The following is a 121,896-nucleotide window of genomic DNA, read 5'->3' as shown; positions in this document are numbered from 1 at the left end:
GGGGCTCAGTCGATTAAGTGTCTGCCTCCGGCTCCAGTCATGATCCTGGGGTCCCGGGATCGAGTCCCACATCGGGCTCCCTGCTCAGTGGGGAGCCCGCTTTCCTCCCTTCCTCTGCCGCTCCCCTTGCTTGTGCTCTCTCGCTCTCTCTCTCAAACAAATAAATAAAATCTTTAAAAAAATATTTTCATTTCCTTTGTATCCCTACATATTTTATTTTATGAATTGGAATAAACATCATCCCGAGTCAGGGGCTGTGGGTCTCCCCAAGCTGCTGAGGGAATGCATGGGAGAAAAAAAAAGGTTCAGAACCTCTGCTTAATAGAAACATGTCACCCCAAATTGATGCTTGAGTTTGGGTGTACTGAGCCGTCTCCCTGGTGCCAGTGTGTCCCTTCCACCTCCTGGTACCCTCCGGGTGCTCTGGGATACCTGTCCCCAGAGAAACCAATGATGTCACTGCACGAAGGGCATCAGATAAGGGACTGTCCTTCAGATAAGGGAACAGAATCCATCAGTTGCAGGTCTAGTTCAACCAGTGAGCTAAGACGGGGACAAATCGTCACCCCCCTCCCCCGAGAAAAATGGCTTGGCCCACCTCAGTTTACTGAGATTTGTCCCATCAACCTAGCCACAGCCAGCTGGACTAGCGGGCCCGGGAAGACGCCAGGCAGGACAGCTGTCCAAACAGGCCCTCGGATTCTGTCTCTTGGGAGTTGGAATTTGAAGATACAAGAGAGTCAGCAGTTGGGAGGGCCCAGAGAAGTGACAGACACCAAGCCAGAAGTGAAGGATGAGAGGGAAGGCAGTGAAATCCATGTGGCAATTTGCCAGGTTAGGGCGGCCTTCCTCCCCACTCTCCCAGAGGAGGTCTGGCCCTGTGTCTGTGTCACTTGGTGGAGATCAGTTTCTTACCACTTGAAAGAGCTCAAGAACTATGGTGCGCCAGGAGTCCCCGGCTGCACAAGGTTCATCCAAGAGCGTGGCTCCTGGCATGCCAGAGACCCCAAATCAAGAAGTGGGGCGTTTTCCTCCTCAGTCTCCCTAAATCCTGTGCGACCTCCTTCTGGCTCAGGAGGCCCCCATCCCTCGTTCCCAGTGCCAGGGCCCTGTTAACTTCTTTGTCCTTGAAGGTCCCTTTCCGAGAGTTCCCTATCTGCTTGACTGCTCACAAAGCAGCTAGAGCCGGTACCACCCTGGGGGGTTGGGGTGGGGGTGGGAGGGCACGGCAGGCAGAAACCCGGAGGGAGGAGCAGAGCCACTCTGCATCCCATCCCAGATCCCTGCAGTGTACAGCAGACTTCTCTGTTCTAGCTCCCTTGGTTTCCCTGGTCTGGGCTCCTCTCCCTCTAGTGTCTGCAACACGCCCTCTCTAGAATTCCTGGTGGATCAAACCTAGTCCACTCTCTTTGCCCAGCAACAGACGCAGCTACATCCACAGCTCCTTCAATCCCAACAACGTTTTAGAAATGAGGACATAAGGACCAGCGAAGTCTGAAGCTGGCTGTAAGAAGGGAACGGCCCAGGCTCTTCAGGATGCTCTGTAAAAACCCTGCACAAACCATCTCTCCAGCAGCACCGCTCATGGGTCCCACCGGATCCCCACTGCGCCCTTGGTGGGACCCCCACTGCGCCCTTGCCGAGCTGATACACTTGCATTTCCCAAAACACCACCTTTCAGCTCCAAGTCTTTTTCCTGATGTTCTCCTGCCTAACACACTCCTAGGATGCCCTGGTGAGTTTTGGGCCAAACTTTACGACTCAAAAGTGTACTCTGTGGTTCCGTGCGAGGCAGGGATCCTGCCCTAATTGCCCTTGTATCCCCAGCTTTGGTATGGGGCCGAAAATTAGGTGTTTCCTGGCCCCAGTGTCCTGAAATTACAGGGTCCATAAGTAGAGTGGGTTTATTCGATCGTTCAACAATACATAATGGGTCTGTTATGTGCCGAACACGGCCGGGTGCCGGGGATCAGACATGAATGGAGAAATGAGCTGGGAGGATGTAACTGAGCCGAAACTTGAAGAAATTCTAAAAATCTATGAAAGGGAAACAACAGAGGGTTTAATCCGTGTTTTCCTCCAGGTGCGTGTGGGGGCGGCCCCCTCGCCACCCCCCAGCCCCCGCTGCGTTCTCAAGGCAAGATTTGAGGCGGATTAAAAACCTAATCCCCGGGTTGGGTCTGGCCTGAAGGAAGGCGAGAGGCCTGAATCCTAACCCGGCCCCGCACCTGGCCCCAGGGTTCCCCGAACTCCCCGCATCCGGGAATTAGTGGTCTGGTTTGCAGCTGGCCGCCATCAAGACGCCCCAAGGGGGAGCTGCGAGACCCTCAAGGGATTCTCCCCGGACTCGGGAGACCCCACCTGGAGCCCACCTCGCGCGAGCAAGGGCCCCCAAGGAGGGTCTCAGGAGACGTCTCAGAAGATACGACCCCTTTAAAGAGAAAAGACTGGGGGGCGCGACCCAGCGCTCACGACGGCGTCACAAACCCCACGCGCTAGGTCTGAGCTCGCACCCGACCCCCAGGTCCCGCCCCGCGCCCCCGGGAGAGCCAGGCTTCCGGGCACCGCCCCGCTGGGCCACGCCCCCACGGCGCAGGCGCCGATTGGCCAGCGCGGTCGCAGGGCGGGGCCCATCCTTAAAGGGGCGGGAGCTAAGGGGGACCGTAGGCGGCGGCGGTGATGCCGCGTGGCCCCGCGTGGGCTTCTTCTACATCTCTCTAATCCCCGCACCTGGCTCCAAGACCATGGAGCCCGCGCGAGACTACCCGCTGTTCGGGGGCGCCTTCTCTGCCGCTCTCCCTCCCGGGGCCCTTGACGTGAGGTGAGAAGGCGTGGGCGCCGCGGGCCGGCCGGGTGGGATACCCGCAGAAGCGGGCGGGGCTCAGCCGGGATCCGCCTCGCCTCCCTCCAGCGACCTCCGACCAGTCCCGGACAACCAGGAAGTTTTCTGCCACCGCGTGACGGACCAGAGCCTGATCGTGGAACTTCTGGAGCTGCAGGCCCACGTGCGGGGAGAGGAGGCTGCGCGGTGAGGGAGGTGGCGGCCCGCGCGGCGGGCCAATGGGAGGGCCGGAGCCGAAGAGGTGGGCGGGGCCTGCGGCTGCACGGTTAATCAGGGCAATGAGAACCCCAAGGGCATCACCCTATCACCGGAAGTGAGCGGAGCTCAAGGGACTCAAAGATGCTGGGGGGTGGGGTGGGGGGGGGGAAGAGGGGAGTTGGGGGTATGTGAGACGGCCCTCCCTGACCCTCATCCCCGTACTCTAGGTACCACTTTGAGGACGTGGGCGGGGTGCAGGGGGCTAGGGCTGTGCTGGTGGACAGTGTGCAGCCCCTCCTTTTGGCGAACCTGGCTCTGAGAAGCTGCTGTCAAGAAGCCTGGGTCCTGTCTGGCAAGCAGCAGGTAGCTAAAGGAAACCACCAGGTGAGGGCAGGGGAGTGTGAGATTCCCAGACGGGTGAAGGGAGTGGCCCTGGGCAGGGATGGTCAGGTAAGCATCTCCACTCTGATCCCTATAGGTAGCAAAGGATGTGACAGTGCACCAGGCTTTGCTGCGGCTGCCCCAGTACCAGACTGATCTCCTGCTCACCTTCAATGATCCCCCGTAAGGAGGACGGGAAGGACACGTGGCTCATGCCTGGGTCCCCAGGAGGATATGCTGGGAGGGGCAGAACTGGGAGACTGGCTGGTGAGGTCTTCCAAGTAAGAGGGAGAGGGCCAGAGGTTTGGGGTCACAGATACCCAGGTCCTCTGGGGCACAGGAAGTGGGAACTTCCCCACCCGCGGCCTGGATGATGTTCTCTCTCCCTCTGTTCCCCCACCCCCAAGCCCTGACAATAGGTTATCTCTTGGTCCTGAAAATCTGTCACTTCCGCCCTGGAGCCTGGGTGACTTTGAACAGCTGGTGACCAGTCTGACCCTTCACGACCCCAACATCTTTGGTCCCCAGTAAAGATGCTGAAACACTGCATGGAGTTGCTCAAGCACACGGGGACCTCATTCTTCAAGGGAAACAAGGGGTTGGATACATACCCCTAATTCCTTCCCTGTGCATAAACATGAGACACCTCCTGTCTGCAGAAATAAACTCGCTTTATAATCAAGATAAGATCTCTGTGCCTTTGCATCTAACAAGACACCTGGGTCCCCTCAGTTCCCTTTGGTCTTGGAGCCGGGGAGTTAAAGAAGTTTGTGCATAGGATCAGAAGGGACCCAAGGCCATCCAAACAAAAGGAAGGAAAACTTTGGAGTGACTGGTTCAGCCCTGAGGAAGGGGGGGAGGGGTGTGATGTGTCCAGGAGGAGGGGGAGGGAAGGTTTAAAGGGACACCCGAGGAAAGGAGGGAGACTGTCCCTTGTAGTGATTCAACCCTGAGAAAAATCAGACGGGGAGTGGAGTTGGCTGTCCCCCTTGGAGGGATGAAGGGTCACCTGGTCAGAAGTTGCCAGGACACAGGGGCAGAGGCGGAAGTATCCAAGGAGTGCTGACTTGGTGGTGTGTGCAAGAGTGCCTGGCGTCATTTGGTGTACGTGTTGTAGAGGGTGCGTAACTGGTCCCAGAAGAAGAGGGAAAGGATAGTGTGGGGGCCAAGGCGGAAGTAGGAGGCACCTATACCCTTGTACATGCCAAAGACGCCCTCTGTCCGAGCGGTCTGTAGAAGGGCATCCAGTATCCCCCGGTACATCAGGCCCTGAGAGCAGGTTGAGAGGGGGGGAGAGCACAGGGAAGGCGTTTGTCAGAGCCCTCCAGGGGCCTCCTCTCAGCGGGCTGCATTCTGGGCTGTCCCCTCCTGCACCCACCATTTGCTTTCACCCACCCCCTGCGCCCTGGTCTCCCCGGCCGGCCCTCCAGAACATTCCCTTACCTTGCCCCGGGCATCAGTGGGCTGGTTGTAGAGCCTCGTGCTGACCACATCGAAGGGTGTCATGGCCAGGACCACTGCAATGCCACTGACCATGGCAGCCACCAGAGCCGCCTTCCAGCTCTGGGGCGGAAACATCTAAGGGTGAAGGGGGGAGAGGTGCGTCAGCTCATCCCTGGACCCCTCGGAAAGGACAGGCCCTGCCCTGGGGAGAGAGTAGAGAGGGGGTAACTCAGGGAGTTTCCAGGCAGCCGGTTAGAAGACGGTGAAGGAGGAAGGGCAGGATGCGACGACTCAGATGCACCATCTGGGAGGAAGTGACAAGAGGACCGTGGGGAGGGTGTAAAGTCAGTGACCCCCAAGGCTTCCTGCCGTTCCTTGACGTTGACCATGAGCACGGTCCCCTCTGGGGTCCCCTTCAGCGGATCCACCCCTTGCCCGAAGTCCAAGAGAGGCCCCGCCCTCTCCCCCCCCCCCAGGTAGTACCTCCCACTGAGTGATGAGGTCCTTGGTGGACGAGAAGGTGCACAGCTGAGTGGAGGAACCGATGATAACTCGGGGCAGGCCGCCCAGGGCCCCACGCCACAACCCCACCAGCCCATGTTTCTGGCCAATCTCGCTTAGCGCCTGAAACATGCCCTGGTAGGGGGAAGACCATGGGGGCGGGCTTCAGTCCCCCCAGCATCAGGGGCTGCCACCTCACACTGCCAACGATGGGTCCTCCACAGGCACCGGAGTCGGGACAACCGATTCCGTGTGGACTTAGAATTGAAATGGGTCTACTACCCGCCATTGTTCCCTTCCTCCCTGCTCCAGAAGAGGGGCGGGGTGGGGGGGATGGTGGGGCTGGGTTGGAGCTGTAGGGGGCAGGCAGGGAGCTGGGGAGGGGAGGCAGTGCGGCGGATGGGAAAGAACCGGCAGGGACTCCAGCGGGGTCGGAGAACCCTCACCTGATGCTTGTACTGGTGACCCACGGCGATTTCTGAGGCCGCCTGTGCCTGTAGGTGTGTCTTCACCTGGGAACAAAGGAGTATCACAGCCTGTGGCCCAGGGGCCAGCCTCCCACCTCAAAGACCCAAAGGCCTGACCCATAATACTTCCGCTAGGGTGTTCAGCAAGGAATATCCTTTTAATCTGATAATTATTGTTGTTCCCATTAACACACTGGTCATGAGACTCTGTGTCCCTTGGCTCCTGTCCCAGGGGATGGATCTCCTAGCACTGCGAGACACCCCCACCCCCTCTCCATCCTCCTTCCCTTGGGGGTTGGGGTGGGGGATGGAGAGGTTAGAGAATGGCAACATTTCCTAAGATTGTTCCCGTCAGGCAACTCTTCTTCGGTGTCTGGCCTCTCACACCGGCTCCTATTCTCAGACTGGATCTCCAGCCACCCCCGTGACCAGGCTCCGCCATCTGACCCTGGGGCGTGTTGCAAGTGGTATCTGTCAGCCAAGCCCCGGGGGGGGAGGCATGTGGAGGCTGACTCTGGGGGGTCACCGTCCCTGAATGTCCCACGCAGGGAGTGAGACCATACCCGCCTGTCTTACAGAACTGCCTGCCTCCCAGTTTCTTCCAGGAGGAGCACTAAACAGGACCTAGTCCTAGCAACAAGTAGCTGTGTGACTTTGAGCTGGTCACTTCCCGTCTCTGGCCCTCAGGCTATTGACCCTTCGCCTATTCCAGAAGACTCAAAGGAGGAGACTGTGGGATTCTAATTTTGTGGTGCCCAGGACTTTCCCTGAACCCCACACCCGCTGATGAACCTGACTCGAATTCCTCACGGACCCCAACACAAACCCGCTCCCCGTCTCAGGATCAGATTGTGAAGGTGCAGGCCCCACCCTACACCACGGTCTGCTGGAAGGTCCCAGGCAAGACCCTTCTTCTCACCATGTAGATGGGGCTCCCCAAGTAGGCTCCCATGACCCCAGCCAGGGCCCCGGCTGCAGCGCTGCGGGGACGGCTGAGCGCGCCTTCGGCCGTGTGCAGGTAGCCCCCAGCCTCAGCCAGCCCGTAGGTGCCCAAGCGGATTCCATTCATCAGGAACTGGTATAAGAGAGCAGGGGCCAGTCCCTTCTGCAGCGCAGCCGGGCCGTCCACCTTGCCGATGGTGATGAAGGCATGGAAGACGTTTCGGTAGTGCCGCTGGTAGGTGCCGGGGGCCCGCAGTTCGCCCTGCAGCTGCATCCTGGTCTTTACCACTTCCAGGGGGTTGGTGAACAAGCAGGCCCCGCAGGCCGCCAGGCCGCTCATCAAGAAGTCCATGGTGGGGCAGCAGTAACAGGAAGTGGCCCAGGAGTAAGAAAGTGAAAAACAAGCTTCAGATACGGGGGGCAGAACTCAGGGGCAGGCCTCCGTGTCAGCAGTCCTCACCGCTGCAGGAGATAGCCATTGAGAAGGTCAGGGTCAGAGGTCAAGAGGTCAAGGGTAGCTGGGATTTGGAGTGGGGAGCTGGCAGAGGGAGGAGGAAAAGGAGTTTAGGAGAGTCTGGTGAGGTTATGACGGGGCTCCGTGGGTCACGGGGTCTGAGGTCAAGGAAGGGCAAGAAGCCAGGAGGATGGCAGGTGGATGCTGGGGATGCTCGGCTCCGGGGGTGCCCTGGAGCAGGGGAGGGCAGCGCGGATTCGGGAGGTGGGAGCCGGGAGGAAGGAAAAAGGAAAGCAGCAGGTTACGGAGGAAGAGGATCCGGGAGAAGATCGGCGGTGTCTGTATCGGGGAAGGAAGTCGGAACTCCGGCCCAGGAGCAGCGTCCCCAGGCAGCTGCCCAGCGAACCCGCAGCTGCTAGCTCGGCCCCGCGCAGCCTGCGGAGGCTGGACCGCCACACTCCAGCCACCCGAGGGCGGCGCCCAATCGGGATCCGAGGCGAGCCGGGGCCCGCAGCACCAGCCAATCAGCGCCGAGCCGGCTCCGCGGCCAATGGGAGGTGCTCTCGGCGACCCGGCCCCCGGAATCCGCGGGGCGGGGGCGGTCCGGATTAACCCTCCGCGCGCCGGCGCCGCAGACTCGGGGCTCGGGAGCGGCGCCCCGGGAGCGGAAATCGTATCTCTCGTCGGGAGGGGAGCTTGGGGCTGCAGGCGGGCGCGGAGGCCGAGCGCAGAGGCAGCCGCTCCCTACGGGGTCGCCCAGGGAGCGGCGTTGGCGCGGCTCCTGGGGCGGGCGGAGGGCGCCCCTCCCTTCACCTCCTGCCGGGTTCGCGGCGGACGGGGTCAGCCAAGCAGCAGATCCGCTTCCCCGCGGGCTCTGGCGCCAGGTGAGCCCGGGAGCTGGGGCTCCGCCCGCAGGTGCGGAGGGGACACACCTGCTGGACCCGACGGATCTCCCGAGGCTGAGGGCGGGATTCGCAGGTCCCAGAGCCGGGGTGTGGCAGGCTGCGGGCCCCGAAGGACGGCGTGGGAGTCAGCCGCGGCCCCGAGCTCTTGATCCTCGCGGCAATCCAGGGAAGGGCGGGCGGGGAGTGGCAGGGGAGTGGATCGCAGGGCTTAGCTTTCCACGGTCAACTAGTGGGAGAGCGCCTGGGTCTTTGCTCATGAGTCTGCTAATGGTTAATCACGGGAGACCTGAGAAAAGAGACTGGGGAAGCTAGCAACCTCGGGAAGGGGTTGAAGGAGAAAGAAGGTTTGGAGAAAGAAAGCAGGATGGGGGATGTCAGCTGGGGCGGGTGCGGGTAGGGGAGGAGGAGGAGACAGGCTGCCTGCCTGCGTGTGAGCCAGCCTCCAGATTTAGACTCCCAGAGGCTTTGGAGCTCCGGTGTGTAACTCGCTTACCAGCAGGATGACCTTAGGGAAGTTACTTAACATTTCAGGGCTTCCTTTGGCAATAGGAATGCTAATTATCTATTGCACTTACCTGAGTGAAAAGTGTTGGCCTCCTACCAAGTGTCCAGTTATCAGGGTTCCAGAAAAGTCAAGAGCTGCCAACCCCTGTGCCCTCCTGTATCCTGTTCTCACTGCTGGGAATGCCCTTCCGCCTTCTTTTGGTGATTCCCAAATTATTCCTCACCTTGAGCTTTATGTCTCCTGACCCTTGAAGCTTTCTAAGGGTTTCCATCTTGCTTTGCTCCTCAAGTAGTAAATTAGCAATTGTTTACTCTCTGGCTCCTTTCACTACCCTGGGAGTTCCTGGATGCCCCACTGGGAGTGTGTCTGAGCCACCTCTCTGTCGCCCTCCTCCTACTGCCCTCTCATTGAGCCTTAGGGAGGCAGGTGGGCTGGAGGGCCAAGTAGAGCAGACAGTGGGTTTCTCACCCAGGGTTCTCAAGACGGGCTCTGCAAGAATACCCTGAAAATTTCCAGTGGATGCCCCCAGATTTCTCCACCTGGTGGATGGCGTGAGAATTAATCAGTATTTTAATCATTTTAATCCTGGAGTTTACACCAGTTGTTCTCAAAGTGGGGTCCCTGGAGCAGCACCAGCAGCACGGGCCGGGGGAGGGAGAAATGCAAATTGTCTAGTCCTGCCCCAGACTTCCTTCATCAGGAGGTAAACAGGAGGTGAAAGATAGACTGAAGAAACCCTCCAGGTTATTATGCTGTGTGCTTAGGTTTTGGAACCATTGGAAGAGCACAAGTGGGGGGAGAGGGAGAAGCAGACTCCCCACTGAGCCAGGAGTCCCAAGAAGTCTCTATCCCAGGACCCTGGGATCTTGAGTAGAAATCAAGGGTCACCCCCTTAACTGATGGAGTGTCCTAGGTGCCCCTGGCTTAAGCCATTTATTTTTAATATCTAGATGCCCTAGAAATAGACTACTTTTAAAATGTGATTTTATTTTTTTTAAAGATTTTATTTATTTATTTCACAGACAGAGAAGCAGTCAGAGAGAGAGGAGGAAGCAGGCTCCCCGCTGAGCAGAGAGCCCGATGTGGGGCTCGATCCCAGGACTCTGGGATCATGACCTGAGCCGAAGGCAGAGGCTTCAACCCACTGAGCCACCCAGTCACCCCTAAAAACTTGATTTTAAAGATTTATTTATTTGGGGGGAGGGGCCAAGCCTGAGATCATGACCTGAGCCAAAACCAAAAGTCAGACTGTAGCCGACTCAGGCCACCCAGGCGCCTACCCCGTTCTTCCAAAGGAAGTGACTATGCTCAGCCCACACTTAGGAGCAGAGAGTTAGACTCTGCCTCCTTGAGGGAGAAGTATCTGCACAACTTATTTGGAATTCTTTTTCTTTTTTTTAAGATTTTATTTATTTATTTATTTGACAGAGAGAGAGATCACAAGTAGGCAGAACAGCAGGTGGCGGGTGGTGGTGGGGAGCAAGCCAGAGGGGCTCAATCCCAGGACTCTGGGATCATGACCGGAGCTGAAGGCAGAGGCTTAACCCACTGAGCCACCCAGGTGCCCCCTTATTTGGAAACTTCATGGGAAGTTTGTCGCCCTCATTTATTTGTTTATTCACCTATGGATTTCTATCAGTATGGACTGAACGGATTTTTATTTTATTCTTTGGGTTGTAATTCGGTATACTTTATTTTGTTGCCCCAAGTGTTCCAGCTTTAGCCCTGGGAGCTCTTTTACTTGCTTTCTGTATTTCTTTGACACATCACCATCAAAAAAGAATTTTTTTAATTAAAACATTTTTTAAAGCATTTCTCTATTTTCTGATCCAATGTGATGCTCCTGGCTGTCTTGTATATTCCCTGTCCCAGTGCTAGAATCAGCCATTTCTCCAAGAAGCTCTAGTTCCTTCTATTGAAGAATGTATCGAAAACCAATGTCTAGGCCCCACCCTGGTTGCAGAGGTTGCTTTAAACACATGTCTAAAAAGGAAAGGAAGGAAGAGACCAAAATCTGGGCACTGAATGTGCTTGTTGCCATTGGGGTATCCTGGGAGAGCAAGTAAATGTTCGTGTAGAGTAAACGCTGCATGTATTTCTGTGTGTATCAGTCTGTATCTCCTTTAAGCTGAACGTGAGTTCATACAACTCTCCAGCCCTAATCCACTGCTACAGGGATCCTGTAACCTCCTCTCCCATGCTTCTCTGTAAACTCGCACACCAACAGTGAGCATCCTGACTCCTCTCTCTTTTTTTAAAAAAGACTTTATTTATTTATTTGACAGACAGAGATCACAAGTAGGCAGAGAGGCAGGCAGAGAGAGAGGAGGAAGCAGGCTTCCCGCGGAGCAGAGAGCCCGATGCGGGGCTCGATCCCAGGACCCTAAGATCATGACCTGAGCTGAAGGCAGAGGCTTTAACCCACTGAGCCACCCAGGCACCCCCCCCCTCTCTTTTTAAAGATTTTATTTTAAAGATTTATTATTTATTTAAAGTTTATTTATTTGACAGAGAGACACAGCAAGAGAGGGAACACAAGCAGGGGGAGTGGGAGAGGGAGAAGCAGGCTTCCCGATGAGCAGGGAGCCCGATTGATCCCAGGATCCTGGGGTCACCACCAGAGCCCAAGGCAGATACTTAACAACTGAGCCACCCAGGCGCCCCAACCTGACTCCTCTCTCATCACCATCCACTTACTTAATTGTTCAGTTCCAGTGTACATGTGCAGGACTTGTCAGAACTGTGAACCCACAGCCCCACGGGAATCCACCTGATCGACTCCAGTACAGGGCAGTTTCCTTCTGCCTGTCATCACAGAGACTCCACTCATTTCCGAAGTGACTGGGTCAGCACCTCCCCCACCCGCCCGCCATGTTTGGTTAAGTTGTAGCATAGGTTAGTCCTCCAGTTAGGTTCACTTGCATTCTGTGCTCCTCCCTGGGGGCCCTTGGCTTCCTAAGGGATTTTTAAAAAATATTTTTCTTTCTAAGATTGATTTATTTGAGAGAGAGAGAGAACACGGGATGGGAGGAGCAGAGGGAGAGGGAGAGACAGTCCTTATCAGGCTCCACGCTTAGTGGACGTGGGGCTCGATCTCGGGACCCTGAGACCACAACCTGGGCCGAAACCAAGAGTCAGACGCTCAACCGCTCAACCGACTCTGCCGCCCAGACACCCCTATTTGTGTCTGTTCTTTTGCTAATGCCATGTCATCTTGGTTACTCTCAACTGTTATCGCCTTCTTCTGAGTACAAATGTCCCGAAACAGATCTGAGAGGCGGGGAGGGAGAACTCAGAGGCGGGCCCAGGTGCCTGAGAGAAGGGGAGGGGGGCGGATGCTGGGCTGGAGGGCACTGGGCTGTGCCTCTGCTGCGGTGGGCCGGATGCTGATGGGTTCATTTTGGCAGCCAGGTCCCCTGCCTGAAGGGCTCAGGCTCCCCCTGGTGACAGTGGGACAGGATCCTCTGTCCTCACTGAGAGCAGAACCTGTGTGGATTCCCAGAACTGGCAGTCCTTTCCTCACTGCCCCCTTCTGATTCATACCACACCGGGGGGAGTCTGGACTCCCAGAAGATTCTACTGGAGGTCAAGGTCTTGGCCCGCTCAGAGATCAGTCAGACTCAACATTTCTTTCATTGTCAGCTCCTCTCCCCTCACAAGGGGCTGTCTTTTGGGTTACAAGCGACAGACAACCAACCCAAACCAGCTTGCAGAATGGGAATTTACTGACCCACCTAACCGAGAAGGGGAAACACAGCTACGATTTCAGGCCAGCGGCATCAGAGACTCCAGTCGGCGTCTCTCCGCCTCTCCCTTTTGTTGGTGTTATTCTCAGGCCACCTCACTAATGGCAGCTCAAGCCCTGTGTCCCCCCCGCCCAGCAGCTCAAGCCCTGTGTCCCCCCTGCCTCGCAGCCCCAGTGGAAAGACAGTGCTTTGCTCGTCCACAGCTGCGTCATGAATCAACCCCAAATTGAGTGGCTTGAGACACAAACCATTTCACTGCTCATGAATCTGTGGATCAAGAATTGGAACCAAAAAGAAAGAAAGAAAGAATTTGGCTAGGGCTCAGCGTGGATGCCTTTGCGTGGCATCAGATGATCTGGAGCTGAAGGAGCCAAGAGGGGCTTGTCACATGTCCTAAGACCTCCCTCCCAGCCGGTGTCTGGGGCATCCCGGTTCTCTGAGTGGCTTCTCCCTCCGCGTGCCCTCCCAGCACCCAGGGGAGTCTAGCCCACATTTCTGCACCCCGGGGCCGACTCCCAAGAGGACAAAGCAGAAGCTACCAGTCCTATTTAGGCCCCAAACGAGCATAGCGTGGTTTGGTCCCCAATTCTCTAGATCAAAGCAAGTCGCCACGGGGCCAGCCCAGATTGACTTGGAGGGAAAATCAAGTCTTCCTCTTGATGAGAGGGGTGGCAGTCACACTGCAAGAGGGCATTTGGGATGGGAGGGATTGCGGCAGCTGTCTTTGGAAATGAGCTACCAGCGGGACTTGATCCCTTCTTCAATGAGTGGAGCCCGGATCCTGCGTGGGTTAGGCTTTGGCCCAGCTGGTGTCCCACGCTCAGCCCCAGAACCCATCTCAGCAGCTAGGGGAGACAGAATGTGTTGACTCGCTGCTTCTGGGCCATGTATCACCCCTGGGCCATCTGGACGAGAATGATGGGAGCGGGAAGCAGTGGGGGGAACAGTTCCCCAAAGGAAAACCAGGTGCCAGAAGGGGGGGGGACCGGGTATGGTACCAATTAAAATCATTGCTGTCCACTTCCCTCATCCCGGCTCAACCTTCAGTGCCCGTTCCGTCCCATCTGGTTGCCCACATCCTATCCCTCTTTCCATTTCGAAAAGCTAAGATTCCCTTTATTTTTTTATTTTTTAAAAAGATTTTATTTTTTATTTATTTGACAGACAGAGATCACAAGTAGGCAGAGAGGCAGGCAGACAGAGAGAGGAGGAAGCAGTCTCCCTGCTGAGCAGAGAGCCCGATGCGGGGCTCGATTCCAGGACTCCAGGATCATGACCTGAGCCAAAGGCAGAGGCTTTAACCCACTGAGCCACCCAGGAGCCCCCTAAGATTCCCTTTAAAAAAAAAGATTTTATTTATTTGAGAAAGGGAGAGACAGAGCACAAGCAGGGGGGAAGGGGAGAGGCCGATGGAGAGAACGTTAAGCAGTTCACGACCGGAGTCAAAACCAAGAGTCAGGTGCTTAACCAACTGAGCCACCCAGGTGCCCCTAAGCTTCCCCTTCACTGTTCTCCGGATAGGTCCATTTCCTCTTCACTATGTCTACGCTTCCGTAGTCTCCCCAGATGGGCACCTGTGTCTTGCCTCTTGGCCTGGCCAAGCCCTACCTGATTTTTAAGGAACATTCGAGACTGCCTGATGTGGGGGTGAAGAGCTGGGAGATAAGACCTGAGGGCTCCTGGGTCCTTCACAAAAGAATCTTCAAGCAGAATCAAAACCAATCACATTGAAACTCCTTGATTACTTTGTTAATCGTATTTCAAATTGAAAGCATTTTGGACCAAAAAAAAAAAAGTCCATTGCAGCGCTTATCGTAATGGCAAAACCTGAATGCTACCCACGTGGCTTGCACGTGGAAATGGGTTGTTATCATTGACTTTTTCAGCAATAAGAGACAGAAACCCAGCTCCCCACTAACCTAACCACAAAAGGGAATTCAGTGACTCAGGTAATGGGGCCGTCCAAGGGACCCCCTTGAGTTGTCAGGCTCCCTCCAACCCTTCGCTCTGCTTCCGTTGGGTATGGGGCTCATTTTCTCCCACTATTGACTAGTTTCCTCCATCGCAGGGGAGTGGTGGGTGGTGGAAGGGAGGCCAAGTCTGATCGCTCTGGACTTACATTGTTCCTGCTTTGTGACCTTGGAGGAAAGAGAAAGCAGCTCTTTCCCAGGGGCCCGGAGAAGGAGGCTGTCTTGGCTGGGGTGACTTGCGCATTCATGGGCCAGTCGCTGTGGCCAGAGGAATGGGAACCCGAGACTGACCAAACCTGGGTCCGATGGCCGCGAGGAGGCTCTTGTGGTTGGTTGGAACCAGATGGAGTGGGGAGGGTTGCGGGAGGAGGCAACGAATTTCCTAGAAGGTTGTTATTGCTCTTACCAAGACGGTAAAACCTAGTTGATGGGATATTATAGTCCAGGAAAAGGTGTAGTCACAAAGACCGTGTAGCACCATGATCACTGGTCATTAAGCAATGCTAAGAGAAGGAGGCAGGATACAGACTTGAGGCCATGCCGGTCCCTTTGGAATGCGGTATCATAGAAAGCCTTCACCTCGCGGGGGTGGTGGGAGACTGTATGACTACATTCACAACGCTCACTCCCTTTGCAAAAGCACTGTACAACACAATATGTGTGTGTGAAAGAAAATAACCTGGCGTGTATCGCATGATCGGGTTTTCAGAGCTCAGGTTCCTTTTGGAAGGAGACGGGGCAGATGTACAAAGAAACAGATGGTGATTTTTATAGCTCTGCAAAGTCTCACGGTTTGGGCCGTTGTGGTTGCTTTGAGCAGTGAGCCCGGTAGATCCTCTTTGTCGGGAATGTTAGAACATTTGGAGCATTGTTTCAAGGAGCCTCCATTCCCCCCAAAACATGCTGTCCTGCCTCTGGGAGTGGGGGACGTGTCTCACCAACAGTCAGGCCGATGAGAAGCCTCCAGGTGGGTCTGTCGGGACAGAGAGAGGAAAGAGGAAGGTCGGGGAGCCCAGGGTGGTCCAGGCTACTCCGGTCCTCTGCTGCCTACGTTCCCACTCACACTGCCTGGCATGGTTTATGGGATGCCAGATGCCACTCATGTATGCAGCTAATAATCTTCACTTTAGGGATACCTTGTTTTTGTTTATTTTTTTTGAAAAAAAATATTTTTTTTGAAAAAAATATTTTAAAGTTATCTTGAACTACTGACTGAGCCAGCCAAATGCCCCTTGGGTTATCTTTTTTAATGTTATTTTTTAGAAAAGATTATTTATTTGAGAGCGAGAGAGAGCACGAGCAGGGGTGAAGATGAGAGGGAGAGGGAGAAGAAGGTGTCCCACTGAGCAGGGAGCCCGATGCAGGGCTCAATCCCAGGACCCCGGGATCAAGATCTGAGCTGAAGACAGACGCTTAACCAACTGACTGAGCCACCCAAGTGCCCCTAAGGTTATTTTTATAAGTAGCAAAATGAATAAGATACTCCTGTTTCTAAACAAAACAGGATTTGTTTGGCTACATATATCTAGCTTTCCTGAGTGGGTCTGTGAGGTAATCTTGGAGAGATTTCCTCTTTCGGAAAGCCCAAAAGGATCTAGAGGTGAGGGCTGGGAGGTTGGATTTCTGGTCCGTGTGTGTGTGTGTGTGTGTTTGTGTGTGTGAGAGAGAGATGGAAAACCAGTGGGATCAACAGAGTTGTGGAAATGGTCTGTAGGGAAGGTGAGTCAGGGGACTAGTGGGCTATGGGGGGGGGGCTTCGATTCACTTTGGTTTAATTTCTAAAATATTAAACACCTATTAAATGCCTGACACTGTTTCAGAATTTTAGGATACATCAGGGAACAAAACATAAAGATTCTGCCACCAGGAAGCTTACTTTTTTTTTTTTTTTTAGATTTTATTTATTTATTTGACAGACAGAGATCACAAGTAAGCAGAGAGGCAGGCAGAGAGAGGGGGGGAAGCAGGCTCCCTGCCAAGCAGAGAGCCTGATGTGGGACTTGATCCCAGGACGCTGGGATCATGAACTGAGCCAAAGGCAGAGGCTTTAACCCACTGAGCCACCCAGGCGCCCCGGAAGCTTACTTTTTAACACGAAAACATAATTAACTATAAACATAATCTATCAATTTAATAGTAAACGTTGTGGGTTTTTTTGTTTTAAAGATTTATTTACTCAGGGATGCTTGGGTGGCTCAGTTGGATAAGCCTCCGCCTTCAGCTCAGGTCATGATCTGGGGATCCTTGTGATGTGGGAAACAAAGGCAGAAGAAGAATTATCAAATTTCCTTACTACCTACAGCCTATTGACTGGTCCTTGAAAAAAGCAGAGTGACTTTCCTTTAGGGACTCAACTGCCTCAGTGTTAACACTTTGCTAAGGGCAAACAGCAATCCTAGCCTGAGCCCCCCACAGCCCCCCTTCCTGTAAGTCTACTTTAACGTATAAAAATTCCTTTGGAAACTTCCTTTATCTCTAACCACCCCCCCCCCAGATACATTTTGGCAATCATCCCCCAAGCATATAACCCACTGATTTACCTCTGAAGCGTTTCATGACTCGGGTTTGATTAGACAGTAATAAATGACCTTTTCCCAACAACAGCTAGCCCCCTCAAGGTCCTGGAACCCTTGCTTCCAAAATTTCTTAGAGACTTACGTTTTCCCTAGCCCCCTCCCAACTTGGAAGTATATAATGGGCCACTCCTCATGACCCCAGTGCAGCTCTTTCTGCCCATGGGACCTGTCCCTGTGCTTTAATAAAATCACCTTTTTGCACCAAAGACGTCTCAAGAATTCTTTCTTGGCCGCGGGCTTCGAATCCTAAGGTCTTTCCTACATCACTTGGATGGAGACCCAGGTCATAGGCTTCCTGCTCAGTGGGGAGCCTGCTTCTCCCTCTCCCTCTGCCCCTGGCCGCCCCCCTCCCCTGCAGCAGAGGGCAGGGTGGAGGGTAGATCCTGTAGTGCCTGGTCGATCATTGAGAAAAATTTGCCTTTCAGTTGGAGGAGAAAGGGGTTCAAACATTTCTATCCCAGTTTTCTGGCTTTTTTTCCCAATATCTTGTTTGGGGGTGTGTGTGCACGCACAGATCTCGATCCCAGGACCCTGAGATCATGACCTGAGCCCAAGGCAGCGGCTTAAACCACTGAGCCACCCAGGCGCCCCGCACGCACAGATCTCAAAAGAGAAGCACCTGGGTGTGGGCAGAGGCTCCCGGATTTCAAAACTGCCCTTGTATCTTCCTCCCGTCACCTGCAGCCAGGCTTGGGTGTGGCTCCTTTCACCCCCTCAGCTGCTTTTTCGGCGCACCCCCTGCCCTCTGGACTCAGCTCCTTAAGCACAGAGCAAACTGGAGGTGGGAGGGTCCCCTGGCCACCCAGCCCCAGGGGTGCTGACTGTCCAGCGCGCATGGACACCAAAGCCTCCCACTGGGAGAGGGAGAGTCAGGGCCTGGGACCCCGAGAGAGGCAGATTGAGAACCGGAGGCAGGCAGGGGTCCCAGCAAATGTCCGGCACCCACCTGGAGGAGACGGTCTCCGCTTTCCTCCCGCTCCTGGGCCCTCTCCCCCGCTTCCCTCCTCCCCCCCCCCTTACACACATGCACACACGCCTGACACAATGGCCGGGTGGAGCTGAGGAACTGGCTTCCTCTGTGGAGATCTCAATCTGGGCCCTCGGTTCCCGCCCCAGAAACACAGGAACAGACATTCAGAGACTGGGCCCCACACTCCTCACTCCAAGGGGTGGGCAGGACCCGCTGAAAGTAGACACTGCTTCCAGAAAGATAAAGGTAAGTTCAGGGGGCACTATCGCAGAGTTGGGGGGGCAGAATCCTACATGGGGGTGCCTTGGTGTGAATAATGGACTGTCGCAGCCTGCGGGACAGGTTAGCAGTTAAAGGGACAGGCTATGGTGTGAGGTGTGGGACACAGGGTCAGACACTTGTGGAGGGACTCACACACCATCCCTTAGCTGACAGAGAGGAGTTTAGACCCTGGACCCTCCCGCCAGCCCAGCCCTGTGCTACTGCGACCCTGTCCTCACCGCAGCCCCTGGGAGACTCCCGTCTACACAGCAGGGCACACCCAACGGTTGGTACAGCAGAGACCACCCTCTGGGCCTGAGGTTCAGCCTTCCTCGGAACCCTCGGGATCCTGGGTCCCTCGCATCTTCCAGACCCTAGTGTGCGCATGTGGAGTGCGGTGTGGTTTGGTGGGGGGGTGGGGGAGTTGTCCGGTTGGGAGGAGGATCCGATTCCTGTTTCCTGCCCCTACTCACTCGGCCCTGGGAGGTGACAGAGGGGAGAGGACTGAAGGGTGAGTGCGTGGGGCCCGAGTACCTGGGTCCTGCGAGAGGCCCGAGTGGGGGGCGGGGAAGGAAGTAAACGCAGGTACCCGGGGTGGGGGGGGTGGGGGGGGTGGGGAGGGATCCCGGAGAGGGCCAAGGCTGGGGAGGAGCCGGCGGGCTAGTGAGGCCACTGACCAGGCCACCTAAGGAACTTCCTGCCAGAACACAGAGGCCATTGAACTGTAAGACTCCAGCCTCCCGCCCTCGGCCGCCACCCGGCATCATTTCTTCAGAACCCAGCCTGGGGCTCGGAGGGCCCTGACTCTCCTGCCGACTCCTGTCCGGAGTTTGGGGGCACCGCCCTGGCCCCCGCAGCCTGCTCAGGATTGCTGCCGCCTGCGCGCAGGAGGAGGTGAAGCCCAGATGCGGGTATCCCGGCCCCACTGGTCCTCACCTTCTGTCTGGTCTCCTGCCCACCCACCAGGCCTCCTGGCAGGACCCAGGCTGCTGCCGGGGCCTCTCGGACCAGACTGGAGGGGGTAGGTGGGGCGGGGGGGGCGGCCAGGCAGGGATGGGGACGGGGCAGGACAGACCTTGCCCGGGGCCTCTTGGTCTCTTGGGGTCAGAGGCTCCAGGAATCTTCAGGGCAGGAAAAGGAGACTAAAAATAATCCGGAAAGGGAGAGTCCGGAGAGAGGAACTGGGAAATGGGGGGCGGAGGGCCGGCTGGGGTAGGGAAATAGTGATGCATCCCTCGCGGCGGCCCGGGCTCGCGCGGCGCGCCTGCGCACACCGCGGCCCAGGCGCCCCCCCTCCCACCCCGTAGACCCCGCGGGGCACAGGCGACCCGCGCACCCCACCTCGCCCCCCCCCCCCCGCACCCGCCCAGCAGCCTCCGCTCGCCGGCGCCTGTCTGCACAGAGCGGTGCGCTCTCAGCGTGTCTCACCGCAGCCGGGTAAACACACACACACTGCACGCGCGATCACACGCGCGCGCACACGTGCACACACACAGAGCTCGGCAGCTAGATGCATCTGGCCACAGCGCACGCCCAGCGTCCCTTACATTTCCAGTTCTCACGTACTCCCCCCACCCCCCGCGCGCCCCCGCTGGGTCTCTAACTGGGCGCCCCCAAGCCCGCTCATTGTCTCCTCTGGCCTGACTGGCAGCAGAAGCCAGAAAACAGAAATGCAGGCGGGGAGGCCAGGAGAGGTGAGCGGTGAAGGCAGGAGACAGCGAGATGAGAAGGAAGCCGAGGGCGGGCACCAGGCTCCCCTCCTGACCCTGACATCCTGCCCTTTCCGTGGCCCACAGTTTCTGCTCGGAGGCCTCAGTCTACCCGCGGGCTGGGGGCACTAAGTGTCTCTTTCTCCCTCCCTCTTCCCCAGGGGATGACTCCAGCAGAGCACCCCACTCTTTTGAAGAGCCCAGAGGGAGATGTCAGCGCAGTCTCTACCCGCAGCAACACCCCCTACCCAGAAGCCCCCTCGGATCATCCGCCCCCGCCCCCCTTCTCGACCCCGGGCTGCCCAGTCCCCGGGGGCTCACCACAACGGCTCATCTCCCCAAGAACCTGCCCTCACCTCCAATGATGCACCAACCCCAGTGGGCACCCCCATCCACTGGGACCCCCCTGCCTCCTCCCTCAAGTCCCCTGCCCTCCTGCCTCCATCAGCTTCTAAAGCCAGCCTGGACTCCCAGACTTCCCCGGACTCGCCTTCTAGCACCCCCAGTCCCGCGTCCAGGCGCTCCGTCACCCCAGAACCTGCTCCCCGGTCTCCAGTCCCCCCACCCAAACCCTCCGGGTCACACACTCTGCCCCTGCTCCCCACGCCTGGGGCCCCCCACCAGGGCGGCTCTGCCTCAGCCCCGGGCACTGTGCGGAGACTGGCTGGCAGGTTTGAATGGGGGACTGAAAGCAGCAGGGTCCAGGCTGCCGAGGCCTTGGAGTCGGGTCCCCAAGGGGCAGCGGATGTGAACGGGGAGAGAGAGGCTCCACAGGGCAACCTTGCTGCGAATGGATCCCAGGAGAACGGCGCTCCGGGTAAGTGTGTCGTGGGGCCCGGGTGGGCTCCTTCTAGCCCATCTTCTTTGATCTTAGTGCTTTCAGACTGGGTGCTTTCGGAGGCTATGATCTTAAAAATAGATTTCGCGTTTGGAAAATCTGGTTTGCATATTTGCTGGGGTCTGAAGACAGGCAGGCAGAGAAGAGAGAGACTTGAGGCTAGACCTCCGTGTCCCCCTGCTGGACGGGTTCAGGGGAGGGAGGGGGCCTGGGCAGGGTGGGGCCAGGCCCCAAGGGCCTCCACCTTAGGACACCCATGTCTCCCACAGATGCTGGCCTGGCCTGCCCTCCTTGCTGCCCGTGTATCTGTCACATAGGCCGGCCTGGCCTCGAGCTCCGCTGGGTGCCTGTGGGGGGCTATGAGGATGGCCCCAGAGCTTTCTGCCGCGCCTCCCCACTGAGGGCCTCCCGCTCTCGCCCCAGCCCTCCAAGCATCGGTCTCCCCCCAGTGGTCCTGACGTCCTACCGCTCCACCGCCGAGCACAAACTCCTTCCGCCCCTCAAAGCCCCCAAACCAACTTGGGTCAGGCAGGACACCACCGTCTCCAGGGACCCCCCCCAGCCAGATCTCGATCCACCCTCCGAAGATGGAGTCCATACAGGTACGGGGCCTGGGGGAGGGGGCTTCCGGGCTGGGAAGGGAAGGGGCCGGAGTAGAGAGGTCTAAAAGCCTCCAGATTGCCACCCTCAACAGGGGGCTTTGGGCTCCTCCACCAGTAAGTGTCTCTGCTGGGTCTGGACTCAGGGGTCCTGGGCTGGGCTCTTGGAGGTCTGTTCTCTTCACTGTGAGCAATCTCTCTCCAGGGGACAATCCTGATGAAACTCCTCAGGACACTCCTCCAGGGACAACGGAGGGCAGGTACCAAACCCCCGCACCCTTACTCCCTACCCCAGAGCGGATGAGGCGTCAGGACCAGCTCAAACCCCACCCCGCCCGAATGTGGGGTGAAGCCCCTCTCGGGCTCCTGAGACAAGCAGCTCTGTCCCTTGCTATGTGACCTGAGACAAGTCACTTCTACTTTCCGGGTCTCAGGGTCCTCATCTGTGAGAGGGGCTAAGCCCACCAGCGACCTCACCGAGGCGCTGAGGGTGGTCTTGGGGGTCCGTTTGACGGTGCCCCCCTCCAGCCTCCCTCTGCGGCCACTGGCTACAGATCCGTCTAGCACCAGGAACATCTCTTGGGTGTCCTCTGGGCTTGTCATTCATTTTAGGTTCAGGACCCCCCAGCTGGCATGAATTCTCCTGGGCGGGTTGCTCGGTTGCATGGGACAGAGCAGGGAGGTGTGAGCTTGGGTTGATCACGCAGAGTGTCCCTGAGGCACAAACAGGCCATCACAGACAATGGTTCATCCTGAAACAGCTGAGAGAGAGGCTTTACACTAGCGTGTGAACAGCACCTACCCCCACCAGCAGGTGGGTCCCAGTGGGGGCTCTGGGGCACTCCATCCCTTTCTCTCCACAGAGACAAGGAGACGCTGGAGGAGCTGAAGGAACAGAACTGGGAGCTGCCCCTGCAGGATGGTGAGAGCCTCCAGATGTGGGGGTCCCTGCTGTGACCAGCAAGCCACGGGGGAAGGGTCCCGCGGCGCTGGCTTTCCCTGATGTGCTCTGTCTGCTCCGCAGAGCCCCTGTACCAGAACTATCGAGCAGCTGTGCTGTCCGAGGAGCTCTGGGGGGTCAGCGAGGACGGGTGTCCCTCCCCCACAACCCCTGGCGAAGGTTCCACCTTTGCACGGCCCCCTGGACCTCGCAACACACTGTGGCAGGAGCTTCCGGCCGTCCGAGCCAGCGGCCTCCTGGACACGCTGAGCGCCCAGGAGAGGCGCATGCAGGAGGTGGGCACGCCTGGGCTCCGACAGCGCTGTTGCAGGGGATGGCGGGGTGGGACCCGGGAGCTGGGCTTTGCACTACGGCCCAGCTCTGCCTCCTCAGAGCCTGTTCGAGGTGGTGACATCGGAGGCCTCCTACCTGCGCTCGCTGCGGCTGCTGACGGACACCTTCGTGCTGAGCCAGGCTCTCCGGGACACGCTCACCCCCCGGGACCACCACACCCTCTTCTCCAACGTGCAGCGAGTCCAGGGAGTCAGCGAGCGGTCAGTGGGTTCCCATCCCCGCAGCCACAGCAGGCCTCGGGCGGCTGAGCGCTCCCTTAGCTTTCTGCTTGTCCCAGGTCTTCCCTTCCTTGCACCCACTTAGTGCCCAGCTCTTGTGCAAACTCCTGGTAGACTTGACTCTCTGCCCCCTCCCCTTCAGGTTTCTAGGGACGCTCCTGTCCCGTGTGCGCTCTTCCCCCCACATCAGCGACCTTTGTGACGTGGTGCACGACCACGCCGTGGGTCCCTTTTCTGTGTACGTGGATTACGTGCGGAACCAGCAATACCAGGAGGAGACCTACAGCCGCCTTATGTGAGTGTGCGGGAGGTGGAAAGCGGGGCCGTTGCGCGTGTGGGAGAGGAAGAGCGGGGTTTGGGGCCAGGGCCTGGAGGTGGCCTGCTTTCACAGGGACACGAACGTGCGCTTCTCTGCGGAGCTGAGGCGCCTGCAGAGCCTCCCGAAATGCGAGCGGCTGCCCCTGCCATCCTTCCTGCTGCTGCCTTTCCAGCGTATCACCAGGCTCCGTATGCTGCTGCAGGTGCCTGGGGAGTGGGGGAGGGGGAAGGGAGGCAGGAGGAAAGGGGGGTGGGAGGGTGGGGGGTGGGTCAGGAGGAAGGGGTCACCTCTGCTCCTCTGCCCCTCTGCCCTTGCACCGGCCCCGCCCCCTTGGGGAATTCTCCCCAGGCTTCTCAATCCAGGACATACCAAGCCTTCCCTAGAGGTGAAAAGCGCCCCTGGCTAGAGACACGAGTTCTAGACCTAGCTCTGCTGAGAACTGGCGGAGTGACCTTGGACAAGTCCCTTCCTTTCTCTGGGTTTCAGGGGGAGTGTGGGGGGTGGTTTTGGGCTCTCCCACTGCATGACTTCCCAATGGCAGTGATGTCACTCCCAAAGAGCAAAAATTAGTTATTCGGGGGGCAGAATCTTCGCCGTGCCAATGTTGGTGGTACTCCCAAGGGCTCGTATTAAAATGTCATATGCGTGGGACACTTAGGGAAAAGGTGTCTAAAAAGGCTCCCCCGTGGAGAGAGAGGCAGAGTGGGGAGTGGGGGTGGGATCAGGTTGAGAAAGGCTCTTCCGTGGCAAAGTAGAAACTTCTCCCTAAACCAGGTGATGCAATGGGGGTGCCTCGGTGTGAGGAGTCCCCATCTAGATTATCGGCATTTTCCTATCCTGTTCAGCTTTATGTATCCCCAGTGTAGACAACCTGATAATTGTAACACTGATCATAGCAGCTAAAGGGCTACGGAGCGCCCCGTCCTTGACATGGTTCTAAGTGCTCTGTACCTGTTTACCTTTACCAACAACTGTGGGTAGGAACTGTTATTGACCCCACTTTGTAGATGGGGAAACTGAGGCATGGAAAATAATTGAGAGAGGAAACATGTGAATCCGGGCACTCTTAATCACTCTGCTATGTTGTTGGCGCTAAGAGTTGTGGTTGATAATGATTAAAACGGTAGCAACCCTCTGTTTTGCATTTCCCATGTACCCAAGACTATGCTGAGCCCTTTATGTCTCCTTACCTCACTGAATCCTCAGGACAGGGCTATTGGTGGTATGCTAGGTGTGTTTTCTCCCCACTTGACAGATGGGGAAAACTGAGGCTCGGGGAGGTAACCCGAGGTGCTCAGGGTTGTGCAGGCAGTGAGAGGTGAGGTCTCTTGGCCTGATTGAGGTTGATTCCCCAACCCAGTGAGCCCAGACTAAGCATTTTGTCAAGCCAGGTGGGGTCCTCTTACCTGAAGCTCCGCCTTGTCCCCAGAATATTCTGCGCCAGACAGAGGAGGGGTCCAGCCGCCAGGAGAATGCACAGAAAGCCCTGGGTGCTGTCAGCAAGGTGCGCAGCAGGGATGCTGGGGCGTGTTAGGGGGGCCGGGGCCGGGGATGGGGGGCAGGGGGGTGGGCGGGGAGTGCAGGTGCCTCAGCAGGAGGGAGAAGAGGTAGGGGTGCGTGGGGGTGGGTGACACGACTCCCCTAACCCCAGATCATTGAGCGTTGCAGCGCTGAGGTGGGGCGCATGAAGCAGACGGAGGAGCTGATCCGTCTCACCCAGAGGCTGCGCTTTCACAAAGTCAAGGTCGGTCCCTGCCCTGGTTCCCACCTTCCCTTTCCCGCCCCCCACCCCCAATGCTGCAACAAGCCCCCCCCACCCCAGGCCCTGCCCTTGGTGTCCTGGTCCCGGCGCCTGGAGCTGCAGGGGGAGCTGACTGAGCTCGGCTGCCGGAGGGGTGGAGTGCTGTTCACCTCCCGCCCCCGCTTCACCCCCCTCTGCCTGCTGCTGTTCAGCGACCTGCTGCTCATCACTCAGCCCAAGAGGTGGGTCCCAGGGAGGGAGGGCGCCCAGGCTTGGGGGGAGGGAGGAGGGGGTCCGGCTGGATCCCTGTCCTCCCTCTGAACCGCCTCTCCTCCCCACCCCACCCCCTCCGCTGGGCAGCGGGCAGCGGCTACAAGTTCTGGACTATGCCCATCGCTCCCTGGTCCAGGCCCAGCAGGTTCCAGACCCATCCGGACCCCCCACATTCCGCCTCTCCCTTCTCAGCAACCACCAGGGCCGCCCCACTCACCGGCTCCTGCAAGCTCCGTCCCTGTGAGTTGTGTCTCCTTCAGAAAACACCCCGGGGACCCTCACTAGGCTTCTCAGAGCCCACCACCCTCCTCCTCCTCAGTCTCCCTCCTCTCCAGCCCTCGTCTGTCCCAAGAAGGACCTCTTGGTTCAAACATGACTCCTCCCTCTGTCCCCACCAGATCTGACATGCAGCGCTGGCTGGGAGCCTTCCCAACCCCGGGCCCCCTACCCTGCTCCCCGGATACTGTCTATGAGGACTGTGGTGAGTGTCCCCCAGAGGGGAGGAGGGAAGGAAACTTGAGGCTTCAGGGGAAGACAGGGAGAAGCTAAAAAGAGTCTCGATCCCACTGTGTGTCACCCGCCCCCAACCAGACTGCTCCCAGGAACTGTGTTCAGAGCCTTCTGCAGCGACCAGGACGGAGGGACGAAGTCTGGAGTCCAGGGCTCCCCCCAAGCACCCACACAAGAGCCCCGAAGGTGAGAAATTCTTGTAGTTATTATTCGTTCAGTGAATTTTTATTAAGCACCTCCGGGGCGCTGCTTGCTATCCCAGGCCCAGAGATTCCCGCCCTGCTGGAACGCACGTTCCAGTGGAGGAGAAACAACAAAGAATTAACAAGATACGAAAGTAAAGGATACGGGAGCGCCTGATTGGAATATCCGACTCTTGATCTCAGGGTCATGAGTTCGAGCTCCCCTTTGGGTGTAGAGATTACAATGCTACAGTGTGTCTGACGGTTATAAGAGCTGTGGGAAAAGACAAGTGGAACAGAGTCAAGGAGGTCAGGAGTCTCAGGGTTGGGTAGGATTACGATTTAAAATCAGGAGGTCGAGATGCCCCTCCATGAGGAGGCTCGTGTGAGCAGCGACTTGATAGAGGTGAAGAACTTAGGCACATGGTATCTGGAGGAAGGGTGTCGAGGACCCCAGACAGGAAGGAGTCAGGGCAAAGGCCCTGTGGCCAGTGCATTTGAGCAACAGTAAGGAGGCCAGTGTGGTAGAGGGAGTGAGAAAAGGGGAGAGGGGCAGATGAGGTCACAGAGGTAATGGGACCTGACCATGGGGGTCCTCTTAGGTTCCCCTGAGAAGTGCGGCTCTCCCTCTGAGTGAGATGAGCAGCCATTGCAGGGCTGGACAGGGGGACTCCCATCCTCTGTTGCTGCTGTGGCCTCCGCCTCTAATGTCATTTCTCGTGATGCTCCAGGCTTCTCCACTAATCCCCGCACTCACTGGGACCCTCGGGCATTAGACCCCACGGGACCTCCTCCTTTCCTTCCCGACCTCTCCCCTGCCTTGGTTCCACATGGGCCCCTGTCTCTCTTTCTCCAGGCTGGCTGAAGGGGTTTCCGGGGGCCTTCCCTGCCCAGTTGGTGTGTGAAGTCACAGGGGAGCACGAGAGGAGGAAGCACCTCCGCCAGCACCAAAGGCTCCTCGAGGCTGTTGGGCCTTCGGGCTCCCCCAGTACCCCCCCACCCTAATGCAGGCTGGGCGGCGGCGGTGCACAGGCTGGGACAGCCCGCGGCTGGGCGCGGAGACGACAAAGCTCATCCATCCACCGGATTGGCTGTGAAACGCTACCTCTATTGGCAACCAATAGGGACCGAGTTTCGGGAGAAGGCAGCCAATGAAAACAAGGCCGTCGGAGCCCACGGGCGAAGGATGGCTTGAGTGGGTGGCCAATGGAGACAGAGGCCTGGTGCAGAGCAGCCAATGGGTCCTGAGCTGGCTGAGCCGCTGGCCAATGAGTATCCCTGCTCCGCTCACAGCCAAGGAAGACTGATAAACTAAGTCAATAAAGTTTTTTAAAAGGGCTGCGTTGGAAATGAAGGCCCCGGATAAAACAGCCAACAGCAGCGAGCAGGGACGTCCCGTCACGGAAGACGGTGGTCCGGGCCGCAGAGACCGTGGGCTGCCCCTGCTTGGTTCGGTAGCAATGACTGTCCTGCCCTTTGCGCGTGGGACGCGCTAGATTCCATTCCCGGGGTGCCTCCTGTGCCCTCTGAAGCCACTTCCTCTCTTCCAGGAGAATCCAGAGTGAGTGTCTCAGAGAATCGGCGCGTGTGTCCCTGTGTCTCTGTATGCGTCAGGGGAGGTGTCCTGGTGAAGGCGGTGTGTGTGGGGTCCCGCCTCCTCCCCGGGGCCTGGGCGCTCCATTTCTTCCCTCACCCCCTGCTTTTCCTGTTATGTTCTCCGAGAAGACAGGAGGTCTGGGCTCCCCCCGAGATGATGTGCCGGGTGCGGCTTGGCAGCCAGAGGCCAAAGTAGGGGAGGAGAAGTCTGGGCTCTGGGCCAGGGGGTCCCCGGCAGCTGGAGGGTGATGCTGAGGCTCAGCCCCACAGCCTGATGGAGGAGCCCGAGGGACTGAAGACGGCCAGTAGCCGCGGCCTGAAGCCCCCTGAGGCTTGCTTGCCCCAACCTTGGCCTCCAACCTGAACTGTAACCAGCTCAGCTTCGGGCTTCACACTGGCTCTGGGCCCCAGATTTGGGGGAAGAAACAGGAGCTGTGGATCCCGGGCCGGCCGGGGAGCCTCTCCAGCTTTCCTGCCTTCATCCTGGACCTCTCATGGAAACTCTGGGCTAGCCAGTGGGGAGGGAACAAAGAGCCAGTGTGGCGTCCCGGCCCTACCCCAGCATCTCATTCCAGGGGAGAAAGTGCCCCGGGGGATGCCAGAAGGAGGTGAGGGATGGAGACAGAGCAGAGCCCACAGTTGCTGGTGGCTCAGCCTGGCACCAGGCCTTCCCTGAGCTGGGCCCGTCACACTGTCCCTTCAGCTCACGTATGGCAGCTGGCCCAGGACGGCAACTGCCTCCCAACCGCAGGAGGGGCAAGGACTCTGGGAGGCTGGGAGGGAGAAGGGGACTGCCCTTTGGCCACCCAGGACTTTGCACAGTGCCCGGCTTATGAGAAACCCTCAATAAATGTTGGTGGGCCTGTACTGGGGGGAGTGTGTGCTTAAAGGAACAATAGTCTCCAAATTTGGCTTTGTAAGGGGGTGAGGCTGCTTGGAACGAGATTCTTTGAGAGCCGGGGTCAGTTGGGCTGGGACTGGACCTTGGAGACCGGGAGCATGGCCTGAGTGTGTTGGCCCACTCCTAGTTTCCGAGGGATCTAGGGATTTGGGTGGCGGTGGGTCTGCAGAGGGAGGCAGGAACAGAGGGCCGGTGTGGGCTGAGGAGGAGCACAGGGCCGGGCCAGGTATGGCTGGGGCTCCAGCAGGGGACGAAGCTCTGAGTGAGAAGGACAGAAAGGACAGTAAGTCAGCAGCAAATGTCCTTTACCGACCAGCCAAGCATCTCTGTTCAATGCAATTCAATTCGCCATGTGTTTATCCCATGCCTTCTAGAACATTGGAGGAAGCAGCCCTGGGACCATCTGGGCAAAGAGCCTTCTAGGGTTGGCCACAGGGGGCCTGAAGTGCAGGAAGAGGAGGTAGTGGTCATGGGAGGGAGCTGGTGCACATGCCCCGTCAAGTTTCCAGGTGGGGGAGCCCCTCCCCACCCCCAACTCTCCTCCCCTCTTCCTCTGAGATACTGAGACAGACAGGCAGACAGGCAGAGGCTGGCCCAAAGCTACACAGGTACCCTCTATACACTCCCTCCCAGCCCCTCACCCCTTCCCCCATTCCTGTCCCTACAGATGCCTCCATTCTCCGGTTCAGATGTCCTGATACTGGGATAATGGGGAGATCGGGAGCAGACAAGAGTCATTCTGGGGACATAAAGCACATAAAATGCAGCCACATGTCCCTAAAGGGACAGAAAAGGCAGGGAGGGAAGGGGTTGTCATGTTTCTGTTACCTTGGAGGCCTCTTTATGTTGGGTGGGGGGGTGACCTGGGTGTGTCTGTGCAATCCTGGAGGCGTCTGCCTTCTTCGGGCCTATGGGTGGGGGGGGTGGGGCACACAGCACCAATCGTAGGGGGAATGGATGCGGGCAGGAATGAGGGCCACCGAGCATGCAGAGAGAGTGGATGAGGGAAGGAATGGGACCTGGGTAAGGAAGACAGGAGGTGGAATAGCGGGGAGGCGGTAGAGGTGGTACTTGGGGGCGGTGGGTCACGTGTCCCATCCTGTCTTCCTCCCCTCCCTCTCCCACACCCCCCCAGCGTCCATCAGCCTCTCCATCTTTGTGCAGCTTCTTCCTACCCCTCTGGGTGCCTTGGGCAACTTTCTTGGAGGTGTGGTAGGAGAGTCCGGGGCTCCCCAGTCTGCCACTCCAGGCATGGCGGTGGGGGTAGCAGGGACACATGTCCCACTACCCCATTCCTTCGCATTCTGCCATACTGGGGGGATGGAAGAAACAAGTATTGTCACAGACTTAGCAAAGGGGCAGGAGGGGACAGAGTGGGGAAGCCGGGCCCCTGTTGGGAGTCTCTGTGACTCAATAAGCCCTTTCTCCACCCACAGCCCTGCCCCTCATGTCTGTGGTCTTCGTGTTTGGCGAGTGGATGATCGGTGATCATAAAGATGGGACAGGGCACTGAAGGGTCTTTGCGCTGGCCCTTTTCCGGCCTCTGGGTCAACGTCGTCGTGGCGGAGGGGGGTACAGCCACGACCACAAGCAGCAGGTGAATGAGCTCCCCACCCACCCGTCCTTCCTGGCAGGGCTCCCTCTCTCTTCAGGTATGTGATGGTGATGGTTCCTGCTGTCAGGCTTGGCCAGGTCACCAGGGAGGTACCCCCATCGGGGCAAAAGGTAGTGTCCTCTGAGCGCTCCTCCGCCTGCCCGGCAAACCCCTGACCTCGCTCCCCAGCACGCCCTATCCAAACTGCGGACTCCCCACTCCGCGGCCCCAGGACGCTTCTGGAAAGGCCTAGGGAGCGCAGAGGGGCAGAACTCCCCTTTCGACCGCGCGCTGAAGGCAGGCACGCCCCCCCCCCCCCCCCGGGGGGCGCGGCGTGGCCCAGACCCTCTGGGCTCGGAGCTCACAGATTAGCCCCGCCCCGGGTCCTGGCCCCGCCCCTCCGCGCCCGGCTCCGCCCCACTCTCCGCACCTGCGGCGCTAGGAAGGCTGGCTTCCAGCCTCCCGGCCCTGTCGGGTCCTCCCGCCGGGCTCCCGCTCCGGGTGCGCGGCATCTGCCCTCGCGCATGGCAGGGCTTGGGGGGTGGCCCGCCCCCGCCGAGGAGCCCCTGAGAGGTTGAGGCGCAAGCTGTGGGCGCGTGCGGGTCACCTGATCCCCGGGCTCTTGGGCGGTCCCCAGCGACCGCCCGGCTCTCGCTCCTACCCTGTGTCCATCTCCCACCGTGGCTCTGGGGCCTGCAGGAAGCTCGACCTGTCAGCTCCTGCTCCATCCCGATCCAGCTCTTGGGCGTGGCTCTCTGCCCCACTCTTCCTTCTGCGAAGAACCAGCATCGGTCTTGATGGGAATTATGCCGCCCGCCTTCCGGAGAGCGCAGAGGTCACTTTTTTGCTATTTGTAAAATATAATATTTTTTCTACCCTTTAAAAATGTATACATATATATTACATAATATATATATTACATAATATATACGTGTATATTACATAATATATATTGCATTTTTCATTTTTGTTTATTTACATTTTAATTTCATTTTAGGGGGCGCCTGGGTGGCTCAGGGGGTTAAAGCCTCTGCCTTTGGCTCAGGTCATGATCTCAGGATCCTGGGATCCAGTCCCACATCCGGCTTTCTGCTCGGCAGGGAGCCTGCTTCCTCCCTGCCTCTCTGCCTGCCTCTCTGTCTACTTGTGATCTCTGTTAAATAAAGAAATAAAATCTTTCAAAAAAATTTCATTTTAGTAAACATACAACGTTAGTTTCAGGTGTACAATATGGTGATTCAAAAATTCTATACACAATTAGGGTATATTTTTAGGGTACAATTTACAGTCAGAGAGAAATTCACCCCTTTCAGTGTAAAAAGGTCAGAGATTTTTGGCAAACATATCTAGTCATGGAACCACCATCACAACTGAGAAACGAAGGACTTCCTTCCATCACCCTGGTGAATTCCCCTGTGCCCTTTGTGGTGAACCTCTTCCTCAGTTCCAGCCTCTGGCAACCCCTGATCTGTTTTCTGTCTCCTGTAGTTTTGCCTTTCCTGTAATGTCAGGTAAATGGAATCATAGGGCAGGTAGACTTTCAAGTTCATCTTCTTTCACGTAGCTTAATGTATTTGGGGTTCATCCATGTCGGTCATTACTTTTTACCGTTGAATAATATTGCATTGTATGGGTATATCAATTTTAGTGGGCGGACATTTGGGTTGTTTCTAATTTTTTAAAAAAGATTTTCTTTATTTGAGAGAGAGCTTGTGAGCAGGAGCAGGGGGAGAGGGAGGAGGAGGGAGGAGAAGAGATGGGGAGGAGGGAGGTGGGAGGGGGAGGAGGGAGGGGGAGGGAGAGGAAGGAAGGGAGTTGGGGAAAGAGAGAGAATTCCAAGCAGACTCCCCACTGAGCCTGGAACCCCAGGCAGGGCTCAATCCCAGGACTCTGGGGTCACAATCTGAGCAGATGTTTAGCTGAGCCACCTAGGAGCCCCTTCTTACAGTTTTTTTTTTTTTTAAAGATTTTATTTATTTATTTGACAGAGAGAGATCACAAGTAGGCAGAGAGGCAGACAGAGAGAGGAGGAAGCAGGCTCCCTGCGGAGCAGAGAGCCCGATGCGGGGCTCGATCCCAGGACCCTGAGATCATGACCTGAGCCGAAGGCAGCGGCTTAATCCACTGAGCCACCCAGGCGCCCCCCCCTTCTTACAGTTTTAATCTCTGATTCTCTAATAGCTAATGATTCTGGGGTTTTTTTTTTTTTAAGATTTTATTTATTTACTTGTGTGAGAGAGAGACAGAGAGAACAAACAGGAGGGGAGCAGCAGGCCGAGGGAGAAGCAGGCTCCCTGCCAAGCAAGGAGCCTAATCCAGGGACCCCGGGATCATGACCTGAGTGTAGGCAGACACTCAACTGACTGAGCCACACAGGTCCCAGGGTTATTGTCTTATAAGGGACATCAGGGGCCCGCGCCATCAGTGGAACGGTGGCCACTTTCCTTTATGGAAAGCTTCCAGCCTCGTACGCCATTCTGGCTTCCACTCTGTTCATGTGTCATTATTTTTATTTTTTATTTTTTTAAAGTAAGATCTACACCCGCGGGCACTGGGGTGGCTCAGTCGCTTAAGCGTCTGTCTTTGGCTCAGGTCATGATCCTGGGGTCCTGGGATGATCCCCCCGTGGGACTCCCTGCTCAGTAGGGAGCCTGCTTCTCCCTCTACCTCTGCCCCCCTTCCCCATCCCTCATGAATAAATAAATAAAATCTTCAAAAAAAAAAAAGTAATCTCTGTATCCAATGTGGGGTTTAATCTCACAACCCTGAAACCAAGAGTCGAGAGCTCCACTGACTGAGCCAGCCAGGCGCCCCCACATTATCATTATTTTTTGAGTGCTCGGCTTCCTTTCTTTTGGGGAACTGTCCCTCTCCAAGTCCGTGTGGCTCTTGGTGGGCTGTTGGTCAGGGCATCCACCTTCCCATCTCAGAGGTGGGCAGGTGACACAGTTGAGGCCATGCAGACTCTGAGATGTGGAATCCTGATCAGAAATAGACATGGGTAGGGGCGCCCGGGTGGCTCAGTGGGTTAAAGCCTCTGGCTTCTGCTCAGGTCATGATCCCAGGGTACCCTGCGATCTATGGAGCCCTGCGAGTCCCGAGCCCCGCCCCCCGTGAGCCCCGCCCCCCAGGAGCCCTGCCTGGGGAATCTCTGCTCAGCAGGGAGCCTGCTCCCCGCCCTCCCCGCCTGCCTCTCTGCCTACTTGTGATCTCTCTGTCAAATAAATAAATAAAATCTTAAAAAAAAAAAAAAGAAATAGGCAAGGGTAGAGGGGGTTTAGTGGGGAATTCTATGGGGAAGCAGTAAGCGGGGGAGGGGGGCAGCTCCTGCTGAGGATTTGCCTGTGCTCCCCTGGCTCCTGCTAGCCTGGACTGACATCCGGCTTCCTGTTTGAGTCAGCGTTCGCTCACTACTACCCTAAGACATTCCTTTTCGCCTAACTTAGCCTGGGTCGGTGCTTGCAACCGGAGAACCCCCACTGATACGCGGTCATGTCATTGGCTGGACCACTGCTGCTTGTGCCTCTAACCCTGTGGTTAAAAGGCAGCTCCTCTGAATGGATGTTGGGGTGGTTGTCTTGGGGGAGTGGCACCTTTACGAGATATTGAACAAAGCACTTCTTCCTCCCATTCAGTGGAGAGCCCCTTTGGAGGGCCCTCAATTATTGAGCAGAATACAGACTGGACTTCAGTTCTCACTCGCCACCCCCCCGCCCCCTCAGCTGTGTGCTCTTGTGCAGTGCACGTCCTGCACAACCTTCTGTGGAGACCCTGTTGTCAGGTCCCGCCACCCTTCCCTTCAGTTCTCTTCTCCTCCTTCCACCTGCCAGTTTACCTCTTCTAAGCGTTTACTTGGACGCCATCAAGGCTGATAATAGCTATGTTTACTTTTGTAGCCATAGTTCAGTCTTCCGTGCTTTGTCCATCTGTTGATTCTAAAAGTTGAAACTCAATTAACAGTGTTTACCTTATATATTGTGACTACATAAATAGCTTTCATTGCAGACCTAGTAATCTCTAAGATTACATTTCCTTTCTTAGACTATTTTAAATTACCTTTTGAAAAACAGGACCTGATACGTTCACGGGATCATATGAATTACACATTTGATATAAAAGATAATTTTTTTTAAAGATTTTATTTATTTATTTGAGAAAGAGTGACAGTGAGAGAGAGCATGAGAGGTGAGAAGGTCAGAGGGAGAAGCAGACTCCCCACGGAGCTGGGAGCCTGATGCGGGACTCGATCCTGGGACTCCAGGATCATGACCTGAGCCGAAGGCAGTTGCTCAGTGAACTGAGCCACCCAGGCTCCCCTGATATAAAAGATAATTATATAATGAATATCTGTGCACCTATCCTAACTCAGGAACCAATAATCTATTACCAATAACATGTATGTACCAGGGCCATCCTCCTGGTCCCGTTCCCTTGTCTCCCCTGGGAAATAAAATAACCACTCTTCTACATTTTGCATTTATCATTCTGCTGATTTTTATTTTTAGTCTTGTTTACATTTTTATTTATTTTAAGTAATCTCCACACCTAATATGGGGCTTGAGCTCACAACCCCAAGATCATGAGTTGCACGCCTTTCCGACTGAGCCAGCCAGGTGCCCCTCTGCTGATTTTTAAAAACTTACCATGCCATCATAGTAGTATGTGTGCTTAAATAGTGTTTTGTTTTGCTGTGTTTGTTTATGAGCTCTATAAAAATGGTATCATGCTTACAGCGTAGTCTTCTGAGAGTTAATGTTTTCCGGGAGATATTATATTTCCAAGATTCTCCCGTGTTGTTTTGTGTTACCGTTAGAACTGCTTGTTAGGATGAGAAACTCAAAAATTCCAGGAAAGGGGGACCTGGGTGGCTCAGTGGGTTAAGCCTCTGCCTTCGGCTCGGATCATGATCCCAGGGTCCTGGGGTCGAGCCCCCGCATCAGGCTCTCTGCTCAGCAGGGAGCCTGCTCCCTCCCTGCCTCTCTGCCTACTTGTGATCTCTGTCTGTCAAATAAATAAATAAAATCTTAAAAAAAAAAAAAAAAGAAATTCCAGGAAAATGGAAACGGATCCAAGGAAGGAAACAAAATCCCGAGGATCACCAGCTCTGCTCAGCCTCCTGACCCGGATGCCCCTGATCATGGCCGAGGGTTCTAAGGATGGCGCTTGTCCCTGGCAGGGCCAGACCGTGTGCATACTTGGCATAGAGAGGTCTCCACTCTGGTGATTGAAGGAGTAAGATGGACAACTTGAGGGTCACGTTTCTCATCGTGTGGACCAGAGGAGAAGAGGAGGTTGGTATGGTGAGGAGGAGAAGGACGCTTAGGGATGAGCGGGCACAGAGCCAGACTGTCTGTGTCTCCAAAATTCCCATGTTGGCAAGCTAACCCCAAGGTGATGCTTTTAGGAACTGGAGGCCTTGGGGGGGTGATTAGGGGCTTTTGGGAGTCTATCCTCACAAATGGAATCAGTGTCTTATAAAAAAGACCTCACAGGGCTCCTTGGTCTCACAGGAGCTTGACAGCAAGAAGTCCAAGACCTCCAGGGGCGCCTGGCTAGCTCAGTGGGTTAAAGTCTCTGCCTTTGGCTCAGGTCATGGTCTCAGGGTCCTGGGATCGGTCATGATCTCAGGGTCCTGGGATCGAGCCCCGCATCAGGCTCTCTGCTTAGCGGGGAGCCTGCTTCCTCCTCTCTCTCTCTACCTGGCTCTCTGCCTACTTGTGATCTCTCTCTGTCAAATAAATAAATAAAATCTTAAAAAAAAAAAAAAAAGAAGTCCGAGACCCCCAGCTGGCCCTCACTGGCCCAGGCTTGCACCATGAACTTGGACTTTTAGCCTCTGAAAATGTGAGGACTACATTTCTGTTGTTTACAAGTTACCCTGTGTGTGGTGTTTTGTTCGGACTAAGAAACCGAAGAAAGAGCTCTCACAGGATTTGAATTCCTAATTCCAACTGTTCCTCCGGCCCAGCGAGCACATGACCTTGGGAATCACGATGAACTCCCCTTTTTGCTTACGCTAATTTGGGTTCTCTTGCTATCTCTGTCTCTCTCTCTCTCTCTCAAATATATAAATAAAACCTTTTAAAAAATTAATAATGTAAGTCACCACTCTCACTTTCTGGGAATTTACTATGAAGCAATGAATGCTTACTGTTTCTTTACCTCATTCAATATTCAAACCAAGTCTGAGACAAGTCTCATTGTCCCAGTGTTACAGATCAGTAAACTGAGGCACACAGAAGGTAGAGGGTACATGCGGGTTCACAAGTCCGTACTCCTCTCTCTGCCTGTTGGACCCCAAAGCCTTTGTTCTTAAACACACGTATCACTCACTGCCTCCACAGAGTAAACCAGCTCTGGTGGGATTCAAACTCATATCCCAAATCCAAAAGCCTTTTTCCTTAGGAGAGTTCCCAGGGTCTCTCTTCTCCCAGAAGCCACCATGATCAGGTGACTCATTTCTATTTTCCTGTAACTTAAAAAGGAAGTTAGGAAAAAAAAAAAAACTCAGCTTGTGGGGTGTGCGACGCTTGATCTCGGCCTTATGGGTTTGAGCCCCACGGTGGGTGTAGAGATTACTGAAAAAAAGAAAATCTTAAAAAAAAGAAAGATCTCAGATTGTGCGATGCCCGCCCATCTCTCCTTATCCTATGTCCCTCCCCTTCTAGTACTGAGGGGAAAAAGAAGGGAAGAAAGTACAGAGAAGGGGGAGGGGAATGGCAATGGAAGCGAGTGGGGGTGGGAGGGAGGGGAAGAGGGTGGGGGGCAGTGAGGGGCGGCCCCCCCCTTTGGAAGACAATTCCAAAGAACAACGGAGGGAGGCTCTTTCCCTGAGGACAAGCGCCTTCTCCCTCCTGATCTGCCAGCGTTTGGGGGTAGGGTCAGGGCAGAACACACAGGAAGAGAAGGGGAGAGACACCCTCAGAAACCATAGCTCTTGGGAGTGGGGCTGCCCCATGGGCCCCTCCCCCACTTGAGGAACCCCCTCCCCCACCCTTCAAGAATATTCCATGGCAGTTAGGGGCCCTGTCTTACTGAATGGGTTGTGCTTTCCCAGACCCCAGGCCCTGTGGTGCAAAGAGCTCTGCTGCCTAAAAATATTTACAAGATGAGGGACGACTGAGTCCAACCAGGGAGAGGGGGGATGGGGTGGAGGGGAGAGGGGGGGACAGGGGGTGTGCAAGATGGGGGCAGGGGACTTTAGGGATGAGTTCCCTGCGTCAGGAAAAGAAAGGGATGAACACCGGAAACTTGGAAGGGAAGGGGGTTGCTGAGAATCAGGTTGGGGTGGTGAAGAGTCGAGAAGCCAGGGGACAGAACTCGTTCTCTGAGCCCAGCGGGAGCAGGCAGGGGCTCGAGGATAAGCACTCAGAGCTCCGGAGGCTCTCTTTGTTACCCCTGTGCTGGAGAATTACCCACAGCTCCCGCTGGATAGTGCAGGTGCTGGCCTCCGAGCTCAGCCTGGTCGCCTTCGCCCTGCTGCTGCTCATGGTCTTCTCCAAGAAATGGCTGGAGCCCTCTAGAAGCCGCTTCTACCAGCGTTGGCCCACCAACGTCAGCGCCGGAATCTACACGGCCACCCACGTCATGTCCATGGGGCTCCTGCAGATCTGCAGATCCAACGGCTGTTTCCACTCAGAAAACTGGAAAGGTGAGACCCTCCACAGCCCCATCCCACCCCACCCCAGGGCTCCAGTCTGTCTAGTCGTTCTGGGTCACGCCGTGCCCTTGTCCCCTCCTTCTGGTCATCCGCAGTGATCTGGCCCGCAAGATGGTTTCACCGGCGGAGACCACCAAGGATAGGTCTTCCTGTCCCCATCCATCCTGGCCACATCACTTTGACTGACTCAAATCACTGCTTTCGGGAAGGTTCTGAGCCTCAGCTGAGGCTCTCACCATGTTGCAAGGGGCACAAATTCTCAGTGCCGGTGAATCACTCCTTAATCACACAATTCTCCCTGCTATATGGGGAGAAGAGCCCCAGGGAGGTGGGGATTGCCTTCCTCTAGGCTTGTGTACACCGAGGGTCCAGCTTTAGGAGGATCCCCAGGATGCTCTCCCTCCCCGGCCCTGGCACCAGCCTCTTTTCCCTTCTGTCTCAGGCCCTGCTTGTTCCTTCCTTCTCAGCCTCTCGTCGCCCTTCACTGCCAGTTCCTGTACTTAGAACACCATGTCTCCCTTCACTGTTCCATGTCGCTTTCAAAAAGCATGATAGTGGGGCTCCTGGGCACTTGGGTGGCTCAGTGGGTTAAGCTCAGGTTGTGATCTCAAGGTCCTTGGATTGAACCCAGCATCAGGCTCTCTGCTCAGCGGGGAGCCTGCTTCCCCCCACCCCCCCACCCCACCTGACTCTCCGCCTACTTGTGATCTCTCTCTGTCAAATAAATAAATAAAATCTTTAAAAAAAAAATAAAAGAATCCTGGCTTATTTAAGGAGGGAAGATGATATTTCATTGTTATCTCACATGTGCATTTCTGGAGCGTTTGGGTGGCTCAGCTGGTTAAACGTCTGACTCTTGATTTTGGCTCAAGTCCTGATCTCAGGGTCATGAGCTCGAGCCCTGCATGGGGCCATGTGCTCGGTGAGGAGTCTGTTGGAGTTTCTCTCCCTGTCCCTCTACCCTTTCCCCGGCAAGTGCTCTCTCTCTCTAAAAGAAATAGATAAATCTTGTTAAAAAATGCACATTTCGGGGCGCCTGGGTGGCTCTGGGTTAAGCCACTGCCTTTGGCTCAGGTCATGATCCCAGGGTCCTGGGATAGAGCCCCACGTCCGGCTCTCTGTCCAGCGGGGAGTCTGTGTCCCCTCTCTCTCTGCCTGCCTCTCTGCCTGCTTGTGATCTCTCTCTCTCTGTTAAATAAATAAATAAAATCTTTTTAAAAATGTGCATTTCTTGGGACGCCTGGGTGCCTCAGTCGGTTAAGCCTCTGCCTTCGGATCAGGTCATGATCCCAGGGTCCTGGGATCGAGTCCTGCATCGGGCTCCTTGCTCGGCAGGGAGCTTGCTTCTCTCTCTGCCTCTGCCTGCTTGTGCGCGCGCTCTCTCTCTCTCTGAATAAATAAATAATAAATAAAATCTTTTTTAAAATGTGCATTTCTTTAGTTAACCTTTTCTCATGTCATTCGATTATTTATTTTTTCCTTTTGTGAATCTTATGTTCATCCTGTTTCTTGTTTTCTCCAGATAGTTATAAGCTGTGGACCAATCACCCAATCTTCGGGGCAGCCGTGATAACTTTCTGCCTGACGCTGGTGCTGGGCTTTCTCTTCACCATCTGGTTGCACCTGCCGTACATACCCGGTCTTCAAAGACTGCCCTGCTTCAGCTGGGTTGGGACCATCATGAGCTTCTTTGAAGGTACCCCGTGGCTCTGGAAATGGTCATTGGTTTCTCCCCAAACACATTTTTCTGGGTCCTTCTCCCTCTTTCTTTCTTTGGGGGTAGGGCAGGGGTTTGGCCAAACAGAACTGATCGTCCTTGAGAACCGAGAACCGAGCTCTGCCATTTCCTCGTCCCCGGAGAGGTGGGGTTGGAGGGTTGATGGTGGTTTGTGGGTCTTTCCCAGCAGGTGAAGGAAAATCCCTGTGGGGTCCACAGGTAAGAATAAAGTCTCTCCGGTTCCTGTCTCCTAGTTTTCCTTATTTTCTTCTCCATGATGTTGTTCCCTATTAACCTCTGGATCTTTGAGTTGAAGAGGAATTTATCAATCCCCATCGGCTGGAGCTATTTCATAGGCTGGCTGGTGTTTGTCCTCTATGTCGCCTGTGGTGAGTGGCCTGAGGGCCCCAGGAAGAAGGGGACATGGGTGGCTGGGACAGAGGAAGTGTACAGGGAGGCAGTTGGTGGGGTCGGACTGGCAATTCCCAGGGACAGTTTCTTAGGGATTGCCCTTTCCTTTGGCCTCGCCTCGCTGGCCACATTCTTCCGTTTCTCCAAATTTCCTCTCCCCCATCCCTTTATGATTTCCCAGCGGCCCTGTGCTACTTCAACCATAAACATTTCTGGAGGGTGATTTTGAACCGTCCCTCTGGCACCGTGCTCTGTAGCAACTTCTCCAGCCCCAAACAAAACTTGGAGACGAAGCCAGTTGTCTCACACAGCTCGGTCGACCAGGGGGACGTCCGGGATCCTGAGCAAAAGGAGGCATCTCCATAAACTTGTCGGAAATCCTGGTGCCACGTTCTGCCCATTCATCCGAATCCCTGTCCTCATCTTTTTCTCACAACCTTGGCCTCCATCACTGCAAGGAATGAGAGAGGGAGGATAGGACTTCTCCTCCTTGTTCCTGCTTGCTTATAGCTTGGGCAATGTGGAATAAACGGTCTCTTGTTATCCCGTCTGGCCATCGTTGAGATAAGACAACAACTTGAAGGAGAGGAAGGGAGCAAGAACAACTTTGTTTCCCAATCGTTCCTGCCTCGGAGCCTTTTGGCACCTTTGGGTTCCCAGAATTGCCCAATTTCTCCTGTAGCACACTTGGTCACAGGTGAGACTCTTCTCAGGAGCTAAGCCTCTTTCAACTTTGTCCCCACTATTCCGACATGTTTAGTGGGTCGAGGGGAGTGACCAGGAGGGAGAAATCATTTATGAACTAGCTGGTTTATTCAGAGTGAAAATTCAAGAGCAAACTGGCCCAAAGAGGCAGGTCATCTGGGGGTGTGGCTGTGCTGTGTGCACGGGGCAGCCATTCCACCTTCTGTGTCCAGATCAGATGACGGAGAAGTCCTAGAGCCCTGTGCCTGGGTACCACCATCTCTGCTTCCGCCTCCGTCACAACTTCACCTTGACCGCTACCCCCCCCCCCCCCCCACTTCACCTCCACCATCCAAACCACCTCCACAACTCCCTGGTTGCTACCGCTCCCGGCCTAAGCCTCCCTTGTTGTCCATCCTGTAACAGCAGGACTAAAACATGACAAGAAGGAAAACATTAGAGTCGGGCCCTAAGCTCAAGACACAGACTGCACCTTTGGGTTATAACCTGAGTCTCACGAACACGTGCAACACCCGCTGTTGGCGGGACTGGTGATGACTACTGGGATTCAGACATCCTGCCCGGAAAGGCTGGCCTCCCAAGAGAGCAGCCGTAACTGATCTTTGTCATAGCTCTGCACATGGAGCCACCATGCCAGCCAGCTAGAGGAGGGAAGGGGCAAATCACGAGTGGACTGGATGTGTTGAAATGACATTATTAGGTGGAACCACACGATACTGCTGTTTTAGCAGTTAAATGCCAGCAACTTTATGGAGTTCAACCTAATCTATATGAACGATTTCTCTTTGGTTTTGAGGCTCCTTTAAAATTCTTATTTTTATCAGACCTGACCAGCCATAGTGGGATTCCTAACTTAGCTCCAAGAAAACATTCTGAGCAAAGAATCGGATACAATGGCTTGAAATTTGGGCAGAACAGGCATTCCGCAAATCCCTACTCATGGTCCCCCTTATGCTCCTGCCCCCTGGTAGCAAGGATCTATCGAGGGACTTATTGAATCAATCATCCTTGGGGAAGGGACATCAAATGGAGGGATGTCATGACCCTGGAGATATAGATATCTATATCTATACAGATATCTATATCTATACATATACATGTATAGATATATCTATATATACATAGATATCATCTATATCTATACAGATATAGATATAGATACACACACATATATTTGGAGAAAGGGATTTTGAAATTTCGAAGAAGTCATAAACTCAAATGCCTACAGAGGCTAGGCAGGTAGCATAAATAAATAAAGGGGGCTATGCTTCCGGTCCATAGTTTCTCTCTTTCAATAAAGACTTAGTATATTATCTATTGCTGGTTAACAAATTACCCCAAACTTAATGGCTTAAAATAATAAACATTACATTATCTCACATAGTTTCTGGGATCAGGAATCCTGGAAGAGCTTAGCTGAATGGTTCTTGCTCAGGGTCTCTCATGAGGTCACAGTCAAGATGTCAGCTGGGGCTAGAGTCATCTGAAGGCTTGACTGGGGCTGGAGGACCTACTTCCATTGCTATGACTGTTGGCAGTTCCTTGCCACAAGGGCCTCTTCATGGGCTGTTAGGTTGTTGAAGATAATGCCCCCCCAAAGTGAGTGATCTAAGAGCGAGGAAGGAGGAAGAGGTGGAGGAAGAGGAGAAGCACCAATGTCCTTTATGACATTTACTTTCACCACCTTCTACTTGTTGGAAACCAGTCATTAAGTTCACCTTACACTCAAGAGGAAGGGAATTCAGTTTCACCTCTGGAGAGGAAATGTATCAAGAATCTGTAGATTACATTAAAACCACCATATTCAACCTTCTGCTCACAAATTATTTACGTTCCTCCTCTTGCAACACACATACACCTCTCTCAAGGCCCTGAAAATCCGCATCCCAGCAGAGCATCAATCAGCTAAAAGTTCACAATTCTACTGTGTGTGAGGAACTAAGTCCTCATGGGGTCTTTAAGGATTTCTCCGATAAGACTGTGGAATTTGCACTCAAAGAGGTATATGAAAGTGAAGGATTCATTACATCCACGGGTCCTAGAAGAAGGAGGCATGATATTCCACATGGAGGCCACATAAGAGGGGTGCCCAGAGAGTAGGCTCAACCATGCAGATGGGGAGCTGAGAGAGTGAGGACCCATAGCCAAGTGTCTTATTTGGGTCAGAGTGGAGCACACAGGCAAATGTATGAGGGAGTTTCACTAGTGCATTTAAAGGTTACTAGGTTATAGTCAGGGGAGGTCAAGAAGGGGAGCTTGTGGCAGTATCCAACCTCATCACACTGGTGCACCCGCTTGCATGCCCACAGGAAGGACCATGCAAAAAGGTGCTCAACTGCAAGCCAGGTAAAAGAGGTTTCAGAAGAAACCAAACCTATTACATTTGATCTTGGACTTCTAGCCTCTAGAACTGTGAGAAAATAAATCTCTGTTGCTTGAACTACCTAGTCTATGGTACGTTGTTACCGCAGCCTTAGCAAACTCATATATCACCTAAATTAGGTCCAGATGCATTATGAGACTTTGTGTGTAATGCCTGAAGCACAGTTGTTCTCACGTTGAATGTCTGTGACCTATAGAGACGCGTGACCATCTCCCCACATATCCAGAAAACAACAGCGGGACAGTCAAGGGATGATCATTACAGATGTTACTGCTTAAAAAGGGCCACACTGATGTATAATGAACACTGAGTAATGTAGAGAATTGTCAAATCATTGTGTTGTACACTTGAAACTGATATAACACTGTATGTTAATTATAATTCAATAACAACAGCTGGGGTGGGGAGGAATGAGAGACACACAGGGGTCACTGGTCCATAGCAGTTTTGAAATCCAGCTAGGAAGATGTTGAAATTTCCTTGATTCAGTCCTGGTGCACCTGAGTGACTCAGTCATTAAGCGTCTGCCTTGGGCTCAGGTTACGATCCCAGGGTCCTGGGATCGAGCCCCACATTGGGGCTCCCTGCTTGGCAAGAAGCCTGCTTCTTCCTCTCCCACTCCCAATGCTTGTGTTCCCTCTCTTGCTGTCTCTCTCTGTCAAATAAATTAAAAAAAAAAAAGATTCAGTCCTATTTCTGTCCAGGTGTAAGTCTCCACTGTTGTTGTTGTTGTTTTAGATATAATGTATATGTGATAAAATTACCATTTTAAAGTACATAATTCAGTCATTTTCATATATGCACAAGGTGCAATCATCACCACTGTCCAATTCCAGAACACTTCACTTCTCTAATTATTCCCTATTCCCCATTGCCTTCAGCCCTTGGACACTACTAGTCCACTTTATTTTCTATGCATTTGCTTTTTCTGGACATTTCATATAAGTGGAATCATACAAATACAATTTTTTTGTGTCTGGCTTCTTTTCTTAGCATTATGTTTTCAAGGGTCATAACTAGGCTTGGGATCACTGGATCATATGGTAGGTCTATGTTAAACTTCTTGGGGGAACTGCCAGGTTGTTTCTCAAGGCAGCTGTGCCCCTTTACCTTCCCACCAGTAACATGTAAGCGTTCCAAACTCTCCACATCCTGGCCAACACTTTTATTGTTTATCTTTTGGATTCTTGCCATTTTAGTCAATGGCAAGTGGTATCTCATTGTAGTTTTGATTTGGATTTTCCTAACACATTTCCCCAAGACATGTCTCCTGTGTCTTTTGGCCATTTGTATGTCTCCAGAGCTCCACCTGTGAGGCATTGGGCACTACCTTCTGAGTCATGCTTCCTTTCCACAAAAGGCAGCCTGTGTTTGTAGCTGTATAATTTTCTCAGTCTACATTCTTCTGGTAGAATTTTGGGGTCCAAAGCCCTCTCTTTTCTTTTTGTATTGTCTCTATCATTTGCAGACTGTGATGCAGACCACATGTCTGTCAACCTTATTCTGTGAAACACTCTGTGGCCTCTTGAGATTCTTACTGAGATTGACTCCATTGGACAAACATGGCTTCCAGGCAAAGATTAAGGGACAAAATGTGGGCTCTGCAGCTCAGCATCCCTCATGAATTTGCAGTCAAAGTATTGGCGGGAGTTACACTTGTCTCCCTTCTAGGAGACTCATCCATATAGGACTTTTTGCTGGAGGTCTAAATGTCTTGCCATGCGGACCCAAGGATTGTTTAAGAGTTCTCATGACATAGCAAGTGGAACGTTCAAGAGCAAAAAAATCTACGAGAAAGAGGAGAGAGCTGCAATCTTTAATGATGTAGTGTCAAAAGTCATACATCATCACTTCCACTGCATTCTGTTTGTTAGAAGAGAGTCACTAAGTCCCAGCCCAAACTCAAGAAGAGGTGAATTAAGCCCTTCTTGAAGGGGGAGAATTAAAGGATTTGTGGACATGATACCATTAAACTTATAACAGGACAGCATGATTGGAAATGACAAGGCACTATTTCAGCCCATGTACATTACTGCCTATTTGCTGGGTCACCTAGATGGCTTGGGGCAGTCCCCAGACCCAAAGTTCTTCCAATTCCTGCCAAATTTTCCTTCCACATCTCCAGTTCCTGGGCTAAGGTTCTGTTCAACTCCATGATGATAGACAGGGCCCTTCCATTGTCAAAGTTGGAAGCTTGGAGGCAGTAGGAGACCAGGACAGGTATGAGCCCATCCTCAGGAGGCTTGTCTCAGCCTTGTAGGTTCTAGTTTAATTCTTGCACTCACTTTCACATCTTTCCTACTCTGACAACTCAGGTTCAGAATTAGACACAGAAACATCAGTCTTACATAGAGTATTTAACTGACTCCCCACCTGCAAAAAATAAATCCTTTAGTGGTTCTGCTTTGTTGGTTGAACATTGACCAGTAACCAGTAACACCAGGAATACCAGTAGCACCATCTGGGCCTGCTATTCATTCCATCCTCTGAGTTTTCATTTCAGCTATTGCATTTTTCAGTTCTAAAATTTCCATTTAGTCATTCTATATATTTTCTATTTCTTTGCAGAGACCTATTTTTTCATTTGTTTCAAGCATGTTTCTAATTTCTTGTTGAAACATGTTTGTAATGCTCCTTAAAATCCTTATTGGAAAATCCCAATCCCAAGGGCTGTGTCGTCTCAGTGTTGTCATCTGCTGTTTTTTGTTTTTTTTTTTTCTCATTCAACTTGAGATTTCTGGGTATGCTGCAGGATTTTGTATTGTATCCTGGACATTTTAAAAAATTACATCATAAGACTCTGGATAGTATTTAAATCTGTTTTCGCAGTCCCTCTCTGACATTGTGCCATGAAGAAAGGGAGCATTTCCTTGCTAGAGCATGGTGGGAGTAAAGGTCCTGGTTCTCCACTCACTCCTGCCTATCTTGGGCAGAGAGAGGGGTACTTCATTACTGCTGGTCAAAGGTGGGATTTCAGGTTCCCTGTTAGGCTTCCCTAGGTGGGAGGGGAAAGTGTGCCTTGATATTGCTCTACAGGTGGCTTCTATTTGGGTTGAGGTGGGGGCCTTTTTTTTTTTTTTTTTTTTGGACCAGTGATGATAATGAAAATTCCAGCTTCCCACTCAGCCTCCTCTGACAGAGGAGAAGATCCATGTCATTACCAGGGGGGTGGGGTGGAAGTCCAGGATGCCCATGTGGTCTCTGTTCTTACTGTGTGTATGGGGTGGGGGGTTGTTACCACCTGGTCAAAATGTACATCTCAGTTGCCCACTAGGTCTTGTCTGTTACCCTCTGATGGAGGGGGGAAGGGAGGGTAAAAGATCCTGTTACGGGTGGAAGTCCAGGCTCCCCTATTCAGCCTCTGCCGGAGAATGGCAAAAGAGCCATGGTTTTCTCCATGGCATTTGGCTGGAATAAGGCAGGCATTTTCTCCAAGTTTTCTGTCTTGCTAGGTTGCCTCTTTCCTGATCCTTTGGCTAAAGAGAGAAGACTGTCTCTCTCTCTCTTTCTCTATCTTTTGGTTTGCTCCCATTGGCATTTCCAAGTTGCTGGCTTGGCCATCACTCAGTCTGTGATACTCTGGGGCAAAAAGAAAACCTGGCAAGCTCACTGTAGTGTTGTTCTTAGGATCCAAGATCCCTAGCCAGACTGTCTTGTACAAACAAATACAAGAACCTTCTTGTATTTGTTTTATATTTACTGATCAGAGTTTAAGCTGCATAAGAAATCTATCTATTCCAGCCAGGTCTGGGCCAGAAGTTCAGCTATTTTTTTCCCCCTTTTACTACTTACTTTTTCTAGCCTCTTAAAATAGAAGCTTAGATTATTGATTTTACATCCTTTTTAAAAATTTGAGTTAAAAATATTAATCTAAATTTCTAAGAGTTAATCAATAAATTCTCTTTAAGTACTGCTTTCCCTGCATCCCACAAATTTTGATATATTGTGCTTATATTATTCAGTACAAAATATTTTCTAATTTCCCTTGTGATTTTTCCCCCCTTTGACCCATGGATTATTTAGAAGTGTGTTGTTTGATGTTCAAATACTGGGGCATGTTCTCAAGGTCTTACTATTGATTTCTAATTTAATACCATTGTGGTCAAATAATATACTTTGTATGGTAACAATCTTTTTAAATTTGTTGAGATTTGCTTTATGGCCCAGCATATGGTCTACTTTGATGAGCGTTCATGTGCACTTAGAAAGAACGTGTATTCTGCGGTTGCTGGGTACAGTGTTAAGTGTCAATTAAAAAAAATAATTTTAATTAATTAAATCATTAATAATTAACAATATTAACAAATAACTAATAAATACATATTTATTTATTTATTTGAGAGAGAGCATGAACAGAGGGAGATGCAGGCTCCCCATTGAGCAAGGAGCCCCATGTGGGACTGGATCCCAGGACCCTGGGATCATGACCTGATTTGAAGGCAGCTGCTTAACTGACTGAGCCACTCAGGTGCTCTGTTTAGGTGTCAGTTAAACCAAGCTGCTTGATGGTGTTGTTTATCTATATCTGTACTGATTTTCGGGGGTGGGAGGTGACTTGTTCTATTAATTTTTGAGAAAGGTGTTAAAATCTCTAGATTTATTATTATTTATCAATTTGTTATTATTGTACATTTACTTGCTTCTCCCTTTCGTTCAATTTTTGCCTTAAGCATTTTGAAGCTCTGTTGTTATGTATATATTCATTTAAAAACTGTTTAAAATTTAAATTCACTTCAGTTCAATATAGTGTATTATTTAGTTTCAAAGGTAGAATTTTGTGTGTACATACACATTTTAAAAATATTTTATTTATTTATTTGGCAGAGAGAGACCACAAGCAGGGGGAGTGGGAGAGGGAGAAGCAGGCTCCCTGCGGAGCAAGGAGCCCCATGTGGGGCTGGATCCCAGGACGCCAGAATCAGGACCTGAGTTGGAGACAGACACTTAACCCACTGAGCCACCCAGGCGCCTCTATACACATTAAAAAAAAAAAGATTTTATTTATTGGAGAGAGAGAGAGAGAGGGAAGGAAAAAGGGCAAGCAGGGAGAAGGGCAGAAGGGGAAGGGAGAGGTACAAGCAGACTCCAAGCTGAGTGCAGAGCCTAACCTGGGCTCAGGGGCCTCAGATCGTGACCCCAAGATCACGACCTGAGCTGAAATCAAGAGTCAGAGGCTAAACCCGCCGCGCTAGCCAAGCGCCACAAGAATTCCACTTTTCTAGAGGCTGAGTAAGATTCCCTTGTATGAGTATATCTCATTTTGCTTATCCACTCATCCATTGATGGACAGGTGGGCTGTTTCCACTCTTTGGCTACTGTGAATACTGTTGCTGTGAATCAATCTCATATATGTGACTTTAAGCCAAAGAGTCTGCTGGCTTCAGTAGTAGCCATTTATTTTCCTGCAGCGGCCATTAACGCTGTTCCCCAAGTATCTCCAGCTCTTTGCCTTCTGGGGATATGCTAAAATGGCGCCCTCTGGCTCCCCTGTGATTGGATGGGGTCATGTGACTCGATCCGGCCAATAGCTTGTGAGACACACTTCTACTTCCGGTTCAGAGCCTTTAACTGCCTGTGGGAGGTCCGCTAGCGATCTTATTGCCGCTGTGTCGGTCAAGATGGTGGCTTCTCTGTCTCCTTGACCCCAGAATGAGGAGACGCAGAGCTGTCTCCGTGCAGCGCTGTGGACCGAATTGTGTCACCCCCTCCCCAAATTCATTCACTGAAGCCCTAACCCCAGTGTGGCTGTATCTGGAGGTGGGGCTTTGGGAAGTAATTAAAGCTAAATGAGGTCACAGAAGTGCTTCCCTGAAGGGGTAGGATTCAACGTCTTCATGAGGAGAGATGGCGGAGAGCTCCTCCCCTCGCTCCGCCGCTGCTGCGCACGCGCACCAAGGGAAGACAGGCCTAGTGAGGACGGAGCCGGGGGCCACCGCTTGCCGACCGGGTACAGAGCTCCCGCCGGAGACCCAGCTGGCCGGCCCCGTGACGTTGGACGTCCAGCCTCCAGCGCTGAGTAAATACGCGTCTGTCGTGTGAGCCCCCAGCCTGTGGAATTTCGTTATGGGGCCCGTGTAGACTACGCTCTGTGGTGTGAGTGAGAGTTCAGCGTGGTCCTTACCAGATTGTCGGATTTTAAGGTTTTCGGGTCTCCGTCCCCTCAGCAGAGCGGAGGCTGTCCTGATCGTACAATCCCTTTGGCTGAAAGGGAAAGAGGAAGGTACAGCGACGGGACCCCTGGGTGGCCGAGTTGGTTAAGTGGGTGCAGCGACTGCCTTCGGCTCCCGTGGTGATCCCGGGGTCCTGGGATCGAGGCCCCCATCGGGCTCCCTGCTCGGTGGGGAGTCTGCTTCCCCCTCTGCCTGCCCCTGCCCCTGCTCGTGGGCGCGCGCTCTCTCCCTCTGTTTCGGTCACATAAATAAAATCTTCTAGAGAAAGACAGAGACCGTGAAGCCGAAGCCACTCCCCTTACAGAGACACCCGCAAACCCGCGGAGCTGGGGCTTTCGACCTCGGTCCGGAGGACGATCAGATGGCAAGGCTTGAAGAAGCTGCCGATACTGCGTAAGGGACGCCACCCCATGTATGACGTCAGAGTAACTGAAGAAACGTTAGAAAAAAAAAAAGTTTTATTTTTAAGTAATCTTTGTGCCCAAGGTGGAGGTTGAACTCACGACCCCTGACATCAGGAGTTGGGGCTCCACGGACTGAGCCAGCCAGGCGCCCTGCGAGAGAAACTTTTACAATAATCTTGACAGAAAAATAATGGAAAGATTTTACCACACAAGTATACACATCTTGCTTTGGGGCCCCTTTCCCTCGATACAGGTTAGGATTCACAGTCTTCGTGTCTTTGATCTAATGTCTTAATGCTCTGCAGCTTTGTTATCATTTTCTACATTGACTCACTGCGGGGGCTCCTGGTTGGGTCAGTACTTGAGGGTGCAACGTTCGGTCTCAGGGTCGTGAGTTCGAGCCCTACGTTGGGTGTAGAGATTACTTTAAAAGAAAAAATAAGGAGCGCCTGGGTGGCTCAGTGGGTTAAGCCTTTGCCTTGGCCTCAGCTCATGATCCCAGGGTTCTGGGATCAAGCCCTGCATCAGGCTTCCTGCTCAGCAGGGAGCCTGCTTCCCTCTCTCTCTCTGCCCGCCTCTCTGCCTCCTTGTGATCTCTCTCTGTCAGATGAATGAATAAAATCTTAAAGAAAAGAAAAGAAAAAATAAAAGGAGGGTACCTGGGTGGCTTCGTTTGTTAAGTGTCTGCCTTTGGCTCAGGTCCTGATCTCAGGGTCCTGGGATGGAGTCCCTCATGGCCTCCCTGCTCAGTGGGGAGTCTGCTGCTGCTTCTTCCTCTGCTCCTCCCCCTGCTTCTGCTTTCTCTCTCCCTCTCTCTCTCTGTCAAATAATAAAATCTTTTAAAAAAATCTTTAAAAAAAATAAAGATTCATCTATTTGAGAGAGAGAGAGAGGGAGTGCGATGCCAGGGGAAGGAACACAGGGAGAGAATCTCAAGCAGACTCCCTGGTGAGCCCAGAGCCTGACATGTGGTTCAATGCCGCAACCCTGAGATCACCACCTGGACGACAACCAAGGGCTGGATGATTAACCAGTTGAACCACCCAGGGTCCCCTAAAGATTTTTTTCTAGACATTTCTGACTTACAGAAAAGTTGGAAGGACGGTATTAATCATTCGTTTATAGTCTTCACCCAGATTTCCCCAAATGTTACCATGACTACATTTGCTTTATCTCCCCCGGCACCTCTCTCTCTCTCTCCCCCGCCCCCCGCATACGCACACACACTTTTCCCCCCTCTACTACCGTTTGAGAATAAATTACAGACTCAATGCCCCTTTACCCTCGGATACTCCCACGTGTATTTCCTAAAAACTCCTACATAATCGTAGCACAGCTTTCAAGATCAGGACGTTACCGCTGACGGAACAACACCGCAGTCTGCAGGCAATGTTCAGATTTGCCAACTGTCCCAGCAACGTCCATTACGCCGAAAGAAAGTTCGGGATCATGCCCCGCGTTGCCATGTCTTTTTAGCCCACTTTTCCTGGGGCAGTTCCTTAGTTTCTTTTCTTTCCTTCAGTCTTTGTCTTTCCCAGCTTCGACCTTTTTGAAGAGCACAGGCCAGCTGTCTGTAGGCCCTCAGTCTCGGTTTATCTGGTTTCATTGTAATTAGATGCACGTAACGAAGTTTGGGTATAAATGTCGCAGAGGCATTGGGTCGGACAAATGCTGGAGGTGTTCATTTGGTCACTGGGTTAAGGGGATGTCTGGTCGGGTTTTCTGCGGACGATCCCGCCTGCGAGAAGTCCTCTGATACACAGTAGGCGGGACGGAGCATGTTCAAGGGTGAGCCCCGGACCCTCTTTAGCACTACGCTCAGTGGCCTTGGTGCGGGGCCTTCACAGAGCCCCTGAGAAGCCTCTGCGTCCCTGTGTCAGCATGTAGTACGCTACCATGATCCCCGGCTTCGTGGTGTCTCCACAGGCCAGCGCGCCTGGCACACAGCAGGCGTCTGTAGGCACTGAATGGATGGAAGTGAGGGGCAGAGGACTGGGGGTGTGCAGGCTCTCGCACAGAAAGTGTCTGCAGTAGGGGAGGCAGCCCCCAGGTGTCTAGCCTGGTCCAACCCTAGTTCAGGTAGAGGGCTCTGCGACTGGGTTATTACTGGTGATCTGGGGTACGCTTAGAAGGAAGATCCTGATAGGGTCCCTGCACGTAAGGGGGGCATTTCCAGGATTCCTGCCTCATGGAAAGGCAGAAAAGAAAGGTGCTCTCCTTCAGGGCACAGCACACTCTGGGCTCGAGGTAGAGCGGAGCGGGGATAAAAGCAAACATCTGGTTGCTGAATGACTCACCAGTTAGGAGGGACCTGTCTGTGCAAACGCCAAGAGGCAAGGCTCCCCAGAGCTCATGCTGCTAACGCACACGGTCCTGTCAAGGGAAGTGCCTAGAAGTGCCTAGGAGAAGAGAAGAGATCTGAAGCCAAAGTTCCAGGTGTGGAGAAGCTGGTCTGAGCGAGGAGCTGGTCAACAAAAAGGATGTCACAGTTGACATTAAACAGAACAGTGGATTCTACGAAAGAGACTCAGGGAAGCGAAAGGCAAGATATTAGGACTACTTGTGAATTGGAAGAAGGTAAAATCTAATTAGATCCAAATGAAAAAAGTCTTTAATCAATTATAAATAGAAGAAGTAGACATGAAAGAAGCAAGCTTCTGAAAGGCAAAGTCTCATACTAAAACGGAAGGCCGATTTGCTCAGGAAACTCTTATTTCCTGCCCACTTTGTTTGCTTGGAAAACACAGGAGAGCAGACCATCTGGGGTAATTAATTCTGGGGTAAAAATGTCAGAACCTGGGTAAACAAAGATTAGCGCCAAGATAAAAACAATAAAAGGAACCAGGAACTAAAAGAGAAACCACGTTTCAATACATTCAAAGGGATAGGATTCTGGACAAAATTCAGAAGAAGATTCCAGGGACAAACGAATTCTGCCATTGGATAACATTTGGAACAAGAGTTCTGGGAAGGACTCTTTCTCTTTCATACTTAAGAGTATCTCAGGTTTTAAATTGATTTCTGTAAAATGTCCACAATCAAGTGGGAAGATTTATAAATAATAATTAAAAACAAACTCCTCAAAACCTCCCCCTTCAAATACTACAACCCAAAGCCATGGGACTGGAAAAGGTTAAGGTAACTGGGCAGAGGTAACTGACCTGCACAGTGATTGAACTTGGCCTTGGCAAGCTGTGCTTTAATGGTCTGTTGCCCTCATGTCCAAAAAGCTTGCAACAGAATTGGGAAGCAGGTGTGTAAGTCGGCTTCTCAGGCACTTTCCCTCGCTTCTCTCGGTGCTAAGGGCACTCCAATGCTTGGCTTTCACAAAACCCCTGGGAAGAGCATCTCACAAATACCAGAAGAAAGTGTCCCTCTTCTCCGAGAGCTGCAGAAAAGCAGGTTTTGTCCCACAACATGAAGCTAGTTTGATCAAGTGGCAGATGGAGAACATTTGCTAAAGCATCTATCTCTGGGTCTCCCATCTTCTGTCGCCTTCTTGGAATCCGGGACACGAGCCCTGACGGGGAGCTTCGGCCTGGGGGTCTGGGGAGAGGCAGGAAGCGCGAAAGTACGAGAGGACAGTTTCCACATGACCCAGAGAGCAGGAAGAACACTCATCTGGGCCGGTTCAGTCATCTGGTCTGGGTTGAGGGAACCAAGTCTTGGCAAGTATAAGCGACTCTAATTGTACCTAGACTGGCTGATGGCCTCTCTCCCTACGGCAAGCGCAGCGGAAAAATTCACACGCCTAGCCCGGAGGCCACACATGGAACCGAAGCTGCTCATTGTGCCCAAGTCAGGACCGTGCTGTGTGCCAACTTACACATCAAGTTGGGCATGGGGTTTAAGCCCTTTTCCCATGAGCAACGGGCACCCCTAGAAATTCATAAGCAAGAGGGGTGATTAAGAGCTGACTTCGGACTTGGAAAGACTTGGGTCTGAATCTTGGGCTAGATGCCTTTTCTGAGCAACATTTCCTCTTCTGCCTCATTGTTCAATTCAATGATGGGGTCCTTATTAGAAGGGGACCCTTGGACACAGAGAGACAGACAGACAGACACACACAGATGCGAAGGCATAAGGAGAATGTCATTTGCAAGCCCAGGGACACCTGAGACTACCAGCAGCTAGGAGAGGCACGGAAGTCTCCCCAGCACCCTGGCAAGGAGCCAACCCTACGGACACCTTGATCTCAGACTTCTGGCTTCCAGAACTGTGACACGATACATTTCTGTGTGTCAGCCCCCCAGTTCATTGTGGGGCGGCAGCCATGGGAAACGAACACAGCGGTCTTGAAAATAACTTAGTAATCACTGCAGCTCCTTATCGGTAAGGTTTGTCCAATCAAGACAGGATCGCTAGGCCCGTGTCTCTTCTCCCACCTGCACAGTGGAGAACATTAAGATTCTCAAATAACTTGAGTCTGTTTTGTGAAACGAACAGCCTCGGGGTTCTTCGAACACACCGCAGGCGCACGCAGACACGTGAAGCATTAACTACCCGTTTCTTTCCCTGCTGTTAGCCTCTGCTCGCTCACTATTGGCTCCTCTTTTCATTATTCATTTGTAAGCAAACTTTTCAAATATGAGCATGTTTCAGGTGTTGCAAGTATCTTCTCCCCGTGTCACTTATCTTTGTTCACTTTTCAAACCAGGATTTTCCATAGATGTTTGAGATTTTCATGAGGGGCAAGTGTATTATCTTTTCCTTTTACGGCTTTTGAATTTCTTGTAGTGCCGAGGAAGGCTTTCTCCATTCCAAGATCACAACAATCCTGCATTTTCCCCCAACACTTTTGTAGGTTCCTTTCCTGTTTAGGAATCAGACTTCATGTGTTCTCTGCTAGCTAGCTAACTGATTGAGCACCATTAACGGAGTAATGCCACCCCTCTCGCTGATGTGGAAGGCCACTTTTTTTTTTTTTTTAAGATTTATTTATTTATTTGACAAACAGATCACAAGTAGTCAGAGAAGCAGGCAGAGAGAGGGGGGAAGCAGGCTCCCCTCTGAGCAGAGAGCCAGATGCAGGGCTTGATCCCAGGATCTGGGATCATGACCTGAGCCCGAGGCAGAGGCTTCAACCCACTGAGCCACCCAGGCGCCCCTGGAATGCCACTTTTATCATAAATTCTTAAAGCAAACAGAGGTCGGTTTCTGGCCTTGGTTCATATTCTGACTTCATGTGCCTTTCTTCAGCAACGGCCACAGAAATGCACCTGCCCGAATTCTTGGGGGGGGGGGGGTGTGCTGACAGTGGCCGCCTGGAGGACGCATGCGCAGACTGCCCCCTGGGGGCTGCCCCCCAAGCTCCACTCCGCTGTAATGCAAAGACGCAGGCCTGGTGTGGCCAGATCTTCCAAGTTTTCCAGAGATGTATGTGAAACCTGGTTTGCGAGAGTGATGGTGGTGTAGTTTTCAGTTTCGCACACGAACTACATTTGCACGCTGAAAGCAGCTGATGGGGCCCCGGGAGCCTCTGTTCCAGACGCTGAAACGCAGAGTAAGGCCACAGTAGGTCTCAGTGTACACCTCGAACTCTTCTCCCACCACCAGCATTAAGAAGGAAAAGGGGAAGGAAGAGTGGAGATGTAGCAGCTCGGGAGACCTGGGTTCTCTGCAGCCCCTCCCCAGGGCAGGCGGGGACGCTGTGCTTCATCTCACCTCTCCCCTGCCCGGGTCCACGATGCGGTTCCTGGTTTGCCTGGCAACCAGGAGGCAGTAGGTCAGCAAGAGCGTTGGTAACAGGAGTTGAGCCGGGCCTCCCAGACCCTGCCAGGGTGAGTGACCAAGGAGCAGTGCAGAGTGAGGTCCCCGCCAAGGATGGATCAGGATCCCCCCGCCCCTGGAACAAGCTCAAAGATGCTCTCATCTCCTTTCTAATAATACTCATGTAGCGTCCCGGTACCGCTGTTTAACCAGTGGAGGAAGGGCAGAGGCCTCCAGCTTTCATGTGGGGGATGGGCTCTGCTGGTAGCAAGGACAACTAACGCAGCATTTAGACGAAGCCCTTCCCACATCTTCTCTCTGGTTCTCATAACACCCTGTGAGGCAGGCAGTGTCTCCCCTTCTGTGGGTAGGGGTAGGGAATGCCCCTTTCGGAGGAGGGAACTGGCTCGAGGGGCGATCAGAATGGGCTTGAATGGCTCCAGGATACGCAGGAAGGGTGCACCGGGGAATAAAGACCAGACCCCTCTCCTTCCCGTGGTCATCTCTGCGGAACTATTCGTTACCACGACAGATCCTCCCTGAACACCTCCAGTGGGCTAGGCCTTTGTCTCGGCCGTGGGAACACAGCAGAACCCAGACCCAAGGCACTGTCCTTCTCTTTGTCCAGGTCAGCTCTCCTTACCCTGAACCATGACCCAGACTGGCCTTTGCTCTAGTCTCCTCTGGCCACAGCAGGGACATCTGGCCCATGTTTGCCCTTTGCTCCAGAGTCCCTGGCGACTGGTCACTTCCTGGAATGTACTGACCTGTTCCAGAAAGACATGCTTTGCTATTCTTAAGGCAGAGACACCTGGCAGACTCAGATTGAAATCCTAGCCATGTCTTAATTCTGGCCAACTTTTAAAGTACGTTCCAGGCAGGTCACACCATTCCCTGCACATGCTGTTCTGAGAGCCGGGACGGCACCTACGGTTTTTCTTGAAGCAGGAAATAGAGAGCAGGTGCTGAGGTGGCCAGTCCCCAGGGTGTGCTGGGTCAACGTCTTCTCTCGTGACTTGTCCTTCATCTCCATCTTTTCCTCTGTGCCCCATCTTTTCGGATATCGTCTGAGGAGCTGGATTTGGCAGAAGGAATGCGTACTAGCAATAGGGAGGGCACCCCACCAGCTTCACGGGTAAGACCCCATCAGTTCACATCCTGCAGGCAAACACACTCCTCCGCTGACTGTAGTTAGTAGAACTTTGTCCTCCAGAAAGTTATGCCCAGGGCCAAACCCCCAGTACCTGAGACTCTGACCTCATTTGGGGAAAGGGTCTTTCCAAATATAATTTAGGGGAGGCTCTCGAGATCACCCTCAAATGGGGTGGGCCTTAAACCCAGTGACATGGATTTGGTGTCCAATGGGTCCTTCTAAGAGACGGAAAAGGAGAACACACATGGAGACAGAGGGCAGGAGGCCCTGTGGAGACCCACAGGAAGATAGGGCAGAGACTGGCCTTGTACAGGCCAAGGATTGCCAGCAGCCATCAGAGAAAGGCCAGAGGCACGGAATGGATTCTTCCTCAGGGCCTCCAGGAGAGGCAGACCCTGCCAACACCCCGATTCTGAACTTCTGGCCCCAGAAGGACAAGAGGGTAAATTCCTGCTGTTCTAGGCTGCCAAGACTGCAGTCATTTGTCATGGTGGCCCCAGGCCACAGACCTCACCACGTTTGCCCCTTCAAGCAAGGACTGCCATGGACAATTTGACCGACGGGAAGGTCTACCCTTCGAGCTCCTTTCCCCAGGGAATTTGGTGGCAGTTCCCCAAGGGCCGTATGGTGCCCACTCGGCAAGTGCCTGGTCACCAGCAAAAGAGACGTGGGGCCCCCTGTGAGGTGCTGGGCTCTGCCGCGTCCGGAGCGGTGGGATCGAGGTCCTCGTCGTCATCAGATCTGTCTGCTGCGACCTCAGCCCTTTCTTCCGGCCCCACCCAAAGGCTACTTTCTAGCCGTTCTTCGGCAATTTCCAGCTCCTCCTCTGTCTGTAAGATGGCCACGGTTTCCCGGGGTAAGCGCGAAGAGTACAGCCCGAGTCTGGCCTTAAATCCAAACATTGCTTCGTATGGACTTCGCTGCAGGGACACGTCAAACAGCTGATTCCTCACCATCTGTACGAATCTCAGGCCTTCGGCCCAGTGACGTGAGCAGTTACTCTGCATCCAGGCCTTTACCGTGTTCTTGACATCGTGGCCGACTTGCTCCAGGGAGCCCGGGCCCTGGCCAGGGCGCTGCTGACCACAGGCAATCTTTAGGTCTGGCCATACCTCGCTGAGCTCGTGCACAACCTGGTTTGTGAACTCCACGCCACTGCCAGAGTCTAACACGCGAGGTGTACCAAGAATCGTGAAGATGTCCAAGAGGACACTGACCACCTCATGGGCCCGCTTTGCTTTCAGTGGCCGTAAAATAATAAACTTGGTTAAGTGGTCCTGGTAATACAAGATAAACTTGAACTCACCGTCGGCATCTGACTGCATGTCCAGTACCTCAACTTGGCATCTGGAGTCGGTGTCCTTTGAAGGCATGGGCTTGGGGGCAAGACCTCTCTTGGGTGCCGGGTTCTTCTGGTAGCACTGTTTACAGAGCGTCAGGTACAAGACAATGACCTCTTTGGTGACATTCCCGTACTTTCCCTGTAGCTCCTTGAGCATGCGTGTCCGCCCGCCGTGCCCAATGTTGAGATGTGTATGGTGGAGAATGTCAAACAACTCCTCCTTATGCACGTAATACCGAATTCGGTCGCGTTCTCCGTGGGTCGCCTCGATCAGTTTCTCTGTGCCTTGCACGGAGATCACGTCGTATTTTGCCGCACGGCGGTAGTCCCGCGAGGACTTCTTCCCCTTTTCCTTAGCTTCTTTGACTTCCTTTATCGTCTGAAAGTACTTTTCTTTGGAAAATACCTTGCTGTTGTAACTTTTGCTTTCTACTAACTTGGTCACACTTGCAAGAAACTTTTCTCTCATGTGACGTATCTCCGTTTCCGTGTCACTTGTCGTGGACACATGGGGAGGGTCATTTCCAGGTGTCTGGGGCATCGTGGACAACTGTAAGAAGGAGCCTAAGACAGGGAGAGAGAAAACAGAGTTAAAATCCCCGATATTCCCTCTGGGTGACTGTCCCTCCCAAGTTCCTCATTCTTCCGTCTGATTTTTGAAGACCACCACAGAAAAGGAAGATCACAGAGGAACAGTATAAAAGCAGCAACAGAATAAAGCAACTAGAAAGCAACCGAGACTGCTCAAAACCCGAGCGTGTCAAGAGAATTTAAAGTTAGTAAGATATTTATAGAAATATGTAGTAATTTTAGACTTTCGGCAAACAGAATGAATGAAACTGTTCGCTCCTAAAGTGAAACCTAGTTAACTGGTCTTTATTTATTATGTGAGTAGGAGAGAGGATACATGGAAATGCCTCAGGCAGTAGACGGATACTCTCCCTCAGTAACTTTTAAAATAATATAAATGGGAGAATGTTGCTGGAAGGCACCATGATAACCGCAAACTCTGAACCTGAAGTTAGCGCCAGGAAGGGGCTTTTTTAGCCTTCCCGCAAGCAATGTAATCGATTTCTTGGGGCCGAAGAGTCTGTCTGCATTTTAGGAGAATCAAGGAGAAAGTGCTGGGAAATTATTGAATGACAGTTTCCCCCTGGTGACGGCACACAGGAGTAGTGAATGGAGACTCAGTCCTTACCCTGAGGGACCCCGTTCTCATAACCGTCCAGCATCGTGTCCATGCAGCAGGCCTTCCCAGAGGCTTTCAGCCACTTCCCATCTTTGGCATATCCTCAGATGTCGCTACCTCTTGAAATGACACCAGCTGGTGCTACAGGGACCATTCTCGGGGCCTGGGCTAAGGAGTGGCTGCAGCAGGACGGGGGGAGACAGTGGAGGGTACCAGGAATGAAGGCACGCCAGCCTCAGTGACTCGGAATGTGAGTCATGTGACTGTTATAAAGAAGACAGAAGTAATACATGGTCTCCTATCCAACCAGATGAGTCCAGCTTCGTGGGTGAGGAAACAAGTTCTGCCCTCCTGGGAGGTCTGCAGGCCTGGACTATTTTGATTCTGCCTGAGCTGAGGCCCACATATTTCCAGAACAAAGCAGAGAGTCCAAGTGAACTTGGGTATTGCAAGACTGGGAGATCCCTTCCAGCACGGGCTTGACGGCTCTGACTAGAGGCGGAAGGGTCTGTCTGTTTCCAGAAATGGAAAAACTCCACCTGTGTGCAGAGAGATCTGTCAGGAGCTCGTTATGCCAAAAAGAGGTACTCCTGTTGGTCCACACCCCACCAAGACGGGAGAATTCCTCAGGGAGAGAACTTGACAGTCAACTGAGATCCCTTAGAACCACTCTGGGTTGTAGGATGGCGATGCGGCCAGGGGAAGAGTTCTCGTGATGATAACGGGAGTAACGGGGGGAAAACAAGATCCCTGGGATGCCACCATCAGAGGGAGAGCTGAGAGGCAGGGCAGAACCCTGGAAAGCAAAGAAAGATGAAAGGGCTTCAAAGCTCTGACCAACAGTCAGTTAAGCTGAGGTCTGGAAGGTTCTCCACTAAAAAGGCTTCAAACTCTCGTGCTCAGCATCACTGGCTGACCACAGAACATTCCTGATTCTAAGACTCTGCTGACAATAAAACCGTTGATTTTCTGATACTTTTTTTTTTAAAGATTTTATTTATTTATTTGACAGAGAGAGAGCGAATGATCATAAGTAGGCAGAGAGGCAGACAGAAAGAGAGGGGGAAGCAGGCTCCCTGCTGAGCAGAGATCCCAGAGAGAGACCCTGGGATCATCACCTGAGCCAAAGGGAGACGCTTATCCACTGAGCCACCCAGGTGCCCCTCTGATGACTTTTTTTGAGGGGGGAAAAAACAGAGGACCTACGTTAAATGAACACATCCGGATTAATATATGTGGAAAACGTACATTTCAGTGTTGAAGAAACAGAACGTTTGCAAATGCTGTTTAAGTGTGAGCTCAAGATCCTCAGTGTAAATGGACGTTTTAAAGGCTCAGAGCGGGCACCGGGGTGGCTCAGTTGGTTAAGCCTCTGACTCTTGGTTTTGAACTCAGGTCATGATCTCAGAGTCCATCACGTGGGTGTCCACAGCACAGAGTCTGCTTGAGATTCTTTCCGTTTGCCCTTCTCCCTGCTCACGAGCGCCCCCTGTCTCTCAAATCTTTTTTTAAAAAATAAAGGCTCTGAGAAGTTCTGCAGTAAATAAACCAGTTTGTTTCATCTATTAGTCACATTTATTTATAAGATTTACTTATTTGACAGGGAGAGCACAGCAAGGGGAGCTGCAGAGGGAGAAGCAAGCTTCCCACTGAGCAGGGAACCCAACGTGGGGCTCGATCCCAGGACCCTGGGATCATAACCAGAGCTGAAGGCAGATGCTTAATGGAGTGAGCCACCCAGGCGCCCCTACCAGTCACATTTAATCATTTAATCACGTTTAAAAGGAATATGTTATCATCCCACAGCCAAAGGTCCTCAGAAGAGCCCACGAGATATTCAGCAGGATCCAGGAAAGCACCTTCCAGACTCCTCCCTGAAACCAGCAGCTCTAATTGAGTGGCTGCCCTGGCTGCTGTTTGAGACCCTTCAGGGGACTGCAAGGGAAGCAAAAGCTTCATCTTCATCCTATAAAAGAATGAAGACAGGTTGGAAATAATTTATAGTGAAAAGATGCAAAATCTCAGCCTTTAATCTGAGATACGGTCCTTACAATATGCTAGGAAAAGCCACATTTAGCTAATGGGCCTATTTTGTTTAGTCCATCAGTGTTTGTTTTTTGAGAAATGAGAACGATTTACCTATAGGTACAGATGGGATTTCATAGGGGAATCTTGGCTGCCCTTCTTGGAAAAGGGGACAATCTGGCCATCCTGGGAGCTTGGCTGCTTGGCAACGACTGGCCGCAGGTCGGGTTAGAAGAGCCCGCACTCTCTCCTTTCCCAGCGTCCCTAAGCGCCCTACTAACGTGTCCACCTCATCTGCCCCTCCCTGCGGTCGTCTGGGTTTTCGGCACCTGTTCACAGCAGCAGGAAAGAACTGTGTCGAGCTTCCTGACGCGGTCTGTGACGGCGGGGTAACTACGGATACATGACCTTGATTAGAGAAAACTGGAGCCATCTCACGTCCTCACCCACCTGTGAGTCTGTTCTTTGGCGTCCCAGACCTGCAAGGCCCTTTCGTTGGTCTTGTGAACTCAGCCGCCTTCCTGATGCGTCCAGCGACTCCAGCCGATTGCCGCCTCTCCGTCCTCTGGACAGCCCGGTCTCTGGAGCACTTGATCTTGTGTTCGGGCGTACACAACCTCGCAGATAGGTGCTGAGCCCTCTACCGGGCGGTATTCCCTCAGAGGGCCAAGGATCCGGAGGCGAGACAAAAGATGCTCGGAGGACGGTAGGCAGACGCTCCCCGTGCAGGTCCAGGGGCGAGGCCGGCAAGAGGAGGGCTGAGGGGTGTGTCCCTGCCCCGGGCGGAGTTCTTGGGCTTCAGCTCCCTCAGCCACAACAGGGGGACGTACTGGTTTCCTGATACAGACGCGGGGATAACGCAGGTGAAGCACTTACCAGAGCCTCCCCGCATCCCCCGACAAACGTCCCGCCTGCTCCTGGAGACGCGCTGCGGGCGCCACCACCCCTGAGCTCGTGGCCTTCCTCCCTGCACTCCCGCGGGCTCGGCGCCCCCCCCCCCGCCCCGCCTCTCAGGCCCATCCGCACCCCCCGCCCCGCCCTCCGATCGCCGCCCCCGACCCCCGCGAGGACGGCGAGTTCGGGGGTGAACCAATGAGCGAGGCCGGGAGACGCTGGGAGGACCGACGGCCGCCGAACCCAGGCCAGAGGCCTGGGATGTGAGGGGGATGTGCCGGGGGTAGCGGCGCCGGGGGCCCGCCCTCCCCTCCACCGCCGCGGTGGAACCCAGTCCATTCGCCGCCACACCTCCCACGGCTGCCGCCGCCGCCGCCCGCACCGGAAGCCGCTCCGCGCCGGCCGGAAGCCCCGCCCCCGCCAGGCATCTTTTCAACTTTCCGGACGGGGTCCTGCTAGGGGTTTTCGCCGCCTGTCCTTCCGCGGTCGCTGGGGCTGGGGGTACCTGCGGTCGGCCCGCGCGTGACCTTGGCAGAGCGAGCCGCTGACCCCGTCCCTCACGCTGTTGCAAAGCCCGCGGTTTGGAAATGAGCAAAGTGAGCTGCATTCCTCATCCTGCATCTAGAAGCTTCATGGGAAAGGAGCGAGGCCGGAGGCGCGCGGGCTGTCCCGTGTCGGCGCCTCTTCACGGAGCCCCGGGAACGCACGTTTCAGAGGAACGTTTACTTGGAACTGCAACGTAAGCATTTGGGCTCTGGGAGGTTTGGGCGCCTGCGAGGTGGTAAAGGATGAGAACGGCTGGGGACAGTGGCCAGGGCGCTACTGCACATCACAGGGGCTCCTCGCTTGTACACAAGCCTCAGCACCCCGGCAGTGCCACTTACATGCAGACACCGCGGAAGCACGCCACGTGCGCACCTATGTAGTCGTCGCCCAGCAGCAGTGAGACAGCAGGTTGGGGCGGTAGCCCACAGGGCTCTTTATCTGGGCCTTGTCTCAGTGAGCCATGACGCCCCCAATACCGCCTGCTCTAACCCCCACTATGTTATCGGTCCTGACTGCAGAATTCCATTACTCTCGGTGACTAAAGAGTTGGTGCTTAAATGGGAAAACCCCTCCACCTAGATAGTGGTTTTCTTTAGCACAGTCAAGCCCCAGGATGGGGGCCTGCCTCCAGCACCAAACGCCACCTGACTTCCCGGAAGACCCGCCGGCTGGCAGGAGGGTGTTATCCCCAAGCCCCACACAGAAAGCAAAGGCTCTTCATTTTAACAGTTTTTATTTCAAGTCACACAGAAGACTACTTTACTCCTGCATCTTCTCGATTGTTTCTTCCTTGTATTTGCCCTTTTCCTTTCCTACTTGGCGAGATTTGGCTTTCCGTTCAAGGATCTTTTTGCGGTCTTTGTCCAGTTTTAGTCTAGTGATAACCACCTGCAGAGAAACAAAACACCTCTAGAGCTTTCAACAGTTACCAGCTTCACAATACACAATGTGTATAACCAAGTCAAACACGTTGTTTCTACTGTCTAGAGAATCACCAAGTTGGAGTATAAATGTAGCTCTGACCCACAAAACCACAGTACAGATTCTTGTTGAGACAAATCTAATAGTTAAAGGTCTCCAGGTGATGGTAAATTTAGGTCTTGTGAAGGACGGGGAGGAAGAGGGGCAAAGAGCACTGAACCAGGTTTGGGAACACAGCAAAACAACCGGAAAGAAAATCTGCCATCACGGAGCCTGTACTTTGGTATGGGGAGAGAGAAAACAAGGGAAGTGGATATATGTCAGACTCTGATATACAGAAAAACAGGGCAATATGGGGGAGACTAAGGACCGCTGGTGAGCAGGGGCTAAATCCTATAGGGTGATCAAACAAGGCCCTACAGATAAGGCTACATTCAGACACCTGAAACCTTGAGCACATTACAGTGAGAGACGTCAGATGGACAAACCTGTCCCCTGTTGATGGCGGGGACAGGTACTATTGTAAAAAGTCAAACTTGTGACAAGATTAAAATGGTCAGCAAGGGATGGCGGATAGGACAGATGTTAAGGTATAAACTTGCAAACTGGGGCGCCTGGGTGGCTCAGTGGGTTAAGCCTCTGCCTTTGGCTCAGGTTGTGATCTCAAGGTCCTAGGATTGAGCCCAGCATCAGGCTCTCTGCTCAGCGGGGAGCCTGCTTCCCCCGCCTCCCGCCTGCCTCTCTGCCTACTTGTGATCTCGCTTTGTGTGTCAAATAAATAAATAAAATCTTAAAAAAAAAAAAAAAGCAACTTACAAGCTTTAAGTCCTACAGATATGACCTGCAGTAGTGACACAGACACAATACTGCATCACAATCACCAATCTTGCTGAACGACTACAACTTTGTCACTCCCACTACTAAAATGCCAACTGGGAGGACAGAGCTGCCGTACACTGTGATGGTGGCAAGCCGTGGACAGAATCAGAAGTCTGAACACATTAGGCTTGATGCTACCCATCAGAAATTCAAGCTAAAATGCAAAAGAGGCAACTGGGTGTGGAGGTCCCGGCCGGAGTCCTCTGCCTTTAGAGGTCTGAAGTCCTTAGACTGAAATAAAGAGACGAAGACAATCACCGAGCCACAGCGAAGGAAACTTACATCCTGTGGTGTGCTACCTGGAAAGACCAAGAAGCTATCACTGGGCTGGTGACCTGGATAGTAGCCGATCTACTGGTGGGACAGACACAGGACTGGCGAAGGCCAGAGAACAGCCAAGTCCTTGCTCTCAGGAGACACATACTAAAGGAATTAGAGGGAAGCGTCACCACACTGGTAATCCACGGGGGGTAGGGAAGAGAGGAAAAGAAAACAGGAAAATATTAATAGTGAATTCCAGGTGAAAGAGACGCAGGAGTATTGCCACACCAATCCTTCCAACTTTCCTACAGTTTGAAAACAGATTTATGGCAGCATCATAACATCTTTTAAAAACCAGAAGTGAGAAATTACAATATCCGAGAATTCACATCCAAGTTCCAGATAGGCACCTGCATGGCAAACACCAGATTTTCCATCCTGGCTCAGACACTACCACTATCCATGAGATCTTAGCTTGTGGGCTTTGGTTTTCCCCCCATTTGCAAATGGCTTAATACTTCACAGGGTTGTAGAACTGACATCCTGCTTACCCGGCTTTATTTACTTCTTATATTTATTTATTTATTTTAGAGGGAGGGAGAGAGAGCGAGCAGGAGTGAGACAGTGCATTAGTGGGAGGGGCATAGGGAGAGGGAATCTCAAGCAGACACTACGCGGAGTGGAGAGCCCCCCTTGGGGGCCTCAATCCCAGGACACTGAGGTCACAACCTGAGCCAAAACCAAAAGTTCAACACTTAACTGACTGAATCCCCCCCGGCGCCCCTGCTTACTCAGCTTTAATACTGAGAATGAACAGGGTATCAGCTCCATTTAATAGAAAAATTACCCTATTTCCTACATTTTAAGATTTTGTTCACCATAGCTTTTGAGGAAAAGATACATTAAATATACATAATGACTGGTCAAGATGCCTTGATCTCATAAAAAATTTCAGACTGGTTTGTAGAACTCCGTTCAAATACTATGTTGGCTTTTTTTTTTTAAAGATTTTATTTATTTGACAGACAGAGATCACAAGTAGGCAGAGAGGCAGGCAGAGAGGCAGGCAGAGAGAGGAAGGAAAGCAGGCTCCCTGCTGAGCAGAGAGCCCGATGCGGGGCTCGATCCCAGGACCCTGGGATCATGACCTGAGCCGGAGGCAGCAGCTTAACCCACTGAGCCACCCAGGTGCCCCTACTGTGCTGGCTTTTAAGACTGTTTCTAGAAGCTCTAAAATCAGGGATTCTATTTCTCTGGGATGGCCCTGCGAACAATCAACCACATTTGCCAACATCTCCTGTATTTCCTTCTCTTCTGTCGGGCACTCAGAGACACCTACCTTGCTAGGGTGAATGCCCACATGGACGGTTGTGCCATTCGCCTTCTCTCGCTGCACTCGTTCGATGTAGATGACGTACTTCTTCCTGTAGACCTGGACAACCTTGCCAATCTGCTGACCTTTGTAGTGTCCTCGCACAACCTAAACGTAGTTCAAAAACAGAAATATTAAGATTAACCTTTGGGGGGCACCTGGGTGGTTCAGTTGGTTAAGCCTCTGCCTTTGGCTCAGGTCATGATCTTAGGGTCCTGGGATTGAGCCCCACATCAGGCTCTCTGCTCAGCAGGGAGCCTGCTTCCCCCACTACCCCACCTGCCTCTCTGCCTACTTGTGATCTCTGTCAAATAAATAAATAAAATCTTAAAAAAAAAAAAAAAAAAAAAAGATTAACCTTGGGAACCAGGAAAGCTACAAATCATGTAAATGTCACTGACTCGACCAGATCTATGAGACCTTTCAATTTTCAGACAGGACGGCTAGCGGAAATGTGCCAATAATTCTCTCTGGCTTGAACCTACAAATAAACCACGTCCCCATATAAATCCAGTGATGGACCGCACATCCATCAACCGGTGGTCCACGAGCAGGTGTGGGCTTGGTAAAAGGTTAAAACACGACCCCACTTTGGCTTTCGTAGCAGGTGAAGAACAGGGAACTTTACTCCACGTCAAAGGAGGCAAGAGGCCACAAGAGTAAATTCACAACCCATTAACGTGTCCAGCCCAGTGCCAGGGCGGGCAGCAGCAAGGATGTGTGAGAACCAATTCTTTCCTAAAGTCCAGTTTCCTACCCCCGAGTCCCAGTGATCCCCGGTCTGTCTGGAAGCACCCAAAGTGCTTCTGCACAGATGTTTCTTTCCAGCTGCAGATTTTCTCACATTAAGAGACCTTGAGGGGCACCTGGGTGGCTCGGTGGGTTAAGGCCTCTGCCTTTGGCTTGGGTCATGATCCCGGGGTCCTGGATCGATCCCCGTATTGGGCTCTCCACTCAGCGGGGAGCCTGCTTCCCCCTCTCTGCCTACTTGTGATTTCTATCCATCAAATAAATGAAAAAAAATCTTGAAAGCGGGAGAGACCACCTCCTGAAAGCACCTACAAATCCGGCACTAGTACAGAGGCAACTGACGGCGGGTGTCAACCCACACGGCCATCTGCAGAGTGGCCTTTTACGTAAACGGCCGCTAACCCCATCAATACTGGCGACAGGCACAGGCTGCTCTAGAGACGCGCTCGATCCTGTCATCACCAGCTGCAGGTCACAGCTAAGCAAACACATAGAGATTTTCACCTAAATCCACGCGACAAGGTGTCCACCGGTAAACATAAAACCACCACGTAAAACTACGGGCCAGGGAGGGCTCCCGTATCTGGGCTTTTACTCAGACAGAACCCGAACTGGTCCTCAAACGCATCTCTGGTGAGAAAAAGCGCATCACAAAGCAGTGCGTTGGTTCTGAACCACCTCCCTTCTCCTGGTTATTATCCTGGTGCTTGGGACGACTGACACGGTTTCCCGTTTGACTTTTTAGCTCCCCCTGCACTCCTGCTCTGGGAGCAGCGTCTCAGGCGCACCGCGGCCAGAGCGCAATCCCTCTCCCGGCCCCGCGTGCGGGCTCCGCCGAGACCCCCGCGCGCTCCAGACCTGCACTTCGTCATCCTTCCGGATGGGCATAGACCGCACGTTGTACTTCTGCCTCAGCTCCTTGGAAAGAGGGGAGGACATGATCTTCCTGCGAATGTGGGAAGGCGCATTGAAGTGCCGCTTCCGGTTCTTGCTCCGGTCGGAAGTCACGAAGGGATTGAACTTCATCTCGGCTGAAGAGAAAAGTCAGAAGCCGCGTCAGCCCTCACGTGACCACAGTCGAGTCCCGTTTCCAAACAGCTAACGGCACCCGTGCCGGCTGGACAGGTCAGAAAGCCCCGGGAACATCCTCTTCTGCCGCGGGATTTTCTGTATTTGTTGATGGGATGAAGAATTCCCGAGAGCTCGGGGGGCTCCGTCCCTTAAGCATCCGCCTTCGGCTCAGGTCATATCCCAGGGTCCTGGGATCGAGCCCCGCGGAGCGCTCCCTGCTCCTCCCTCTGCGTGTGCTAATAAATAAAAGCTAAACTAACAATAATAATAGTAATTCCCCATCAGTAACACACCTGCTTCGGGTCACACCCTCCAACTCCTGCATCACCGGTTAAGAAGACGGGACTCGCACCTCTGATGCGTGAAGACAACGCAGACCCACAACTCATTCACTCAATATCACACTCTGCAGAGACCGACCAACGTCCACCCACTCCAGACTGGGCCGCGAGAGCGTTTAGCTCCCCACAAAACGCATCGGCTCCTCCGCCCCCCAGCCTGGGCAGGGCTGCCCATCTCAGGTCCAAAAAGCCTTCTCCTGGGCGAGCGCGGCCTGCCACATTCCCTGGCTTCACCAGACAATTATTTCGAGACCATCTTTAAGGAACTACACCAAGTAGACCTGTCTCCAACCCCAGAGAACGCTTCCCCTCCAGGAGCCGAGATGCGGGGTTCCCAAACCCCCTCTCCTCCTCCCTTCCCGAGCTCGGGGGCCCTCAGGCTTGCGGGATAACAGACCGAGACCATCCTGGCCCCTTTCCCTGGGTGCTATTCGGAGAGTATCGGACCCCTGGGGCCAAAAGACATCGCGCCCGCGAACGGATGGCCGTGGATTTCTCGGGCTTGCACGGCTAAAACTCACCCACAAGCGCTTCAGCGATGGCCGCAGAAGGGAAGAGATTTACCCGCTACTTCCGGTTCCGTAAGTTGCCGAGAGATCTCGCGAGATCGGTCATCTCTTGGCGCGAGAGAGGCGCGGGGTTTGAACGGGAGGAGGAAACTGGAAGAGAAACTGATGACTAGTGAACCCCCGCGGCTTGGAGGGGAACTGCAAGGAACAGCAAAACCGCCTTCTCCAGGGCCTGGTGCCTCCTTTGGGAAGTCTGGGTTCTGCAGGAGGGTGCTCCGGAAAGGGTCGTTCCTTGCGGGGGGGCGGGGGGGCGGGGCAGCTCAGGGTGTGACTGTTCCGGTGCGTGGTGAAGGAGCCGGCGCCTCATTCGCCGGGGAAGGGCAGGTCTTACTAGCGGCCGCCAGGTGGCGCTGGGCCCACGGCCGCCGGTCACCCCGGTTCCGCGCGTGCGCCGGTCTTCGGATGCGCTCCGCCGCCCGGCCCAGCAGCAGCCACCCGCCTTGCGGGGGTGGGGACCCGAGGTCGTCCCCGCCCCGCGCCCGGAGGTCTGCACCTGCGTGTCTAACGAGCTCGCCGGTGATGACGGGGTGCGGGTCCGAGACCACACTCGGAGGGAGGCCTTTGCAAGCGGAGAGCTGCGTCCCTTTCTGATCGTTCCTGCCCGCTGCCCTGCGGTCCGGGGTCTGATGGAAGCGGGGGCACGGGCCGGGCTCGCCCGCAAACGGACCCGGGGGCAGGCTGCGGGGCGGGGCGGGGAGTGCGGGAGGGCGGTGAGCTCCCGCGGCTTGCGTGGCCGCGCACCTGCTGGGGGATCCGTTTGTGTGGATGAATAATGCCTTGTCCTTGACGGAGCGATGCGGGGTCCTGCCGACCAAGACACGCACCTCGCCGTAAGACGTGGAGAGCTCGCTGAGTCCTGGGGACGCTCTTCTCACTTTATGTTGTTAGCTCCTTTAGCCCATCAGATGGCCTTGTGAGGCCGGTACCGTGTTAATTGTTCCCATTATACAGATGGGGTCATGGACCCACGGAGAAGTGAGAGGAGCTCTTGCAAGTTACGTAGAACCTTCGGGTTCTAGATGAACCCACTCAGGCTCTTCCCAGTCCCTTCCCTATGTGGTCCCAATTTCTAGGACTCCACTGGGTCGAGTCAAAGAATGAAAAGCCATGTCCTTGAGGAGCCAGAGTAGAGTCACTAAAGAACATGGGTTTTCATGGTTTGAAAAAGTTGTGTTTTAAATACGCCGTAAACAGCCCTGGATTTTATTCGTAACTGAAAAATTCAGTGAGGGGCGCCTGGGTGGCTCAGTCGTTTAAGCATCTGCCTTCTGCTCAGGTCATGATCCTGGAGTTCCAGGATCAAGCCCCACATTGGGCTCCCAGCTCAAGGGGGAGGCTGCTTCTCCCTCTGCCTCTCACCCTGTTCATGCTCTCTCTCTCAAATAAATAAATAAAATCCTTTTAAAAAATTCAGTGAGAATACCTCTAATGCAATTCTTTTTTTTTTTTTTAAGCTTATCATTATTGCTATTTTTGTAAACTCTACACCCAGCGTGGGGCTCAGACTCAGGACCCTGAGTTCGAGAGCCACATGCTCTAGGACTGAGTGGCCCAGGCGCCCCCGTAATTCTTTTCAACAAATGTTTATGCATCTTTTGCAAGCCATGCCTGATCTGGACCCTGGAGTTGCAAAGTGAAATTAGTCAAAGCTTCGGCCTGCAGGAAGTTCATTGTCTAAGAGGAGAGACTAGCAGTGAAACTGACAACCAGCCCCCCCCCCCCTCCAAAGTGCTTGATGAGCTGCTGCCCTTGATGCTGCTGGTTTGTTTTTTTGGTTTTTTTTTTAAGAGAGCACAGAGGGAGAGGCAGAGAGAGAATCTTACGCAGGCTCCATGCTGAGCCCATTGCTGGGCAGGATCTCATCATCCTGAGCTCACTACCTGAGCTGAAACCGAGAGGTAGCCACTCAACCGACCAAGCCCCCCAGGTGCCCCGCCCTTGGTGCTTCTGTGTGGCAGGAATAGCAGAGAGCTTTGGGGTCAGGGAAGACTTCTGGGGTGAGATCACCCTTGGCTGAGTTTGGAAGAATGTTAAAATTAGCTCCGTGAGGCAGTGGGAATCGCTGGAGGGAGGGCTTGGAGATGGGAAGCAGCTTGATGTAGTGTCTCCAGGAGCCAGGTCCTTGCGGCTGGAGGGGAGAACCTTCAGAGAGAAGCCCGTGGGGCTCTGGGTTGAGCTGAATTTGCTTGGGTTGCTAGAAGTTCCAGGGAACCGCTGAATGCCCCTGCCTTCCAAACTTGCCTTCCTTTCTGGTCCTCGCAGACTCATCCTCTCTCTTGTTATTAGTTCCCCCAACCCCCCTTTTCTTTCTTGCTTGCCTTTTTTTTTTTTTAAAGTTTTGTTTAAGTAATCTCTGCATCCCACGTGGGGCTCAAACTCAAAATCCCAAGATTAAGAGTCAAGGGTTCTTCGACCGAGCCAATCAGGCGCCGGTTAGCCCCCTCTTCTAGGTCTCCCCTATCCTCTTCCTCTCTTCCCACAAAGGCCTCCTCTGTTCCCTCATCCTGCCCATCATTCTCTGTTCTCACCCTTCCCTTCAGACGACTCCTGAGCTCCCTCCCCCATGCAACACTGAGTCATTGAAATTAAACCTCCAGGCCACCATTTGGAGAGCACAACCACTTTATATGGTGTGAAGATCGCCAGGGTCCAGATTGTACGCACAGATGCAAAGTACGGGTAGCCTCTTGTGGAGTTTTTACCGGCATAAAATGTCGCGTCTCCGCCCTGCACGACCCTCGGGCCACCTAGCCTGGATGCTCCCCTCTCTTCCTTCCGTGCCTCCTACATGACTTGAAACACGTCTTTTTAACTGGACTCCTAGGGGTTGTCTCAGGCTGGTCTTTGTGAAGCCCTAAGACAAACCAGCTGTTCCACAGCCTAAGTCCCTCGGACTCAACTTTGTTCCTGGCCCGCAAACCATCCCATTTGTTTCTTCCTTCTTTCCTGCTTGCCCGCCTTCACGCGGGCGTTCTTGAAACATCTCTCCAACTCTTACCCGTTACCAAATCCTAGGCCAGGCACTGAGATCCAGAGATCAGGAAGATCTAGCCTCCCCCTGAAGGAGCACAGTGTCTAGGAGGGAGAAATGGCCCCGTGGACAAATAAGGACAGCAAAGTGTCCCTGGGAAGATGGGGGGATGGGTCAGCTCTGATAGAGGTGGGGCCTGGGGAGCTCTTCACGCACGGGTGAGCCTTGAACTGCTTCTGGAAAGCTAGGGAGGAGTTCTCTAGGCAGAGATCCACCCAAGCCAAGGCCCAAGGTCTGTACCAACATCACCTGTTGGATCTACAAAGACTTTGTGTTGAGAATTATTTCGTACCAGGTGAAAGGAGGAGGCGGGAAAGTGAGGATGGGGCCTGGGTATTTTGTGCCGCAGCGGGACGCCTGGCTGGCTCGGTTGGTTGGGCATCTGCCTTTGGCTCAGGTCATGATCCCAGGGTCCCAGGATCGAGATCCGAATGGGGGACTCCCATCTCCCTCTGCCTGCTGCTCCCCTTGCTTGTGCTCTCTCTCTCTTTCCCTCTCTGACAAATAAATAAATTAATCTTTTTAAAAAAAAGTTCTTGTGAAGGGAAGAAGCAAAGTGTGTGTGCATAAGGGGCATGCCCTTGAACAAGGGGAGGAAGAGAGGACAACAGTTCGTGTTTAATCCCAGGCATCCGTCTGTCTGTCTGTCTCTTGATAAACGGTATCTTCCTGTGGTAGTCTGGTGTCAGGGAGGCTATGGTTGTTGTTTTTAAGATTTTATTTATTTATTTGACAGAGATCACAAGTAGGCAGAGAGGCAGGCAGAGAGAGAGGGAAGCACGCTCCCTGCTGAGCAGAGAGCCCAATGCGGGACTCGATCCCAGGACCCTGAGATCATGACCTGAGCTGAAGGCAGAGGCTTTAACCTATTGAGCCATCCAGGTGCCCCTGTTTGTCTGTCTCTTGATAAACGGTATCTTCCTGCGGTATCATGTCAGGGGGGTTGTTTAAAGTAAAAGCTTTCACCTGATGAAGGAAAAGAAGGGTAGAGAAAAACCAAAACTATCACATTAAATGATCCGGCCCAAAGAGAAGTCCAGAGGAACTGAGAAACCCTGAGTCAAGTATTAAGCTTTCTACCTTCCTTCCTGGTGTGCCTGTTCAGCAGACGATGTCACACCTCTAACCAGACAAACCAGCCCCACCGAGCCGGGAGCTCAGGCAGCAGGATGGGTAGGCGGGTGGCTCCCGAATATTCTCGGGCCAGAGCCTCACAGGGCAACAGGTGTGTTCACTGAAGATCTCTTTAGCATCTAATAGCATTTTTCAGTTTAATTTTTAAAGATTTTATTTACTTATTTTCGAGAGGGAGCGAGCACAGAGGGAGAGAGAGAGGGAGAAGCAGACTTCCAGCTGACCAGAGAGCCCAATGTGGGGCTCGATCCCAGGACCCTGAGATCATGACCTGAGCCAAAGGCAGAGGCTTAACCCACTGAGCCAACCAGGAGCCCCTTCAGTTTAATTTTTGAATAAGTAGGACATTTGCTTGTTTCAAAAAGTATCAAGGGGAAGGGGCACCTGGGTGGCTTGGCGGGTTACGGGTCTGCCTTCCGCTCAGGTCATGATCCCGGGGTGCTGGAATCAATCTCCAAGCTGGGCTCCCTGCTCAGTGGGGAGAATGCTTCTCCCTCTCCCTCTGGGGCTAGTGCTCTCCTGCACTCTCTCTCAAATGAATTTTTTAAAAAAGTTTCAAAGGGAAGGGGAACATCACCCCCGTTCTGTCCCATCTCGTCCCCTTACCCAGTTAATCACTGTTACTAATTTTTTGCGTGCTCTTCCCAGTTTCTTGATGCATACATAAGCCCATAGGGACGTGAATTTTTATTCCCCCTCCCTTCCACAATGTTCCACACCACGTTTATCACGTTGGCCATTGTCTCTTGGAGACATTCTATGGGGATATATGCACGTCTATCTAGAGGATACATTTTTAGGACAGAACTTGCTGGATCAATGTCAAATTTCCGTTTCTGGGGTTTCCCCATATATATCCTCACCACCTCCCCTACTTTCCCTCAGCTTTGGCACTCGAGTGGGTTTTGAATCTTTCAGGGTTTGAGGTGAAAAGAGGTGAAAAAACGGTATACCCGCAGAAGTTTTAATTTGCATTTCTTTCACAAGCGTGACTGGCGAAATGTTTAAGGTCCATTTGCCTGTGTCTTTAGGAGCTCTCTCTCTCACCAAATGTGAATTATCCAGAATGTCAGAGCTCAGGGCTTCCCACGTGCTTTGGCAATGTCTCTGGAAGCTTTGAGAAAATAGATACCTTTATTGAAAAAATAGCCGCTTGGCATCCTTTGAAAATAAAAGAAGTACTATCTACAGGTCACCGCAGGACAATATGAAGAGGCTGCAGGACTCATTTGAGTCTTTGTGAATGTAACATTTTTAGTCCTATAATAAATACATTTTCCACGAATCCACCTGTATCCGGGCACCCCGCCCCCCTCCGCCGCCCTGCAAATAGCACCGATGGTCTTCTCTGGTCTTGAAAAGAGCATAAAGAAGTCCAGAAGTTAAGTGTTTTAAATCAGCCCTCCCTGGGTCCCAAATATTCCCTGTCGGCTGGGCCCCCTCCCCCAGGGGTCCCCAAATGCGCACCACTATGGGGTTTTGGGAAACAGCTAAGAGGCAAGGCCCCCCCCGGGGGGTGGTGGTGAGAAACCACGTATCTGAGAGAAGAGTTGGACGTTTTTGTTGTTTTTTAATCCCAAAATAAAGATGATGGGCCTGCGTGAACAGAAAACAGCTGTTGGCAAGTGACCCGCCCCCAGGTAAGACCCGCTCCGAGGCTCTTCGAGTGGCCCTCCTCGCCTAGCCCCAGCACCGTCCAGGGCGGGGTCGGCAGGACCTGGGGTTCAGCCTGTGCGGTGACAGTGGCGTCCCTGACAAGGGCAGCTGTTTCCCTCCCCACCTGTCCTCGCCCAGCCCAGCTGGGAATCCGCCCCCGGGGAGACTGGCCCAGCTGGTGCGGCCTCTAATGAGTGGTTGGATCGTGAGGAGGAGGTGGACCTGGGCTGGGAGGGAGGCGGGAGCCCCCAGGGCTTAATTGTGCCCACATAGTTCTCCACTGACTCAAGTCTCGGCCATGGGGCTCCCCCCTGACGCCCTGCCTGCTGGTGCATCCTTGAGAACCCCAGGACTCAAATTCTCGACCATTCCTTGAGGTTGGGGGAGACCTCTGGCTCTGTGTCCCCAGGATGACCCTTTTCCGTTACGTCCCCCAGAGATCCTGGACCACAGCCTCTGAAATCAGCTTCTCCCCAGTGAGGACCTTCCAGGCTGGTGACTTGGGGGTGGGAAGGCATATGCTGGCCCAACGGTGAGGGTCGTGGATGGTTGCTGAGATCACGGGCAAGGTGCTTTCGGCCCCCGAGCCGCCCCTTTTATTGGTTCCGCAGAGGCAGCTAGAGAGGCCCGGGTGGGAATTCTGACCTGGATGAGTCCTGCCGTTGGGCCCCCCTCCAGCCACAATGGAGCCCCACCTGGCGTCAGGCAGGTCACCCGTCAGATAGGGATGGCGCCTCGGGGCTGGTGACCCCACAGGAAGGAGGGGACCACCCAGCGTCCCACCTTGCTCAGTTCCAGCCCGGAGGAAGGGAGAGTATCTGCAGAAGATACCGGCCCCTCTGGGGCAGGGGCACAGCTGTTGCTTCTGAGGGGCGGAGGGCACCCCATTTTCTACCCTGGCCTGGAGCGTAGAGTGGGTGTTTGGGTCCTGAGCTCAGCTCAAGCCGCAGGGATCGTCAGCCCCCAGCCTCTCTGACCTGGCGGGAGCCGGCAGGCAGAGTGAGGGGTGAGGACGCCGTCCAGGCCGCCCGTCCCCGGGGGCCTCACCCCTCCCAGGTGCCCGCCCCCCGCACCCCAGTTCAGCCCAGGGCGGCGCTCAGGCCTGCTTCCTCACCAGCAGCACCCAGGGCAGGATGGCGGCCACCACGGCCACCACGGCGACAAGGGTGATGAGCAGCAGGGCCCGCGAGCGGCAGCAGAAGGCCCGGCCGGAGCTGGGGGCCGGGGAGGCCTCGGACAGCTCGGCCAGGCTGCGCCGCGGCAGCACGCTGTCCTGCTCCCCCAGCGGCATCCCGTGGCGGCTGATGACGAAGATCTGCGGCTCCCGGGCCAGGCCCGGCGGCAGGTCCAAGGGCAGCGGGGAACCCTGGCTCGGGGCCGGCCTCCACACCTGCTGGGCGGCGGCCAGGGGGTTCGTGTGGCCCAGGGCGTCGGGCGAGCCCACGGGCACGGCCAGGGTCTGCGAGCTGCGGTCCAGCACCGAGGGCCAGCGGGAGCTCTTCTTGCTGAGGAAGGTGACGTAGCGGCAGATCGGGCAGACGATGGTTCTCTGCACTTGGCCGTCCACGCGGGTGGAGAGCAGGTACTTGACCAGGCAGTCGTGGCAGAACACGTGGCCGCAGCTCAGCGTGCGGCTGGCGCCCTCCAGGTCGCGGAACTTCTCGTAGCACACGGGGCACTCGCTGCCGGAGCTGTCCTTGCTCTCCCCTTCCGACATGGCCACGTCGCGAGGGCCCTTCCCCTGCAGGAGACAAGGGCGGTGAGCCGCGGCCAGGCCGTTCCCTCCTTCCCAGGGCCTCCCGCACCTCCCGTCTCCTGCCTCCCTCTTTCCTTCTCTGTGGCTCCTCCGGGGGGCCTCCGTGATTTACACCAAGATGGGGGCCCCTGGGCCCAGGCCCCCTGGGAGGAGATGAGGAGGCGCTTCTGGAAGGGGGGTTGGGAGACCCATAAGGAGAAACCCCAGCCCCTCTGAGACTCTGGATCGAGGCACATGGAATGTGCTGCAGGTGTAGCCTGCCGGTACCCTCCCCTCAGCCGTGACAGGCACCGCTGGGTGAGGTCACCACCTCGCCTCTTCCTGCTTTGATGCCCGATGTGAAGGCAGGAGGACCCAGGTGTCTCCACCCACCCCACCCTGGGAAGCAGGCAGCTAAGCAGATGCTCCCCCAGACTCAGCCTGGTCTCCAGTGTGGGTCTGTTTGTTTGTTTATTTTGAGAGAGAGAGAGAGCACAAGAAGGGGAGGGTCAGAGGGAGAAGCAGACTCCCTGCTGAGCTGGGAGCCCGATGCGGGACTCAATGCAGGACTCGATCCTGGAACTCCAGAATCATGACCTGAGCTGGAGGCAGTCACTTAACCCACTGAGCCATCCAGGTGCCCTGGAGTAGTCATTTTCCAGGAGATTCTCCAATCCTCCTCTATCCTCCCCCCCACACTGACTCAGGGACTGGCTGGTCCATTGGATGGTATCCAGCCGTGGATCACATTCCTCTGTGCTAAGTGTGGCCATAAAGCAATGACTCCTTTGAAAACAAAGCTCAGAACTTACACATCCAAACGCCCGCTGGTCCTCTGTGCAGTCACGGCCGGGAGCTGTGGGCTCGGACCTCCACCTGCCACAGCTCGCTCATTCTTCAGATTCTTCCTGGGTGCCTAAGGCCGTGAGCGAACAACCTTCTGATTGACCTTGGTGAAGGCAGATTTTCATCCTTCGAGGAGATGTCTGGTGTGCCGGAAACAACCCAAGTCACTGGGAGCCAAGCCTGGTGAGAAAGTTGCTGGGTGAGTGTTAAACGTGATCGAAGAGCAAATGAGTGACCCCAAACATGTTCTCGGCTCTCGGCAAGGGCAGAATTGTTGGATTAAGTCCAACAGTTTCCCAAGGAGTTGACTTTGGGCAGACACTCGCAAGTGTCCTCACCGAAAAGTCCCCCATATCTGGGCGCGTGAGCGGCTCAGCCTCTGCAAAAATATGGAAAGATGGGGATAGGGGCCCTGGGGCCCTGGAGGCAACACCAAGAGCTTTTCAAGCTTTGGTCTCTGGGTGATCTGTGTGGCCCTGCAGGCTGGGGGTGGGGGTTTCAAGGATTCAGACTCTGGAAATGAGTTCAAATCCTAGATACACCCGTTATCGTTTGTATAACCTCAGGCAAATTATTTAACCTGAGCCTGTTCCCCACCTTATAGGTGGGGTTAATAAATCATTTTCCTCTCAGAGTTGTTCAGGGTATTTTTAAAAAGATTTTGTTACTTATTTGAGAGAGACAGTTAGCATGATCAGGGGGAGGGGCAGACAGAGAGGGAGACGGAGAAGCAGGCTCCCTGCTGAGTAGGGAGCCCGACACGGGGCTCTATCCCAAGACCCTGAGATCGCGACCTGAGCCAAAGGTGGGTGCTTAACCGACTGAGCCATCAGGGAGCCCTGGAGGTGTTCAGAGTATTAAATGAGCTAATTTTTTTTTAAAGATTTATTTATTTATTTGACAGAGAGAGAGATCATAAGTAGGCAGAGAGAGTGAGAGGGAAGCAGGCTCCCTGCCAAGCAGAGGGCCCGATGTGGGACTCGATCCCAGGACCCTGAGATCATGACCTGAGCCGAAGGCAGAGGCTTAAACCACTGAGCCACCCAGGCGCCCTAAATGAGCTAATTTAATTTAATTTAATGAAGAAAGAGTCTGGCACACAGTACATGCTCGACAAATGGTAGGTATCGCTGTTAAGACCAGCCGAAGCCTCTCCCCTCCTAGCATTTACCCTCCTCTCCCTCCCTCTCCTTCCCAGTTGTTCCTTATTATGTAGATAACTAAACACACACAAACACACACACCCCGATAGAGGGCAGCTCCCCTCGTATTAGAATAACTGTACAAGATGATGAAGATCTGTGGCTCCTGAGGCAGACTGGGCAAGAGTTCCAAGGAGAGATTAGGTAAGCGATGGGCAATAGATAACAATTAAGATGGTGATTCCAAGGTTTCTGTCATTTCTGTTTCATAACACCCTGGCAGGTGTCTCAGCTAAATGGGGATTTTCTCAAGGAGACCTTGATTCTCTTAAGCCAACGGCTAACATGTCCCCCTGCATTTCACAGTGCCCCACAGGCATATGGCAGCAATTCCACCCATCCATCCATCCATCCCTCCATCCACCCATCCATCCACCCATCCATCTGTCCATCCACCCATCCACCCATCCATCCTTCTATCCATCCATCCATCCATCCACCCGTCATCCATCCATCCGTCCATCCACCCATCCGTCCATCCATCCTTCCACCCGTCCGTCCGTCCATCCATCCATCCATCCATCCACCCGTCCATCCATCTGTCCATCCGTCCATCCATCTGTCCATCCGTCCATCCATCCATCCACCCATCCATCCATCCATCCTTCTATCCATCCATCCCTCCATCCACCCATCCATCCACCCATCCATCTGTCCATCCACCCATCCACCCATCCATCCATCCATCCTTCTATCCATCCATCCATCCATCCACCCGTCGTCCATCCATCCGTCCATCCACCCATCCGTCCATCCATCCTTCCACCCGTCCGTCCGTCCATCCATCCATCCTTCCATCCACCCGTCCATCCATCTGTCCATCCGTCCATCCATCTGTCCATCCGTCCATCCATCCATCCACCCATCCATCCATCCATCCTTCTATCCATCCATCCCTCCATCCACCCATCCATCCACCCATCCATCTGTCCATACACCCATCCACCCATCCATCCATCCATCCTTCTATCCATCCATCCATCCATCCACCCGTCGTCCATCCATCCGTCCATCCACCCATCCGTCCATCCATCCTTCCACCCGTCCGTCCGTCCATCCATCCATCCTTCCATCCACCCGTCCATCCATCTGTCCATCCGTCCATCCATCTGTCCATCCGTCCATCCATCCATCCACCCATCCATCCACCCATCCATCCACCCATCCGTCCATCCACCCATCCATCCATCCATCCTTCCATCCATCCATCCATCCATTCATCCATCCTTCCACCCGTCCGTCCATTCATCCATCCATCCATCCACCCGTCTGTCCGTCCGTCCATCCGGCCATCTGTCCATCCACCCACTCATCTATCCATCCATCCATCATCCATCCATCCAACCATACATCCCTCCACCCACCCTTTCATCTGCCCATCCATCCAGTTATTCAACAAATAGTTATTGAGCTCCTGCTGTGTACTAGCTACTAAGCTTTGGCATTAGAGACAAGCAGCTTTAGAGCCTAGTGGACATGCGTGACTGTTTTTGAAAAAGACATTTTGGGGGCGCCTGGGTGGCTCAGTGGGTTAAAGCCTCTGCCTTCAGCTCAGGTCATGATCCCAGGGTTCTGGAATCGAGCCCCGCATCGGGCTCTCTGCTCTGTGGACAGCCTGCTGCCCTCTCTCTCTCTCTCTCTGCCTGCCTCTCTGCCTACTTGTGATCTCTGTCTGTCAAATAAATAAATAAAATCTTAAAAAAAAAAAGAAAAAGACATTTTGTTTTAAAAAGGAGGAATGGTGGTTAGTAGCTGAAGTCTTTTGGGTAATTGAGAAATAGGTATCAAGGTAGATAAGAGAATTAAAGCAGATAGTTAGCAGAATGCTAGGGGAAGGAAGGACTTTGGAGGACATTTAGTTAAATCTAGTTTTATAGGGGAGCAGACCCACCAGGTCCAGAGAAGACTTGATTGAGATCACCTGGGAGGGTGACAGAGCGGGAGACAGCAGAGAGAGAGCGGGAGAGAGATTTCATCGGTGATGTAGAGAATATTAGAAGAGTTGTGAGTAGCTATTCAGCTGACTCAGGGAACACTACCCTCCTTGGGATGAGCAGGGGAGGGGGGAGCAGAGCCTCTAATTCCGGAGGTGGAAGAAAAGTAAAAGGGATCCAGACACGCAGAGGACATCTCAGGTCCCTCCTGGTGGCCTCCCTGGGCAATCCTTTCTTCCTCCTGTGCTTTGGGAGCAGCATGTCACTCATGCCTGGACAGTGTCACCCGCCCGCGCCTTCCACTCACCTCCCTCTCTCGCCTCCCTTTCTCGGGCTTTCCCTGCCCTCTCCCTCCTCGTGTTCCTCTCTTTCTCTTGATTCCATTTCGTCCTTGATCCTTGAGATCTTCTCATGGGCCGGCCTCTGTCTGGGGTGCTGGCGTGAGGGCAGCAGGAGAAACGCAAGGAACGTGCTCGAGCTTGGGCTCACTCTAGGTCAGTGACAACATGGACATTATGTGCTGAAAGGCACGCCCCCACTGGCGCCTTGGGAAACTGGGAGAGGAGGCCTGGAAAGCCTTCCTAGCTGAGGTGGGACCAGAGTCGAGCTAATAGTAAATGATTATAACAGCAACCATTTATTGAACACTAATTATGTGGTTGGCATCCTTCCTCATGAAATCCTGACAACAACTCCGGCAGGTAGATGTTATCCCCATTTTACAGATGAGGGAACTGAGGCTCGGGGCTTAAGTAATTGTACAAAGCTGCACGGCTGGGACAGGGGAGACACAGGGAGCTAGGGACCGCCGTCTCTGGTGAGGGTTTGGATGTGTCTCCGTGGAGGGCGTTCCAGACCTTGGTCACTGAGAGCAGGATGTTGGAATAGGAGATCCCAGCCCCCATACCTGTGCGGAAACACCGATTCGACAAGCATCCATGGGGGAAAATACCTTATAGGAGCTCCAGGATCCAACTAGATATGTTAACTATGTACAGCTTGCCTTGTGAAGGGGTTTACACATGTATATAAAAAAAGGACTACGTGCAACTTGCTCACCTTGGTCGGGTCCATTTTCCGAGTGACACTAAACAGGGTTGTGACTACAGCCACTTGGGAGGCAGGGGGACGACCAGGCTGGCCCAAGGTGACCTCATGAAATGCCCAGCGCCCCCCCCACGCCAAGCAGCAGCCCACTGTGAGGACTGGTTGGGGGGTATCCGCAACCCAGGCGGTTCCCCCCTCACCCCCTGGGGGGACAGTGAGCCCCACGGGGCAGGGACACTTCTAGGCAGCTGGGCTTCCCTCCTGGATTCCCAAAGCAAGGCCCTATAGTTTCGGCTGTGACCACTCCCCTAGACACACACACACACACACACGCACACACCCTGTGCCACTCGGGTTTCAGTCCAGAACCTCGCCAAACGCTGGCGGGATCCCGCTCCTTCCCCGCCCCCAGCCAGGCCCCCAGACTCACTTTGGCTGGGACCAGGGAGAGAAGCATCCACCCGGCCGCGGCGTCCTCCGCGGAGCAGGTCTGAACCGCCCACGGGTGCTGGGCAGACAGCACGTCTTCCTGCTGCTGTCACCGCGACAGCCGCCGCCGAGGCATTTCCTAATGACTGAGCTGGTCGGGAGGACAGCGAAGGGAAGTGAATGTCGCCCAACCCGTTTGAGGGCCGGAGGCTCTCGGCGTTGCCCAGGGGTTTGGCGGCTGCTGGAGTCAGGTGATCTTGATGGGGGATGTTCAGAGGGGAGACCCCGGTGTGAGAGGGAGCCCAGGGATCGGTCTCCCAGTGGAGGCAGTGACCCAGGACCCCTCTGACGGAGGCTCCCCGCAGGTGGGCCTCCGCATTCCAACAATAAGAAAGCTATCCTCACCGTCCTTAACCCTCCGGGACTCATTTCAGGGATCCTCCCCCCACACCCCTGCTCCCCTGCCATGCCCAGGGGGAGGGGTCACATCAGCCTCAGCGAGGCTACGGCACCCAACGTCGCATACCAATATTTGGGTGCTGTGTTCGCGTGCATTTGCCATTCATCGAACACCCAGAGGGGCTCAGAGCTCCCAAAGACCAAACACCATGGGGATAAAGAGTGGGGCCGAGTTAAACCAATGAATTAGAAACACAGACCTGCCTGGAAAGAAATCCCTGGCATTATGGGATATGGGGTAAGCTTCCAAACAGTCTGTAAAATATGATCCTACCTATGGAAATTACACAGTCTTTTGCAAGAGAAAAATCTGGAATAAGACACATCAAACTGGTAGGTCTCTCTGGTGGGACTTTCTAACTTAGGCGTTTCTGTGATATTTGAATTTTCACCCTGGATGTGTGCGTCTTTATTTTTTTGAAAGATTTTATTTGAGAGAGAAAGAGATAGAGTGCCCAAGCAGGTGGGAGGGGACAGAGGGAGAGGGGGAAGCAGGCCCCCCGCTGAGGGGCTCCATCCCAGGACCCTGAGATCTTGACCTGAGCCCAAAGCAGACGCTTAACCCGCTGAGCCACCTAGGAGCCCCTGTGTGCTTCTTTGTGATCAGAAAAAAAATAATCAAGAATAAGGCAGGAACAAAGAGGAGGACGGCGGTGGGGGCGATGAGAAATCATTTGAGGGATTCCCCGCCCAGTTTTCTCAGGACTGGAGGGCCAGTTCTCAAGAAGTTTGGTTTCTTCTGAAAAAAGGAGCTTCCTGATCCAAGGCACAGTCAGGCCTGAGTGTGACTCAGTAGGGTGCCCCAGGGTGACCCCTCTTTGACTTGTCCAGTCATGGCCTGGCTCCGGGGGCACCCTGAGGCTGGCTGGGGAGGGCAGTCAAGGTGGTGCACCCCGCCACCTCACCCAGGGACACGGGCACGGCTGAGTGCCAACCATGACAGTCTCTCATGTCTTACCCAGGAGCTGAAGAGGAGGAGTTCCAGGCGGTCCCAGATTTAACAGATGGAAATGCAGACTCCCCGGGGTGGGGTGTGTGTGTGTATTTCAGATAAATAACAAAGACTTCGAGTATAAGCGTGCTCCGTCCAGTAATGGGGACTGACTTATACTAAAAAATGATTCGTGCTTTATCTAAAACCCAAATTGCGCTGGACATTCTAGATAGTTCATTCTGCCCCTCCAGTCTCAAGAGGGCTCCCCGGATTTCTCTCTCTTTCCATCAGCACTTCGAGGAGCCGTTCAGTAGCTTGGCTCATGACTCTGCTTAGGGCTTTTGGGGCTTCCCAAAAAGGGGACCCAAATACGTGTCCTCCATACCCTGGGTGTCCCTGGGGGAGGGGACTGACCCAGGCTGGGCTGTCTTCTAGACTAATGTGATATGACCCTGGGGTCACGTTTAGTTCCCGGATCTCTTCCACCCGGCCTGCCATGAAGCTTGGCTTTGAAAATCACTTTGAATGTGTAGATATTTATGACCGTAGTCTGTCATGGTTTTGTGTTCCAAAACAAGAATTCAACTTTAAAAATTCCATACAGCTATGTATGCATAAATGTGTACACGCACGCACTGCACACGCACACACACGCGCGCGCACACACACACACACACACACGCCCGGGAGAGTAAATGTATCAACCAGAGAAACCTTAGCTCTACTTTGTTAGGTTGGCTCCAGCTGTCTTGCCCGGAGAGCATGGGACATAGGACTGTTAAGTGTTGAGGGGGAGGGGGGAATTAGCCATCAGGAAAGGCTGAGATCACAGGTGCGTGAACCACAAGTATCTACACTGTAGGGTTTGATAGCAGGACCTCTGGGAAGTAAAGACCACTCCCTCCACGAGCATTCACGCTTGCTCTGGGTCCACTTAGAGAGCATGTGCTGTGTACCTTTGGGTAAGTTACTTAATCCCTTGGTGCCTCAGTTGCTTCATCTGAAAAACGGAGATAATAGTACGGATTCTGTAGGATTGCGGCGATTCAGTGAATGGGGGCAAGTGATGTGCCTGGAACCACGCCTCTTGTATGTTACCTCCCACTGGTATCACTGGCATCGTCCTGGCAAAAGGAGAAGCCTGAAGAGGGGTGAGACGACGTGAAGACTTCCTACTTCAAGGGGCCTGGGCAATCCGGTCCTGCCAGTCTCGCCACCCCAGTTTATAGTGTCCTGTCCTTCTTAGCAGAGAGGACAAATGCAGGCCAAATGCTGGAAGGCTAGTTTTCAGCTCAGGGAGGGATGGGACCAGTGGGCTCCACTCTGGTCAGGCCACACTGGAGGGTTGTGTCTAAGTCTGGGGCCACACTTGGGGGGGGTGCTGGGGGACTGAAACGTGTTCCTGGGAAGAGCCCCGCTGGATGGGGGGATGGTTCTGGAGACCACGGTGGCCCCATGAATGACTGGAGGTATAGTTCTTGCAGGAGATGAATGGCTGGTCCAGGACAGAGGGTCTCCAGGGGCAGAATCACCTGGGGAACTGATAAAAGATACAGATTCCAAGGCCCTTCCTTGAGAAGTAGCAGGTCTTGGGAGGGGCCTAGGAAAATAGTCTATAATTAATTTTTTAAAAAGATTTTAATTATTTATTTGACAGAGAGAGAGACACAGCGAGAGAGGGAACACAAGCAGGGGGAGTGGGAGAGGGGGAAGGCTTCCTGCTGAGCAGGGAGCCCGATGCGGGACTCGATCCCAGGACCCTGGGTTCATGACCTGAGCCGAAGGCAGAGGCTTAACCAGCTGGGCCACCCAACCCCAATAGTCTATGGTAATTTTTAAATTGGGTGGATAGGGGCGCCTGGGTGGCTCAGCCATTAGGCAGCCTTCAGCTCAGGTCATGGTCCCAGGGTCCTGGGATCGAGTCCCGCATCGGGCTCCCTGCTTAGCGGGAAGCCTGTTTCTCCCTCTCTCATTCCACTTACTTGTGTTCCCTCTCTTGCTGTTCTCTCCCTGTCAAAATAAATAAAATCTTTAAAAAAATAAATTGGATGGATAAATGAGTGCATAGATAGAACGTACGGATAGTGCATGCTAATGGCGGGATCTGGGTATTGCGTGTACGGGTTCTCGTAAAACACCTTAAACTTTGCCGTACATTTGGAAATTGTCGTAATAATTGCTGAAAAAAGTATTTAATTTCTTGAGTAAGTAATACATTCAGATGATTTTAAACGTGTGAGGGGCCTGTGTGGCTCAGTCAGTTAAAGCATCGACACTTGGTTTCAGTCTGGGTCATGATCTCATGGGTCTTGGGATCAAGCCCCACGTCAGGCTCCACGCTCAGTGGGGGTCTGCCTGAAGATTCTCTTCCTCCGCCCATCCCACCCCCCGCTTGCTTGCTCCCTCTTGCACTCCCTGTCTCTCTAGAATAAATAAATACATCTTTAAAAAATTTAAAAACAAAAAGGAAAGAACAAGTTTAAATTCCTGCCGTAGAGATTCCCTCCCCTCCTTTTTCCTTTCCCGACTGCCCATGTTCTGCGTATCCCGAAAGGTAACCACTAAGTTGTACCCATTAGAGTGGCTGTTTTAAAAAACAAAACAAAACAGAAAACCCAGAGGATAACCAGTGTTGTCGAGAATGTGGAGAAATTCAAACCTTTCCGCCCTGCTGGCGGGGGTACGTAAAGTGGGGCAGTCACTGCGGAAAACATTATGATGGTTTCTCAAAAAACTAAATGTGGACTTACCATGGGAGCCAGCAATCCCACCTGCGGGTCTATATCCCCAAATAACTGAAAGCAGGGACTCAAACAGATGTTTGCACACCTGTGTTTAGAGTTCACAAGAGGGGCGACTGGGTGGCTCAGTGGGTTAGAGCCTTTGCCTTCTGCTCGGGTCATGATATCAGGGTCCTGGGATCGAGCCCTGCATCAGGCTCTCTGCTCAGTGGGGAGCCTGCTTCCTCCTCTCTCTCTGCCTGTCTCTCTGCCTGCCTCTCTGCCAACTTGTGATCTCTCTGTCAAATAAATAAATAAATAAATAAATAAATAAATAAAATCTTTAGAGTTCACAAGAGCTGGAAGGTGAAACCCACCCGTATCCCCCAGCAGGTGAGTGGTTATACACAGAGTGATACATACATGAAATACGGTATCTCCCCATCCCTCCTTCCCACCCCCGCTCTGAGGACTTCCGTGGCTCCTCACTGCCCTCCGTGCAAAGCCCGCACTCAGCCAGCCCACAAGGCCCGCACTGCCTTTCTCCTTGGCTGTCTCATACCATGCTTCGTGGCCACGAGGCAGCTTCCAGTTCAGATCCCTTGAAGGCCTTGGGCTTTGGGGGCTCTGTGATTTTTTTCAGGCTTTTTTTCCTTCCCAGGGTGAACGTCTTTCTCCTTCATCACCTGCCGCTCCCACCTGCATCTCTCTCTTTTAAGACCTTGAAGGAGGGGGTGGTGGCTCCTCTCTGTAGCCCAGGGGCCTCGTAATCTTCAAGCCCAATAAATCAACGTTTGTTAATGAATAAATTCACTTTCACAAGCCTAGCTCAAGGGCGTGGGGCTGGGGGCTGGGGTGGTGTTCCGGGCAAGGTCGGGAAACACGGTTGTAACACTTCTGCTCAACACTCCTTTGGAATCCACACAGAAGTCCCCTCCTCAAAGTATGATGGGCTGAGAGCCTCCCTTCTGGCTGGAGATAGGTGACTGAGCCCCCACCACAGGGGGTCAGAGCCTCACTTTAGCCACTGTTTGCCAATGCTGTCTTTGAAAAAGCATGGTCTCGAGCAGGTTCTGCAGGCAGTGAGTCTGGAAAGGGGAGGGAAGATGGTCCTGGGATGAGGGAAGAAGGCTTCGCTACCCAGCATATTGTCCTCAGTGATTTTTGCTGTACCAGAGTGCCCCATGGACAGCCGTTTACTTGATTTGTCTTGAAAAAAGAGAATCACATTTTTAAAAAGATTTTATTTATTTGTCAGAGAGAGAGAGAGAGGGAGTACAAGCAGGGGGTAGTGACAGGCAGAGGAAAAGGGAGAAGCAGGCTCCCCACTGAGCAAGGAGTGCTATGTGGGGCTTTCGCCCAGGACCCTGGGATCAAGACCTCAGCAGAAGGCAGACACTTAACCCACTGAGCCACCCAGGTGCCCCTAGAATCACATTTTAAACTTAAATATTGACTCTTGCTTGCCTCCTAAGCACCCATACCTCTGAAATCACACTTCTGACACTCTACATTTTTTCTTTTTTCTTTTTGAAAAAAAGTTTTTTTGTTTTGTTTTTTAAGTAATTTCTACACCCAGCATGGGGCTCAAACTCATGACCCAAAGGTCCAGAGTCGAACACTCCACGGACTGAGACAGTGTGTGTGGGGGGGACCCCACAAGTTTCTCCTTGCACACCGCCTGAGGTCATGCATATAGATACTGATGCCCTGAGACGGGGCCGGGGAATGAGGGATGGTGGCCTGGCGGGCGGGAGGGGCAGGGCAGAAGGAGACAGAGGCCTGAGATCTCCGAGCAGGAAAGAGGCCGCCTCAGGATGAGCCGAAGGCTGGGTTTAAATGCTTGAGAGCCCTTTGGCCCGGAAGCCACAGAATAGGATCAACGCAAAGAATCCTGAGAGGAGACACATTGGACGGGAGGATGAAACTGGCAAGGACAGGGGCGCGGGGTGAGAGGTGCCTGCGGAGGAGAAGCAGGGGTGGGGCAGCGGACGAGCGAGCAGGAAGGCTGGGAGGCTGGCCCCAGAGGGCTGCGCCTGCACACGAGGCTGTGCACCTGCCGGGCACCTGGTCTGCGAGCGCTCCCTCGCCCTTGCCTCTCGCAGATGTGAAACTGACACAGCTGCCTTGCGGGGCGCAGACCGCAGGTGCGCAGGCGCTCTGGGACAGGTGCGGGAAGGGCGTCCTAAGTGGAAGAGAAATCTCTCCCCACTTCCTGGGGGCGGTGGCAGGAGAAAGAGAGCTCAAAGGGAGACTTTGATGGAGGATCTGCTGAGCCTTCGCGCTTTACCTCGGAGCTTAAAAGCCTCCCTGAGAGTTGAGAGTCCTCAGGGCTTGAGAAAGGTAAGGTCAGAGTCAGGGACAGAGTCGGGAGTGAAAAAACTTTACATTTTTTTCTGATTATAAAAAAAAACAAAACTTACCATTGGGGGAAAAATGTAGAAAATTCATAAAAGCACGAAGAAGAAAAACATGAAGAAGAAAACCATAAACTCAACTCCACGTCTCCAGGGAGCGCCCATTGTTTTGGTGTTTGTTCTTCCAGCCTATTTGTATGTAATAATATATTTACCATATATGGTGATGTTGAAATAATGATGTATTACATATAATATGTGATTATTATAAGATAATAAGTGGGATCGCATTGTATACGTTTAGGACCTCATTTTCTTTGGTGGTTACCTTGTGGTCCCCAATAAACAGTCTTTTATGTCCTCTTTTTTTTCTTTTCTTTTTTTTTAAGAGAGGAAGGGAAGGGTGGAGGGACAGAAGGAGAGGGAGAGAGAGAATCTTAAGTAGACTCCACACCCAGTATGGAGCCTCAGGCGGGGCTTGAACTCACCACCCTGAGATCATGACCTGAGAGGAAATCAAAAGTTGGATGCTTGACTGATTGATTGAGTCATTTTTAATAGATGTAGTCATTTATTTAATTTATTGATTGACATTTAAGGTGTTTTCAATTTCCCTTACTATAAAAAATTTCAAATTTTTCTTTCTCTCTCTCTTTTAAAATCTTTTTTAAAGGTTTTATTTATTTATTTGGCAGAGAGAGAGAGAGAGAGATCACAAGTAGGTAGAGAGGCAGGCAGAGAGAGAGGGGGAAGCAGGCTCCCTGCTGAGCAGAGAGCCTGATGCAGGGCTCCATCCCAGGACCCTGAGATCATGACCTGAGCCAAGGGCAGAAGCTTAACCCACTGAGCTACCCAGACACCCCTCTTTTTCTTTTAAAGATTTTTTCTTTTCTTTTCAAGATTTTTCTTTTAAATATTTATTTATTTGAGAGGGAGAGTGTGTGTGCGTGAGCAGGGGTGGGGCAGAGGTAGAGGGAATGGGGAAGCAGACTCCCCAGTGGGTGTGGAGCCCATCACCAGGGCTCGATCCCACCACTCTAAGATCATGACCTGAGCCGAAACCAGGAGTGGTCGCTTGACAGACTGAGCCAGTCAGGTGCCCCAGGCAGTGTTTTTATTGTAAAATCTTGGTATTGTTTCATTAAAATAATTATTTGAAGTGGAATTGATGAGTCAAAGTATAATACAATTTTAAAAAATATTTTATTTATTTATTTGACAGAGAGATCACAAGTAGGCAGAGAGGTAGGCGGGGTGGGGTGGGGGGAAGCAGGCTCTCCACTGAACAGAGAGCCAAGATGTGGGGCTCCATCCCAGAACCCTGAGATCATGACCTAAGCTGAAGGCAGAGGCTTAACCCACTGAGCCACCCAGGCACCCCAGTATAATATAATTTTTAAACACTTGTGATAAATATTGTCAAATTTCATTCTTAAATGTACCATTTAGACTCCCTCCGGCAGCATATAGAATTGCCTTGTCACTCTCACTCACCTTGTTTTGCCTGCTATAAACTTATCTTTACCAAACAAAGAAAAATCTTGAAATTTTCCACCTCTCTGTTGCCATTGTCAACATCCTACCTCAAGCCACTATCAGTAACTTGTTCAGAACCCTGCAAAATAGCCTCTTCATTTTCCTTCCTGCTTCCCCTGCCCTCCCTCACCTAGCTCCACGTGGTCTTTGTTCCACAGAATAGTCCAAATTATCCTTTTTTTTTTTTTAAAGTAGGCTTCATGCCCAACATGGAGCTCTGAACCCATGACCCTGAGATCAAGACCTAAGGCAAGATCAAGAGTCAGATGCTCAACTAAGCCAACCCCCCATACCCCTGAAATTATCCTTTAAAAAATGTGTACCCGTTGACTTTTGGTTCTGATCAAGACAGAATGACTTGTATCAGACCAGAATTCCTTTAGAGAACGATGTAAAAATTAGATCACATGCATAAGCACCCGCACTCACCCACACTGACACACACAGTTGTTTTAGGACTTCAGAGAGTAGCCAATGTGGACAGAACTTAAGTAATCAGGATCCTGTAGAGAAAGAAAACACTTTGAGGTGAGGGACATCGTCTCTACTACTTTTCTTTTCTTTTTTTTTTTTTTAAAGATTTTATTTATTTATTTGACAGAGAGAGAGAGAGATCACAAGTAGGCAGAGAAGCAGGCAGAGAGAGAGGAGGAAGCAGGCTCCCTGCTGAGCAGAGAGCCCGATGCGGGGCTCGATCCCAGGACCCTGAGATCATGACCTGAGCTGAGGGCAGCAGCCCAATCCACTGAGCCACCCAGGCACCCCTCTACTGCTTTTCTTAAAGAAATTCCTTAAGGAATTTGCTGATTTGCTTGGGAGGCATCACGGCTGAGCAGAAAATGGTGGTCTAAAGTCTTGGCATTATCACAGTGCTCAAAATTTGGAGTTCAGGAACTGGCAAGAAGAAGAATCTGGTTGACACCCTGGGGTTTCAGTTAGGATGCATGCAGGGCTATGACCTAGAAGTAAGGACAATCCAGACATCGGCCAGTCCATACAGAGCCTAGAAGTCTCAATCCTGATTGGATCAAATGATTTGACCCTACTCTAACTGCCTGAAAAAAATGCCAACCAGAAATGTACATCTCTTCTGAAAAAATAACACCATTCAGAGCCTTTGCAATTTTTCATTCTACCCAGCATCCAGCATTTAACAAAAACTAACAGAAACACTAGAAGATAAGACTATATAAACAAAAACCAAGGGAAAAAATAAGACAGTAGAGGCAGACCCGAAGGAGAAAAAGTTAGTATTATTGTACATGGACTCTGATGTATTCAAGAAAGTAGAAGATTAACTAGAAATGGTTAAAAAATTTTTTAAAGGTTTTGGTATTCCCATTTATATGTATGTATGTATGTATTTTGAGAAAGAGAGAGGCAGGGGGCGAGAGAATCCCAAGCAGTTTCCATGCCCAGTGTGGTGCCCACCATGGGACCCAAACTTACCACCCTGAGACCATGGCCTGAGCCGGAATCAAGAGTCAGACATTCAACCGACTGAACCACTGAGATGCACCCAAAAATTTTGTCTTAATCTGAGTATAGTTGGCACAAAATGCTACATTAATTTCAGGTGTACAGCATAATGACTCAACTTCTCTATATGGTATGCTACTCAGCACAAGTGTAGCTACCACCTGTCACCATACAATGTTGTTACAATGTCATTGACTATTTATTTCCTATGCTATCCTTTTTATTCTCATGACTTATTCACTCCATAACCAGAAGCCTGGACCTCCCACCCCCTTCACCCATTTTGCCCATTCTCCTACCCCTACGAGCAATTTTTAAATTGAATGGAAAACTGAATGGAAATTCTAAAACTGAGATATACAATTACTGAAATTAAAAAAAACAAAAACTCTAGATGACTTTAACAGCAGGTTAGATACAACAGAAGAGAGGATTAGTAAACTGAAAGATAGGTCAGTAGAAAATAGTCTGGAGCATGGTGTGGGGGGAAAAAAGATGGCAAGTAAGAAAAGAAAAGAGCATCAGAGAATATGCAATGTGGTGTAAAGTTCTAAATACATTTAACTGGAGTCAGTCAAGTAAAGGAGAGTGAGTGACCGGTTCAGAAGCAAGAGTCGAAGAGTTACTGATTACAGATTCTACGATCTTAATGAAAGACATTAAATCACAAGTTCAACAAATGACACGTCTCAAGCAAAATCAATAGAAAAAAATCCCCACATAGGCACATTGTGGCAAAACTTCTGAAAACCAAAGATGAAGAGAATTTTAAAAAATTGGCTGAGAGAAAAAGACGCATCACTTTTAGGGGAGTGATAACACTATTGATAGCTCATTTGCAAGACAGGTGATGGGATCCAGGAGACAGTGGAAGTCAAGGCTACGTGTTATAAGCTTTAAATGAGTGAAGGAAAACAACGGCCTATCTAGAATTTTATATAGAGAAAAATATTCTTCAAAAATGAAGGGGGAACAAAGAGGTTTACAAATGAAAACAGAGAGAACTCTTTGCCCAGAGAACTGAAATAAAAATTACCTAAGGACACTCTTTACGCAGAATAAAAATGATCCCAGTGAGAGCAAAGAGTGAAGGGATGAATGAATAACAAGAGATAAACGTGTAGAAAAAATACATGAATATTGACTGTTTGGAAAAACAATATCTTAGGGTTTAAAAATATGTGAAACATTAAAATACTTGACAATAACTAAGGCAGGAGGGCGAGAAGTGGAGTTAAATTGTAAGATTCTCAGATTATCTGGGGAGTGGGAAAAGCATAATTTATAGTGGATTAATAATTCAAAGATGCACATAATTTCTTGATAGCCATCAAAAGAATAGTAAAAAAATGTATAACTATGAAACTAACGGGGGAAAGAGAATAATTTTAAAAATTGAATTTAAGAGGGTGTCTGGGTGGCTCAGTTGTAAGCGTCTGCCTTTGGCTCTGGTCATGATCCCGGGGTCCTGGAATCAATCCCTGTATTGGGCTCCCTGCTCGGTGGGAAGCCTGCTTCTCCCTCTCCCACTTCCCCTGATTGTGTTCCCTCTCTCGCTGTATCTCTCTTTGTCAAGTCAATAAAATCTTAAAAAAAAAATCAAATTTAAAATGATGTAAGAAAAGCTTGGGGTGGAGCGCCTGGGTGGCTCAGTTGTAAGTGTCTGCCTTATCCCAGAGTCTTGGGATGGAGCCCCGCATCAGGCTCCCTGCTCAGCAGGAAGCCTGCTTCTCCCTCTCCCACTCCCCCTGCTTGTATTCCCTCTCTTGATGTCTCTCTCTCTCTGTCAAAGGAATAGATAAAATCTTTGAAAAAAAAAAGAAAGAAAAACTTGGGGCACCTGACTGGCTCAGCTGGGAGAGTGTGACTCTTGATCTAGGAGTCATGAGTTTGAGTCCCACATTGGGTACAGAGATTACTTAAATAAGCAAATAAACTGTTAAAAAAAAAGAGAGAGAGAGAGAGAATGTAAGAAAGGTTTAAAATAGGAACATTTCTTTAAAAATGCCCTTGCCTATTTGTATGTCTTCTGCTATGATCTTTATTTATTTATTTATTTATTTATTTATTTGACAGAGATCACAAGTAGGCAGAGAGGCAGGCAGAGAGAGAGGAGGAAGCAGGCTCCCTGCCAAGCAGAGAGCCCGATGCGGGGCTCGATCCCAGGACCCTGGGATCATGACCTGAGCGAAAGGCAGAGGCTTTAACCCACTGAGCCACCCAGGCGCCCCTTCTGCTATGATCTTATCTATATCTTTTGCCCAGTTTTCTAGCTGGATGCTTTCCTTTTCTTACTGATTTTAGATGGTTATAAATACAGGTAAATAGAAACATATGCCTGTGAATATTGTGGATACTTTCTGTTTTCAATCTTTAAGTCTTGGGGCACCTGGGTGGCTCAGTGGGTTAAAGCCTCTGCCTTCAGCTCGGGTCATGATCTCAGGGTCCTGGGATCGAGCCCCACATCGGGCTTTCTGCTGAGCAGGGAGCCTGCTTCCCCCTCTCTGTCTCTGCCTGCCTCTCTGCCTACTTGTGATCTCTGCCTGTCAAATCAATAAAGAAAATCTTAAAAAAAAATCTTTAAGTCTTGCTTTAAGTCAAGTTTTAAACCTTGATGTCAGTGCACTAAGCACCTGTTCAGACCACTTGTTCTGATGTTGAGAAGAAGAGGACTGGTGGGTTGAAGTCATGGTTTGCACCCAGTAGGAGCTCAAGAAATGTCTATTGGTCAAACATGGGGTACTGCATTATTGCCACGTACAGAGTGAGGAGTTATCTGAACCGGTGACAGGAGTAGTGAAGAGCGAGTAGTGAACAGTGGATACCCCAGCTGGCAAGAACTGAGAGAACCCCGAGAGAGAGCTCAGCCAGGGCTGGGGCTCTTGGCCAGGATGCTTGGAGCAGAAACGTAGGCTCATACTTAAGTAAAGCCAGCAGGTGGCGCTCTAAAGACGCGCCGTTGCCATCCAGACTTGCAGGGGGTCAAGATCTTGCTGGATCACCTAGGAGTGGAAAGTGAGGCATAGGCACTTTGAGCCCTAACTTTTTTGCTCTGTGCTTCCTCCAGAGGTGAAATCCCCAAGATCAAGAGCCCCCTGGGTTTTTTCCCCTATGATTGCTCTCCCTCTGGGTGTCTGTATAGCACAATCTATTCACTTCATTTTGGACCACTGTGGGTCCAAAACCTTGACGAGCAAAGCAGCCACCTGGGTCCTTTGTGAAAATGCAAATTCTGATTCAGTAGGACTGCGATGGGGCCGAGGTTCTGCATTTCTAACCAGCTCCCTGGTGACGACTCGCGCCCAGCGGCTCTCAGTCCCATTTCTAGGAGCAGGGGGAGGGCTCTGCCCCCAGAGCTTGCCAGCTTCCTGGAGTAAACTCTCGCCCAAATGTCTCTGGTACAAGTTAGAGAGCGCGTGGGTCCACTCGCTGGGGGACCTTGGACAAGCTGTGTGACCTCTTGGGGTCTCAGTTTCCTGATCTGCAAAATGGGAAAGGGGGCGCCAGGCGGGCTCAGTGGGAAGAATGTGCAACTCTCGATCTCGGGGTTGCGAGTTCAAGCCCTATGTTGTGTGTAGAGATTACTTAAAAGCAACAACTTAAGAAAAACAAGGAGAGAGACAGCCTGTACCTTAGAGAGTGGTTTGAAGGTTAAAGCAACATTTAATACGGTGCCTGGCACATAGTAGGCCTCAGCAAGGCTTGGGGCACACTTAAAGGAGAAGCCAGGTGGGCACCCTGGAGGAGTGGCCGAAGGGACAGAACAATCTCGAAGAAGGTGCCATCGTCCAAAAAGGAAGCGGTCAGGGAGGTGAGGGCAGAGAACCAGGAGGAGGGCAGGTTTGATCAGGTGCCAAGACTAAAGATTGCCTTTGAGGGAGATTCGAGTTTGCAGCAGGCTAAGCGGGGATCTTTCTGGAAATGGTGAGAGTGGGTGGGATCTGGGCTGCCAAGCATATCAAGTGTGGCTTGTTGCCGCGTTTCACATCTTTGGGGATCTTAGGAGGTTGTGAGCGGAACTAAGAGGAGCCAAGGCTCACCCTGGCCCTGCCCTCATGCCAGGCTTTGCCAAAGCCCGTTTAGCCTACCCCCACTGCGATGGGGTCCTCAGCCCAGGCTCCCGTACTTGCCTGCGTGCTCTAAACAGGGTAGTGTGCCCCAGCATCTCGAAGGCCTGCGGACATTTATGGACTAACTTCTGGTGTCCTGCTGAACATTCTGGGGGACACAGAGACGCAGCCACGCAGCCTTCACCCTCCCTGGGTGACCCTGGGGAGGTCGTATGTCACCACTGGACAGGAACGGTCTGTGCGAAACTCGCTGAAGCATCCACAGACCTGGGAGGCCGGTACTGGGGTCACCTCCGTTTCATCGAGGGGGAAAAGGAGACCCCAAGCAGCTCGTTCCAGGTCTCCCAGCCATAAAAGGGGTGGGCAGTGGCCCTCTGCCTTCAGTTCACGTGCTACGCCAGGTTCTAGGCAGCTCCTGGCCTCAGTGACAGCTTTGCCCTTGCCCTCCCCCTCCGAATACAAGGACAGGGGCGACCCGTACGCAGTGACAGTGGGGAGCCTTGAAGGCCTGGCTCAGGAGCGAGGACCAGATTCCCTCTTCCCTTGCTCGGCACTGAAGGAATAGTTTCTCCACTCTAGCCGAGCGAGGAGCCTAGCGGGGTTGCCTCACCTCTAGATCACGGGGTCCCCTCCGCCTTCGCGGCCAAACCCACTTCCTGTCCTTGTACCTCTTTTGTCATATGGTGATTCTCACATTTCCTGTTGACTTCTGCTTGGTTTCAGCTGGTTCAGGGCCAGCCACTGTGGGGGCTGCTGTTGGTCTGATCGGTGAAGCCCGGGACACAGGAGCAGGTACAATGGGATGGTGGCCGGGGGCAGGGGGGCGTCTGATTGGACGTCTGGGCCAGGTGAGGGCCAGCCGGAGGCGCTCCAGAGCGGGAGGGCTCCCGGTGGTCTGCAGACCCTCTCTCCGTCCATGCGACTAGGGGCACCGTCAAAGGCTGAGATCAGTTTTGTGAAGTTGATTATGTCCCTGTGGGGGGAACACCAGATGTTTGCGTGGGTGGTGGCGTCCTGAAACCCCGTGGTCTATCCCCGTCTCCCCAAGATCCCATCACCCTAATTTGTCTTTCCTGGGTACCTGATAGCATTTTCCAGGCTTGCAGACAGGTCTCTTGGGTTCAGACAGGTTTATCTCGTGTGATGCTGAACATCGCGCTGAGCTGACCAAGTTAGGAGATTGCCACCAGGAGTCCCAGCAACTTGTCTTGTTCATGGGCAAGTCACTCCCCTCTGAACCTATGTTCTCGTCTAGAAAACGGCACCGTGTCTCTCTTTCGTGGGACTTTTTATGATGCTTAAGCAAGACAGTGATTATGAAAGTGTTTTGTAAACTACAAGTTGGTATCTTTCAGAATTTGTGGTTACTTTTATTTCATTTTCTAAATGAAACTCCACTTTTTTTTTCCTGGTACGATAGTTGATAGATAACCCCACGATACAGAGAAAGTTCAAGTTTTTGCATGATTCCATCCACGAAGATTACCATGGACCCTTTGGCATACATATTTCTAGACCTCAAAAAATTTTTAAAAACATGTTGCCGTAAAATATACATAAAATGTACCTTTCTTAGGTCCACAGTTCAGGGACACCAAGTGCGTTCATGTTGTTGGACACCCATCATCGCCCTCCGGTTCTAGAACTCTTATCGTCTTGCAAAACTGAAACTCTGTACCCACTAAATACTGAGTCCCCACTCTTCTTTTCCCCAGCTTCTGGAAACCACCATTCTGCTTTCTGTTTCTGAGTCTGGTGACTCTAGACACCTCATATAGGTAGAGTCACACGGCATTTGTCCTTCCGTGGCTGGCTTGTTTCACTCGGCACAAAGGTCTCAAGGTTCGTCCCTGTGTCACAATTGCCTTCCTTTTTAAGGCTGAACACGATTCTGTTGTGTGAATAGACCACATTTTGTTCTGTCGTTTGCACGTGGGTAGAACACTTGAATTGTCTCTGCCTTCTGGCTATTACGACCCTGAGTTCACCGATATCTGTGTGAGCCCCTGCTCTCAGTTCTTTTGAGTATATGTCCACAAGTGGAATCACCGGGATCATATGGCAATTCTATTTTTAATTTTTTGAGACATTGTCTTACTTCGTACATAGTGACTGCGTCATTTGACAACCCAATGGTAGTGTGCGAGGGGTCCGATTTCTCTACATTCTTGGCGACCCTTGTTACCTTCTGTGTTTCTGATCATAGCCATCCTCAAGGGTGTGCACTGGTATCTTATTGCAATTTGGACATGCATTTTCCTAGTAATCAGTGGTGCGGAACGTCATTCTATGTGGCTAATTGGCCATTTGTATATTTCTTTGGAGAAACATATAATCGAGTCCTTCATGCATTTTTTTAAAAGATTTTATTTTATTTATTTGACAGAGATCACAAGTAGGCAGAGAGGAAGGCAGAGAGAGAGGGGGAAGCAGGCTCTCCACGGAGCAGAAAGCCCCATGTGGGGCTCGATCCCAGGACCCTGGGATCATGACGTGAGCTGAAGGCAGAGGCTTAACCCACTGAGCCACCCAGGGGCCCCCTTCATGCATTTTTCAATCGAGTTGTTGGTTGTTGTTGAATTGTAGGAGTTCTTTATATATTCTGGAAATCAACTAGACCTTTAAAACAAATATTTCTTATGCGAAACTCTCTTTTAACCCTTTTTTACTTGATAATATCATTTGAGTATCATCCCTGGTTAATTTATAAATATCTCCCTTGTCTTTCCTTTTTAAAAGATTTTATTTACTTATTTATTTGAGAGAGAGAGAGAGTACTTGTGTGTGTAAGAGCACAGCGGGAGGAGGAACAGAGGGAGAGGGAGAAGCGGGCTCCCCTCCGAGCAGGGAGCCTGACACAGGGCTTGATCCCAGGACCCCGGGATCGTGACCAGAGCCAGAGGTAGACGCTTCGCCACCCGGCTATCCTTACCTTGTCCTTCTTAACGCTGGGTAGTATTTCAGGGTATAGGTATACAGAATTTACTGAATCAGTCTCCTACTGATGGGTGTTTAGGCTGTTTTCAACGTATTGCTGTAATAAACAATGCTCCAGTAAACATCACTGAATGCACGTCTTTGCATACTAGCCCTATTATTTCCTTAGTATAAATCCTTACAAGTTTATTGTTGGGTGAAAAGTTATACATCTGTTTACAGTCTTGGTTCATTTGTCTAAATTCCTCCAGTAAGTATCATACTTTTTATGTATTTCAAATTTCACATTCACTTTTATTAGAGCTACACAGAGCAACACAATGAAAAATACCAATTCCCCATCCCATCTTCCCACTTCCAATTTTTTTTTACCAGACACGAACACTGTAAATTATTTTAGTTGTTTCTAAAGTGACTGGATGGCTGTTTTTTTTTTCTATTTTAGTCATTATCTATTGACTTTTTATGAAAAGGAAGGATACATCACCCTGTCTATAGTAATGCCCCCCCCCCCCATCTTCCTGGAACCTTCCTGATAACAAATTTTGCTTAAATCAGTGTTCATGTTTGTGTTACAAAAGTATGTTGAGCTGTAACTATGCAAGTATTGCTCTCTGAGCTCTCCACTTTACTATTATTCTTTCCTTCTTTTTGTCTAATTTTCCCCCCCTAGAGTTGATGGTTGTCTCAGCTTTTCATTTTCTTAGCTTTCACGCACATATCACTGTTTCCTCTCCAATAGGGCTTTTAAATTTCTCTCAGTGGGATCAGACACATCAGATGATTTCCCAGTTCCCATCTTTATTTCAGTTGCATATTTTATTTTATTTTTTAAAAGATTTTATGTATTTGACAGACAGAGATCACAGGTAGGCAGAGAGGCAGGCAGAAAGGGGGAAGCAGGCTCCCCGCTGAGCAGAGAGCCCGACGCGGGGCTCAATCCCAGGACCCTGAGATCATGGCCTGAGCCGAAGGCAGAGGCTTTAACCCACCGAGCCACAAAGGCGCCCCTAAATGTTCATTTTTATGATCAAGGAGCTAGAAGCTGATTGGAGGCTCTGGAGGGGGCAGGCGGAGGGTCTTGCTGGCTGTTGGGCTTCTCTGTGACTAATCCAGATCAGGCCAGTGGTTGGGAGACTCTCTAGATCCACTTGGGTTCTGTGGAGAAAAACTCTCTGATCTCCTGCCTGGAGGGTACACGTCAGGCTGCAGGCATTCTGGGAGGCTGTCAAGAGAAGGAAGGTAGGATCTCTTCATTCCACGCACAGCCTTTGAAGGATCTGCCCTCCCTCCATCCCCCTTCTTTTCTAGTATGGTGACTCAGCCTTGTCCTCAGGTGTGGCCCGGTGTGCCCTAGTCTGGAGCTTTTCTAAACATCCTCCTCCTGCTGGGGTGGGAGAGAGGTAAATACCTGGGCTTGTCATTTGCCTGAGCTGTGAAGTCAGCCTCTAAAATGCTTTGTAAACATTGGGTAGTTCCAACAGATCTTCCTGTTCTTGGCCCCGCCCCGCCCGGCCTCCTGTCGCAGCCCTCGCCTCCGGAGCCCCTCTGGGGGTGGAGACGCGGCGCTGCTTGCTTCTGCTTGACACTGAGTCTCCCTTCCAGCCTTCTCTGATCACCCCATCGGCTGCCACTCAGCGATCTACTGTCCGTTTTACAAGATTCTGTTGACATCTCATGTTATCGTTGTCTTCTCTCCTGCACTCCTTTTAGTATTTTTTTTAAAGATTTTATTTATTTGACAGAGATCACAAGTAGGCAGAGAGGCAGGCAGAGAGGAGAGGAGAAGCGGGCTCCTGGCTGAGCAGAGAGCCGGATGCGGGGCTCGATCCCAGGATCCTGGGATCAAGACCTGAGCGGAAGGCAGAGGCTTTAACCCACTGAGCCACCCAGGCGCCCTGTGCCTTTTAGAATTTTGGTCCCGTCTTTTTTTTTTGGTCCCGTCTTTTTAGTGGTGTTTCAAGAGGAAGTGAGGATACAAGTACTCAACCCAGCTCGGTAGCTGCGGTGGTTGTCACACCGGCCCTCTGACCAGCGTCATACACGCGCACTGACTTCCTCATGCTTCTCAAAGCACCGAGCAGCATCATTTATTTTAAATGTGGCTAATCTGATAGACAAGTTGTACGGCATGGTTATTCTAATTAACGTGTTCAAAACTCATTAATGATATGGCCGAATATCTTCCTACATGTTTATGGGCCATTTTTTGTTTTTTTCTGCAAACGACTTATTTTTATCCATTGCTCATTTTTAGAGTGAGGTAAGAAAAGTGCTATGTTGGGGATATGTGGCCAGCTCTGTAATGAGGCATAGGGTCGATCTCTTATTTTCTCATATATTCAGCCTCAGAGCACAGGCTTCAGAAAACAGTGGATCTTAATGACTATGTCTACATTTTTTCATGATTTTTCCCCCCTCCCTTGGATTAAGAAAATAATCTGTAGGGGTGCCTAGGTTAGTTAAGCATCCGAATCTTGATCTCAGCTCAGGTCTTGATCTCAGGGCAATAATAATGCCCTGATCTCAAGGCAGTAAATTTAAGCAGCTCTATGCTGGGTGTGGAGCCTACTTAAAAATGAAAAAAAAAAGAAAAGAGAAAAAAGAAAGTAATCTGTGTTCACCACAGCACGTTTGAAAGACACAAACAAGCACAAAAAAGAAAATATAGGGGCGCCTGGGTGGCTCAGTGGGTTAAGCTGCTGCCTTCGGCTGAGGTCATGATCCCAGGGTCCTGGGATGGAGTCCCGCATCGGGCTCTCTGCTCAGCAGGGAGCCTGCTTCCCTCTCTCTCTCTGTGCCTGCCTCTCTATCTACTTGTGATCTCTCTCTGTCAAATAAATAAATAAAATCTTTAAAAAAAAAGAAAATATAAATCACCTTTTCAATTGTTACGTACTTGTGACAATAAGAGTCATTTTAATTTGTATTCGTGCTTTCGACTAATCGTAGTTCATCCTCCTATTTTTATACACGGTTGTATGACATCATTATTCGCCATAACGTGGTATTCTGTTGCGTGGCTATGCGATCATTTATTGAGGCCATACCCTACTGACCGACATCTAGGTTCTTTTGGGTTAAAATCTTCATTAACAAGTTCCCCTTCGGATCACGACCCCGTGTAACCCTGTTTCGACTCTGTTATCTGCTTAGCAATCTCTTTTTTGGGGGGAGGGGAAAGGACAAAAGTCACACTTTAATCCATTTCTGGTTAAATTGTTAACTAATTCCAAGTCAGCAAAAACAGACTCTCAGAAATTTTCTGCACTTTCTGTCTTTCTTTTCCCCCCTCTGTGGTTTGGAGGAAGTTGGAGAAAGGTCCCTCTGGGGTTCTCCCTAGATTCCTCCACGGCTTTCAACCCCGGGGGGAAAGGATGGAGAGCCAGAGCACCAGGGCAGAGGGATGTTTGTAAAGAGGAGAGAACAGAAGCAGGTAGGGCAGGCGCCCGAAGAAGTCACCCCAGAAATACTAGCTTAAGTGCAAAAATCAGAAAGAATGAGCTGTCCCTGAGTCTGCCATTGACTGGCTGTCTTCTGGCAGGGGTCCACACCCTCCTTCCTCAGGTCAGGTGAATTTCTAAGTTCCCTCGTGTCTTCTGAGACGTTCTGAATACAGACTTTGTCACCCCTGCCTTGTGACCTGGACAAGCTGCTTGACTCCTCTGAGACCTGGTTTTCTCATCTGTAAAGTGGGGACACGAAGAGCTACTTCATAGAGTTGTTGTGAACGGATGTTTGGCAAGCACTTACCCGAGCCCTGACCCACACTAAGAATCCAATAAATGAAAGCTATTTTTATTGCGTGCCGATTGTTATGTAAGACGAGGATAATCATAGCATCCCACACCCTGTGCATGGAAAAGGACTCTGCCTTCTCAAAAGTGGTTTTCAAAGCTCAGCCTGCAGCTGGGACAGATGCCAGGGAGCCCAGTACAAAGTCACCACTGGCCACTGACCTTCCTTTTTGGTTCATTCTTCGCTGGGGCTTGGACGCCGTCCAGATGCGGGCCAAGTAAACATGGGACTGTTTAACACAGATAAGTGGGAGGCACGGGTGTGGGTCCGACGGGGGAAGCAATAGGAAACACCACTTTCTAAATATAAAATATCTGTGAGCGTAGCAGAGGGGACCTGAGCACCAGCTGGTATGAGTTGCCGGTGCTGGGATGCGGGGAAGAGAAACCGACATGCTGTCAAGTTGTGCCAAGTGAGGACGGAGCCGGGGGACGGCGCTGCGGGTGGGGCTGCAGTTTTGCTCTTTGCCACTGTGCATTCTTGGCCAAATTACCCTCTTCTGTAAAACCAGCAGGCTGGATTCTATTTTTGTCCCCCAAATGCTGGCCTTGATACTCCTGGAGGCATGCAGAGTGATGTTACCTGGGACAGGCATGGACACTTGCCATCTTAGTAGTTACGGATTTACTTGACGGAATATTAGGGAAACTAAAACTGGCGGTTCCTTCCGAGAGTTCAAGGATATGATCGTTGAGGATGAGGCTCATGAAGGATGGAAGTCTATTTAAAAAAAAAAAAAAAAAAAGCAAGCCAATTCAGAGGTGCCTGGGTGACTTAGTTGGTCAAGCGTCCAACTCTTGATCCCGGCTCAGGGCTGGATCTCAGGGTCATGAGTTCGAGCCCGGGCTTGGGCTCCACACTAGGCGTAGAGCCTACTTCAGAAAAAGGGAGGGAGTCAATTTAAAGAAAAGCTCAAAGATGATAAGGAGAAGTGGCAAATATGGTGAGGAGAGTAGAATGAGAACATCAGATGCGGTCGGCGGAATGATAAGTCCCTGAAGATGTCATAACCCCCAGAGCCATGAGCGTGTCCCCTGACATGGCAAAAACCGCTTTGCAGAGGTGGATCGGGCTTTTTTTTTTTTTTTAATTTTATTTATTTGACAGAGATCACAAGTAGGCAGAGAGGCAGGCAGACAGAGAGAGGGGAAACAGGTTCCCTGCTGAGCAGAGAGCCCAATGCGGGGCTTGATCCCAGAACCCTGGGATCATGACCTGAGCCGAAGGCAGAGGCTTAACCCACTGAGCCACTCAGGCACCCGTGGTTAAGGCTTTTGAAATGGGGAGAATATTCTGGGATATCAGGGTGGGCTTCATGTATGGAAAGGGTCCTCCCAAGAGGAAGGCGGGGGTCAAAGTCAGACCGAGCAGTCTCACACCAGAAGGGCTGCTGGGGACAGGCGGCTCGAGAGCTAGGAGCCCTGAAGCTGCTAGAAGCTGGAAGGGGCCAGGAGCCTCCTGCAGGAACCAGCCCTGCCAACACCTTGGTTGGGTCCCTGTGAGTCTCATTTTGGACACCTGACCTCTAGAACCGGAGGAGGATACCCTGGTGTTGTTTTAAGCCACTCAGGGTGTGGTCATGTGCTACAGTGGCCCCAACAGACGAACACGTGGGATTTGAGATGCCCTCAGAAGTGGTCCATTCTGCAAGTTCAGGGACTCCCCAGGGCAGAGCAAAGGAACTCGGCCAGGGTAAGACGGTCCTCGGTCACCTGCCCTCACCGACCCACCGAGGAGGGGCCTGACCTTGCCGTGACTGTAGGGCAAGCTGGCCCTGGAGAGTCAGGGACCTCAGCTCTCCCCGCAAGGGTGCTCGGCACCCAGAGCGCAGGATGGGTCCGGACTCAGGGGAGGGGCTAACAAGCTGCTCTTTTTACAGAGGAAGAGAAGGAGATGCGGAGAAGGGAAGCGATGGGCAAAATCGCCTGTTGGTGGGGCCCAGTGTGGCGGGGAAGAAATTCCTAAGGGAGTGGGAGGGAAGGGCTCCCTGGGGCAGAGGCTGACTGTGCCCTCACACCAGGGTGGGGAGCCCTGAGAAGGGGCGTGGCTCTGGCTGGGGGTGGAGGGTGGGTCCTGCCTCCCTTTGATCACCTCATCTGTGTGTCTGGGCCTCCTGCTCTCACAGGGCCGCCTCTAGTATCTTTCTATCATGGTCTTCACAACTGTGCTGCCGACACAGGGCTTTTGAAAATCGTTGAAACAGCAACAGGCTTGGAGAAGGGGCTTTCCTGCTCCCCTTCCCCTTACTCCTCCCTGGGGTCCTGCCACCGGCACTTAAATCAATGACTGCTACCCTCCAAAGGGACGTGTATTTCCTTTGTATGGAAGGGGCATTTCTACCGTGATTGACCGGAACCCTGGGCTGTTTTTCGTTCCTGCACTTAAGCCTTTTACGAGTCAAAATCGGCCTCCGTGGAACAGACAGTCCTAGAAAAAGCCCGATCCAATTTCGAGCAGAAATTGTTTCTCATGCACAGCCCACGAAACCCCCCTCTGTCATTTTCCAAGTGGACGTTGGGACCCATGCTGTATTATACGGTGTAGGAATTGGCGAAGGCTTGTGGGCATTTTCCTCCAAGATCCTGAGGACTCGGGCTAGGTTGTGAGCCCCTATTAGGTTATGATTATAAATGGTCAGGATACGGCGCCCCTTACTGAATCAATGATCTCCCCATGTGTGACCCCCCCGAAAAGCAATCCCCACTTTCCAGGTTAGCTATAGTTGCCGTCCAAGGTAGTGACCCCCAGCTTTCTACCCCCACCTCCTTGCCGTTCTCTTTGGAATGCTTTTGATTAGGAGCGAGCTGACTATGACATGTGTGTTAGTCACCTTGTAACTTTAAAATTTGTCAGCGGCTGCTGCTTGCTCATTCTGTTTCATTGGAGAGGTCTTTACTGGAGTTTGAATGATAAAAGCGATTTGATGAAAGGAAGGAAAATGAGGGGGTGCTGGGTGGCTCAGTGGGTTAAGCATCCAACTCTTGATTTCGGCTTGGGACGTGATCTCAGCGTCATGAGATCGAGCCCCGTGAAGGGCTCCACGCTCAGCAAGGAGTCTGCCTGAGATTCTCTCTCTCCCTCTCCCTCTGCTCCTCCTGCAGCTTGCACGCATGCTCTCTCTCAAATAAATAAATAAAATCTTTTAAAAATATTTTAAAAAGAGGAAGGAGCACTGAGAGCCAGGGAAATATTTCAGAACTTAAAAACATTCAATGCAAGGCATCTGTTCATTCTCCATGTCGGGTGCTGCCCTCCGTGCCCCCCAAAATACAAAATATTGAAACGTTCTGGCCTCTTTGTTTCTTCTCAGTACTTAACACTACCGGACCAGCTAACGTTTCCTTCTTTTCTGTTTCCTTTCTTCTCTGCGAGCTCGTGTCATTAACTGCTCTGTTCCTGGAGCCTAGAACAGGGTGGGCACTCAAGGTGATTTGTTGAATGCTTGCATGAATGGTCATTCAGTCCTGGTCCGTCGGGTAATGGGAATTTGCCCAAAATTGCCCGATACGCCCAGCTCAGCTCAGAAGAAATGCTCCGTCTCTTTCCAGCCTTGTCATTTCATCAGAAGGGTTTGGGGGTGAGCAAAACCGGTGTCACCTTGTCTCCGTGAAGGTATGGAGCAGATCTTGCTTTGGTCTGGGGACAGTCATGCTGTTGATGTAGGTGTGATGGCAACAGCCCGTGAGGTTGCCAGGTGTTAACCAAGCCAACAATTAACAGTGCGGAGCCTTCCTTTCCTGGGGAGGCGACTGTCAGTCTGGGGTGTGGGTAGTGACACACGGTGCTGGCTGGGAGCCAGGGCTGACAGGGAAGATAGAAGCTTGGGGGAGTGGAGGCTCTGAAGCCAGAACACCACGAGGCTGCAGATAGTTCCAGAACGGGAAGAAGCCCACAGTTGAGGTGGGTTGCTCGGGAGGAAATTGGGGCAGCTCCAAGAGATTCATGGGAGCGCGGCGGGTGTCAGTTTCCATTAATAGGGAGGGGCAAAAGGCTGAGCAAGAGTCTTAAACCTCAGTTTACCCCCTGGATAAGGACAAGGGAGGACCCTTTCTCCCAGGTATGAGAGCAGCACTCTGACAGGGAGGCCTGTGATGGCTTCAGCTTCACTTGTCCTCGTTGTCACCTGCGAGGACTACTTCTCAGCAAGCTACACCCGAGTCCTGCCATGGAAGGATCTGGAAGCTGGCAGCGTTCTCAGACAGACACGGCTGGAAGGGAAGGGACAGCAAGGAGGTCTGGACCCTTCCTGGGTCATCATACCCGGCTCCTGGCTTTCTGTTGACGTACAGACCTTGGGAGTTTGGGGATGGAGGGGACAGAGAGTCTGACAGGAGAGCGGGGTTTAGAAGGCATCGAATAGCTTTGAGCAGTTTGCTGTATTTGGTTTGATCCAGGAGCTGCTGAGCATGCAACACAGACATCGAATGGAGCTCACCGTCTCTTTGGGGTGGAGCTAGGGGTAACCTAGCGCTAGGGGTACCTAGGGTAACAGCTCGGCTGTTCATGGCTGTCTGGCTCAGGGGTCGGGGACCAAGCAGCAGGGGGCATTTTTTAAAATATAATTTTTATTTTTAAATTAACATATAGTGTATTATACTGGGGTGTTTTGGAGTCAGACGTGAACTGGCTATCATTCTTTTTTTTTTTTTTAAAGATTTTATTTATTTATTTGACAGAGAGAGAGATCACAAGTAGGCAGAGAGAGAGGAGGAAGCAGGCTCCCCGCGGAGCAGAGAGCCCGATGTGGGGCTCGATGCCAGGACCCTGAGATCAAGACCTGAGCCGAAGGCAGCGGCCCAATCCACTGAGCCACACAGGCGCCCCTGGCTATCATTCTTTATCTTAGAAGAGGGGATTTTATCATCTGGTTGGAGGCTGGGCATTCTGTAGACCACGCAGCAAGCCCTTTACCCAACTGATTTATCGAACGCCCACTCTATGCCCGGCACTGTGATGGGAAGTAGGATGAGCTTCTCTGTGGGAGGCACTGGCACGTATTATCATGTTCTTAATTTCACATCTCTCTTGCACTTTACGTAGCAGCCTTTATCATAAAAGTCCTGACAATTTTATGGAGGAAGACAGTCGCTCCCGTGACAAAGCCTGATACTCAGGGAACAACTCTTGCCATACCTTATCCTCTGGTCCTGAGCAGATTCCTTCCTTCCTAAGATTATATTTATTTATTCGAAAGACAGAGAGCACAAGCAGGCAGAGCGGCAGGCAGAGAGGGAGGGAGAAGCAGGCTCTCCGCCAAGCAGGGAGCCCAATGTGGGGCTCGATCCCAGGACCCTGGGATCACGACCTGAGCCAAAGGCAGGGGCTAAACCCACTGAGCCACCCAGGTGTCCCTCTGGGCAGGTTTCATTCTAGCATCTATCATGATCGGACAGAAAGACATTTATTTGTCTATTGGTTTATTATCTGTCTTCCCCATTAGAAGATAAGCTCCACGGGGGTGGGGTGCTGTGACAGTGACGTACTTGAATCTCCAAATTCAAGAACGGTGCCCAGAACCAAGCAACACTAAACTCACAGCTGGCGAATGAAAGACTTGCTTCTCTCTAGAAAACCACTTCTCACCTCAAAGTCCCAGAGCATAACTTTATCCCTGCCAAGAATAATTTTTAAATAAAAATCCCTATTTTTATTATAACTATTCTTTTTTATTTATTTAAAAAATGTTATTTATTTATTAGAGAGAGAGCACACAAGCAGGGGCAGGGGCAGAAGCTGTCTCCCTGCTGAGCAGGGAGGCCAATGCGGGGCTCGATGCAGGGCTCGATCCCAGGACCCTGGGATCATGACCTGAGCCGAAGGCAGAGGTTTTAACCCACTGAGCCACCCAGGCACCCCTGAAACAGGTTTAACTGACTGTTTGCTAAAGGCTTGTCACTGGGGAATAGTAGGACAGTCAATATTATCCCAGTGCTCAGTGAGATTTTGTTCCTTTGTGGGGAGCCCAGACACCTCCACAACCAAAAGGCCATGTTCAGGAAGTCTCCTGTGAACTATGCGGGGTTCTGCTTGAACTCAGAGGAAGGAACACTCATTTGGGGGCATTAGGTATCAGGGAAGTCTTCCTGGAGGAGATAGCATATGAATGAGATTTCAAAAGGCAGAGAGGAAGGTGGGCTGGCCGGGTTCAGGGAGCAGATGTGGGAGTCAGTAAGAGGCCCAGAGAGGAAGGGAACTGTGTAGGGGACACAGTGGAAGGTCCGGCCGGACCCAGATCGGTGAACTGTAGGAAGTAGACTGTGGAAATGTGTTGGAGTTGCTTTGGGAGGGCCTCGAATGCTAGGTTTTGTAGTTTGTACGTTATCACAAAGACAGGATGCGGAAACAACTTTTGGAGCCAGTGATGCACTGTATACAGAGGGATTTTGGAAAGGTTATTCTGATGGTGGTGTGGTCTGCTGGGCTGGGACCAGGAGGAAATTCAGGGAGAGAAGTTCGGGAAGGGAGGGACAGAGAGATAGGAGACTCTGAACTGGGGAAATCCAGGAGGAAAATACTGGGAAAATGGATTTGAGAGAGTTTATGACTGGAGGGTCTCTTGGGTTTGGTGACCCTCTAGAGTGAAATGAAAGCTAGGGAAGGAGATAATTAAGGGTGACTTGAGGAGGCTTTTGTGCCTTAGGAACTAGGGGAGTGATAGCATCTTTGCCAGACACATGAAGTCATTTTGGAAATTTCAGCTGGGGCAAAAGGAGGATTTGTTTGGGGTTCAGACACGAGATGCAGGTGGTGGTGGGACCCCTGGTGGAGGTATCCAGTAAGACTCTAGTGATCAGCCAGCCTTTGGGAGTCCCTTGGCCAGCCTGGGTACAGGAGATCTATGCCCCTAGAGATGGGCAGAAAATACCGGCCACAAAAGATGCAAGGCTGAATCAAACCTTTGCTTATGAGGTCTCTGCTCACCTGTTTCAACAGAAGCTTCCATGGACCCCACATCCCTTTGGAGTTTTCTAAGCAGGCCCGTGTGCACCGTGTCACCTTCCGTGTGTGATGTGGCTGGAGTCCTGCGTTCTTACTAGCTTGCGTTTACATTAGTGTCCAGACTTCTTGTAAGGCAGCTGGTCAACCCCTACCTCCCAGCGGAGACTGGCCTCTATTTCCCGAGTCTCTGAGTTCGTGCCAGGGAAGGTGGGATGCTTGTGCCTGCTCTCAGGGACTGTGACATTGACTGCTTTGGTTAGATCCATTCCTCATGGAAGCAGAGGGTGTAGCAACCTCTCTCATCTTTGTTACTTTCGCAAAGCCGATTTTGCAACTTCTGTTTCCCTTAGAGCCTGCTTTCAGGCCCCACTTCCACTTTACTCCCCCCAGACCGGCTGGGAGCGAGGCAAAGGCTGTTCACTGTTACTTGGGAGAAAGCACAACAGGGAAGAGGAAGGAGATCAGTCAACGGCTTTGCTATTATTAACAGCCTTGCCAGGCAAAGCCCATTCATTGAGATGGGGCCAACGCATGGAGTCCAGACTGGGTAGGGGGTGTGGTGGGGCCTGGAAGATGACGCCAGCATTTTGTGCAGGGCTTGCCCTGCCATTAGGTGACTCAGTGTAATTCCCAGGACTTCAGCCAGGAGGCAGGGACAAGAGTTGCAGACTTTGTTTTTTCCTTTGGGCTGGGACTGCTGGGTTTTGGCAGGAGGTCCACAGGAAGACCTCCCTGCCTAATTACCTCTCTGTCTGTGATCTCATCTAACAGAGCACAGCTTCCTGCCAGGGAAGCAGAGCCCCAGATCCGGAAAGAGCTTCCGCAGTGTCCCCTAGGTCACTGGGCTTGGACAAAGACCTGCTTGGGTTAAAATTCCAGCTCCTCCGGGCCTTGCTTTTGCAGAAGTGTATTACTCGAGGTAATAATTGTGGCCTCACAAGCTGCTTGTGAGGGCTGAGAGAGGTAATTTTTTTAATGCATTAGCATGGTGCTCTAGCCCCATAAATATTGTTAATATTAATTAAGTTAAATAAAATTATTAATAGACCCCCTGAGTGACAGTATAGTAGTGGTGAATAGCGTGGTTTCTGGTATTGAACCATCCAGACTAGCTGGGTTTGGATCTTGAGTCCACTTTTTTCTAGTTGATTGACCTTGGGCAACATTATTTTGCTGACTCAGTTTCCTCACTGGTGAAATGGGAATTTTAACAGCACCTATTTCCCAGGGTCGGTTTGTGGATTAAATTAAGCAAACCAAGCGTTTCTCCTAATTGCCAGTGCCTACAGATGGCACAACAAAAGGGCACTTCTCTTACTGTCATATCATGATCTTTTCAACCCTCTGTCTTTCAGAGTCTAGCTCAAGGTGCCGTCCTTCCCGCAAACACCGTTCATCACGTCTCCAATTTTTACTGATTCGGACACCTATTAACAATTCATTTTGCATCGTTCCCATATAGGTCCATTTCCTCAAAAACGTAACTGGACCTCCCAACCTCACCTTGCTTTCACCTTGAAGCCTGTCTTTCACATGATTATCGCGTCCCAACCCCCCGCAGATCCAATCCCGAGAGCGCTGACATCAGGGGTAATTACACGGCACATTGTGCTCTCAAAGTTCCCAGAGTTGTTTTTTGGAACAGCTCCGTTCTAGCTTCCGCTCCCCAAGCCGTTGCTCAGCCTCATCTCCCCCCTTTCTGAGCTGAGCACCCCTCGACCCTCTTCCCTCTCAAGTCACCTAGGAGGCCAGGCTTCAGGGGCCCCAGGGCGATACACCCCCCAATAAATGTACGCTTAGATATGCAAAATACGTAAGGGGATGTTATTTGTATCCCCCCAGCGAATCCATTCATTCCGATCAACAAGTATTTGAGCGCCCACTTAGTGTGCAAGCTCCCCGGTGGGAACGAGAAAGACCTGGGGGGTCCAGCTCTCCGGGCATTTACAGTCTGTGCGGGAAGACAAGTCCGGGCACACAGTGCCAGCCGGAGGGAGAGCCGCGAACAGCACGCAGATCCCCGTGGGAGTGACGAGGGGGACGGGGATACCCCTGTTACTCTGCAGGGTGCTCGGGGGTGTGCTACGGTGAGATCAGACCCGAGAGTCACGTTACGAACGGGCGCCCCGAGACACGGACACTCGACGGACCTCGACGGCTGAAAGACGCGGAGGCCAGAGGGTGTCACCCCCGCACCCCCCTCCCCGGGGCGTCACTTCCCGGACCCGCTCAGCTGTTTTGGGGGAGCCGCGGCGACTGAGGGCGCCTGCGCAGAGGCGGCCGCCAGCCTGACGTCAGCGCGCCGGGTCCGGCCCGCCCCCTCTCCCCCCGCGTGACGCCATCCCCGCCGCAGCCCCGCCCCGGCCGCGCGCGCGCGCGCTCGCGCTCGCGCGCATGCTCCGGGCCCCGCCCCCGTGCGTCACAGAATGGCCTCGGACACCGAGGCGGCCCCTGACGTGTCGGGGAGGAGCCGGGCGCCGAGGTGCGCGGAGTGGAGCTCTGGGCTGCGGAGGGGAGCCGAACCGAGTGGCTGGGCGGGCCTGGCCAGGCCAGCGGAGCGGAGACGTCGGTCGAGCGGCGGCGAACATGCGCTTTTGACACATTGAAGGTGAGCGGGCGGTGCGGGGCCGCTCCCGAGGGGGCCGGGCCGGGTGGCGGCGCCGAGGCCTGTCCCCGGGGGAGCCAGCCGCGCCCGCGGGCCGGGTGCGAGGCCCCGCCGGGCCGGGTCGGGCCGGGGCTCTGGGGGCGGTCGGCCCCGGGCGACTGTTCCAACCGCTCTAACTGCCCCCCGCAACCCCTGCCCGCACCGGTCCGAGGTGTGGTCCAGGGAGGGGGTGGCCGGGGCGAGGGGTGCGCGGACGCAGGCCGGGACGTGGCACCGCGAGCCGGGGCGCTGGTGGCCGCGGCGCGCCCAGCCCTCCCCCGCCTCCCCCCGAGCGCCCTGGGCGGGCAGGGCTGTCGGCCGGCTCGGATTCCCAGCTCCCGGGGCCTCTCCGCGCTGGGGGCGGCGGCGGCCCACGTCGGGCTTCGGGGGCATCCCGTGACTCCCCGTCCGTCCTGGAGTTCGCAGAAGTGTCCCCAGATGGGTTCGGGTTGCCTGTCTGCTCGCCTTTTTTTTTTCCCTTCCCTTTTTTTTTGGCTGGGAAGCAACGAAGTAACCTTTTAAGTTTTGCCGAGGCAGTGAGGGTTCCTTCGGTGTTGTTAATTACATTCCAATTCGGCAGCGCCTTGACGCATTTCAGAACGCTGCTTGCTGTCTCTGGAGCCTCATCTCCCTGGGTGGTGCCTGATTCTGTAACCTCGGTTGGACGGATGGGGAAGTGGAGCCCAGGTGGGGTGGGTGGGAGGAGGAAGTGATCTACGCCGTAGTTTGGATTCTACCAGTTGGTGAATGGCTTCGTTTGGATCAGAATTTACGGCTCTAGCCTCGACGTTACGAGTGTGTGTGTGTGTGATTTTTATACCCTTCTCAGCTAGAAAGCACAGCAGAAAGTTTGGCTTGCCGAAAATATGCCAGAAGCTAGTAGGAAGAAGATGCATTCGAGTATTTTGGAGCAGACTTACTCCGGATAGGAACTGCTACTGGGGCGGGAGCGGGACCGCCTGGGTGGCTCAGAAGGTTAAGTGTCTGCCTTTGGCTCAGGTCGTGATCCCAGAGCTCTGGGATCGAATCCCGCATTGGGCTCTCTGCTCATCCGAGACTCTGCTTCTCCCTCTCCCTCTGCCACTCCCCCTGCTTGTGCTCTCTCTCTCTCTCAAATAAATAAATATCTAGAACAAAAAACTGATACTGGGTCGTTAAGAAAATCGTTCTCTGTCTGAAATGTTCATGGGTCGCTGGCTAATTGTTCTGTCTGATGAACTATGTTGCTCTTAATCCACTTCTGAAATAGGGTAATGGCTTTGCTAAATCGTGCAGCACTAAGTCATGGGTTGAAGAGAAGTAAAGGGGAGAGGAGGAAGATAGCTCTTCTGATTTTTTTTTTTTAAGATTTTATTTATTTATTTGACAGAGATCCCAAGTAGGCAGAGAGGCAGGCAGAGAGAGAGAAGCAGGCATCCCACCAAGCAGAGAGCTGGATGTGGGGCTCCATCCCAGGACCTCGAGATCACGACCTGAGCCGAAGGCAGAGGCTCAACCCACTGAGCCACCCAGGCGTGCCAGCTCTTCTGAATTTTTATTAAAACTAATATTTAGGGGCGCCTGGGTGGCTGAGTGGTTTAAGCCTCTGCCTTCAGCTCAGGTCATGATCTCAGGGTCCTGGGATCGAGCCCCGCATCAGGCTCTCTGCTCAGTGAGGAGCCTGTTTCTCCCTCTCTCTCTGCCTGCCTCTCTGCCTACTTGTGATCTCTCTCTCTGTCAAATAAAAAACTGAGAGATTAGAAATATCAAAGAAAACCTTGGGCTGGCCCTAGTTAGAGGTTGACCTGGTCCGCATAGCAGTTGCTAAATCTTACGAAGCTATTCTTTTGCAGTTCAGTGTAGACTTGTTAATTAAATTGAAGTTGGATAAGGGACATTCAGAATAAGTGGAAACCTCAGTAAAAACTTAGATCTGGCTTTCATGACATCTGCAAAACTTGTTTTTATTCTCAGATTTTTTTTTTAAGATTTTATTTATTTGACAGAGATCACAAGTAGGCAGAGAGGCAGGCAGAGAGAGAGGGGGAAGCAGGCTTTCTGCTGAGCAGGGAGCCTGATGCGGGGCTCTCCTGAGACCCTGGGATTGTGACCTGAGCTGAAGGCAGAGGCTTTAACCCACTTAGCCACCCAGGCGCCCCGGGAGATCGTATTTATGATCAGCTTTGAAAAGGAAAGAATTCTGTAAATGTCACCGTTGGGAGAAGTAGATTTTGGTTCAAAGGCACGTATCACTTACAGTGAGTTCCAGAAGAACTCTCTGAATCTCATTAGTCGATACTACAACAACTTTTAATAGGATGGCAATATCATAGGGGATGGGTTTTTTTTCTTTAACCATTGCACAAAAAGTAGCTTCTGGGTACGTATAGCATTTTGGACAGGCTGTTTTACACCCAAATGAGTTGATTTGTCAGTTGCTGACCATCTGAAGGTCACGTACAGTGTGATAATGCCCCATGTAGAAGTTGTTGTACTTTTGAGATCCATACTCCCATCTGTATGAGACACGGGATGGAGGGAAGGTTTGGGTAGCAGGGGAGAGTACATAATTATCTGCTTTTATTTCAGCCTCTTAAGATTATCGATGTATCATTAAAGCTTTTTTAAAAAAAATTTTTGAGCAGTGAATTTTTCCATATTGGCTAACTTTCTGTAGCCTTAGTATCTCCAGTTACATAGTTTCAAATAACGCAGTGAACACATCCTCCCACTGTAACCTGAAGCAAACTGAACAGACTGTCTTTACAGGCTGGAGAAGGTCTTTTGAGTATCTGCAGCGGTGGCAAATTTTGGTCATTTGTAAAAATTCTGATTTTTGGAAAGGGTATTCCTTTTAATTATTATTATTTTTTAAGTTTATTTATTTATTTGACACAGAGAGATCACAAGGAGGCAGAGAGAGGGGGAAGCAGGCTTCCCGCTGAGCAGGGAGCCCGATGCGGGGCTTGATCCTGGCACCCCGGGATCATGACCTGAGTGGAAGGCAGAGGTTTGACCCACGGAGCCACTCAGGCGCCCCTGAAAGGGTATTTCTAGATGAATAAAATCAGAGTGATAAAGTTGGATAAAGCAGTCAGGAAGCAGTAAGAATGAGGTGTGATCACAAAGAAAAAACTCCCCCCCTGCCCCCCCTTTTTTAATTTTGTTCTTCAGGGCTGTTCCAAAAGAGGTTTTAAAAAGTGTTTTCAGGGGGGCGCCTGGGTGGCTCAGTAGGTTAAAGCCTCTGCCTTCGGCTCAGGTCATGATCCCGGGGTTCTGGGATCGAGCCCCGCATCGGGCTCTCCGCTCAGCGGGGAGCCTGCTTCCTCCTCTCTCTCTGCCTGCCTCTCTGCCTACTTGTCATCTCTCTGTCAAATAAATAAATAAAATCTTAAAAAAAAAAGTGTTTTCAGGAATGGTGGTATCAAGGGACTACGTGTATAGCTCCTGGAAGAGATTGAGGGATCATTTGTAGGTTATAAATTCCGAAGCACATTTATTTTGCAGTCATACTTAAGAGATTCACTGCTGAACTATTTTTTTCACAATAAAATTTATGCTGCATATACTATGTGCCAGGCTCTGTACTAAGTATTTTACAAATACTTATTCCCCTAATCGTCCCCTAATCTTCATAACAGCCCTATTTTAATTATTATCCTCATTGGGCAGGTGAGGGGGGGCACAGAGTGGTTGAGTAACCTGCCCAAGGTCATCCAGCTAGTGAATAGAGCAGTCTGGCTCCAGGGTCTGGGCTCTCCACTGCTACGCTGGGTTGCTTCTACCCCTTGTTTCCAGGCTGAATGTCTTTAATTGGTTTCTTCTGGAAAAGATGGTCATTTTAGTAAAAGGTTTCAGTTGTAAATTATACTGTTTATGGGACCAATAAACAGGTTGTAAAAGTAGCCTGTTAACTGGAAAAATTGGCGTCAACATTCAGTTTGTGTAAGATTCAGCAAGAAAACAGGAGATGCACGTGTGAAATAAAAACACACATTAAAGTGGTTTTGCTACTGTTATTTGGCACCGAACTAAGTGGTTGGATAGGCAGGACACAAGAAATGGAGTTAGATACTGAAATAGTTTCACGGGAAACTGTTTATAACTCGAATCATCAGGGAATCCTGATGGGAACATTGGTGATTGTGTTAAGAATGTGGCCCTATTTAGGCAACAAAAATCAGGGATAAATGGATACTTGATAGGATACCCAGAAGTGTAAACAGATAGATTCCTTGGGGAACACAGCTTAGAGCAGCCTCACCCAGAAAAGTTTCACACTGGGCATGTGAATGATAAGCTGGAGGCAGTCCTTCTACAGATAGAGTTTGTTTGTAGAAGGATTGGCTCCATGTTAAATACATTCAAATAAATATTAGGTGCAAGGACAGCATCCGGTAGTCATTATGAACTTCCGTAAGGACTCTGGCCGGTGGACCACACGATCCCCCACGAGCAGTTGCTGCCTAGTAACAGGAAGAGTCCTGAAAACTTCAAAAGTATCCTACCTGTGAAGAAAATGTTGAAATACCGAAGAGGCACCAGTCACCCAATTCCAGAAAGGCATACTTGTCACCTAGACAAGGTGCAAAGCATGACAGCGAGATCCTTATGGGACCAAGATGGCTGCCAGGTGACCGTAAGCTACAAAGTAATATATAATCAGCAAATTAAGAATTTTCGACTTAAGAGACTTCATTTAAAAATGTTGTATGTAAAGGTCAGGACCTTCTTATACTGTGTTTTCATTTCTCTGGAGTTTTCACTTGCTTTTTTTCAAGATTTTATTTTTAAGTAATCTCTGTCCCTAACAGGGACTTGAACTCACCACCCTGAGATCAAGAATCACACAGCCCCCTGACTGAGCCAGCCAGGTGTCCCTCTTGTGCTTTCATCACAAGCTCAGATGGATCTCGCTTCCCAGGTTGCCCGTTACACGGGACTCCTCGTTTCCCCTGGAGCCACCCATCTGGCTGAGCGGGGGGCTCGGCTTCATCAGGGGCCTTCTCTTCCTCGCAGTCCTGAGTTGGAGCCGCTGTTCCTTGCGCCCGGTGCTGCCCGGGCGTGGTTTTCTCTGCCTTCTGTAACTGTCTCAGGAAGTGTGTGGGAGGTCATCCTCCTGAGTTCTTGCAGGAGAAAAAAATTATCTCATTGTCTGGATTACCTGTTTCCGCTCAGTTCAGTAGCTCCTGGAATTTTCTTGTGTTCCCGGGTCTTCTCATTTGTCTGGTGCTTCTTGGTTGTCCATTTTTATTAGAGACCGAAGGGCTGGACGGTGGTTATTTTCGATAGCAAGTGTGTGGCGGTGGCTCCCACGCTCTGCCCAGCGAGTCCGCTCCACCCCCGTTCTTCGGGCCGGAGCCTGTTAGGAGCTTGTATGGGGCTGTGGACGTGGCCTGGCGTGCGTCAGACTGGCCATGTCTAGCGGGCAGTGGTGGGTCTTAGAGGCCTGATGGAGTACTTGGTGGTGCCCGTGAGGCAGAAATAAACTGCTCACGAGTGTTTTTTCGCTTCCACTATTCCCGAAATAGGAATTTAGGTCTTCATAAAGGAAAGTAGTACTTTGGAAAGGAGAGAGGGACTAAGGAGAGGAAGGGTATAAGTCATTTCAAACATTTGTTGAATTTCTCCCATGTTCCGTTAAATAAGACACTGGTTCTGCCCCGAAGGAACCAGCTGGAGAGACTTCCCTTTCATTTAAAAAAAAAAATATTTCTTATTTGAGGGAAAGTAAGTGGCAACGAACTTTTCTTCTTGTGTGCCTGTGATCTTCGTAACATGTTACAAAGCCATAATTTATTGGAGTGTGTATCAGCATCTGGGTATTTGAACTGCTCATCGATACGTGGTTGCCAGTGTTTGATACTTGGTTGCCAGTGTTGGAAGGATGAGAGGAGGACCTGTACCCATGAGGTTCTTCCGGGCTGGATTCATAGATTTCAGATGGATTTCAGTTTTGGGAAAGACCAGAGAGCAGAGAGCGTTCAAGGGACACACTGATTGTTGCCTCACCTTGAGGTGCCGCTTCGTGTAGTGATTGTGTCTTGATCTGGATTGTTAATGTGAAATCTGCCCCTTGCCTCCACGAGACGGGAGGCAGGAGTTCTCAAGAGTTGGTGAAACCACGGGGTGATACCTTCAGGGTTCTGGGTATTCTTCTGAAGTACAAATACTTCTGTTCGACCAGCCTCACCCTCACTAACCCCTTACTACAAACGGTAGCTGTAAATAAGGTCACCGCTACAACCGGGGAGATGGAGTGCGAATGGGGATCTCTGAAGGGTAGGATCATAGAATCGATCTGTAATATTTAGTAGTCACTGTGCAGACTTGAAGAGACCTGTCATCTGCTCCAGACTCTCATGAGAGGAGAAAACAGAGACCTTGAGGGGTTAAGCGGACGGCTTAAGGAGTTGAATTGCAGAATCGGAACCCGAGAGCCCAGTCCGGGCAGGCCTCCCCCTCCGCGAGGTTTCCATTTTCATGCGCTGTGGGCCCTGAGCGCATGTCCAAGGGGTGTGCCAGTGGACGGCTGACGGTACTGGAGGAGGCCCGCCTGGGGCGCCCGGTACCCCTCCAGTACCTCACCTGACACGTAGCAGTAGCTCAGTAAATGCTCGGAAGTACTCGTACTTCTCTGTGCCAGGCATTACGCCTGGTGCCATGAGGCACGCAAAGCGTGGTCAAGAATCTATCTCTTTTCAGAGAACTCAGATGGGTTGGTAATTTCTGGTAATTGGAAGATTGGCGAAGATGCGGAAAGTCAAGAGAAGGTGGCATGGTCCGGAAAGACTCAGCTGCAACAGAACATTCGCGCTGGTCAGCCTCCAGCTAAGTGTGTCGAGTTACGCGTTTCTATCACTCAGCGAGACATCACTCTCGTACCTCTTGGCGCACTCACCCTGAAGCAGGAGTTTCTGGTCTGTGACTTCTTGCTCAGCCTGTATGAGTAGCTTGTGCTGTGTGAACTCTGGGTTTCTCTTAATTTACCTTTAAAGCCGCTCGTTAGTTCTTGCTGCCGAGTGTGCATTAGGTGGATTTAATTTTGGTGTCGTTTAGCTCATATCACCGAACATCTATTGTGCAGACCCGGCCCTGGGTCGGAATGAGAATGATACACAGTCTGACGGGGACACAGGTTTCAGCAAGTGCTTTACCATGTGGTAAGTCTCTCCAGGAGAGCAAGTGTGGGGCGCGATGGTGGGCAAGAGTGTGGCAGACTTCAGTGCTGTCCGAGGGCAAGAAAGGCTTTCTGGAAAAGGTAACAGCTAGGTTTTCAAGGACACGTAGGAGCTTTCCAAATGCATTAGGAAGGGAGAGCCGTTCCAGGCGGAGGAAACAGCCAGACCTGAAACAGAATGTCACGTTCAGACCGTTTTGATCAGTGTTGCTGGAACACAAAGTGGGATGCCTGGGAAGGGGGTTGTAGGAGGGAGGGCAGGCATTTTGCTCCGGGTATGAATGTAGAGTGAGCCCAGTGTGCGTGGTGTTTGATTTTTTGGCTAGCCAATCGGGGTTTTTAGGCGGTCAGTCCAAATGTGACGTCATGGATATTCCACCCCCCACCCCACCCCCCGTGTTTCAGGAGAGCAACCGAGAGAGCATTAAAGTTGGGGGTGAGTGAGCTCGTGGAGGAAGCTTTGGACTTCGGATAGTTAAGTTTTTAGAACTGTAATAATAGTGAGTTACTGAGAACGTGGTCCCTGACTTGGTAGTGTGTCCCCGGGCGCAGGCTCTGCTAGGTCTCCTGAAGCGGTCGTGCGGCAGGGAGGGACGTGCAGGAGGAGCGTCAGCTGGGACGGTAGACTTGTTTCTGTCACCTGATTCCCGGAAGACCGGCTGCTGGGGCCCGGGGTGCGGGATGGTCCTGTGGGGCCAGTTCACTGGGAGCTGGTGCCTCTACCCAGAGTGCCCCACGTGCCTTTCCACCCGACCACGCTGCGGATCTCCTGTCCTGACGTTGTCCTCAGGCCTGGTGGGCCCTGAGATTGGGGCAGTAAAGTGACTTATGTGTCTGACTTAGAGTCGTTATTCACTCTCAGAACCTGTCGTGTTTACCTCCCTCCAGAATGCTGATTTAATGTCCCAGATTTTAGACTTTTAGATTCCTGTGTTCTCTCTTTGTTTGGACATTTTTTCTTATTTCGTATGATTTCATTTTTAACAGCTGTCCTTTATTGACTGGTTGATTGTAAGCTCTCCGCGCAGTGTGGGACTTGACACGCCCCAGAGGTCAAGAGCTGCGTCCTCCACCACCCGAGAGCGAGGTGCCCCTGTTCTCTATTTAACATCAAAGGTTGTCTTTAATATTTCACAGGCTTTCTTGATCATGGATGGTGAAGATATACCAGATTTTTCAAGTTTAAAGGAGGAAACTGCTTACTGGAAGGAACTTTCCTTGAAGTATAAACAAAGGTAATATTGGAAAGCATCCTGAAAATAGGGGAGGGCATTCAGAATATGCCATCTCTAGCCAGTGTATTTAATTAATTTATTTATCTAAGCATAAAGCTGAATTTAGAGTTTCAGATTTAGGTTTGAGATTCTGGAAATAGTCATAGCATTGCTGTATTTAAATAGTATGAAAATGCCGTAAATCTTTATTACTCAAATTATTATTATTATTTTTAAAGATTCTATTTACTTATTTGACAGATAGAGATCCCAAGTAGGCAGCGAGGCAGGCACGGTGGGGAGGGGAGCAGTCTCCCTGTTGAGCAGGGAGCCTGATGTAGGGCTCGATCCCAGGACCCTGGGTTCATGACCTGAGCGGAAGGTAGAGGCTTTAACCCACTGAGCCACCCAGGCGCCCCCATTACTCAGATTATTAAAACAATAAGAAAACTTCACATTTGTAATTTCTTCTGGTCGTTAACCTCCTTTTGTGCTTACTGCGTTTGGCCGTCCTGGCCTGCTGTGTGTGCCCTGATTCGGCCGCCTTGTGCGGTCTTTGGAGATGCCGGCGGCTCTGGGGCGCAGCACAGTCTAGTTCTCTCCAGGCGGGTGCTGTCGGTGTCGGGAGCTGGCAGAGCTAGGAAGGGGGCGAGAAGAGTTTCGGGGATATGGAGCATCTTATAAAGTCTCACTTATTTTAATTAGTTGGCGAAACTTTACATAATGACCTTTGAGCACCAACATTTGTCTTAGATTTCTTTTTAAAACATGCTCTAACACACACACACGTTTTCCTGCTTTGGTTTACAGAACTTGTTATCAAACCTTTTGCCGCTGCTTCAGTGTTATTGTCGAAGGCTGTTACTGTATTGTGCCCATGGATCGAGAACGGCCCTGTCTGTGGCGGGAGTTCTTAATCTTTTTTATGCCATCGGTGTCTTAATAGGCTGGGGAAACCAGTGGACCCCTTCTCAGAAGAACACTTTCAAATGGATAAAATTAAATAATAGAGGGGTTCCTGGGTGGCTCATTCGGTTAAGTGTCCCACTCTTGGTTTCTGCTCCGGTCATGATCGGGGTCCTGGGAGTGAGCACCGCCTTGGGCTCCGTGCTCAGTGGGGAGTCTGCCTGGGGCTCTCCCCCCTCCTGTCTCTGCTCCTCCCCTCCCCACTGTAGGCACTCTTTCTTTTTTTCTCTCTCTCTCAAATAGAGAAAAATCTTGAAAAAAAAAAATAGAATCACAAAGGACAGCGACTGTATTGAATATCACTTACCTAAGTATTAAACTGCTTTGTGGCATCGTGTGTGTGCTGCTCTATTTATACTTTAAATAAGAAGGATCTAGTGGTGAGTATAGAAAACGTGAGTCCTCTGGGCCTTTAAAAATTTGTTTTGGATTTTTAAAATTTTCTAAAAAGCCTTTATTTATTTGAGAGAGAACCCGAGAGAGCGAGCAGGAGCCGGGCAGAGGAAGCGGGACCAGCAGACCGCCTGGCTGAGCAGGGAGCCCAGCGTGGGGCTTGGTTCCAGGACTGTGGCCTGAGCTGAAAGCAGACACTTAACTGACTGGGGCCTGAGGTCCCCAGGGGCCCCCCTTTTGGGCCTCTTAACTCACTTTCACTGAACCCCCGAATACAGAGTCAGAGTTGCAGAACAGGTTGTCTTTACTGTGCAGCGTAGTTCAAGGTGGTGCGGGCACCCAGGCCGCAGTCTTGAACTGGCGGTGATCATCTTCGGGCTGACCCTGCTTCCTGCTCTGACTCCTCTTTCCCACGTGGTCTCTGATCAGCTTCCAGGAGGCTCGGGATGAGCTAGTGGAGTTCCAGGAGGGGAGCCGGGAGCTGGAAGCAGAGCTGGAGGCCCAGTTAGTACAGGCCGAGCAGAGGAACAGAGACCTGCAGGCTGACAACCAAAGACTGAAGTACGAAGTGGAAGCGTTGAAGGTAACCGGCGGGAGGCGCTGGGGTCCCGCGGGCCGCTCACCGTAACGTGGGAAATAGAGCTCTGTTCTCGGTGGAGCCTCTGCGCAGCCGGCAGCAGGAAAGGAGCGAAGGCTCAAAGTCAAGTTTTGAAGTAAACTTTCCTTTCATGGGACCAAAGACCGGTGGCTTGGCGTTGAGGCGTTCATTTAGAAACGCTGTAGCTGTCCGTGTTTTACAACATTGCTGCTGTAGTATCCTATTGTAATTCCTGTCGTTTTCAGAAGCGGCCGGACGTGACAGACGGCCTC

At 52.1% G+C, this 121,896-nt stretch overlaps 8 protein-coding genes across 25 annotated transcripts in view; 4 read left to right on the top strand and 4 right to left on the bottom strand.

Annotated features, from left to right (window-relative positions):
• The first annotated feature begins 2,289 nt into the window (after nucleotides 1–2,289).
• RANGRF (RAN guanine nucleotide release factor) lies at nucleotides 2,290–3,969 on the top strand. Of its 2 annotated transcripts, none has more exons than XM_045985169.1 (5): nucleotides 2,290–2,821; nucleotides 2,912–3,028; nucleotides 3,268–3,424; nucleotides 3,519–3,604; nucleotides 3,829–3,969. In XM_045985169.1, the coding sequence occupies exons 1-5, from the start codon at nucleotides 2,745–2,747 to the stop codon at nucleotides 3,950–3,952; spliced, it is 561 nt and encodes a 186-aa protein (XP_045841125.1). In that variant the 5' UTR covers nucleotides 2,290–2,744; the 3' UTR covers nucleotides 3,953–3,969. The 2 variants fall into 2 exon arrangements, with proteins under 2 accessions (XP_045841125.1, XP_045841124.1); XM_045985168.1 differs by having other exon boundaries at nucleotides 2,615–2,821; nucleotides 3,268–3,403.
• Nucleotides 3,970–4,506: 537 nt separating this feature from the next.
• On the bottom strand, nucleotides 4,507–7,135 carry SLC25A35 (solute carrier family 25 member 35). Of its 2 annotated transcripts, XM_045985166.1 has the most exons (5): nucleotides 6,752–7,135; nucleotides 5,812–5,877; nucleotides 5,348–5,500; nucleotides 4,865–4,999; nucleotides 4,507–4,690 (listed from the first exon to the last, which is right to left on the bottom strand). In XM_045985166.1, exons 1-5 carry the CDS (start codon nucleotides 7,124–7,126, stop codon nucleotides 4,517–4,519), a joined length of 903 nt encoding a protein of 300 aa, XP_045841122.1. In that variant the 5' UTR covers nucleotides 7,127–7,135; the 3' UTR covers nucleotides 4,507–4,516. The 2 variants fall into 2 exon arrangements, with proteins under 2 accessions (XP_045841122.1, XP_045841123.1); XM_045985167.1 differs by lacking the exon at nucleotides 5,348–5,500.
• Nucleotides 7,136–8,018: 883 nt separating this feature from the next.
• On the top strand, nucleotides 8,019–30,202 carry ARHGEF15 (Rho guanine nucleotide exchange factor 15). 9 transcript variants are annotated; one of them, XR_006815926.1, is made up of 19 exons: nucleotides 18,057–18,146; nucleotides 18,329–18,447; nucleotides 19,128–19,182; nucleotides 20,032–20,687; nucleotides 20,978–21,310; nucleotides 21,513–21,567; nucleotides 22,171–22,229; nucleotides 22,332–22,543; nucleotides 22,641–22,801; nucleotides 22,962–23,114; nucleotides 23,211–23,340; nucleotides 24,568–24,642; nucleotides 24,790–24,882; nucleotides 24,961–25,121; nucleotides 25,240–25,392; nucleotides 25,551–25,633; nucleotides 25,744–25,848; nucleotides 26,701–27,405; nucleotides 29,778–30,202. XR_006815926.1 is itself a non-coding variant. In XM_045985157.1 (18 exons), the coding sequence occupies exons 4-18, from the start codon at nucleotides 20,081–20,083 to the stop codon at nucleotides 26,847–26,849; spliced, it is 2,529 nt and encodes an 842-aa protein (XP_045841113.1). In that variant the 5' UTR covers nucleotides 18,057–18,146; nucleotides 18,329–18,447; nucleotides 19,128–19,182; nucleotides 20,032–20,080; the 3' UTR covers nucleotides 26,850–28,287. The 9 variants fall into 9 exon arrangements, 8 of the variants coding, with proteins under 8 accessions (XP_045841119.1, XP_045841115.1, XP_045841113.1 ...); XM_045985157.1 differs by lacking the exon at nucleotides 29,778–30,202 and having other exon boundaries at nucleotides 26,701–28,287; XM_045985159.1 differs by lacking the exons at nucleotides 18,329–18,447; nucleotides 29,778–30,202 and having other exon boundaries at nucleotides 18,055–18,146; nucleotides 26,701–28,287.
• Nucleotides 30,203–37,141: 6,939 nt separating this feature from the next.
• On the top strand, nucleotides 37,142–40,145 carry ODF4 (outer dense fiber of sperm tails 4). The gene is made up of 4 exons (XM_045986415.1): nucleotides 37,142–37,586; nucleotides 39,118–39,291; nucleotides 39,567–39,701; nucleotides 39,905–40,145. The coding sequence occupies exons 1-4, from the start codon at nucleotides 37,142–37,144 to the stop codon at nucleotides 40,087–40,089; spliced, it is 939 nt and encodes a 312-aa protein (XP_045842371.1). The 3' UTR covers nucleotides 40,090–40,145.
• A 14,241-nt stretch (nucleotides 40,146–54,386) lies between these two features.
• KRBA2 (KRAB-A domain containing 2) lies at nucleotides 54,387–62,233 on the bottom strand. Of its 6 annotated transcripts, XM_045985552.1 has the most exons (5): nucleotides 61,254–62,233; nucleotides 60,918–61,132; nucleotides 60,638–60,744; nucleotides 58,788–59,317; nucleotides 54,387–58,153 (listed from the first exon to the last, which is right to left on the bottom strand). In XM_045985552.1, the coding sequence occupies exons 4-5, from the start codon at nucleotides 58,828–58,830 to the stop codon at nucleotides 56,898–56,900; spliced, it is 1,299 nt and encodes a 432-aa protein (XP_045841508.1). In that variant the 5' UTR covers nucleotides 58,831–59,317; nucleotides 60,638–60,744; nucleotides 60,918–61,132; nucleotides 61,254–62,233; the 3' UTR covers nucleotides 54,387–56,897. The 6 variants fall into 6 exon arrangements, 5 of the variants coding, with proteins under 5 accessions (XP_045841508.1, XP_045841506.1, XP_045841505.1 ...); XM_045985550.1 differs by lacking the exon at nucleotides 60,918–61,132 and having other exon boundaries at nucleotides 61,133–62,230; XM_045985549.1 differs by lacking the exon at nucleotides 60,918–61,132 and having other exon boundaries at nucleotides 61,254–62,229.
• A 726-nt stretch (nucleotides 62,234–62,959) lies between these two features.
• On the bottom strand, nucleotides 62,960–68,511 carry RPL26 (ribosomal protein L26). Its single transcript, XM_045985554.1, has 4 exons — nucleotides 68,360–68,511; nucleotides 67,285–67,457; nucleotides 65,644–65,784; nucleotides 62,960–63,131 (listed from the first exon to the last, which is right to left on the bottom strand). The coding sequence occupies exons 2-4, from the start codon at nucleotides 67,450–67,452 to the stop codon at nucleotides 63,003–63,005; spliced, it is 438 nt and encodes a 145-aa protein (XP_045841510.1). The 5' UTR covers nucleotides 67,453–67,457; nucleotides 68,360–68,511; the 3' UTR covers nucleotides 62,960–63,002.
• Nucleotides 68,512–75,324: 6,813 nt separating this feature from the next.
• On the bottom strand, nucleotides 75,325–76,906 carry RNF222 (ring finger protein 222). The gene is made up of 2 exons (XM_045983951.1): nucleotides 76,776–76,906; nucleotides 75,325–75,969 (listed from the first exon to the last, which is right to left on the bottom strand). The coding sequence occupies exon 2, from the start codon at nucleotides 75,943–75,945 to the stop codon at nucleotides 75,325–75,327; it is 621 nt and encodes a 206-aa protein (XP_045839907.1). The 5' UTR covers nucleotides 75,946–75,969; nucleotides 76,776–76,906.
• An 18,818-nt stretch (nucleotides 76,907–95,724) lies between these two features.
• NDEL1 (nudE neurodevelopment protein 1 like 1) overlaps nucleotides 95,725–121,896 on the top strand; it is a 46,002-nt gene continuing 19,830 nt past the window's right edge. Inside the window, exons 1-3 of one of the 3 annotated variants that reach the window (XM_045984922.1) lie at nucleotides 95,725–95,768; nucleotides 119,591–119,688; nucleotides 121,456–121,609. In XM_045984922.1, the coding sequence (XP_045840878.1) occupies nucleotides 119,603–119,688; nucleotides 121,456–121,609 (240 nt within the window). In that variant the 5' untranslated portion in view covers nucleotides 95,725–95,768; nucleotides 119,591–119,602. Of the gene's footprint in view, nucleotides 95,769–111,094; nucleotides 111,259–119,590; nucleotides 119,689–121,455; nucleotides 121,610–121,896 lie in introns of those variants that run through there. The other 2 variants (XM_045984923.1, XM_045984921.1) reach the window with 2 other exon arrangements.

This window comes from Meles meles, chromosome 18 (genome assembly GCF_922984935.1).
Source record: "Meles meles chromosome 18, mMelMel3.1 paternal haplotype, whole genome shotgun sequence".
Lineage (NCBI taxonomy): Eukaryota > Metazoa > Chordata > Mammalia > Carnivora > Mustelidae > Meles > Meles meles.
This window is presented reverse-complemented; position numbering and strand designations above follow the sequence as displayed.

Excerpts from the sequence above, each read along its gene's own strand:
- ODF4 (XM_045986415.1), top strand. The coding sequence starts at position 37,142 with ATGAGTTCCCTGCGTCAGGAAAAGAAAGGGATGAACACCGGAAACTTG. Across the intron at positions 37,587-39,117 it reads CCACTCAGAAAACTGGAAAG|ATAGTTATAAGCTGTGGACC; the intron begins GTGAGACCCTCC and ends TGTTTTCTCCAG. Across the intron at positions 39,292-39,566 it reads CATCATGAGCTTCTTTGAAG|TTTTCCTTATTTTCTTCTCC; the intron begins GTACCCCGTGGC and ends CCTGTCTCCTAG.
- KRBA2 (XM_045985552.1), bottom strand. The coding sequence starts at position 58,830 with ATGGACACGATGCTGGACGGTTATGAGAACGGGGTCCCTCAGG. Across the intron at positions 58,154-58,787 it reads TGAGAACGGGGTCCCTCAGG|GCTCCTTCTTACAGTTGTCC; the intron begins GTAAGGACTGAG and ends TCCCTGTCTTAG.
- RNF222 (XM_045983951.1), bottom strand. The coding sequence starts at position 75,945 with ATGTCGGAAGGGGAGAGCAAGGACAGCTCCGGCAGCGAGTGCCCCGTG.
- ARHGEF15 (XM_045985163.1), top strand. The coding sequence starts at position 20,081 with ATGTCAGCGCAGTCTCTACCCGCAGCAACACCCCCTACCCAGAAGCCC. Across the intron at positions 22,230-22,331 it reads GGAGCTGCCCCTGCAGGATG|AGCCCCTGTACCAGAACTAT; the intron begins GTGAGAGCCTCC and ends TCTGCTCCGCAG. Across the intron at positions 24,883-24,960 it reads TGCGCTTTCACAAAGTCAAG|GCCCTGCCCTTGGTGTCCTG; the intron begins GTCGGTCCCTGC and ends CCCCCACCCCAG.
- SLC25A35 (XM_045985166.1), bottom strand. The coding sequence starts at position 7,126 with ATGGACTTCTTGATGAGCGGCCTGGCGGCCTGCGGGGCCTGCTTGTTC. Across the intron at positions 5,501-5,811 it reads GTCACCAGTACAAGCATCAG|GGCATGTTTCAGGCGCTAAG; the intron begins GTGAGGGTTCTC and ends TCCCCCTACCAG. Across the intron at positions 5,000-5,347 it reads ACCTCATCACTCAGTGGGAG|ATGTTTCCGCCCCAGAGCTG; the intron begins GTACTACCTGGG and ends CTTCACCCTTAG.
- RANGRF (XM_045985169.1), top strand. The coding sequence starts at position 2,745 with ATGGAGCCCGCGCGAGACTACCCGCTGTTCGGGGGCGCCTTCTCTGCC. Across the intron at positions 3,029-3,267 it reads CGGGGAGAGGAGGCTGCGCG|GTACCACTTTGAGGACGTGG; the intron begins GTGAGGGAGGTG and ends CCCGTACTCTAG. Across the intron at positions 3,605-3,828 it reads CTCACCTTCAATGATCCCCC|CCCTGACAATAGGTTATCTC; the intron begins GTAAGGAGGACG and ends CCCACCCCCAAG.
- RPL26 (XM_045985554.1), bottom strand. The coding sequence starts at position 67,452 with ATGAAGTTCAATCCCTTCGTGACTTCCGACCGGAGCAAGAACCGGAAG. Across the intron at positions 65,785-67,284 it reads GGAAGGATGACGAAGTGCAG|GTTGTGCGAGGACACTACAA; the intron begins GTCTGGAGCGCG and ends AACTACGTTTAG. Across the intron at positions 63,132-65,643 it reads TGGGCATTCACCCTAGCAAG|GTGGTTATCACTAGACTAAA; the intron begins GTAGGTGTCTCT and ends GTTTCTCTGCAG.